The sequence below is a fragment of the Amphiura filiformis genome, chromosome 3 (assembly GCF_039555335.1).
Source record: "Amphiura filiformis chromosome 3, Afil_fr2py, whole genome shotgun sequence".
Taxonomy (NCBI): domain Eukaryota; kingdom Metazoa; phylum Echinodermata; class Ophiuroidea; order Amphilepidida; family Amphiuridae; genus Amphiura; species Amphiura filiformis.
The window spans coordinates 63,324,111-63,432,402 of NC_092630.1; the positions used below are offsets into that span (position 1 = coordinate 63,324,111).

Sequence of the window (108,292 nt, forward strand, 5' to 3'; positions counted from 1 at the left end):
GTCTCCAAAAGTGTCCCGGGCTTTTTTCTTGCCTTAAATCGTGCATATCTATTAATAAGGCACTTCAATAATCAATAATCAGTCCCGTGACGGCCTCCACTAACTAGCTACTAACTTGGGTTATGGGCCCTGATTTTCATGTTCACTGTCACTTACTCATCAGCGAAGTACGACCCTTTGTCAATTACCTACAGTACCAAATTTCGGCATACTATTTAAAAAAACTCATCATGATGATCGATCAGAGAGTACTTTAAATGTAGCTTGTACCGTTTTCGTGTGGCATTCTTCAGAAGTGAGCGGTCCGTTTACCAAAATTTTCGGTCAAATCTCCATTCAATTAACACGGGATTTGGCTAGCTATGCCTTGCCCTCACTCACTGTTTTACCAAAGTACGAATATTTCTGAACATCTAACCTAGCTGTAATTTTAGGTCATGTTAGAGAAATATATTTGCTAGAAGTTTTTGAGAGTACTTTTAATATTGGCCGGTTATTTTTCACACATTGACGTTAACTAGGCAAATGCCTATCCTTTTAACGTGGCACGATTTGTAGAGGTCACAGCTCAATGGTGAGAGCACTGTGTATTGTGTATAGGAAAACGGACAGTAACTGCAGTATGCGGGAAACCAAAGATGGCCGACCAAATCCTGACCATGACTTGGCTCGTTGGATTCGTCTATATGGATGGTCATCACTAGATGGTCATTGTATGATCAGAATTCGCCAGCGAAGTGGTTACATAACCTTTTGGAATTGGTAGTACATGTCAAAGACTTTGTGTTGCGATCATTTCGATCATGATTCAGGACTAAAAAGCGTGATCCAGTTGACATACATGTAGTAATAATCGGATTACACGTAACACTTCGCTGGCGAATTTCTGGTTTCATGAATTTCTTTATCATGAATTTACAAAATACATGTAGATAAGTATGCTTATCTGTTTTTATGACAATTTTGTCCGTAATAAATGGAAACTAAATAACTAAATTATGGTACCAACCAGTGGGATTAATTAAGTTGATAGAAGCTGTAATGATGGTCATCCAGACTCAATATATATTTACTATTGTAGTATTTGATTAGACTTGTTGATTCTTCGTGATATCAAATACAGGTGATTTGATATTATTATCAAGCATGGTTTTTGTGGTCTTACGAATATTAATATTAAATGTTGGTTTCTCATTGAATAATTCTTATAATTAATTTACTCATAACCATATAAGGTCATGATGTTCTATGACACTTATTTCTAACTTGTAAGATCAATGGAATGTGTGGTTTGGTAGAGATCCAAAATAATGTTAAAAAAGTAGAAAGTGTTTGTCATCATGATTATGGTTTTAAAGAATATTCATAATCATCACAGAAGCGACAGATTTGAGCCCTTTTCCCCAAGTATTTATTATTGGGCGTTTAGTTAGGCAAAATAAAAAAAATGTTTGCTTGCCCTCAAATGAATTTAAAAAATGGGTCGGTCGGTCGGGATTTTGTTTTTAATTACTAGCAAACTCTACTGTTTGTATTAATTAAGGCTCAAAATATAAAAAAAAATCAGACAATTTTGGTTTTAAAATGAATCTTACAAAACAACTAAAATGTTGAACACAAGCTCTAAAATATATTTTTTACATCTTCAAAATGCAAACATTTGAAAAGAAAAAAAAACTTTTTCAGGAATTTCCAAAAATAGGGTCGGTATTAGGTACAGTAAATAGAAAAAAAACTTGTTTCTGATTTCCAAAATTCGGTTGGTTGAAGGCAAGCAAACATCTTTTTTTGGCCTTATTGGTAGTGTAATAAGCCAGTGAACCATATATTTCAAATACAACACATAAATACCCTTTTGCTTGTTTTGCATGCTTCACGACTGACGCAATTTTTTAACCGTGACATTGGTATTGAAACGTCAACAAAATTCACAATAGGTACATGTGTGTTGGTGTTTTCAGTGACAAGTAATAATCTTTGAAGCATAACGCGGATTGCTAGTGTTGTCATATTATTATTATTTCTATTAACTATGGTACAAACATGGCTGAAGGAATCAATCCGTCTGAAGGTTCAAGAGTTAAACACGATAAGATTGCCTTATTTAAACTCATCGCCACGAATCGTCTGCCACTTGTAGCTAAGGTGGCAAATACAACTGTTTCTTGTCGCAATGATGCAGGTCGTTTAGTGGTGGGAGAATCATACCGATTACAGCATCTGTTATATGTACCAAAAGTAACACTGCGAGTACTACATAGTACTAGAAGAAATGAAGGGAATTCGTCAGTCTCGGATGAAGGAAAACCGCCTCTGGAACTAAGCATACCGAAAGATTACCAAGGACCTTTCCAGGTAAGGAAAAGCTACGAAAGTGACATGGTTTTGAGTTTGACGCTAAATTTGACGGCATAACTTTTGATTTTGAGTATTTTTAACGCAATACATTATTATACCGTAATGTTCAAACAGTTCAGTGTAGGGCTATTGTAAATTCGTTTATTTCAATAGAGAAGTAAAGCGCTTTTTGCCTCGGTAAATGGTAATGCATTAGATAGAAAATGTAAATTTCATCGGGTGCTTCATGTTCAGTTTAAGAGATCTGATTATTATGCCTAAACTTGGTACTCATAATTTTGATTTGAATCAACTCCATTAGAGAAATTGTGTGACAACTGGACGCTGTATGTATTTAGACATAGATCTTTCGCAACAAGTGTGAGAGTTTTTATTCATCAGACGAAAAACTCAACAGGGTTTTTAAAGTACTTATATTAGCTGTTGCCATTAGTTCAAAGTTGGGAGTAAACAATGACCAAACTTCCTGGATTAATCACTGATTTTACGAATCAATCCATCGCAACGATAATTTGAAAAAGAACTAACAAATTTACCTTCGACAATTGACTCTTGCATAAGCAGCGATTTTGGTCCTATAATCACGCCTCGTTTCCCATCAGTGTCCCATCGACCAATACAGCGAGCCGAGGACCTTAATTCCAAGAAAGATTTTGTTTTGCCTGGACTATATCGCTGAAACTTCGGAATGTATTATGAATGTAATAGTCTAATTAGTAATTACACAGGATAGAATAACAATTAGCTTTGGCTACCGCTGATTTCAAGTTCAATTTGTAAAGCAACCATGCTTCACCATGCATGTAATGTCACTATGTGATATATCATGGTCAAGGCACACGTTTGTAAAATTGATCTTAAAAGCTGAATCTTAACTTTTGTGATTATCAATTGATCATAATAAGTTGAAACTAAATGTATCGGTTTCGTTTTTTAAAACAATCGCGCCTGATGAGGGTGAAAGTAAAATTTCTGTGCACTGTTGAATAGCCTGGGATCTTACCTTTTCCCTGTCTGTACTATACAGCTATGCGTACACTTTAGCTGCAGAAGAAAAACAAATACACAGAAAGCCAGCACCAATTGTCATCGTTAGCTTTTAATAATATCAGAATATAGGTGTAAACATCTTCATTTTGTTGATGAACAAGATGGAATAGATAAAGAGTAACCTACCATCTTCCTCCTAGGTACTGCCCTTTGACACTGATATGTCGGAAGATATGGACGTAACAGATGTCATAAAATTCATGCCTAAATTCATCAAAGTAGTGAAAGTGGACCCAAACAAAAGGAGGTCAAGAATATCAGATGTTCAGCTAAGTGTTGGTGACACGCTTAAGGTATTAGGGGCATCAGCACCTAGATTGACGCGGAAGGGTATACAACCATTTCTGAGGTAAGTATCATGTAAGTGAATTTTCTCGTACGTTTTCAAAGAGTTACATAGTGTCTTCAACGTACATTAGAATCGCTCGCTTTGAATCAAAACAGAGTACATCAATTATGATTACCCAGACAACTGCGTAAAAGCAGCTGAGCTGTGACGTCCCTGACGCATGGAATTGAAACCAATTCATGTTATTTATGAAAAACGATAACGCAATAATTAGGAATCGTTTGTTGCTGTATATATCTTAAGAGCTTAAGTCAAACACCCCCACATGTTTCATGGTTTGCTCACAAAATTAATGCTGATGATAACGGATGAACCCCTCCCCCATCCCACACGCCCACCCAACACACCCCATACACCCCCCCTACACGCCCACACAAACAAGTGATTGCTCATCTTATTTTTAAGCTTGCAGAAAAATCATCGTGAATTTGCGCTGTCGCCAGACTTCAAAGGACAGTTTCAAGCAATTGAAGTTGACAAATATAAGATTGCACAGATTCTGGAAAAGTTCTCTCTCCCACAGAAGATTTTCATTGTAAAACCTGAGGAACATAGTAAAACGTTATTAAGCATACTGCCGTCAATTAACAGAAGAGGGACGGGAAGTTTCTTAGCCAAGCGGGAAGGTGTTGACGAATACGTCAGTGGTGTAGATATGTCTGGCCAAAATGCAGTCATTATTCACGTAGACGCCGCCGTTGAATTTTGTTCGCCTCCGTTGAATGTTAAAATCGTCAATAACCAGCTTCAGACGACTGGAACAGATCTTATTGTAGATCAGGTGATACGCGAAGAAAGCGATCAACTTGTGATATGCAAACCATGGGAACAGGTTTTCAGAGATCCTCCACCAATTCTTGCCATTCAGCGTCCGCATCAGTCCACAGGTATGTACAAGTTCGGCTATAGTATAAACTGATAGGTTTTGTGTCTTTGTACGACAAAGGAAACAGTTAACATTAAAGAAAAATGTTTTAACCCCGTTTGGTCATTAATACATAAATATCATAAAGCCTTGAGTTTGTACTTTTGTTGTATATCTTGGGAGGGAGATGGCGAGAGGGAGAGAGAGATAGCGATCCCTATTTATAAACAAGCGATTAGACAAGTAATTTTGAATTATGATAGAAGTAATTCGGTTGTCTTATAGGGAGAGAGAGAGAGAGAAAGAGGGAAGAGTGGGAGAGGGAGAGAGAGAGAGTTAGAGAGAGAGAGTTAGAGAGAGAGATGTGAGAGGGAGAGAGCGACTCCTATTTATAAATAAGCGATAATGTAGAAGTAATTTTTAACATTTTGATAGAAATGATTCGGTTTACCTGTATTGCTATATTGTTCTGTTTATCAGAAGACAACGCCGTAAGAGCATTTAATGACGAAGGGAACGATGAGAGATTATCTGAAGCAAGTTTGAATTCGGATGGTTATTTGAAGATACCTTGCGAACTTGTTGACGATGCTAGTACAGATGACAACATATCTATTGATTCTGGTTCCGATGGTTATGAGAGAATACCACCACTATATCGGGATCAGTCCGCAGGTATGTACACGTTTGCATAATAGGATAAACTGATAAGTTGTGTGTGTTTCATGACAAAGAAAGCAATTAATATTAAAGGAAAATGTTTTAATCCCGTTTGGTCATTAATACATAAATATACCATAAAGCCTTGAGTTTGTACTTTTGCTGCATATCTTGGGAGAGAGATGGCGAGCTATGGAGAGAGAGAGAGAGATAGAGATCTCTATTTATAAATAAGCGATTATGTAAAAGTAATTAATTTGAATTATGATAGAAGTAATTCAGTTGTCCTATATATTGCTATTCTGTTTACAGAAGACAACGCCTCAGTGACAGTTAATGATGAAGGGAACGATGAGAGATTTTCTGAAGCAAGTTTGGATTCGGAAGGTTATTTGAAGATACCTTGCGAACTTGTTGACGATAGTAGTAAAGATGACAACATATCTATTGATTCTGGCTCCGATGGTTATGAGAGAATACCACCACTATATCTGGGTCAGTCCGCAGGTATGTACAAGTTTGTATAAAGGATAAACTGATATGTTTTATGTGTTTCATGACCAAGGAAAAAGTTAACATTAAAGGGAAATGTTTTAATCCCGTTTGGTCATCAATACATAAATTTGCCATAAAGCCTTGAGTTTGTACTTTTGTTGCAAATCTTGGGTTGGGAGGGAGATGACGAGAAGGAGAGAGAGAGATAGAGATCCCTATTTATAAATAAGCGATTATGTAGAATTTTGAATTATGATAGAAGTAATTCGGTTGTTTTTATATATTGCTATTCTGTTTACAGAAGACAACGCCTTAGGGGCAGTTAATGATGAAAGGAACGACGAGAGATTTTCTGAAGCAAGCTTGGATTCGTATGGTTATAAGAAGAAGATGCTTTTGGACGATGCTAGTTCTGATGACAACATATCTATTGATTCTGGTTCCGATGGTTATGAGAGAATACCAGCACTATATCGGAGTGCCGATAGTGTCAACAAAGATGTATGTCATGATGTCATTTGTACTGTTTTAAGCTTATTACAGTTTCTTATGCCGCATTATAATCTGTAACTCAACCTTTTATCGTATACATACAAGATAGGTAGCTCCAGGTGTCCCATAAAAAGGAAACATATAGAAAATGAACGGTATGAACCGCATTTTGTGATGGTACAACATAACAATGTCATTTTTTCAGATATTATTTATTCATTCTTCGTTTAATTGACTGCTATAACTAAGCTAGTTTCAACTCCGTACCTTAAGCGCAAGATGATAGGCATGTCAAGAGTGGCTAACCATTAAAATATTACACAACGGAGGTTGAACACAAAGACACCTTTGTTTTCATATTTTTTCTTTATTGTTTTCATTTTTCGCTTGTTTTTTAATGGTTGAACCATCTCGATGGTTGAACTTATTGCACAAAATCGCTGCTGTGTTATATAGGCATACGCTAAGAATATTGTAGACTTCTGACTGAAATCTAGAAATAAAACTGAATGAGCTTTATTTCATCAGAAGATTTTTTTTTACGTTGCCCGAAAAAAATGTGGGTCAAAAACACGTTTTATTAAGAGGGGGGATTTTCTCAAAAATCCTAAATGCCTAAATATGACCTCACAGATGAATTTGTCAAGTCTTTGCCATTCTAAATATATATACTTTTATATAATTTAGAACAACAATGTTGCAGTTATGAGGCACAAACATTTCCATAATTCCAGGGTTAAGACCAATCTTAAAAATAAGTCCATGTTATGGTAATGTTATGGTAATTGAATCACTTATCAATGCAGACCCTGTCATGTTCTTGAGCTTTTCCCAAATGTATACAAGTTGCAGAGTAATACATTTATTTTGTCACTTGCACTACTTTTTTTAAGCATTGTTTACAAACAAATTGTCACCTACAGGCGTTACCAAAGGAATCAAAGTCTGAACAAGTCACTGTCAAGCAGATTGACCCAAAATACGGGGAGGGGTCTTCGAGTGTCATCCAATCAGGATTTAGTGACTATTCTTCGACCTACAATATACATGCATCCAAAGATAACTCATCAGGTAAACCTAAGCTGTCGGCGAAACCCAAGATTCCCAGCAAACCGAAGCTTCCTCTACGCACCTTGTCGATTCAAGGACACGAAGAGGCAAGCGAATTATCAGAGGTAAGTGTCCACAAGCTAATCGTCGGTGTCAGAGTCCACGATTTTGGTCTTAATTTGGCGATTCTTTGTCAAATATTAATAGTACCAACTGTCAGGAAAGTTTTCTGGTCATTGTAAGCCAAACTAATGAGGTAGGGAGTATAATGAAGGAAAACTCACGTACTAGGGAATTAAAGTCATAAATTATGACTTTAATTCAAACTTTTTTGTAACATTAATATAAAAGGGTGATCCATTTGAAAGGTGATTTAGTAGTTGAAAAGGACAGTCACTGTCAGACTTGGCTTTGACTCTTAGATTGATATTTCAATCTATTCAAAATATTATAAATCTCTTGCTGAAAAGGAAACGATTTCATAATCAATAATCCTTCCTTCACAAGTATCTCTCAAGACAAACGATTGTGATGATTATTTGCGACGTTGGAAACATTGTTTATTTCAAAAATTATGTACACATGATGTATAATGTATATCTTTTCTCATGTGCTGTTTCTTATTTAATTTGTATTCAATTTCTTTTTCATAAGGAGGAGCAGACTATCATTAAAACACATAAAACAGACGATGAAAAAGAGATGTATCTACAGAAACATCAGCCACATGCTGAGAGAGTAACCTCGACATCCGAAGACTCTTGTTGCACAACGGTAAATTGGTATTAAAGATATTCAAGACAATATTCAAGACATCATGTATATAGCATATAGAGGGATTCCCAGTTTTGTTTCACATTATGATTACCGAAAATTAGGTTTTAAGAAGCCATTCAAAAGGAAAAGGCAGCAAAAATCTATCTCAAGGCTATCTCATTCAAGAAAAAGAAAAACTTCTGAAGCCGATGTGAATTCCTGAGGAATTTTCATTATTTTACATAATGCACGTTCTACTTATTTCTCTCCTACGCATAGACAAATTTCCTGAATTTTTACCATGCTATACTCCTACATAATTGGTAGCTCGCGGGTAGTAATCAGTTTCCCAGTCTGTAACACGTTGTCCACTGATTAAATAGAGAGTAACGACATTTTTGGGTTCTCATTTTGTGTTGCAGGGGAACTCGTAATAATACCGAGATCCAAAGAAGACCTCTCTAGGTGTACAGTTGACCAGGTTATTGACATATTGGAACATATCTGTATCGGAAGAGAAGTACAAGAGAAGTTTCGACAAAACTTGGTAGACGGTGAACTTTTGTGTGATTTAGATGAAAATATGTTTCAGGAACAATTTCAACTCTCCCCTTTTCATGCTAGGAAGATTGCTAAGTTCGTGAATGGATGGAGGCCTAACTTGGGAAATGATGCACCGATTAGACACACATATTTCAAGCACGATTTCAAGGATTAAAATTACATTGAGTAAGGGGAAAGTTAAAACAAAACTTGAACAAAATACGATTAAAAATAATTTTTGTAATTTGTAGATTATGTTAAAGCTGTTTGGGTTAGTTTTCATGTTTCTAATCTAATTATTCGTCAATGAAGTAGACGTGGTCGTGATAATTATATGGCACTCAGTCATGCTGCACTGATGATGTGCACACACTATACACAAAAGTATTACAACATTGCTGAAAAAAAGAAGAATTCCGCAAACTGTAGTTGAACATTTTGAACATTGATCAAATATCTTGTCGATTTCACATGACGTACTGCATGAAAATGTTCTTCGCATGAAATAAGTAAGATTAGGCTAATAAATGGGATGGAATGTGTCACTAACTGGGGTAAAATCATGCGTCAGTTCCAGTGCTTGCAATGGTGTAAAGACGGGAATCCGTTTAAATGCAGCGGCATTAGTACATAAAGTATCCAGATGCCTTTGAAAAGGTCGCCAAATGGCTTGATCGGTTTCTGCAAGATATTAGAAAAATGGTTACGGAAGACAGTTGCATGGAAGTGGTGATTGGACAAAACTAACAGTCAAAGAGGACTTGACATCTTGCAAGGGTTTGGGGACTCGAGTATTTTAATTGCAATCATTTAATAAGGTCACGTGGTTACTCCATATTTTTGGTGTGATTGAAGGTCATTTGGTGCCTTATGGGCTAGCCACTGGACATTTCTTTCTTCTGAATCCTCCAGACCTTGAAGGACCTTTGTCTTATATTAAGGGTGCTAATTTCTTCCAGTGACACTCATCCATGAATGATTCACCCACTAGGCTATATACCAGTTTTCTGATACCTTGCAGAAACCAATTAAACCATTTAGAGACCATTGTAAAAGCATCGGGACATTTTGTGAACTAAAGTTTCTTCGTCTCTGTATGGAAGAACTGCATTCAAACGGAATCGACCTTTTCATATCGTGTGAATGGCCAATGGAAATGGTCGTAAAATATAAATCACATGGACGCGAACGTCTTTATACGCCCGCGTAAATACAAGTTTACAAGTTTTATTTACAAGTTTACAAGTTTTATTTGTCTCTATGCCACCAAAACATTTGGTATAAGAGAGTTACAATAATATACCGTAAACGTTCGCCTAATGGCGCTATTAGTCCTGGCCCTGTCCTACAGACCCGTATACAATTGTTCAGGAAGAAAGTTTGAATGTTGATTCGAGTAGGGTATGCATAGGTCTTTCAAATTCTACTAGGTGGAAAATTCCAAACCCGGGCAAACTCTGTATATGGCCGTTTTTCAAAATGGCCGCCAAAATGTACTTATGAACCAGGTATAATGACAATAACTCTGAAACTATTTGACCTAGAGGGGCGATTGAGGTGTCTATCCCCACTAAATCAAGGCTGTCTGATTGAATGAAGGGGGTTTCATGGTTGTCCGAGGTCTAGGACACCTGAAATCCAAGATGGCCGCCCGTAGCAACCATAATCATCATATTCGCCAGATGAAATGACAATAATTCGGAATCTGCTTGACCTACAAGGGTCATTAAGGTGTCTATCCCCAATAAATCAAGGCTTTCTGATTGAATAAAGGGGGTTTCATGGTTGTCCGAGGTCTAGGACACCTGAAATTCAAGATGGCCGCCCATAGCAACCAGATAATCATCATATTAGCCAGATGAAATGACAATAATTCGGAATCTGCTTGACCTGCAAGGGCCATTTAGGTCTCTATCCCTATGAAATCAAGACTGTCTAATTGAATGAAGAGGGTGTCATGGTTGTCTGATGTCTAGGACCCCCGGGTCTAGGACAACCACAATCTAAGATGGCCGCCCATAGCAACCATATAAATATTCACATTAACCAGGTGAGATGACAATATCTCAATAATTATTTGATCCAGAAGAGCAATTAAGGCGTGTAACTTCGCTAAATCAAGGCTGTTTGATTAAATGATGTGATATCATGGTTGTCTGAAGTCGAAGTCACATTAAACCAGATGGCAGCCATAGCAACCACTATTAACCAAGTCAAATGTCATCAATTAGAACCTCTGTAACATAGAGGCTGGATTAATGCCGCCAAAATACGTTTTTTTCACTAAAAATGGGTTAGAGTGTCATTGAAACAGCATTATAAGCACTAAATATTCAAAATAATCGATGAAAAAGGCTTTGAGGGTTATAGCAGAAACATTTCTCCCTAAATTATGTTGCTAATATGTTTTTAATCCAAAATGGCGCCGATTATGAGGTCCAAAATGGCCTTCAAAATATATTTTTTCACTCAAAAAATGGGTTAGAGTGGCATTAAAACAGCATTTAACACATTAAATATTCAAACTTATCAATGGTAAATGGCTTTGAAGGTTACAGCAGAAACATTTCTCCCCAAATGTTTCAAATCCAAAATGGTGCCGATTATGAGGTCAAAATGGCCACCAAAATACTTTTTTTTCACTCAAAAATGGGTTAGAGTGGCATTAAAACAGCATTATAAACATTAAATATTCAAAATAATCAATCAAAAATGGCTTTGAGGGTTATAGAAGAAACATGTCTCCCCACATTATGTTGCTTATATGTTTTAAATCCAAAATGGCGCCGATATTATGAGGTCCAAAATGGCCTTCTAAATACATTTTTTCACTCGAAAAATGGGTTAGAGTGGCATTAAAATAACATTTAACACATTAAATATTAAAACTTATCAATGGTAAATGGCTTTAGAGGGTTACATTTTCCCCCAAATTGTGTTGTTAACATGTTTCAAATCCAAATTGGTGTCCATTATGAGGTCCAAAATGGCCGCAAAAATACATTTTAAGCAGCCATAAGTAGTATTAAAACAGCATTAAACACATTAAATATTCAAAATAATCAATGGTAAACCGTTTTAGGGATTACAACAGAAACATGTTGTACCAAACAATATGTTGTTAACATGTTTTAAATCCAAAATGGTGCCAAAAATGAAAACCAAAATGACCGCTAAAGTATTTTTTTCATACTAAAGGCGACATTAAAACAGCATTAAAAGCTGAAAAAAAATGTATTTGGCCGCTATTTTGGGCTTCACTTTGGGCGCCATTTTATTTTTGACCTCATAATCGGCACCATTTTGGATTTGAAACATGTTAACAACACAATTTGGGGAGAAATGTTTCTGCTGTAACCCTCAAAGCCATTTACCATTGATAAGTTTGAATATTTAATGTGTTAAATGCTGTTTTAATGCCACTCTAACCCATTTTTTGAGTGAAAAAATGTATTTTGAAGGCCATTTTGGACCTCATAATCGGCGCCATTTTGGATTAAAAACATATTAGCAACATAATTTAGGGAGAAATGTTTCTGCTATAACCCTCAAAGCCATTTTTCATCGATTATTTTGAATATTTAGTGCTTATAATGCTGTTTCAATGACACTCTAACCCATTTTTAGTGAAAAAAAAACGTATTTTGGCGGCATTAATCCAGCCTCTATGTTACAGAGGTTCTAATTGATGACATTTGACTTGGTTAATAGTAATTGCTATGGCTGCCATCTGGTTTGGTGTGACTTCGACTTCAGACAACCATGATATCACATCATTTAATCAAACAGCCTTGATTTAGCGAAGTTACACGCCTTTATTGCTCTTCTGGATCAAATAATTATTGAGATATTGTCATCTCACCTGGTTAATGTGAATATTTATATGGTTGCTATGGGCGGCCATCTTAGATTGTGGTTGTCCTAGACCCGGGGGTCCTAGACATCAGACAACCATGACACCCTCTTCATTCAATTAGACAGTCTTGATTTCATAGGGATAGAGACCTAAATGGCCCTTGCAGGTCAAGCAGATTCCGAATTATTGTCATTTCATCTGGCTAATATGATGATTATCTGGTTGCTATGGGCGGCCATCTTGAATTTCAGGTGTCCTAGACCTCGGACAACCATGAAACCCCCTTTATTCAATCAGAAAGCCTTGATTTAGTGGGGATAGACACCTTAATGACCCTTGTAGGTCAAGCAGATTCCGAATTATTGTCATTTCATCTGGCGAATATGATGATTATGGTTGCTACGGGCGGCCATCTGGATTTCAGGTGTCCTAGACCTCGGACAACCATGAAACCCCCTTCATTCAATCAGACAGCCTTGATTTAGTGGGGATAGACACCTCAATCAACCCTCTAGGTCAAATAGTTTCAGAGTTATTGTCATTATACCTGGTTCATAAGTACATTTTGGCGGCCATTTTGAAAAACGGCCATATACAGAGTTTGCCCGGGTTTGGAATTTTCCACCTAGTAGAATTTGAAAGACCTATGCATACCCTACTCGAATCAACATTCAAACTTTCTTCCTGAACAATTGTATACGGGTCTGTAGGACAGGGCCAGGACTATATGGAGTTCATGGAAATGAGAGAGCGCCATCCCTGTAAAAGCCGACGATTATCACTGATCATTAAGGGTACGTGTAGTTAAAGGGTGAAACCTATCGACACATATAATTATGAACAAGATCGAACAAACTTGTTCATGATAATGCGGTAATCATTCACCTGATACGTTGTGGCCCAGTGAGCATAGTGGAGAAGATTGATGGTTCGAATCTCATGCAGTATTTTCTGGCAGATTATAATGTCTGTCAATGTTTTTTTCTGATTTGAGGAAATTTTATTCTCTATTTTCTTGATTTTATCTTTAACATTGTTTATATAATTTATTATTTTATCTTGTATGTGTCTTTTTTCATGATTCTTTGTTTTTATCGTTTCATTTTAGAGTAACTCAATCCATTCAATCAAATGTTGTAATGAACCTATAAAAAAATGTATAGACATTTGTTATGACTGAGCGTGTTTATAGTGGGAGCAAATGTGCGGTACATTGCGGTACATTTTCTACCCGGTTAGAGATTATCCGGATACTTGCCCACTATAAACACTAGCAGTATATGTATGTACGGTACATCGATATACTTCTAAACCGAAGGATATTGTGGCGAGATATTCCCACTATAAACACACCAGTATAAATTGTGTGCGGTATTACCGGAAGTAGAAGCTTCTTCATGATGCGTAGGATGCGCGCAGGACATTCGGAACGATTCTCACCCCAAGAGTTATCAAAACAGACGCTATATGTTCACCGCCATGATCATATTGTTGAATGGGCTGTTTATAGCTCGCGCCACAATATTTACACATTCCCCGTGTGACCTCGGGGTCATTGCAAATGTACGATAATGTTAGTTGGTATATAATTTGTGCGGTAACTGTGTCCCACTATAAACAGCAAGGGTATCGGTACATATACAAATACAAGGATTATCGTGTACGGTATACTCAAAATGCGGTATATTCACTATAAACACGCTCTGTGTGAGACGAACTGTCGCGTGCGACAAGTCTTTCAATTCGCGCGAGTGTCCTTGCCTATGCATCAGTGGTCATAAGAGGTATATCATTTTATTCGAAAGGGGGGGTCCCAAATATATGGGGGTCATAAAGTCTTGGAAAGAATAATAGGAGGGGGTCATAAAATGTTTTATGACCAAAATGTAGGGAGTCACACGATGATCACAGAAAGTGTGTTATTTTATTCAAAAAGACTGATTTCAATACAATTTTGGGGTTTGGGATCATAAAATATTTGTTGCCGAAATAGGGGGTGCGCAATTTTATTGACGCAGACTTTTTGTAAATTTGGGACCCCCCCTTCCGAAAAAAATGATAGCACTCAATGAGCGTGTTTATAGTGAGCCAGATTATCCGGTATTTAGCGTATAAGTACATCTTATACGGTATTGGTCGCCACTATAAACAGACCAATAGCGCTATTTGCCGCACATATTATACGGAACTGATATCCTTCGATATCGATGGATATTGCAGTATATTTATTCCGTATACGGCCACTATAAACAGACAGGGATTAACGATACCGTTATTCAAGGAAGTGGAGCAGGGTTATATAACTCTCCGAGCTCAAATTTGTCACTGTAATAACATATCACCTATAAAATATGGTACGGTACTGTGGCAAAAATGTTAAAAAATAGGCCGGTATCGTTTCGACGGCAAACTGTTTGAAATTGGTACTATATCCGTGTCTCCCACATTGCATTGCGGTGACCTCGAACACGCTGAGTTCAACCACCTCGGATTCAGAATAGCGCTATTGGTTGCCACTATAAACAGCCGAAATAACGGATAAGTCACATTCCATCCTAATCCCATATGCGTATAAGGATACCGTATAAATACCGTACACCACTATAAACACGCTCTAAGGCTGCGTTCACATAGAAGTATACGGTATTCGGTATTCGCTATACGAAATACGCTCATTCGTTCAGGCTGAGTTCATATAGGAGTATACTATGTGAACTCAGCCTGATCGAATGAGCGTATTTCGTATAGCGAATATCGAGTATGTCAGTTTACCCATTTTCTTCGTCTTATCAAATGCTTGTAACTTTACTTCTTGAGGTCACATTGCATTCAATGAGGTGTCATAATGTGCAGAATTAGATAGTGCATCAATTAAAAAAATGAATTTGCCCACATATGGTTTAGGTTTTTAAAATTTGGACGGTATACGCTGCACTAAAAATCGAACATGCGCGATTCCCACTATACTATACTATACGCAGGTATACGGCCTTTTCGAATAGCTCTTATGTGACCCGGTACTATGAAATTACCTTGCTCGATTTAATCTATACGCGTGCACCTTCAAAACGTGCATCGTATACCCGAATAGTATACTTCTATGCGATCGTAGCCTTATGTGACCCGGTACTATGAAATTGCCTTGCTCGATTTAACTATATACGCGTGCACCTGTAAAACGTGCACCGTATACCCGAATAGTATACTTCTATGTGAACGCAGCCTTAGAGGATTCAAAAGATAACCTCTGCCCCAATAATCCCTAGCTATGGCTCAGAGAAGATGTAAAAGAAGGAGATAGATCCAGCTATCCTCAAACAAAATATGTGTGTTGCCGCTCATTCAAAAGCAATCACGCTATTTAGGTTTAACAATAAAATACAACAAAAGGGTTCGAACCCATGACGGGTGTGATACACAAGTTGCTGCTTACTGGTTTTAGGAAAGGTCAGTGTCTGTATACCATCAATACCATGCATACCATACATGCAGATCCTAACATCCAGTTTATTTCAAATAAAATATGACCGAAGTTCCATGGCAAATAATAATTTTGCACGCTTGGTTACGCTTTCAACCTCCACGATTTATGATACAGACTATTTTCAATTATCAAAATATCTTTATTAGGTTTGCAGGAAATGACAGGAAAATACATTAAAACAATAAAATATAGATGATCAAAAATCATCCCGTTTCTAACAAAATCCTAAAACACTCTCCAAAATAATTAATATATCCAAAATGGGCGGATTTTTTTGGAATCTTTACAAAACTACATTTCTTTCTTATAGTATCCACGTGCGGTATCCCTGCAGAGCAACATCAGGTACTTAACACACACGTGTCATACTTTCAAGGAATTATCTATAGAAACATTGGATATGGTTTCAATTCTGGAGTGAAAATTAATCAACCGTAGTCGGCAAGGCACATCACATCAAAGGCTACTTTCAAGTAGATGTGTAACTACTTGAGAATAAAGGACTATGAATAGGTGCTACAGGATAACCTACGGGATTATCTCAAGGATATAATTCCGTTCTTCCTCCTTCTTTTTCAACTTTCCTGCTATGGCTATATCTACTCTCTGATATTTGTTTGAAACTGTTCCACGGAGGATGTATCATAATAGGCTCAGTCTTCAAATGATATACATAAAATTTGAATGAGAGAACGAACAAAATCATTCAAATCCTTTGTTTGGAGCCAATCGATAAACGCAAGGCCTCTATAGCTATCATTGAATACTGGCTAGGATTCCACAACACTAGGAGCGTGTTTATAGTGGTGTACGGTATTTATACGGTATCCTTATACGCATATGGGATTAGGATAGAATGTGACTTATCCGTTATCTCGGCTGTTTATAGTGGCAATCAATAGCGCTATTCTGAATCCGAGGTGATTGAACCCAGCGTGTTCGAGGTCACCGCAATGCAATGTGGGAGACACAAATATGGAGCCAGTTTCAAATAGTTTGCCGTCGAAACGATACCGGCCATTTTTTAAAACATTATTGCTACAGTACCGTACTATATTTTTAGGTAATGTGTTATTGCAGTGACAAATTTGAGCTCGGAGAGTTATATTACCCTGCTCCACTTCCTTGAATAACGGTATCGTTAATCCCTGTCTGTTTATAGTGGCCGTATACGGAATGAATATACTGCAATATCCATCGATATCGAAGGATATCAGTTCCGTATAATATGTACGGCAAATAGCGCTATTGGTCTGTTTATAGTGGCGACCAATACCGTATAAGATGTACTTATACCCTAAATACCGGATAATCTGGCTCACTATAAACAGGCTCAATGAGAACATGTTATAAGGTGCTTTGGAATGCACACAATACCCCAATGGCTTTCCATTATTATGTGTACTCAACAACTATTCAGTATCGAAGCCCGGTATCGAAGTTACGTAATGTTACTATGTCAACGGGATCACGCGCTTAAGTAATGAACCATGATCGAAACAATCAGTACACAAAAAAGGCATACCAAAATAGCGTGATCGTAATGATCGCCATATAAACAGTGCTTGCTGCTTGGTTCCGATACCATCACGGAGTTACGTAACTACTTCGTGGTCTGATAGTTATATGATCAATGGTCTGATATACTTGGGTTCGATCCTTTTAAGAAAAAAAAAAATAGCTGATCATTTATAATGCATAAATGAATAAAGTAATGTAGTTACACAATTTGAAACATTGAGGCCGTTCTATTTTTCAAAGGTCATTTAACTGTTAAATATATCACGCATTGATAGGTAGCAGGTGGAGCAAATTTTGTCAGCGGTTTTTGTTGCCGTTTGTTCGCAGTGCCTATTTAAAAAAAAAAAATAAGAAAATTAAAATTAAATTAAAAAACCCCACAATATTCGTTCGTAAAATGGGGACAAAATCCAAAAACATTTCTTGACCCTTCTTCACATAAAAGTGGGGGCAGATATCAAGATTCGAACAAGTACCATTCACCATTCAAGTCGCACCCTCTACCGACTGAGCTAACGGGCCAGACAATAGAAGGGTGTAATTTTGAACTGAAGAATATTAAAAAATATGAAGAAATTACAATGTTATAAAAAGATTTACCAAAAGGAGTTAGGTATAACGTATGAATCGATTTACAAATTAAGTCCAATGGCACTTTGAGAAAGAATACCTGAAGAAACCCCAAAACATTTGCTGCTCTAGCAACTAACCTGGTGACCTAAAGTATCATGATGCAGTCATGTCTACAGTAGAATTCATCTCGACCTTTGCAGGACTTAACCCCATTAAAAGCTATTAAACCAAGATAACACTCATTGAAACAGCTCAACTGATTAAATCGGATCTTCTCTGGTTGTGCACAAGTGACTGTTTTCATGTGCGATATCGCAATAAAGCTGGTATTCATAGCTTCAGTTGGGTAACCGATTATAAAGGAAACGAAAGGAAACAATGTTATGTGTGGCTTTGTTCACGAAATCAGACAATGGCGTGCTTTTGTAAACCAGCATTCTTGAAAATGAGCAACATAATGATTTTTGACTTAACACGGTTTGGAAATAATTTCTTCATATTTTTGGTGTTATCTGTCGTTTACATGTCCTTCCTAAAACACAAAAGTACGACCCTCTCCAAACACCTAAATTAGCTAAAAATTTAGGACATGTTACAAAACTATATTGTCTAGAATTTTAGAAGAGTACTTTTAATATTGGCCGGTTTTTTTTTCACACAGCGACGTTAACTAGGCAATGTACTATTACCTATAACATTAACTAAAACACCAAAGTACGAATATTTCCAAACATCTAAATTAGCTAAAAATTTAGGACATGTTAAAAACTATATTTTCTAGAACTTTAGAAGAGTACTTTTAATATTGGCCGGTTATTTTTCACACAGCGACGTTAACTAGTCATATCCCCATACTGTTAACGTAGGGCTATTTGTAAAGGTCACGCGTCAATGGGAAAGAGCACTGTGTATTGTGTATAGGAAAACGGACAGTAACTGCAGTATGTTGGGTCATGTCATGATTTTTTTTTCTGAGGCATTATATCCAGGTTGCTCAATTTAACATACACGTATCCTTAATGCTGTTGAGATTTTACAAGGATGGTGCTCTCACATTTCTAAGAATCCAAAAGCGCCATTAGGCGAACGTTTACGGTATAGCCTAATTATCATAACCTACAATATCATACAATATAACAATATAACAAAAGTGTGCAATATGAGAGAGAGGAAAAAACAAACATATAGACCTATTGCAATGACATCTTCCAGAATATGAGTCAATTAAACTTTTTCATAATACAATGACCATTTTGATAACTCATTACCTCTCTGGCTGTTTAAAAGAGTGTTCATTTTAAGAGTGTTTGATCTGAAGTTGTTTTAGGAACAGCCTCCTCTCTTCAGCCAGAGACAGACATTGAAAAGATAGTGGAACTCGTCCCCGACGTGAGCGTTTGTACACAAAGGGCATATTCTATTGTGCCGTTCAATGCCCTGGTAACGCCCTGTAACGATCTGTATCAAGTTTTACTGCTATTAAATCTAAATCTACAATTTAATTTGATGATTTATCTTTGTTTACAAAGTTACATGAGTGATGACATTTTGGGGGAATTCCCCTCTCAAATTGAGCAAAACAAGTTGAATCATATCTAATTTGGAATATTTGGAAAGCCCCTGAGGTTGTAAATTGAAAGTGATGTATTGGAATTCCCCTAAGGAAGTGATGTAATCAGAAAGGTTAATGTTATAATTAAGGCTTGGGAATTCCCAAGATCACATTTGGCTATTAATACTTGGGATTTCCCATTGCTTGATATATAAGAAAATGTAAACACAATTATTGTCACAGTTGATAGTGTTGATCTGGGCTAGCTAGCTAATATGCTTACAGTCCAATTCCTTCAAAGAAAGGAAATTGCAAACCAGAAATATTTTATGTAGTCAAAGTACTACTATTTGCCAGTGTTGTCGGAGAAGATCTAGAATGCGTTAAAGAACGTACTTCTTCCAAGACAGGAATATACATTCTTCTGCCGATTTGCTGAAGTCTGGTTAAAGGAGCAACACAACTGTCAAAATGAGTGGGGACAACTGCATCGCAGTCCTGCTTCCTGAAGATATTGTGTGAAAGGTGGAAATAGCACCAAGTTTGGAGAAAGCAGCGCAAGGAGTTTAGTATAGGAGAACGGCGCAAGGAGTTTAGTATTAATTGGAGAACTGCGCAAGGAGTTATAACCGTGTTTGGAGAACGACGCAAAGCGCTTAGTATTTGGGAGAAAGCAGCACCATTTTCGTGTGTAGATTTTATACGCAAGGATTTATAAACGCAAGTGTACACTGGACTTCGCTGATTTTCGCAGGACAAGTGAATAAGGATATATTACATCAGTCGTCCAGAACATTGCAAGAACTTTATGATCACCAAGAAGAAGAATGCTGGCTAAGTACTAAATAGATAAAGAGTGTTTATATTTGATTATTGTGTATGAGCATTTGTTGTCATATATTGTATCAATCATAACGTGCTTTTAATTAAAGACTTAGATTTTGTTAGCTTAATCAATTAGTGTATTTGTGTTGTGCATTCGTGTGAGTTCGGGTAAAAGGTGATTTTGGCCTTGAGTCAAGTACGACTCGTAACAAACTTTTGGCATTTACTTCAGTATTCCATTGTTTAAATATATCGGTAAGTTTTTAAACAATAGTATTCTTAAGCCAAGATCGATTAACCATTTCTAAATCTGTGTTCCACTAGACATGAGAGACCGGTGTTGTCAAGAACAGACTTTAAAAGTTTTGTCAGCTGTTGTGTTTACTATTGGCTAGTTTATACCAAACATGACCATTCTTTTGTCGATAACAGTACTCATTCCACACCTTCCCAATTCACCATATACCATGCAATTAGTAGTATTGCGTTTGAGTCTTGAAATTTGTTCACAAAACTTCAAAATTTGTTTACAAAACTTCACATAAACGCTCCTCAACTACGTGCATTAACGCAACGCACAACTTGCGTAAGTGCGCGCCCAAGAACTGCATATCATCACTTCGGAAAACTTCGATATGAAAAGGTCTATTGGCGCATGATTTTTTTGTTTTATTTCTTGCCTGATAACGTCAAATCATTGAAGAAACAATGTGCAGCAAAATGCATTGTTGAATGTATCTCAAATTAGACCAAAAGCTGAAGACTTAATTGATTTAGTTTCAACATCTTTATAAAGAAAAAAAAAAAGAACTAGAGCTACTGTGCTTCTTGAAGCACAAATATCAGGTGGCAATTGATATGGTTGATGATATTAAATGTGGAAATACTAAAAGTGGAAGGATAGTTTTGTTTATTTTGTTATAGAGGTCATTTCCCCCGAGTTATAGCCCAATGGGAGCAACTTAAAATTTGACCTGACCTTTGACCTCATATGACCTTGTCAGTGATTGTTTTTCCTGAGTTACAGGCCAATCGGAGCAACTTTAAAATTGACCTGACCTTTGACCTCAAATGACCTATGCAGTCTTATACTCATGAAGTGTCAATTATTTTTTTCTGAGTAACAGCCGATCAGAGCAACTTTAAATTTGACCTGACCTTTGACCTTAGTTGACCTTTGCTGCTTCATACTCCCCAAGTGCTAGGAATTGTTATCCATGAGTTCAGCCCAATTGGAGCAACATTAAATTTGTCCTGACCTTTGACCTCGGATGACCTGTGCAGTTTTATACTCCCCAAGTGTCAGGGATCTTTTTACCCAAGTTACAGACCAATCGGAGCAACTTTAAATTTGACATGACCTTTGATCTTAGATGACCTTTGCGGTTTCATTCTCCCATGCCCTGTATATTTTTTTCGTGAACTATGGTTTGCTAGATGATCTGTGAAAATCTCATCAGAAGACTGTGGAAGCATAATAATTATCAATAACATAATGTTTGATATATTATTAACCCCGTTTTTGTATTTTAAATACCTTGTTGATATTCTTTGTTAGCATTTCCCAAAAGAAGCAACCATAGCATAAAACGGAAGTATTAATGAGCAATATAAAGGCCCTGCATTCTTTTATCGATTGGCTCCAAACAAAGGATTTGAACCGGTGTCCTTCACCGAAGTTATGGCGGAGTGCAGTCCATTCAATCAAATGTTGTCATCAACCTATTTGATCGTAATGCAGGGTTATGTGTGTGAGACGAACTGTCATGGTAGATTGCAATCATGCTTTTGTTGAATGCATTTGAGTAGTCCGCCATATTTATGGGATGATACGTCATATGCAGGGCCTCTATAGCCAATAAAATTTAAGATATTTTCCCTAATATTCAAACTAATATAATGAATGCAGCAATTAATATTGCCTACTGTTTTAATACACTCAAAGTATATGACGGTTAATGTACTCGTGCAAATGCATTCGTCAAGATAATCGCACTTGCCATGGAGTTATTGCATTTAGCTCTCGAGCCTATCCGCTCTCGAGCTAAATGCAATAACTCCACGGCGCGTACGATTATCTTGACTAATGCATTGCACTCAGTTCATTATCCTTATCAAAAATATGGACTCTTGCAGAGAAAGCATTAAAAATGGTACCTCATGAGCACTGTAATTCAGGAAGGGATCAAAGTTTGCCTGCTCCAAAATGGTTGTCAAGCACATGGTCTATTATGTTATTGTTTCAGACTAGTGACCTTCACCTAATGGAACAAAAGACAGATTAGACGATTCTGTTTACATAACGTAGGGCCTACTTATGCATATATATTTGGTCTTTGAAACAAACCTTACTGACACCAGTGATGCCACCTTAGGCGCAAAATTGGGCTAGCTGAAGGTCACTTGCTGCGCCTCAGAAAATTGTACTGCAAATTACCTAAAATTGGGCTGCTTTGCAAGTGTCAGACTACAACATTAAGTTGCAGCCGAATTATAAATATATTAAGTTCTGAATTGCAATAACATACATACATACATACATACATGAGAGCTTTTGTTACACGCCATTTCAAAAGATCACAGCGTGAAAAACCAAAACATATGCAAAATATATACAAGAAACAATTGAAAAACAGAAGAAAAATGAAAATAACAATGGGTTTTGTGTCCATAATATTGGTCGGTCAGAAGTACCTGAAGAGTTCTTCCGCCAATTGTATGATTTATATTTTAAATTCGGGTAAAACCACAAATACCCGGCATTGGGTGCTTTTTGGAGCATTTGGTTAGAACTTGGGCCAGTAACTTGAGAGTTATTGACCATGACCTTGCGGGCCAATTCGCCTGCCTTGGTAATGTACTGAAAAGTTTTGGCAACACTGACTGATACCAACAATTTAACAGGTTTAGGATTTAATAGAGTTAGACTGTATCATGCTAGGTTTAGCATGTTTAGGGTTGAGAGAGTTTGATTAAGAATAAGTACCAGGCTAAGATTAGGGTTGGAGATGGCAGCCACTATTTAAGAGTTGTACCAAAATTTTGCATGATGTGGTGAAACAAGGATGGTTTCTTCCATGGATGCCAATCTTCTCAGGTATTGTTTTATTTCATAGATAGTTGTCAATACTGTGTATTCATTCAAATTTCAACATTAAATAAATTAGTAAATGTATATGAATAAATAAACTTGGAAGGAAAAGAATAAAGTAAAAAATAAAACTGACAGTCATAGAAATTATATAAAGAATAAATTGAAAATGCTGTGTTCTTGCGTACAGGTACAATGCTGTTTAACTTATAACATAATGTTTACATGTAAATAGCTTGCTTGTTTGCAGCAGGGCATCAAGGAATAACACCAGCGTCTTCATATCAGTATCATAAAACTACCATGCAGAGCCATTTCATACAAATTGTTGACTGCTTTAACAATTGTGTTATGTCATTCTATCATGTAGTTCTTTAGGGAAAATCACAATTAATAATAACTAGATTAAAAATTGTCATTCGTGTGATCTATTTATTTTACAGGGTTAGTCAAATTCTAGAAAGTTTATTTGTTAGCAAGGAAACATTGAATGATGTTAAGGGTCGAATGCGAAAGGAAATGGTCAAGGGTCTTGGAAAATCCACCAATGCAGATGCTAAAGTGAAAATGTTTCCTACGTATGTCAGGTCACTTCCATCAGGTCAAGGTAATGAACTTGGATATTTTATTATCTACATAAGGTTTGTTCAAATGACAATCAAGCTAAGACGGTGTGATAAAGACAACAAAGTTGACCCTTAACTGATAATGTTGTTGTGCAATCAAGCGATCCTTCATTGTTAACACATTTGTGGACAAGATTATGAGCCCACATTTTGCTCAGGTCAAACTCACTGTGGGTCAAACTTAGCAGAGGTGGGTGTGTGAGGAGGTGTCACTTGCCATGTAATACATAAAAGCTCAACAACATGTAATACAGTGTCACATATTGCATTAATCATAATAACAACAAACCAAGTTTATATAGTACTTTACATAGAAGTACCGGTACTACTTTTACAAAGAACAAAATTTAGTTATGTTCACCCTTGTATTTAGTTAAAGCCAGAACCATCTATGTTCAAAATTAAATGTTGCTGATTTCGGCAGCAAATGGACAGTTAACTGCCCTCCATAATAAATGTAAGTGACATTGGGGAATATACATGGTCACTTGCGTCTAACTGTTAAAAGTGATCAGGTTGTTGCTGTTAAATTATTTTCTTCTTTTGTCTAAATTTTGTTATCTCATTGTTATAACCGAGTGTTATAACTGCATGACCTTGTTATCTTCTAGAATATGGCTTTGCATGTCAGTTTGAAAATCTATTCTTGATCAGATATGCGTCATTTATTTATGCTGACTGCTAAAATAGTGAAATGTTCTCAGTCAGCCAGGCGTTGAAATGTGTTGAATTAAATCAAATACTGGAACTCACTTGATTTTGCAACTTGTTACGTTGCGTCTGATACCATCAGCTTTAATATTCTGGCATCTGACCCACTGGGCTGGCGAGTCAAGCCATGTGATACTTAAAGACAGATAGTATTTGCTGCCTGCTCATTACAATGTTTCTTTGTGCAATTTTTTGTGTGTGGAGATTTGAGTAAATTTTCATCTTTTTTAAACACATTAAATGTGTTTAAAAAAAACTTAAAATTAAACTTTAAAAAAAAAAAAAAAATACTAAAAATTTTTAAGTTAAAAGGTGTGTGACTACGGTAGTAATAACAGCAGTACCATCATGTACATTGTCAGGCGCGTATACAGAACTTCATCAACACATTTCATCACACATTTCTTAGTGAGGTAAAAAAGGATCACGAAAAGTGTAAATATAACATATTGAAGCTTAAATGGAACAAATTCGCGTCAAGCACACCTAAATTTACTTTTTTTTATTAAAAGCTGAAATTAGAAAGCAATGCTACATTTTTTTACATTGTATTTCCAATTTATATTTAGCCTACATGTTAATTACACCTTTAAAATGCATTGTTTTGTTTTGCAGAGAGAGGGAGCTACTTCGCACTTGACCTTGGCGGCAGTAATTTCCGAGTTTTGTTAGTAGAACTAGAAGACGGCAAAGTGAACATGAAAAGCAAAGTCTATGCTATTGCAAAAGAACTGATGACTGGAACAGGGGTACAGGTAGGTAACAGATATAGATATAGATATCATATGTAAGTATTATTTCTGCCTGGTCAATATATAATACAATGTACTCCCAACCACCACATGTCCTAGCAACCTCAGATTTGTCAAAACTTGTCAATATACACTGTACATAAGTCCTGGATTCGACCATATATAAAATTCCACCCACTGATTGCTCTTTCAACCTCTTAATTCCGTCACATCTTTGCAAGGCCGGCTTGTATTGTTTTTGCACGATTTCTTCTTCTTCTTCTGTCAATCTGCTAATTCTTCTAGATCCTGCAAGCAACATCGCACAGTGACACCACTTGCGCATTGTTATTACGCAGTGCCTTTGGGGTGTTCACAGATTTGGGGTCAAAGGTCATTAAGGGGTAACTACTTCCGGTTTACGGCCAAAAACGTGATTGTTTGACACTCAAAATGCTTATTATTCTACAAATAACATAGCACAGTGACGCCACTTGCACACATGCATTGATATTACCCAGTGTCTATGGGGTGTTCACAGATTTGGGGTCAATTAAGAAGATCATTTCCGGTCTGAAATTTAAAAAATTAAAAATTCAATTCTGTCTAAAGTTACATAGTACAGCGACGACACTTGCACATAAGCATTGCTATTGGTCATTTTCTATTAGGTGTTAACAAATTTGGGGTCAAATGTCATTAAGGGGTCACTTCCGGCCCAAGACAAAAAATCTTCAAAATGCTTCTTCTGCCACAAACAACATAGCCACTTGCACACATGCATTGACATTAGCCAGTGTATATAGAGTGTTCACAGATTTGGGGTCAAATGTCATTAAAGGGTCACTTCCGGTCTAAAACCAAATACCTTCAACAATTTTTATTAGCCACGTAAAATATACCACAGTGACGGTATGTTCACACACGAATTATGGTCACCACGTGTAAGTGTGGTTTTTTTTTCGGGTCAGAGGCCATCAAGGGGTCACTTCCGGTCTAAAACACAATACCGTCAACAAGGGAAAACAGCAGATAGCCGGTATGTTCACACATGAATTGTTGTTACGCAGTGTATATGTGATATTTATTATTTGGGGTCAAAGGCCATTAAGGGGTCACTTCCGGTCCGAGACGAAATACCTTCAAATTGCATCTTCTGCCTCAAACAACATAGCTTAGTATCGCTAATAATACACACATGTTTTCATTGTTTATTCTTCCTTATTTTTTGCTTACATCTCAATTTCATCATTGCTGGCTTTGGCCTGATTGGATCAGATCATATCAAAATGTAGTTTTTGTATAGTAATCGCAACCATTACGGATTTTATATTAGGTTGCACCTATTTTTGTGACCTTAGATTTGGGTAAGAAAGAAAAGTATGCATTTGTAGAGTTATGAAAAACTGAAGGTAATACATGTATAAGATATGTTTACTTTCTCTCTCTGCAGCTATTTGATTACATCGCAGATTGCCTGCGCGAGTTCAAAGCAGAACATTGTCTCAGTGACCAGAATCTTCCCCTTGGTTTCACATTTTCTTTTAAATGCCAGCAGAAAGGATTGGCCTCAGGTAGGTACTGAAGGTTTTTGTTAATCAAGTTTGGACTTTTGGTAATTGAAGGGGAACTATACATTTGCTTCCCCGAATCCTCCTATGCATATATAGGAGAGATTTGATTGAACACTATTAACGGGTTAGGCCATTTTAAATCGACTTTCGAAAAGTTTTAACAAATAATGGTTCAAATGAAAGCCATTATTGGGGGCTAATTATTGTATCACTATGAAAGGCCTGACACCAATATAAACACTTGTTTCGGTGACCCAAGTTCATGGTCATTTCTGCTCACGCACTTTTTTACAGATGGCCTGGAATTTCATATTTCGGTTTCAGCGATTGCCCGAAAAAGGTGGTATGTTTTTGAAAAGCGTTTCCGCTTGGAATGTAGATAGTTATTGTTGCTATTACGCTTCGCGATTTTAATTTATGCCCTCTTTAGCCGACAATTTTCAATGCATTTTACACAATAGATACGTCGCTTACATAAATACCGCTATTTTTAACAGTATCGTTTTTGTTAACCAACATACCATCCAAATTAGTTCTCAAGACTTTGATGAAACCATAGATACCAAATCGGACTGCATGTGATGAACAGATTTTAAACTAGAATCAAAAGAACCAGCGTAGGCCCTCTCAAAATGTACTTTTTTAAAATATCGCGTTGTGATAAAAATGACTGCCTTTTCCTTGTTTTTTATAACAAGGAAAAGCTTTACTTCATGATTTAGGCCTACTTAGCCTACATTTGACCAACTATTTGTCCACACCGTGTACGAATATATTCCAAACATGGCGCTGCATTCAGTATCACACTAACGACAAGGTTATACTAAGATGTGTAAGACTTTCTGACACTATATTCACGGTTTTTCTAATGGCTATTTAAACTTATGACAAATGTGGCTGGTTTGCGTTGTTCAATACCATTTCACCCTGATGTGACAGTGACGTCACATCCGGGGTCACGTCAGTATAAAGCCGGTTTCATACTACCCTGCCGCTTGCAATGAGCGGCGTGGCGCACGCGCATTGCAGACAATCGGACACAATCAAGGCTTGTCATTGGTTGAAACGCTCTGCCGCTTGCCGCAGCGGCAAGCTGCACTAAAGTATGCTGGGGGCATTATACGAATTTTATTAGGCGCAGCATCACTCGCTGGAGTTCGATGGCGCTGGTGTACATACGCACGCGCTTAAAGACACCGCATAGATGCGCGAGCGAAACAGCTGTTCACAACGCGTTGACATCACTGCCACATCGGGGTGAAAAATGGTATAGGTAATAGATGACTATGAAACCTCAAACTTGCCCCTCGATAAAGGTTGGCAATTGAAGCAGGCCTCAGTTTAGCGAACTTTGTCTAGTTTAATGCGATGCGAGTGCAAGCGCCGCTCGGATATTGTGATCTGGCGGGCGTTTTAAAAGCACGGTCCCTGACTGCGTGGGCATATTTCCGGGCAAGGAACAATAGAGACCAATTGCCTGGCAATGACGTCACATGTAATCCCAGTCTATAGTGTGATTAGAACATTATAGCACAGAGCATACCTTGAGAGGACACTTGGCTCATTTGCATGGCAAGCGGACTCTCCATTGTATTTGTTCATTTGTGTATGGAGAGCAATGGCGACCCTTCATTGTATTTGTTCATTTGTGTATGGAGAGCCATTCTTGGAGCCCATGGGACTTAGGCTAGGTCCTCAGGTAGAGTCAGACGCTGTATGTACTAGAAACGCCTATTCTTAATTCCGCGTTTAGCCTAAATTTGTATTGCCCGGCGGCCCCGCGCAATGGAAAAACCTGAATTTGTTACATAAAAAGAAATGAAAATTTAAAAAAGCCGGGTTCCAAATGAGTACATATTAAATGGGTGTAGAAATAGTTCTCAAAATATCAATTAATTTAGACAAACATACGGGATATAATGAACCTTTGACATGACGCCATGATGACATGATTTTATTAGTCGTTTTATATATCACCTATACCGTGTGTCATAATACCAATATTTTGTAATTTTATATAAGAACTAATATTTTGCATCATAAATGCGCAGTCCATATGCACAAACGAATACTAATCTTCAAGATATTCAGCTTTAGAAGACTTCAAAATAACATGTCACTAAGCAGGTCATAGGTGCTGGCCTTGTCCTATTGTACTTGCTCATTTGTGTATGGAGAGCTCACTGACCTGTATAAAGGTCAATGGGCCAGCTTCTTTGTGGGGCACAACTCCATCGGTTTCAGGGCGTAGTTCATTGAACTCAACGGGCTGTTAGTTGAAGTGCGTTAATGTTATTGCAAAACGGATCGTGGCGAAAGCTAATAAATAATTCATACCAGGGTTTAATTGATCCAGGGATGCGGACATTTCATTATTCGCAAACCACCGGGATTCAATATAGGTTTGCGTTGAAAATGAACATGTGAATAAGAGTGTCATCCCCCTGATTATAGGCTGGTGGTCACTTATAGTACGATCAGTACGAAAAATCCAATGCGATTATTAATGTATTTTCTAAAATTAAAAGAACCACTTTTTAGCGGGAATTTTTGTAAGTTACACAACTGAAGTTGTGAAAGGGTTGAAAGACTACAATATTAAGGTATAAACAAGAATTTCTTTGTTTGGTCGTTATTCCTATAGGCTCATCCCTTAAGGTTTGAAACTGTAGGTGACCTACGTCACTCCCATGAGAAAGTATTTGAGAGCTGTTAGGAGAGTAATCACTTGAACTTGCATCATAAGTCATTCAAAGCCTGGTTGATTTCAAATGAAAGTTAATTTTAGCCCCATGAGTTCAGCACATTTTTAAGTCATAAAGGCGCAACAAGAAAAAAGATCGTTGGCCAGATTTAAACTCCAGAGTAGGCCGATTCTGAGAAAATTAAAATTCAGATTTTTGTAACGGGTAATCTTCTCATTTTATTTATTTTAGTGAAGAAAATACCCCATTGAAAACGTTATCACTTTTGAATAAAGTTTACTAGTTTAGGTGGTGCTACCAGACTTGGAACTTTTGCATGTGAAGTCAATGGGTCTGTTTTGCTTATTTTTGCAAGCCACTGAAAAATTATGTTCTACTTTTATTTAGATTGCCAGAAACTTAGTATGAGGTTTTAATAGGCTTTTAATACAAATTTAACTCTATTAAATACCAGAGAGAGGCAATTTGATAGAAATTGCTTCAACTGGATAACAGCTGTACATGGAACAGTCACTAAACACCCCCTTTCAAGTTACAGTGCTGGTAATTGGTAATGGTAATACTGTTTAATGGTTGCACTCCCTCTGCAAGTGTTTTGAGTTGTTTTCATATTTGAAGACAATCTTGTTGTTTATGCCTAGTTTGGGCTTATGTGTTATGTTAAACATTATTTATATATCTTACATTGCAGCAACACTAGTTTCATGGGCCAAAGGATTCTCTGCACAAGGTGTTGTTGGTGAAGATGTCTCACTGCTGTTGAAGGAAGCATGTGATAGGAAGGTTAGTTAACACTGCACATTTTATGCAATTGTTGATCACGTGTTTCTGCATCTGACTGACGGCTTGCAAAATAGATATTTCAAAAGAAGTAAAATAAAATCCTTAAATCATCCTATGGCAGACAACACTATAAGTATATTCCTGGCTCAAGCAGAGTGAATGTGCTATTTGTTGGCATTTGTTGGTATTTGAGGGCCTTTCAGGGGGTACCTTAAAACCAGGGTGATTAACTTTGCTGTTTGTTGGGTAAAATTCAAAAATGCACACCAGCCTGGCAAGTAATAATATTAGATCAATGTGAGTAATCCAAATGTTGACGTGGGCTGGTAAATGTTATAGTGTTCATCTGGGTTATTTCAACATGTGCCCTGTACACATCTAATTAAAGTGTGCACTTAATTGGATTCTGCTTTGTGCCAGTGATGCACACTAAGTCCTATGCATGGCTTTGTTACACTCAAACACAAACGAAAGTATTTTGTTACACCTGGTGTTACTTGTCGTTTTTGCCGATAAATTCCGAAGGTACACTGTTTGATCTCCATATGAGACAAACCAATATATGACAAATGCAGGCCATTGTGTAATGCCATTAAGTTGTTTTAACTTGATTGATTTATTGCAGAAAGTACTCGTTGATAGCATTGCTGTGTTGAATGACACGACAGGTACCTTAATGTCATGTGCATACAATGATCAAAATGCGTTCATTGGTCTTATCCTAGGTAAGTGGACTAGTATAGGGGATTTGAACATAGGCGTAGATCCGTGGGGATGGCGGGATAAATCCCCAATATTTTGCCAGGGGGATAGTCCATACAATCACCCCCCATGTTGACGCCTGATTATGGGTTTCTGACCAAATTAACCTCATATTTGCCCATTTTAGCCCCAAAAGTGCAAATTTTCGCGCGCTTTCCCGCACATTTATTCTAGTTTTACACCATATTTCATCAGTTTAGCTTCAAAATAGTTAAATTTTCCCCGCGCTTTTGCACCATAAATTTATTCTGTCGCCAAAAGGTGCTGGATTGACCATACTTCAAGAATTTTTCCAACTCCATCCCCCCAATGTCAAAAAGAAATCTACGCCACTGGATTTGAAGTTCAAATCACCATGATCACCGGGGGTGTGAAATCAATCTCAGCATTAATGTGCTGTATGTAGGGTGATGACGATTTCAGCATTTTTCAGCCATTTTCAGCATATTTGATCCATGGTCACTCACACCCCTGAATCGTGTACATGTTTAGACAAATACAATGAAGAAACTGAATAATTTCTTAATGATGGTGGGAAAAACGCACAAAAAAGAGTACAATTTAATTAATAATGATGGTATGATAATGCTAAGAGTAAATTAAACTGATTATTTATTTATTTTGATGATATCTTTGTTAATAGGAACTGGTACTAATGCCTGTTACATGGAGAAACTCCAGAATGTAGAATTATGGGATGGCGACCTGAATGACCCCAAAGAAGTAATCATCAACATGGAGTGGGGTGCATTTGGTGATAATGGATGCCTTAATGATGTACGCACTGAATTTGATGTTCATGTGGATGACGTATCGCTCAATAAGGGAAGGGAGCTGTAAGTAGTCATGGGCAATACGTGATGTGTAGACAAAGAAATTAAACTGATAGCATGAGTTTGCATGTCGCTCATGGAGAGCGAAACAGTATAATGTCCTGCATATCTGGTTCTTCTGTCCCTGATCTTATCACTGATTTTTGGGAGATCACCATATTATTCCATATTTGTAATGTTCTTCCAGTGAACATTGAGAACAGTTCTCAGCATGCAGGTTTAGCAACCACCTAACTCTCTTGCAATTTTTGGTGTGACAGTCCATGCTTCACAGTAAGGTGGACCAACTTAATTGTTGCACACTTGAAAGAAACTTAATATAATGCATGTATCCATCTGTTGATTTTTTTGCAGCTACGAGAAGATGATTTCAGGCATGTACCTTGGGGAGATTGTCCGTCTGATTCTTGCAAAAGCTATTGAAAATAAATTTGCATTTAATGGCAAAGGGTCTGACAAACTTTCAGCAACTTGGAGCTTTGAAACCAAATTCATCTCTGAAGTTGAAAGGTAAGGTTAGGCAGAGACGGCCTATTTAATGTCAGCTTTGAATATTCATGTATTTCCTCTATAATATATCCCTGACTTACCGAGGATGCATTAAAATGGATTGGACAGGCTGATCATGCAAAACCATACAGGATGGTCCTGTGCATATCAGGGTTTCTTGTTATATATAATATAAATGTTAAAAACTGTTTAATATGTACAACAACATCCAAAATTTAGGGTTAAAAGACAAAACAACCGAGGTTTCGGGAGCATAAAAACATCCCTTTTACATGGTAAAAACAAGTAGCACTAGTAACTAGCACTGCCAGAGATTAAATGAGAAAGACAGCAAAAGAAAGTGACAAGCATAGAATGAAAAGAAACAACTGTTTTTCTCACCTAATTGATTTATTATTATTCTAATTTCTTTTCAATTAGATTGATATTAATAATAGTTTAAACTGAATTCTACCAATCACTGGTGGGTACCCCGGGTGGGTACATAAATGCAATTGGTAGGTCTGATCTTGCTTATGACCTTATGTTGTTCTTGTCAGGTAACGTGGCCTTCTGTATTATTTATGTGTATTATCTCTCTGTGTTTCTGTTTATCAGTGATGAAAGTGAAGCAGGAGACACAACGAGAAAAATTCTTGAAGATAATCTACACCTCAAACCATCAGCAAGAGATATCAAAATTGTTAAAGATGTGTGCGCTGCAGTGTCCATACGAGCTGCCAAGCTAGTATCCGCTGGACTTGCCGCCGTGATAGAACAGACAGAACGCAAGAACCTGACAGTGGCCATTGATGGATCTCTGTACAAGTTCCACCCCAAGTTTCACTCGCTCATGCTGTCCAATTTGGAACAGCTAGTACCAGAATCAAACGTCAAATTTATGTTATCAGAAGATGGTAGTGGTAAAGGTGCTGCTTTAGTGGCCGCCACATGTCACTAAATGTTAGTATCCAGGTTTGTGGGATCACAATTCGCAAGTTTCAAAATAAAGGCCAAAAAAAGATTGTTTGCTTGTCTTCATCAGAATTCGAAAATTTCCAAAACATTCCGACCGAAATAAACCAATAATCTTGTTTGCCACCTTTTGATATAGGCCTACCAATATGTTGAAACTGTAGGATCATATCTCTTCGGTTTGCAATAGACCTCAGTCACCTCAATGTAAAATACTTGAACTGTGCATTTGAGAAAAGTGTTTGTTCAAACAAAAGTGTTGTTGACAAGAATTGAAGGGTCAGATCATGCTTCCGATCCTTAGAGAGTTATAGACCCGAGTGAGAATGCATGAATATCGACATGATGTTGGTCAGTACTTTTATCCATTGACTGACCCATCAATCAAAAGTGGTCTGTGAACAAGCAAACAGTCTTTTTTGTTGCCTAATATAACAATTTGAATGAATGTATGAAATACGAGAATACCTACCCTGCCATAACAAAATGCCACACTTTCACTTTATGGTAGCCATATGTGTGATAATTTGAAAAAATGGTGAACTTTCCGGAGCAGTATACATGGGTTAAATGAAATGAAGCATGTGTCCTCCCTTTGATACTCTATACGAAATTCAGGTGGATTTGTATGTGAAGTATAATTGTAGAATGCGACTTTCTGAATCAAAATGCCTACATTAAGTACAAGCTGATTTTGTTTGTTTGTAAGTTAGACAGTAAACTGCAACAAGGTGATTGTTTTTCCAATATAGTGTCATCTTCCAAGAGAGAACTGCACCAGGAGTGCTCATCTTAAGAAGGGTGAAATTAGACTCCGGAGATGACCGCGCTGGTGATCTACCAATGAACTACCCCCTTCCGGTTTCTTATGTCCGAAATATTCAGTATGTTATGGTTTTTCAAACAAAGGGTTAAAAGAAGATAAGAAAAACCATAGCACAATACAGAAGTATTTATGAGCAATATAGCCTTTAATAATTTGGAACATCAATATCCCTGGTAAAACGTTTAACCTTGTTAAGAACGCCAAAGTAACTTCTCACTAAAATTATTTATGTATTTCTTCCATGTGACGTTTTCGTCTATTGTGATAGCTAGATATGTGGCTTCTTCAACACGAGCAAGTTTGCAACCATCAAGGAAATCAACGCAATCCGTCATCTATATTTCTAGTTTAGTTGGAAGCGCATGCAAAACAAGTAGTTTTTTTTGCTTTGAGAGATGGCTTATTGCCTTGAACCATTGCAAACTTCCTTTAATTCATTATTAATTACTTTACAAAATGTAGAAATATCCTTTGCAAACTAAATAAAGTTGTATCATAAATGATATGGTTATAGACGTGTGATAGAAATGGAATAGAAGTAGCACAATAATGGATGACGGGAATACCATACAATAATTAATAGTTTCTTGCTTTGATGATCCTGTATTATGCGAAACAAATTGATTTCTATGCGAAAGTTAATTTCTAATCCATTCCTGTGAGATATCTCATATTATGTTCTAAGGTATCCATGGTATCAAAGGCTTTTGATAAGGCAAAGTATTCTATGTGTCTTCTAAACCCCTATGTACCGTTCCATTGTATATATCATAGTGAAGAAAAAATTGTGATCATCTGGATTTTTCTGCGGATATAACAAAGGATCCACAGATAATTTTTAAATTCCTCAATAATGATTTTAAACAATTTTTTCTAAAATACTAAAATACCTATAGTAAAATAACATAATATTCTGTGTACTCACCTCGGTATGATATTTGATGCATTTTACCATGTGGGACAGGTGTAATTGACACTTTTTTGTGTGTGGAAAGATCATAAAAGCTCTTTACATGATTCATTGTAACGGGTATATAATTAAATGTAGAAAAACAGGTTCAATTCAAATGTTATGCATATTAATTAGCTAATTTGCATATTTAATTACCGAATATTAGCCGTTAAAAAAGTAGCTCCACTATACAATGTCCTATTGAGAGACTTGAGGTGTCAAAATAAAACTTTTGCAAAGATCTAGTGCATGAGCCTATTTCCAGTAACACCAGAGGGGGTAGGAGGTGTAGCACCTATGATTTTGAGATAAAATGACATCTTGTGTGTACCAATTTTGGCATATTTGGTCATCTGATTTTATCAATATCCAAGAAACATTTCAAAGTAGGTTCTTGCAGTGATAATGGTCTAAAGAACATAAATGCCAACTTTCAGGTCTATAGGGTATACTTTAGGAGCTGCATTTTTTCAAATGTCGACTTTTGGTGAAAAATGAAATGCGTGAAAAACGTCATACAACGGGTTCGTAAACAAAGAAAATAATAAAATTTTTGTTGTAATTAGCACGCTTTTTATACCATTCCATAATTTTTCCAGATTTTTTTATGTTATGAAAACTACATACATTAATGTGTCTAAAAATGACAAAAACAAATTTTTGATGAAATGATGATTTTGGCCTATCTAATTACACCTGTCCCACCTTTTTTAAGCTACATGAAGATAATCAACGCTGTCGCTTGAGAGCAATAATGTATTTGTGACCGTACGCCACGAATGAGCCGTAAAGTGGGAAAATTGTATTCTGAATTACAGTGTAAAATGTGCACGAAGGGCGCATTCATAGGTAGCTGGTGCTACATGTATCTCATTTGGCTAGTGCCAGTCAAACTCCTTTTAAACCAATCAATAATCCTATTGTTGAAGAGGATAATAAGCTTCTACCTATGTCTATAGAATTCTTAAATAGCCATAATTATAATTATAAATTATCCACTGTTCAAGTGGTGGGTTACAAAGCATTGTGTTTTGTCTAGGTATGTATAACCAACAATTAATAACGAGAGGACATTCCTGAACCTCGTTGACTTGGGGATGATTTGAAATGACCGACAATTATGACTGTTTGATATTTATTACCAGCAATATGGAAAAAAAGACACACGTAGAACCGAATAAAGTACCATTTTGTTGAAGGAACAAGGTTCAACAAACCATAACCCCGCTTCTGGATATCGTTGGAAGTCAAATGATAAACCATTTTAAAGCTTATGATATATATTTTCTAAACACGAAATAAAACCAAATTGACCGGGGCAGACTTAACAGCTGGTTTGTGGTGGACGGTCACATTTTTCTTTTATATAATCATAGATCGTGACGTGATATAATCTAATAGTCAAAGGACAAGAAATAAAACTAGAAGGCTATATATTTGTACACAAATACGGCTATACCCGCATGTTATCGGTGTACCCAAACTTACAGTCCTTATTTGCTGAGGCCTTAAAATAATTGTATTATGTGAAAAGTGAAAGTTCACTAAATATTTTGTAAAAAGTTCCCTCCCAGGGGAGTCGTCTCTCTTATTCTCCATAGGGTGCTGTTGTCAGTCTCTCTTACTCACAGTGAGGCTATGCAATATGATTCAGGGGAAACTATTCCAGAGGGAGTATGTAAATTAAATGGAACAGCTATGTAAATTAAATGGAACAGCCAATGGGTATGTAATTTAACTGGAACAGCCTTAACGCATCACACTGGTATTTCCAATTATGATATCATACGATCTGTCTGTTTAGTCCTCCGTGTGTGGGGTGGATGGGTGTGTGGGTGTTAGTAACAATATAATTCTCAGGTGTTATCTGTGTACAAATTCTGAGCCCGGAAGCTGCCTTATTTGATGAGAAACGGCCCGCCCTTTGTTTTAACATTTGGGGCCCTGGGGCCCATAATATTTGACTTATGAGGCCCATGTACATAATTATATTGAAGTGTAATTTCCTAGTGCTATCAGTGGACTCAAGCTGGCCACTGTAGCTACTTTATTTACTGAGTAACGGCCGGCCCTATGTTTTAGCGTTTGGGGCCCTGGGGCCAATATTATGTGATATATGGGGCTCATATGTACATATAACAATGTAGTTCTCAGGTGCAAACTGTGTACCAACTCTGAGCCATAAAGCTGCTTTATATGATGAGAAACAGCCGGCCCTTTGTTTTAACAGTTGGGGCCCTGGGGCCCAATATATATGACTTATGGGGCTCATGTACATATGTTGAAGTATGATTCTCAAGTGCTATCAGTAGACTCAAGCTGGGCATTGTAGCTGCTTTATTTACTGAGTAACGACCGGCCCTATGTTTTAGAGTTTGGGGCCCTGGGCCCATATTATGTGACATATGGGGATTATATATATATATGACAATATAATACTAAAGACCTATCTGTGTACCAAATCTGAACCCTGTAGCTACTTTATTTGTTGAGAAACGGCCGGCCCTTTTGTTTTAAAATTTGGGCCCTAGGGCCCCCAGCCTTGTACATCTGGGGCCAAAATGGGCAAAAGGCACATCTTCAACTTAGGGCCCATACATATGCCACATATGAGCCCTAGTGGTCTTGTACTTTTAGAGCTAGGCTTGTCAATCTGTTGCACCATATTTTAACATTTGGGCCCCTGGGGCCCATAATATATAACATATGGGGCTCTTGTATATTTGTAAATATAGAGTACCCCTAGGGCAGGCCTTCTCAACTGGCGGCGCGCGCGCCACTTGTGGCGCTTGGAATTAGTCGAAGTGGCGCACGAAGTGGCGCATGGTAAATTTACTAATTTTTGTCACATACATTTTTAACAAAAAAGGGGTGAAAATACCACATCTGAGCCTCAGTTAGAAAGTCCTAAAATCTCAGAGCTTCCGGGGGCGCTGCCCCCTGGACCCCCCGCGGCCGACACTTTTTCACTGGACCCATCCAGGGCAGGGCCGGATTTACCATAGGGCCAGATGGACCCGGGCCCAGGGCCCCAAATTTTGAGGGCCCCAAAAATTGCCATGTGCAAGGTGCATCTTCCATTTTAGTCAAAAATCACCATGTTTTGGGCCAAAATAGCCCACAAATATTGCAAAATTTTGCGCGCTTCTCGTGCAATAGCCTTTTATATAGCTAAATTCGGGCTAAAATAGCTTAAAATGGAAATGTTTTCGTGCGCTTCGCGCGCAAATGCCATAGTAAAATCCAAAAACTTGGGCACTTGAGTGCATGCACATGCCTTCCTTACGGTGCGTATGGGGCCTCCAAATTTTGGTCTGGCCCAGGACCCCCAAAAAGGTAAATCCGCCCCTAGACCCCACCCGCTACGGTGTTCGGTCGCGCACGCTCTCCGTCGCAAAATCCTCCCTTAACCATGTGAACGTGTTGGCACTTCATGATCACTAAAATTTCCCAGTTGGCGCTTCAAATAAACTAGTTGAGAAGGCCTGCCCTAGGGCTATCAGTGTACCAACTCAGGGCCCTGAGGCTGCTTAATTTGATGAGAATATGGCGTGCTTTGTATTTTCACATTTGGGCCCCGGGGGCCCGTGACCTTTGGCCTCTGGGGCCAAGATGGGCAAAAGGCACTTCTACGGGGTAAGGCCCATAAGTGTACCACATATGGGCCCCAGGGCCTTTGTAGTTTTAGCGCTAGCCTTGACAGAATGATGTGTTTGATGGAGGAGGAAAAGGAGGAGGAGGAGGAGGAGGAGAAGAAACCACAGGATGGGAAGATACCCTGCATGCTATTGCATGCGGGTATAAATAAAACAGGTAGATTATTTACCTGTGTTACCTTTGTCTTATAATGAATATAATAATAATAATGTATAATAAACATCTCAAAAAAGTAACGAACCCCGTTAAAATAATGCTCATTATTCAAAAACGGTCTATTGTATTAAGGATGCAGAATTTATTTCTGCGTATTTTGACACCTTATTTGATACGATAGCCCGGAAAACAATAAAACACCGGTCAATTTAATTTAGTGAGGTCCAGAAACACTCAGATATCATTACACGGATTTTCTTCCATTATACTGAATACAAATCAATAGAATTTACTGCAACTTTCAAATCATGGGTTACATTGATTTTAATGTACGCTGTGACGTCAATATTTAGTCAATTGCTACAAATGAGGTGTCAAAATGCGCAGAAATAAATTCTGCTTCCAAGGCATTTTACTGATTTGTAATAAAATCGCCCGTTTTTGAATAATGGCCATTATTTAAAGAGGGTTAGTTACTTTTGTTTTTAAAATTTAACATACAAAATGTTAAAAACCATGTAACGCAATTACGGTATATAAAAACGTATTCTGTGTATGCCATATTATATAGGCTTTGAATTTGTACAGACAATCTTCACTTAATATTAATAATACTAAGGGGCTGGCTTAATGGGGTGGGTGGGTTGGGGTCCCAAATATACGGGGGGGGGGCATAGATTTTTTAGACCAAAAATAGGAGGGTTACAAATTTTACCATCCAAAATAGGGGATAGGGGGTTTATAGATTATTAAGGCTGGTGACTCAAAATTTTCAACAATTAAAATGTGTGCACAATCTTTCTTTATAAAATATAAAATTTTTGCGCGCCCGTGCGCCTGCTTTACGCTTACGATCAAAATTTGAACACACTCCGCGCAAATTTTCGACCCGCGATAGTGGGGTCGTAAAGCCCGCGATAGGGGGGGTCATAAAGATTTGACTCCGGTCACCGAAATTTGGGATGCCCTCCCCCACCTTCCGAAGAGATAACACCACCCCCTAATATTACTACTACTACTACTACTACTACTACTACTACTACTACTACTACTACTACTACTACTACTACTACTACTACTACTACTACTACTACTACTACTACTACTACTACATGTGAATTTATAATGCGCACATCTCCACCGAATTAATGGCGCTCGAGGCGCGATACAAACATTATCTTACACTACAAAATAAAATGTACTTACATTGCAACAACAATCAAATGGGGAAATGGTGACGACCATCAGGAAAATGCTTCTTTCATTAAATGAGTTTTAAAGCACTTACTCGCTTCAGAAATCAGAATACCAAGCGTACATAGACTACTACGCTTATTTTACTATATAACTACGGATGTCGGATATTCTGCTGGTTAGATTTACTCTGATGAAAACAATGATACATATTTAAACAGATGAAGTTAACTTAATTATAATTCAAAGTCGTTCCATCATAGTTGAGTTTGATATCAGATGATCTGATCGATGTCTATCTTGACAGCAACACCTGTTATATGATAAGTGTGAAAGTTAAAATTTATTAGAATTTATTAGAATTTATTACAGTTTATTATAACTTATATGTGATGCGATCAAGCCAAATCAGTCGGAACTCGGAAATATTGATTTTGAGATATAGCCAAACAAAGGAAATTTTTCCTTATGTTTCCTATTGTTTTGGAAACTCTTTAAAGGTGAACCTCATTGAAAATAAAGTAATAAATCAATGGAAAGCTTATGATGCCAGGAAGCAGAAAAGAATATTTTTTATTTGCCTAACGCACCAGGATAGACATAATCTCCATGCAAAGATTGGATATGGCAAAGATCGTTCAAATTGGGCGCTTTCGATGATGACGTCATCACGGGGACACACAGTTACTTCCGGGTTTGATTGTAAACACAATGTCCATGCATTACTGTGGCATGCATCGGGCCAATGCACGAACTCAGTCCTTGTCAACTTACTTTACATGAAAAATATCTTCAATAAAATAAGAATAACATGAAGGAAACATCATGATCAAATCAAGAATGAAGTTCCTGAATAAAGTGTGTGGACTAAAAATGGGAAAAGTGCTGGCCGGGGTGATTTGGGATAGGCCAAGCCATCCACGATATGCAGGGAATATTACAGTAAAGCACGAAGAGCGACGATTCGCCGAAGAACCGGAATGAAAACAGATTGCAAAAAATAACTGCTAGTGCTACCAGTTCAGATCGTCACACCAAGTTGAGATGAACTTATCACAATGAGAAAATGAAGGAATAGAATAAGGTACATGTACGGGATTTCTTAATTATTTCTTAACTTTACAACCGGTCATGTATGATAGGAGCGCTGATAGGCGAACTCGTAGATACATACGGGGTGAACTCAGTCTCAGTGACTGACTATGACCGAGTCTCAGTCGCCGAGTGTTCCGTATCCGCGACTGTATACGTACTGTACTTGCAGACAAAATGACCGATTTGATATTCACATTCTGATATTTCCAACTTATTGCTACTTCATCAGCAAAATTTATTCCTGTAAATGTTCCAAATATAAGGGAACGATTGATCAAATCTGCTGAAACACGGTGCTAGTGCTACAAGAGAGACGAAGCGAGTCGCTGTGTTTGCCCACCTTGATCGGCGCGGCTCCTGTAATTTCTTCAGCATCAATTTACGCAATTTACGCATCGTGTTCGGTAATCCATAAAACATAAATGTTTCACTTTTTCAGTACACTGATTGTAGTATCATTAAAAGAATCGTGACACAAGTGACAATATTTTAATTTTATTCAGATATCAGAATTCCATCAAATAACGGTCTACTATACCTAAATTGTATTTATTTTATAATAAAGTATCGTGATTGTGTGGAAAGAATGTACCGGGAGAATGTATTACCGCAATGCGCTAAATATGAAAACCTTTATGGGCTGGATTTGATGAAATACAAGACGATATTTTTAAAAATCAGATATTTTAAAATGAATCAAGAATAGGGAATGTCACAAACAAGTTATTTAATTTGTTATTCGATCATGTTTATTCAGTCCATGACATGAACGGTATACGGTAGCAGCAAGCATTTGCGCATGGAATTGATCCCAGCGCGAAATTCAAACTCAATTACCCAGGTATACCCAGCCAGTTATGACTGATTTTGTCAAAAATTTACGGAACATTTTCGTGTTGACAATAATTCTATTATTTCTAATATATATAGAAGGAATCAGCAACTTGAAGATTCTTCTCATTTCAAGCTTTATTGTGAAAATCAGACTTGCCAGGCAGCTTGCAAAGTACAGGAAGCAAGTCTTGTTTACATGTTTCCGAGTAGGATCACATGACTGCGAACCCTGAGCTTACGTCACGAGCATTCTCAAGGTCAAAGACGATTGATTTGGGTGCTTTTTGGGCGCCTTAAAAAGACCAAAAATTCATTCATTTTTTAATTTTTCAGCTTTATTGGCCATGAAAAAAATCGGAAAAAATTATTTTTAATATCCTGATATCATAAGCTTTCCATTGATATATAACTTTATTTTCAATGAGGTTCACCTTTAATTGCTCATATCTTTGGAACTGGTTGTTCAATTTCAATGGGATTTTCTGCAAAATCCAGCTTTATAAATACTTTTTACAATCCTATAGAAAACTGAAAATTTATTATTGCCGAGTTCCGACTGATTTTGCTTGATCGCATCACATATTGTAAGATATGATTTATATCTATCTCACTTTCCAAACGATGTAAAACAAACCCAAAAAAATCAAACGAAGAGAGGGAAAGCCAAAAATGTATTATAGACCTAATTTAAAGAGAAATAGAGAGATAGAGAGAGAGGGGGGAGAGAGGGAAAGGGAAAGATAGAGAGAGGGAGAAAGAGACAATAGAAGAGAGAGAGAGAGAAGATACACTTTTCATGATATTTACCCCATTGACAAGGCTCTGGATTTCTTAACAGCTCAATACCTTTAAAGGTAAAGATATAAGTATGCAAGTATTGTTGTAGCTGAACGCATCTTTTTATAGATGAGTTGACATGTGTTTACATTTGATACCCCTCTGTTGGTCTGAGATCAAAACTGCCAGGCAAAAAACACTCATAGTTTACATGGAAGAATTAGATTTTTATTCATTAACTTTGGTTTCAAAGCAAATAATGCTAAATATGTTATCAAACTTGTTTACAAATGCATCAAACTATATACATAATATCACACAAAACTTCAAAGGCTTTTAAAAATTGAGTTTTGAAGAGATTTATGTGGTCTGTCATGAAACAACAGGGGGCGGTCTGAATGTAAACACTTGACATCATAGGTCAACTCATCTATAAACATATAAATCGGAAAAATTGAGCGTTCAAGTTAGGACCTGGAGCTGAGGAGTTGATTAGGACCGGGAGGAGTTGGCACTTATATAAAGTGTGGATAAAAATACTTACATTTTGAATGTGTCGCTTAATTCGTTGTAGGAGGTTCTTGGTCGGCAATGTCAGGTTCCGATTCCTGTGTTAGTTTGTTGTAGGTCAGCAGGTTTCCAGATGCAGGATAGTGAAAGATGAAAGGGAGGAAAATGGATCAAAGCGAGATTCACATCAGTGAATTATTGAATTATTTGTAACGTAAAATAAGAGTACAGAAAGGAAGCTGCAGATTCATTTTACTTTAAATATATTCACACATTTTACATGTTGTGTAAGCAAGACAGCAAATAACAAACCTTTGCGGCTCCATTGTTAGGCATGGAAGTATTGTTCAACGACTTCTCCTCTTCCCCATCGTTCGTCGCACAGACTGGGGCGCCCACCTCTTGACTCAATTCTGCTGCGTCCTTCGAACAGATCTCTCCAGACACATCGACATCTTCATGCGCAGTTACATCTTCAGCTTTGGATTGTTCACCTTTCGTATCATTACCGTCCTTAAAAAATGAAAATATGACGGCTTTACAAATCAAAATCACCATTACTTTCTGTACTGTGAATAGATATGTATGATGCCGTATATCAATCCATATTGGCTTATAATGCTTAACATATGGCTGCGTCACTTGATTACATTAAAACTATTAACGGAATGTTCTTGTCAAAACCAAATATATTTACCTGACAGTTTCAGACATCTTGGTCGAAGGTCATCATCGGAGTGATGGTACTTGATCCTTTCTTCTGGTTGATTGGTCACCAACAGATGGCGCACTAGAGCCTAGAAGTGGATCACGTGTCCCTCATCTCTGTCCAAGGTGTTTCAATCTCTCTTTCTTATCCACGTGGATTCTTTGATGCGGTGTGCCCCAAAATCACATTCCTTGTCGAGAATTGTTGCGCCGTCCCAATTGATCACATGATTATGTTGAACTCCGTGGTCTGCGATTGCCGATTTGGATTGTTTGCTTTCAGATTGTTTCCTGGTTTGTCTAGTAAAGATTCCTTTATTTTTTGCTACTTTGTCCGATTCCTTCCTATGTTCACCCAATCAAGTTTCAAAACCACGACCTGTTTCACCCACAGTCACAATTGGCGCAAAATATCTCGTACTATAATCGGTCGTGCAAAGGGGGTTTCTTTTGTCCTTGGGGTGAACGACAATTTCCTCAAGGTAGTAGGAGGACGTATCGCGGTGTACCGGTACCCTGCTTTCTAAAAAATGTGAGTGGTCGTTTCTGACAATTTATCACAGGTTTATTGTCCTTTTTGCGTTTTACCTGATTCAGCGTCCACTCAGGGTAGCCAAACTGTTTGAGGGCGCGTTTGATTTTGTCCTCTTCCTGATCCATATCCTTCTTTTCTGTAACAACATAATTATATATACATGTATATAGTTCATCTTATCCAACAGCGTACGGACCACACCCAGCTTATGATCTAATATCACAAGGAATGTGATTTGGGCTCGCCGCATCAAAGACTCCATGTGAATAAGAAAGAGAGCTCCAAACACCATGAGATGAGGCCCATTTCCCCAGTCACGTTTATGATCCACTTAGGGCGCTGTTGGTGAGCAATCAACCAGAAGCAATTAGGATCAAGTACCATCACTCCGATGATGGCCTTCCACCAAGATGACCGAAACTGTCAGGTTAGTAAATATATTTGGTTTTGACAAGAAGAACATTCCGTTAATTTTCTAATAAAGAACTTTGGGAATAGGACTCGCTAAATATTTTAACCGGCGAGGTAGGTGTCAGGGAATAATCACACGGCTTGGTAGATGCGTCTTGGTTCACTCGTCTCGGCTAGTCCCTCAGATTGGTATTCGGTTCATCGTCTCTTCATCATAGATTTGGCCTGAGTAGGGGCGCTAAAATAAAGTTCTTCATAGAACCAGAGGTTCAACCAGGGACTTAATTAAGCTTTTAGAATCAGCCAAGCACGAGTATTATCACACAAACATAAAAACAATCAAAACCCAATTTACTGTTAATTAAGTTATATTTATTACTTACTACATCTTCTTCATTCGGTATGAAACTTTATATTAAAACTAACACGTGAACTAGGAGTAGAACAAACTCCATTATCAAGTAATAATTAGCGAGAATTATTCTCGCTCTAAAATAAGAAGTTGTGTTCAAATCTTGACGCACATGGAGAGTTTATGGAGAGATGTTAACCATCTGAGTGAATGCCACAGACTACAATTCATTCTCAGTTTGCGTCGTCCACAAAACTTCTCTTTACAAAAGGCTATTGTGACGTTTTACGATAGTCTAATCGAAATGATACGAGAGAGTGATCTCACTCGGGGTGAATGACACCATAATTTTGAATAAATAAATAAATTAAAATAGAAGGCACGGGATATAAAATAATATATCGCCACAACAATTGTATCAGACAACCCAAATGAATTTCTTCAAGAATGCATTAAAACTTTCAGAACAAATTTTCATGACTGCTGCACGCATCTATGTAATGGAAGGATTTAAAAAGCGGCTATTCTTGGGTATAGCCTTTTAAGGGGGTACTACACCCATTGATTTTTTTGTGCATTTTTTTGCATTTTGTTAAGAAATTACAAAAAAAATTGGACAAAGTGGTATGCAAAATGAAGGGGCAAATCTTCTCGTTTTATTGGTGGCTTCGGTATCAACGTAGCTTACATGCTTTTTAAAAGTAGAAGCCAAAAGGTGGTACATCACTAATGATTTAAATTCACTTCATTTTGGAAAGCTTACTATCAACGGATTTCGTTAAAATTTTGGATATGTGTTGCTAACACGTTAGGGAAATAAAGTTGATATGTAAAATGGGAATAAGTGGTTCCTGATTTCTTTTATGACTTCATGAACTTGGTGCTCCACAACTATCAAAAAAGGAACTGGTTAAAAAGCTTCTATTTTCAATGTTGAGCTATATTTTGTATTTTTAACTTGCGACATTATTTCACTGAAACTTAATTAAGCCACAGGTAACAGGTTACCACAACCATACTACAGCAATGTTGAAAAATATTGTATTTCTTGTAACCTATACCACCATATTGGGTAGTTTTCCGTAAGCTTAACTTTTGTGATTTTGGTAACTATTTTATATTTATTTGTGAAATCCATCTCAACTAGGCATTCTAAATTGTACTCACCATTTACATCCCAAGGTATATTAGTATATCCACCTTGCACTTCTCGATATATATCCAGTTAAAGACAGAATATCAACATTATTCCTCAGTTTGATACATTTTGTATCACAGACTCTCACATGTGTATTCAAAATTGATTCTTAAATTTGACCTGAACCAATTGACCTATAACCTGACATACGGTGACCTAATAGCCTTTTCTTCTCCTAACAACACATTAAAGTATCAAATTGACTAATGACTATTCATCCATTGTGTAAGTGTTTATTTAATTTATTCAGTGTTATATATTTTGCAAGCACCACTAGATTTTCTATAGAGAGTATAACAAAGGATTTAATGTATTCTATTCATGTACCCTACTTGAACATGTTGAAAAGAATAAATTATAGCTTGTTATGAAACACGCATCTGAGTTACCAGGATACGGTAAACAAAAAATATATAGGGCTAAAATGACTTACTATACAATGGCTTAAAAGCACCTTTTTTATTTTTTTATTTTTTTATTTCACATGATCCGTGCATATATCGCCTCGCTATAAATGAAAAAATATTTTTTTAGACCAATCAAACCAATATATGCGTGTAGTACGCCCTTAACCCGTTTGTCTTTGTTACAGTGTCGGGTATTCCCAATGACATAATGATAAGAGAGCCGCTGCATACTCCACTTGTTTACGTAGATTATTTGATGTCGAATTCTTTTCTTAATGATGTCGAAAAGTATTCCATGTCTAACAAATATAGGTCCTCGCCTAGTTGAATTACATTAAATAGTGCGCTATTATGTATTAGTAAGGCGAAACGCTTTTGGAGATATCTCGGAATTCGGATTGATGTGAAACTTACCTTTGTAAATGTTACAGTCGATGGATTATTGTTCCCATACATGACTGTCACCTGATTTGACTGGTCATCTACAACGTAATATTAAATGCATCATGAAAACCAACATTTGAGCAACTTTGGAAAAGTTGTTGCCACATTTACATTTCGTCAGTGGCCGTTTTTTGCATAATTATACATTTTTCAAGCCCCGGGGTTCTCACTTTCTGGGCACGTCACCGCTATACCTGTAACCATAATCCTAAACCTGACCCTAATCTCTTGCTCCTTATTCTGATCTTTTAATCATAATCCTATAGCTAACACTATAATCCTTATCCTAACCTTACAAATTTAACCCTTACCCCAATCCTAGCCTAGGCTGATTGTGTTTAACAAAAGTGGTCATTAGGTCATTAGGTAAGAATGGTACAAAAGTGGGGTCACGTCAATCTGTCAGTTACTTTTCAGAAAATGCTAATGGGAAACGAAGCAATAGCATTATTCTGTTATACTTTGTCATTGTTTTCTAAATTGGACATTTGGTGACAGAATTATGTTGCGAAATAGGGTCATTTGTGACATGCTAATGAAAACGGGGTCAGGTGAGGATACAATACAAAAAAGTAGTTATTCAAGTGACAGGTTGTTCAAAATGGTTGAATGTGGCCAATTATCCGTCACTCATTCTTAATGAAAGGCGGTAGTTATTTCAATGCCCAACTCGATCATTACATAACCTCTTAAACTGAATAAGGTCAGCAACTATATTTGAAATATAATAATACAGATAATGCATGGTAGCTGCTGACGAGGTTTGAAGGAATTTTATTGCAACCCTTAAATCAATCGTCTATATACCCTAACAGAATCGTTCAAAGCATCCACTAGATCGCCAGCTGAAGTTTATGACACAATGGCACTTTGTAACACTTCAAACTTACAAGTGCGTATTCCTTCAGAATACGATGCGAATGTCTGAAATAAAACTCGCCCAAAATTTGTGATTATAGAGTAAATCAAAGTGTAACAAACCTAGACGTTCCGTGTCACCTTCTTTGCCTGGTATCTCATCTGAATGATCCTCGGCTGGGTCAGATCGTCCAGATTGGTTTCTGTTTAACATAATATTTACATATAAATCAATCTTATAATAAGTATATCGATGCACTTCATTGTCAATGCTTTTATGGAATTTGAAAACTACCAAACGTATCATGCTTTTTGATATGGAAGTTTTGATTTGGAATATATTTAATTAATTATTATATAAAGTAGAACGATATTTTATACCTCTTTCTAAGGAAGAAAAACACGACAAGGAACACTGTGACTGCCACAATCACCAGGACAACTACAATAATGGCGATAGTACTACCACTACTCTTACGGTTGTTCTTCAAGGACTCGGTAGGTCCCATGTCCGGAGTACCTGTAAGAAAACAGTTACATATCAATTTGCAAGCGCTCTTTTTTTTAAAGTTATAGTTGATAGTGTGATTTGCATAAAGAATATATTCCTATTTAAATGTTAGTTTTCACTGATCGCTACTGATTACATTGTCAGTTAATTTAGAGCCAAACAAATGAGGTAAAACGAAGAAAATTGCTAGGGAGTGTTCATAAATACTTTGGTGGGGGCTGGGCACTGGAAATGTTCGGAGTCGAAACTTTTTTGACCCCCCTCGAGAAAACCTGAAACTTTTTTGACCCCCATCATAAAATGTATGTTAGTATAGGCCTATTATAAGTTCTTGGCAGTACACAATGCAACTATGTATTATATATACATTAAGCATAAACTCGAATTCAAAATACAAAAACTAACAACGGTGTCAAAACACAAGAATATGATCCCGGCAATATGATCACAACAAATCAGCACTAACAGCTGCGAAGGTATCCAGATCTTTCTGGGCTGTATATTCGACCTATTGTCGTTTTCATTTGACATATATCACAGTATCCACTAGGTATCCAAGAGTAAGGGTATATGGAACGCTGCTGTCCTGTTGTAATAATTTACGATGAGCGCGTAGCGCGAAAATTTTTGCATCAATGCTACAATTTGATTAAAATCAAAGGTCGATTTGATGATTTTAGTATTAAAACAGACTTTCATAATTTTCAATTATGGCTAAACAGTGCTAAAATAGTGCATTTAAAATCGCGAACAGTATCCACAAAAAATATCTACATTCTAACCGGAAACGCTTTTCAAAAACACATCACCTTTCTTCATCAATCACGTAAAAATAAATACGACAATCGAGGACATCTGGAAAAAAGAGGGGGAACCTAAAATGCGTATGAACTCCCGGTACGAACTAATAGAGCATCGCAACAATAATGTTTGAATTGTTGACAGACCTGAGATAATGATACAGTAATTATCATCCCCGAACATGGCTTTCATTCTTTCGATTTTTACTTTAAGAAATGAATTATTTTATCGGAAAACTGGGAGGGGTCGTCACGCGTCACCTTTATTTCCACATCCCTATAATGCTAACTTATTTCATACTTGCCTTGAGTAGGAGTGGTTGCTGGTGGTAGGGTTGTGGTAGGTAGAGCTGTGGTTGGTTCATCTGTTGTTGGGATAAGATCAAATATAATCTTTAATTTTGTGTTTAAGTTGACGTCGAGGTATCCAAAAACAAACACACTGGTTTCCAGGAGTTCTACATAAAGTATAGGCTACATGTCTTATAATTGGAATAGACTTGTAAAAGTGGACTTTTATACATACTGGATTTCAATCAATGTGTTACAAGACTCAAATCATGGAATTGGGTGATTCTTTCATACGTGCTATTTTTCACATGCTCAATAGACACTGTGGATGAATTTGAGTTGTTCTCAAACATATGACAGGCCTATGTATAGCAACAATTTCCCATGCTTAACTCAATTTGGCCAAAGTATGGACTTTTGTATTCATATATTCAATTGTTTGAATTGTTGACAGACCTGAGATAATGATACAGTAATTATCATCCCCCGAAAATGGCTTTCATTCTTTCGATTTTTACTTTAAAGGCCCTTTCAGTGATTTCACAGGAACATTAAAAAAAATGGAAATTTGTCAGAGTTGCTTAGAAATAAAGAATAAGTCTACAGAATTTCATTAAACCACTTTTCCCTGAATACATCGACAAATTAGTCAAAAACAGAAGTTTTAGAAAGGTTTTCTACTTCAACTCAGATCGACTCGAGAAAATCGAGATTTTCGTACAGTGCGCCACCAATCGACTGGAAAAACTTCCTAGTCCAGTGTTTCTAACACGGGGAAGTAGAGTCTAAATTGATTTAAAACAGACGCTTAATTTTTGTAGTAGAAAACAAAATAAGCAATTAAAGGTCACCGAGGCAAACTAACGGTCAATTCAAATATGAAAAACAGTTAAAATTGTGTATTTTGTTTAAAATAGAAGCTACAGATGTAATAAGTAGTAGAAACAATACGCAACGCGTGTTTGTACGGTGGAGAGTAAGCTTCTTTCGATCTCGAGTCGGACTTTTGTACTGTCAGTATCAAAAGTCCAGAATCATGCAAATGCTTTATTTTGTCTAAAATACACGGCTTTCGACCGAACCACTAGTATTCTTAATTAGACGACGACCGCCGAGTTCTACAAAGGTACCAAAATCTAAATTTTGATGATTTTTACGATCGTCCGGATGAGCAAATCACTGAATGGGCCTTTAAGAAATGACTTATTTTATCGGAAAACTGGGAGGGGTCGTCACGCGTCACCTTTATTTCCGCATCCCTATAATGCTAGCTTATTTCATACTTGCCTTGAGTAGGAGTGGTTGCTGGTGGTAGGGTTGTGGTAGGTAGAGCTGTGGTTGGTTCATCTGTTGTTGGGATAAGATCAAATATAATCTTTAATTTTGTGTTTAAGTTGACGTCGAGGTATCCAAAAACTAACACACTGGTTTCCAGGAGTTCTACATGTACCCCTGGATCACATTAGGACCACCACTGAACCCCACCCCATAAAACATGTGGTGAAGACAATGAAATCCAAGAAGTGTATATAGTTATATGTAGACATTGATATAGATAGAACACAGAAGCCACCATGTCGTATTTTTACAAATGACTGGTTAACAAAATGTTATACAAACCATGTACATTGCTTTTTACGTCTTGGAATAACACAAGTTTTCATATATGGATGGAAAGAGATTGATCTTTGACTTAAGATTATTAAAATGTTTGTTAAATAATAGATTTTAACATCTCAAAGTATAGGCTACATGTCTTATAATTGGAATAGATTTGTAAAATTCTTTCCCTACAACTAACTGAAGTGAATAGTCTTATTGTCAAAATAAATACTCATATCGCACACTAACCTTGGGTTGGAGTTGTGGTTGGTGGTAAGGTTGTGGAAGCTGGAGTGGTCGGTACCTCTGTTACAAAAGATGAAATACAAGTCATGGTGTCTAAAAGTAAATGAATCTCTATTTTTGCTGATAATTTCAATAAACAGAACTACATTCTTAAATTGTGGGATAGGCTTTTACGACGGGAATTCATAACAATTAGTGGGGTTTTTTAGTGGGTTCGCCGTCTGACAGTTCTAAACTTGTCCGACGGCGAACCCGCTAAAAAACCATTACTTACATTCTTAAAATTGTAATTTGTTAAGTTGGTAAATATAGTCATCTATATAAAACTAAGCGCTAGAAATGTTATGTAAATCTGATACCTAAAATGTCCCTGTCAGACAATAGCAAAAGTTGTTGCGTGAGAGCAATCTGTATACAACCTGTGGATATTAAACCTGTTTAGTAAAATTAAGGAGTTCAAAGTTTACAACATCTATTGAGACTTTAATTTCTGGTTTATGGTATTTTTTCACTAAGAAAAGTGGTAAGTTTTCAAGTAAAATGGTCCACGAGCGGCAAGATTTATAGGTATACACATTGCAAAACAAATATGTGATGCGATCAAACAAAATCAGTCGGAACTCGGAAATATCTATTTTGAGATATAGCCAATCAAAGCAAATATTTCCTTTTATTTCCTGTTGTTTTGCTCTTTAATTGTTCACATTTTTGGAACTGGTTGTTCAATTTCAATTGGGTTTTCTTTAAAATGCAGCTTTGTAAATGCTTTTTACTATTCCATAAGAAATTGAAAATTTTATATTTCCGAGTTCCGACTGATTTTGCTTGATCGCATCACATAGTTTGGTTGCTGCTTAAACATTATTACATACCAATAACTGTATTCCCTTCCTCAGCATTGACGGTGAAATTATTTTCGGTATCTCCCGTGTTTATAATTGACACATAAAGCGTCAATGCCTGTTCAGACTGTAGGTAAGATAAACAGTAGACTTCGGTTGTATATATAAATGCGCATTTATAAATGCGCACGTGACCAGATGGCCAGCGCCATATTTGCATTACATCACTGTCAATCACTGAAATGGCGACCATTGAAGGAGTGGCTACAGTTGTGACCTTGTTTCGTGGCTAGCACTGGCAAGGAACATTGGCTGGAGGTTCGATGCTATAAATTTGCAAGGATAAATCATGGATATTGAAGGATCATGATGATTGCACAGCACCCCCCATGTACAAACATAACTAATGTTTATTTATTTATATTTATTTATTTATTTATTTATTTATTTATTTATTTATTTATTTATTTATTTATTTATTATTTATTAATTTATTTATTTAATTATTTATTTATGTACTTAGGCGACGAACAACGAACAATTTTGAACAAATTGGGAAACAAATTTTTCCTGTACAAATGAATGCTGACCCCAAATTTCGGAAATTTCAGGATAATTTTTTTTTGGTATTTTCTCAAATTGAAATGTATTTATAGATTTTTGTGATTTTTGGGTTATTTAAAAAAATTGACAAAAATACCAACCGACCGACCGACCCTACTTGAAAGGTCCGTCCGCCCGTAGAACAGGGTTTCTTTTTTTCTCGCCTTACTTATAATTTTATAAATATTATTTGCCCCCCCCCCTTTCCCCCAAAACCACCCTAAAACCCCTTTTACACCACAGATATTGGAACACATCTGATCTACGATTACCTGACGTTTTCTGCGGTTTCCAGTCAGATGAGATACATTCCAATCTGTGGATACATCAATGAAAACTTGTTCAAAGTCATCTTCCGCTGTTGTTGTTACCTTCCACTCGTAAAATGCTGAGTTGGGATTAGGAAGGAGTGTTGACAGGTAGGCACAAGCCTGCAGGAAAATAACATGCGGAAGATACTTCTTATACTGTGAGCTAATGTTTACATTATCAAAATATGGTGTTTTTGGAAAATCCAGCAAGCTTGAGTAATTTGAGAGTTACCGACACTTTTCTATGGCAGTTTTGTGCCGAAGCTAAACACGTCTGAAATGAAAACACCTTGGGCAATTTTTTTTTCAAATAAGAGACCCAGCCCACTAGTCAAGGAACACCTTTGCCCCTCTCAAAGTCGTCCTCCTAGACCCTTGACGCGCCTTAAGTTAAATCTGTACCGATTGCCCAAAAATGTGTGTGAAAAAAGCAAAATCATGTTTAAATTTCCCCTTGTATGGTCTCTGCATAGAGCATATAACTATTGGTCGATGCTTAAGTATAATAATAATATCTTACCTCGCCTTTAGGGGTATGTAATGTGAATGTTATCATACCGCTATCGGGAATGGGAATTTCCAGATATCGAAATCCTCCTGGAGGATTTGTACTAGAAAAAGGGTTCCCAAGATCGTCGAGTGTACCAGATGCTGAAATTCAAGAAAATCAATGTTAAAAGGTCAGACAAAAATAATAGTGTTCAGTAAAATGATAATACGTGTATTTGCCAATAATTTGTTATTACTATTTTCAATTCCATCAAGCATTGCAAAGTATCGGTCGACATTTTCAGCATATTCTTTAAAGTAATCTATGTGAATTTGGCCCCTTAGTTACAATTGTTGTTATTGTTCCAACACAACAATATCATAATCAATCTTATTATTACCCAAACACGTTGTAAGAGCTAGCGCATTCCTGATATTCTCAATGGTTTGGAAGGTTGGCACTTCAAATCTGTACACCTCGTCAGGATCGTTAGCTATCATGTTTAGTTCATCAATAACGTAACCCCCTACACCAACAGCAAATAAAATGATGTATGAATCTCGGGCATTATCTGCAGGAATCTGTACATCATCATGGGACAGACCATCAGTAATAACGATACAAACTCGTGGAACTGAGTTCCTACCAACTCCACCGAACAAATCAGGATGAGATACTGTGTAATCGATGGCGGCTCCTGTCCGTGTACTGCCCGAAATATATCTGTTTGGAGAAACAATAATATTGATTAGTTTTTCGCCACGTTCGTACATGTTAAAAAAGAACCACTAACCGCTAAATTTGGATATCTAACTAGTTGTTCTTTGTTGCCCGCAGGGTAACAAAGAGCCACTAACCGCGAAATATGTATACACCCAAGAAGCTTAAGGGGGTACTACACCCCTGCCTAATTTTGTGCCTATTTTTGCATTTTGCTCAAAAATGATAGTGCATTGGGGACAAGTAAGATATGTATATTATAGGGGCAAGGACTACAACTACTGCACTGGAAATTGTATTTCAGCACAGACAACAGTTGTGGAGTTACAGTCAAAATGAGGGAAAACCAATATTTGATCAATAAATCAATAACTACTTGCTTTGAGTTGCTGAATTTTAATTACAGTAGTTGTAGTCCTTCCCCTATAATATACATATCTTACTTGTCACCAATGTGCTATAATTTTTGAGAAAAATGCAAAAATAGGCACAAAATTGGCCAGGGGTGTAATACCCCCTTAAACTATAAATTAGCCCCCGATAGAGGGCAGGGCTTGAAGAATGAGGAAAATTATGGGGTAAACGTTTAAAAAACAAGAATATATATTCTATGATGTCAAGGTCACTGGGCTTTCTTGCCCTGCTGGGCCTTTTATATTGGAACTCACTTGGAGTGTCTTATGGGGTCTCCTGCCGGCCCTGCGGCCTTGATGTTTTATATTGATACTGGGAGCCCAGCATCAGATCGCAGGCCGCAGGGCCGGCAGGCCCGAGGCCGGAGACTCCCATACGACGACTAAACAATCCAAGTGAGTTCCAATATAAAAGGCCCAGCAGGGCAAGAAAGTCCAGTAAACTTGACAGCATAGAAATGTGAGGACATCAAAATTGTCCTCGCATTTTAACTGTCCTCACATTGTACATGTAGTATAGAATAATGTCCTCACTTATGTTAGTTTACAAATATACCCATACATACACACATATATTTTATTGCATGATACAATAACACAAATTTAACAAATAAAGAAAAAAGAAAGAGGAGAAGAAAATGCAAAAAAAAACCAATATGAATATTTTTATCATTTTAATAAATATACATCCAACAGTTCACACAAGAAATTGATGGTTGGGTAATAAAATAAACCGGTAATGTTTAGCTGCTACCTCCAAAATAAGAGAGTGTTTACGTTCCAGGCATGGCGAATTTTACGCGCTTACGCGTAACGCGTACGTGTAACCTTGCGTTCGCGTATACGCTACTGGGCTGTGAATTCATTACCGATTAACAACGCTTGGCAAGGGTATAGGAAGAGTTGTTAAAAGTATTATTCTGAAATAGTCCTGGTCGATCAGTTCATTTTTCCCCTCAGGCGACGGAAAACAAACAATGTTTTACGCAATTAAACACATCCGGTTGTTTTTGGCGAAACCAGTTTTTGATTTTTTTTTCAAAGAAATTCAAATTTTACAAATGATTCAGATTTTTAAAGCTTTCGGTGATTTTTAGGGTCATTTAGCCTCCTCCAAAACCCAAAACAAATAAAATCCCGACCGATCGATCCTACTTCGTATTAAGTCCGTCTGCCCGTAGAACAGGGTTTTGTTTTCGTTATTTATGTTTACATACATAAACAACATTTAAGGTTACGTAGGGTGAAAATTCCACTCAACTTGTCTTTTGTTTTTTAATTTTTATTTATGAAGTATATGTATATACTAAATTCTTCCGCATTTGGTGTAACTCATGGAAGAAAGAGAAGGTGTGAGGGGCTATCATTTTCTTTGGAAGGGGGAATCCCAAATATACATGGGGGGCCCGTGTGTTAGATTTTAAAAGGTATGCCAACATTTCCTGTCATTCTCCCCTGGCCCTGCTCTCGGCCAGCCTAACTTTGCCAATGTGCAAACTTTAAATGGCCTAGATATTATGATGCAGATTTGAATGTTTCTGTAGTGTTTCCTAAGCCTTATAAAGATGCACTGTAAATGTTTGCCAAAAACTGCTCCCCCCCTCCCCCATTCTACCCTCCCCCAGGACTCATAATTATTATGAACCTAGTTACTTTATTGTATTTTCACATGTATGTGCTGTGCCCCCTTATAGTGATTATTATTCCAGTGCATGACCTGGCAACCATATCATTTCCATTTGATTTCTAAAATCACTGAAGCATAAGCACAGTGGAGCATGAGTATTCAACCAGCACTATACTAGACAAAATCAATAAAATAAGTACTATCACCTTGGCCCTGGCAACACAAACTAGCATTGTAAACAACTTAGCACATGGTTTGAACATGATATAGATAGTGTGGAAGTTTTGGCAGAAATTTGTCAATTTCTACAATTTTTGTGAAAATCAATTGATACTTCCCATGCAGTAAGGATTATCAGTAGTAATACAGGAGCACTGCACCTGGAATATTATGGGATTGTGAATTGATACTGTGAAATAGCAGAAAATGTGAGTACTTGAAACTAAATGTGTGCATATCTCAAAACTCCATTTTGGACCATTTGGCCTGATATGCTGAGATAAAATAAACTATTTTTAATGTTTCCCGTAGCTGATTCATAAAATTTTGATATTCATGTGTTAGCTGATACTTCAAAGAAATAATGTAGGAAATAATTGTGTCAATATATTGGCACACTAAATTAATATTGTTGTTGCAAAAAAGCCGACATTTACCCCATCATTTTCATTGACATTCTGTGAATATGTAAGCTTACTGTTTCAAATCAGGAGGACCTATCGAAAGAATAAATAAGTACACTATTTCATTGGTTTGTTTGTAACACATATCCGAAATCGCAATGAAATCGGACCCTCTCCCCATATTTTCCTGGCCTCTTTCCCAAAAAACCTCATGCTCATGAAATTGAACACAAATTGAAACACTTACAAAGTACATTTGTGTATGAGCTATGACGTTAAAAGTATTACAATAATAATCATTAGAGTGTCAACCTTAAGATGAAGTATGATTTTTAGGCCTGCCATGTTTATTTTTTGAAAAACAAAATATTTTAGGTGGCTACGTGCAGCCAATTTGCCTACACAAAATTTCAAAATCCTGTATAACCTTAATAAGGCGCCTCTCCAAATTGACCAAATAAGAAGCTTAAGGGGGTACTACACCCCTGCCTAATTTTGTGCCTATTTTTGCATTTTGCTCAAAAATGATAGTGCATTAGGGACAAGTAAGATATGTATATTATAGGGGCAAGGACTACTACTGCACTGGAAATTGTATTTCAGCACAGACAACAGTTGTGGAGTTACAGTCAAAAATGAGGGAAAACCAATATTTGATCAATAAATCAATAACTACTTGCTTTGAGTTGCTGAATTTTCAGTACAGTAGTTGTAGTCCTTCCCCTATAATATACATATCTTACTTGTCACCAATGTGCTATAATTTTTGAGAAAATGCAAAAATAGGCACAAATTGGCCAGGGTGTAATACCCTTAAACTATAAATTAGCCCCCGATAGAGGGCAGGGCTTGAAGAATGAGGAAAATTATGGGGTAAACGTTTAAAAACAAGAATATATATTCTATGATGTCAAGGTCACTGGGCTTTCTTGCCCTGCTGGGCCTTTTATATTGGAACTCACTTGGTGTTTTTGTTTACTGGGGGTGCGGCCTTGATGTTTTATATTGATACTGGGAGCCCAGCATCAGATCGCAGGCCGCAGGGCCGGCAGGCCCGAGGCCGGAGACTCCCATACGACGACTAAACAATCCAAGTGAGTTCCAATATAAAAGGCCCAGCAGGGCAAGAAAGTCCAGTAAACTTGATAAAGCATAGAAATGTGAGGACATCAAAATTGTCCTCGCATTTTAACTGTCCTCACATTGTACATGTAGTATAGAATAATGTCCTCACTTATGTTAGTTTACAAATATACCCATACATACACACATATATTTTATTGCATGATACAATAACACAAATTTAACAAATAAAGAAAAAAGAAAGAGGAGAAGAAAATGCAAAGAAAAAACCAATATGAATATTTTTATCATTTTAATAAATATACATCCAACAGTTCACACAAGAAATTGATGGTTGGGTGGGGATGAGTGGGGATGGGCGAGGTCATTAAATAATGCCTATATATTAGATGTAATTTATGATAAGACTTTTCTTTATATGTAACCTAATTGGTTGACTGATGTTGCCATCTTTATATTAGTATATAATATTCCACTTCCTAGGACCGGCAGCTTTTATTGTTTTGTGAGCAAATTCTGTTTTTGTATGAGATATTTTATAGTTGTCGGCATTTCTTGTGGGATACTTATGTCGATTTATCTGCATGAAATAGTTCTCGAATTTTACAAGTAGCTGATTTGAAAAATGTTTACACATAAATATGCTTAATTCCATACGATATGTCATAAACATTAAGTAATTTATATACTTTTTAAAAATAGAAGCAAAATGACATAAAAAAACCTTTTTTTGCATTATAAAAATCTTCATTCTTATAATCAATCATTTAACACAAAAAAGTGAAAAGTAAAGCAAAATTGCGGCATAAACTCAAGATTTTGAATGCTTAGACTTGTTCCTAGTTGATTTTTGTTACTCGATTGTCAGAAAACATGTCGAAAATGCATGTTTTTGGCTCTTTTTTCAAGACATTAGTAAAATAGTGAACTTTTCCAATTATCTACAGTTAGTACTAAATGAATAATTAGGATTGAGTTATGTTTCATTTGGCAGAACTTGATAATATATTTTAATCCCAAATAATTAGTGCTGTATTTTTCTGGAATGGGGAGTAGTGGTGTGTACGTCCGTATGAACGTCTGTATGAACGCACGTATTTTAATATTGCAATATCTGTAATAAAACCCCGCCAGCATGGTTGATTTAGATTCAATCATGTTTCACCGTTATTCATCACCGATTAACAACGATTCATCCGCTTCGTCTGCGTGGTTTACTTCGCGAGGGCAGCTAAAGCGAAGTCAACCGAGCGAGGTAAAAACCACGCAGACGCACCGGACGCGAGTTGTTAATCGGTGATGAATAACGGTGAAACATTGAATCCCTTTCAACAACGAAAACAAGCTAAAGATCGTCTAATTTACATGATTCTTTCATTCGAAATGTCCGTTTGTCATTGCCACTCAACCTTACAAGAAGATCAGTGATTTTTCTTTAGATATCAGCACTAAAAAAAATAAACCGGTAATGTTTAGCTGCTACCTCCAAAATAAGAGAGTGTTTACGTTCCAGGCATGGCGAATTTTACGCGCTTACGCGTAACGCGTACGTGTAACCTTGCGTTCGCGTATACGCTACTGGGCTGTGAATTCATTACCGATTAACAACGCTTGGCAAGGGTATAGGAAGAGTTGTTAAAAGTATTATTCTGAAATAGTCCTGGTCGATCAGTTCATTTTTCCCCTAAGGCGACGGAAAACAAACAATGTTTTACGCAATTAAACACATCCGGTTGTTTTTGGCGAAACCAGTTTTGATTTTTTTTCAAAGAAATTCAAATTTTACAAATGATTCAGATTTTTAAAGCTTTCGGTGATTTTTAGGGTCATTTAGCCTCCTCCAAAACCCAAAACAAATAAAATCCCGACCGATCGATCCTACTTCGTATTAAGTCCGTCTGCCCGTAGAACAGGGTTTTGTTTTCGTTATTTATGTTTACATACATAAACAACATTTAAGGTTACGTAGGGTGAAAATTCCACTCAACTTGTCTTTTGTTTTTTAATTTTTATTTATGAAGTATATGTATATACTAAATTCTTCCGCATTTGGTGTAACTCATGGAAGAAAGAGAAGGTGTGAGGGGCTATCATTTTTTTTTGGAAGGGGAATCCCAAATATACATGGGGGCCCGTGTGTTAGATTTTAAAAGGTATGCCAACATTTCCTGTCATTCTCCCCTGGCCCTGCTCTCGGCCAGCCTAACTTTGCCAATGTGCAAACTTTAAATGGCCTAGATATTATGATGCAGATTTGAATGTTTCTGTAGTGTTTCCTAAGCCTTATAAAGATGCACTGTAAATGTTTGCCAAAAACTGCTCACCCCCTCCCCCATTCTACCCTCCCCAGGACTCATAATTATTATGAACCTAGTTACTTTATTGTATTTTCACATGTATGTGCTGTGCCCCCTTATAGTGATTATTATTCCAGTGCATGACCTGGCAACCATATCATTTCCATTTGATTTCTAAAATCACTGAAGCATAAGCACAGTGGAGCATGAGTATTCAACCAGCACTATACTAGACAAAATCAATAAAATAAGTACTATCACCTTGGCCCTGGCAACACAAACTAGCATTGTAAACAACTTAGCACATGGTTTGAACATGATATAGATAGTGTGGAAGTTTTGGCAGAAATTTGTCAATTTCTACAATTTTTGTGAAAATCAATTGATACTTCCCATGCAGTAAGGATTATCAGTAGTAATACAGGAGCACTGCACCTGGAATATTATGGGATTGTGAATTGATACTGTGAAATAGCAGAAAATGTGAGTACTTGAAACTAAATGTGTGCATATCTCAAAACTCCATTTTGGACCATTTGGCCTGATATGCTGAGATAAAATAAACTATTTTAATGTTTCCGTAGCTGATTCATAAAATTTTGATATTCATGTGTTAGCTGATACTTCAAAGAAATAATGTAGGAAATAATTGTGTCAATATATTGGCACACTAAATTAATATTGTTGTTGCAAAAAAGCCGACATTTACCCCATCATTTTCATTGACATTCTGTGAATATGTAAGCTTACTGTTTCAAATCAGGAGGACCTATCGAAAGAATAAATAAGTACACTATTTCATTGGTTTGTTTGTAACACATATCCGAAATCGCAATGAAATCGGACCCTCTCCCCATATTTTCCTGGAAAAAAAAAAAAAAAACCTCATGCTCATGAAATTGAACACAAATTGAAACACTTACAAAGTACATTTGTGTATGAGCTATGACGTTAAAAGTATTACAATAATAATCATTAGAGTGTCAACCTTAAGATGAAGTATGATTTTTAGGCCTGCCATGTTTATTTTTTGAAAAACAAAATATTTTAGGTGGCTACGTGCAGCCAATTTGCCTACACAAAATTTCAAAATCCTGTATAACCTTAATAAGGCGCCTCTCCAAATTGACCAAATAAGCGCCATAAAACAAATTAAAAGCAAAAACAGAGTCAATGGGATGGATAGAAAGATAGAAATGAGATAGAAATGCATGTTACGTGCCTGCAAAGTTGATGGTCCGATCAACAAGCTGTTTCCCACCTATTTCTCCATCAAAATGGAGGTGTTGGTTATCAGAATTTTTAAGTAACCCTGTGAAATATTAGGGCTAAAAGTGTTATCTTACAGGTCTTTCTGATTGTTCTTTGACATCTATATGGTTCAATACAGAGGTACCGCGTGAACATACAAGTGCAGTGCAATATATTCAAAAATTGTTTTTAACCTATTGCTATGGTAGTTAATACCGGTATGCTAGTTCAGTCAATATAAAGCATAATAGTTTGACATGGACATATAAATTGTAACAGAAAGACATGGTCGCAAGTATACGTCTTTCTGATTGTTCTTTGACATCTATATGGTTCAATACAGAGGTACCGCGTGAACATACAAGTGCAGTGCAATATATTCAAAAATTGTTTTAACCTATTGCTATGGTAGTTAATACCGGTATGCTAGTTCAGTCAATATAAAGCATAATAGTTTGACATGGACATATAAATTATAACAGAAAGACATGGTCGCAAGTATACGTCTTTCTGATGCAGTTTATATATCCCGTTCAAAAACATTAGTTTTCCTATAATTACCTATTACCTACGGGTAATGATATGGTACTTCTGGAGAGTGGGGTTCAAGGTCATTCAACCATGGGGGAATTAATTATCACATGCTTTAATTTAGAATAAGCTGATTTGGCTTACACTAAATATAACTAGCTATAGCTAAGAGTTAAACAAAACAATGTCGCACACGGGTGTCACACAGACAAATTATTTTGATTTATAAATCTTTCTTAAAAATTACTAATTCATCTTGTTACTAATTGATATAGGTAATCAATAACTTTAACTTACGCAATGTTATTAACCTTAGTTTGTAACGCAACCTTATCATTCTCCGATCCCAAAGCGATTTCAATTCGTTGTCCACTTGTGTATTGCATCACCCCAATTCTCGTCTTATCTGGGCCTATTTGAAAAGTATCTATGGTATTCGCTACAAAAGCCTTCGACAATTCGAAATTCGCTGTCGTTATACTTCCTGAACCGTCCATTACAAAAACGATATCAAGCTCAGGTACTGCACAGTCTGAAATATTAATAATAACAAAATTCATTTTAAATGTCGTACTATACATGTATCATGCATATATATATATATATATATATATATGGTATGTAAATAGGTTCAGGCCTATATATTTTCTATTCTAATGTGACTATAGTGAATTTAATTTTGCCCCCTGTATTAACTTTAATCTGGGAAGTCTCAATTAGCACAGGGATGACAATGTTACATACCACAGAATCTTAGTTTGTACCACCCATTCACCATTAATTATTTATGTGCAATATGGTACTTAATTTATTTTCAATGTTGTCACTTATTCTCAAATCACGGCTGTTTGATGTATATAGAATTGGTTTCATTATTAACTAAATGCAAACTATAGATGGCGCTATTTATGCGAAATCATATTTCTTTATTTGCATGGGTTAGGTGATTAATATTGCCTTTAAAACACAGGGCCGTTTCGACCATTAGGCCAGGTAAGGCGGTCGCCTAGGGCGGCAAATGCAGAGGGGCGCAAAAAAGGGGGCAAAAATGAAAAAAATACGGGAATAAAGAAAAGGGAAGAAAAAATGAGGGCGGATAAAAAGAAAAATTGGAGGGATAAAAAATACAGAAAAGAAGGAAAACGGTCGTGGGCAGCAGTGGTGTAGCGACGGGGGAGGGGACAGGTGGAGACACGTGCCCTGGGCATCGATTCTGCGCCCCTCCAAGCGATGAAAGTCAAAATGTTCGCGCGCTTTGCGCGCATTTCACTACAAAATCATTTTCAAGACCCGTTTATAATTCATTATAGCCAAAATTTACTTGTGGTAGACCCTTTTTAAAATCAATTTATAATTCATTATATAGACAAAATATTTATTAGTGGTAGGCCCATTTTGTGGAAATTCTCGCGCGATAGTTTCAAGAATCGGGGTGGGGCATCATTATGTATCTCTACTAACCCTGGGCGTCACAAGCCCTAACTACGCCACTGGTGGGCAGTATACAAATAGGTCAAAACTGGCATGTTTTCAAGGGGGTAACCACCTTTAACACTTTTTTGGTATGCTTTGGTGGGGCGACAGGGAGAGGCTTTGCCTAGGGCGGCAAAATCCCTAGGAACGGCCCTGTTAAAACAGCTGGAACAGGTGAAAGAAGCAACAAGGAAATTTTATAAACATATTTTATCAACCATTTAAAGGAATTATTTGTATTAAAAGCTTGAAAGAGTAATTTCCAGTAATTAAATAGCGCCACCAATTTTGTCATTAATAGATACATTTTATCCCAGCTAACACACTACGTTTTCACGACATTCGCGGACGTTGGACTTAGGTTGTCATTTACGTTGTAAATACGTAAATCTGTGAACTCGTATTCGTGTAGTGACAACGTTATTTTCGACGTTGATTTTGGACGTTGATATAACATCATTATGACGTTGTAATGACGTTGTTTCGACGTTGATGCAATGTTTGACCAGACCTGGTGACAACGTTTGAATAATACGTTCAGAAAACGTTACACAAATACGTATCTGAAAAATAGTTTAGATATTGACACCATGGAATGTAAATTCTTCCATTCCAAGGAGTTTGTTGTCCAGCCAAAATTTTCTCTTCGTGTCGTTTGACGATCGCCTTTAGGCGTGAAACTCAAAGTAACGACTTCTATTCCTGAAGTTCTAAACTTTAAATTTTTATACGCTCTCCCTTTTTGGGATTGAGCATCATTGTTGCCGGATGTTAATATAATGTCTTTAAAGACATTAAAATCACGTTGTCTTGACGTATAAAGCACGTGGTTAAAACGTGGTTTAAAAGTCATGAACTGACCCAGATACAACGTCATCTACGGACGTCGTTAGTACGCAAATTTATGACGTTGTTTCGACGTATAAAGTACGTTACTACAACGCCGTGTAAATGTCATGGTCTGACTCCGATACAACGTAATCTACGGACGTCGTAATTACGTTAATTTGTGAACTCGTATTCGTGTTGTGATTTTCGGACGTTGATATAACGTCATAGTGACGTTGTTTCGACGTTCACAACTTGACGTCGAAACAACGTCATAATGACGTTACATTAACGTTCGGGAATAACGTTTTCACGACACGAATACGAGTTCACAGATTTACGTACTTACAACGTCCATATAATTACGTTTGTACGACTTTATATAACTTTTAGACAACGTTGTAACAACGAAAAATTGTTAGCTGGGATATCCGAAAAAGCTTTAAAACATACGATAAAGTGAATATTTTTGTTGAAGAGGGGAAATTAAAGTTGAGAATGACTCAAAAGCATCTGTATACATTAGCATGATATCACTTTTAGTTTTTTAAGCCTAAGATTGGTTGTACAGGATTTTTTTGTTTGAAAAACTAATAAATGATCCCATCAAACAACTGTGAAATGTTACAAGTTTGCAATAACCTGTTTCTCAGTCTGCAAATTTATTGAAACTAGTGCATTTTTGTTTGTTTTGCTGCAAAATGGAAGGAATAAATATGAATATGAACACCCATCTATATATATAACGTGAAAACAAACTGTAGAAATGTCGGTTCGTGTTATGAAAATCACCAAATTGAAAGGTCCGTATTGAGGTTTATAACGTCATTGTGACGTAATACTAGTATTACTATGTATTTTGATAAATTTATGTATCCATGTAAAGATGATGCATACCATGATACCAATTGGTATACATGCACATAGATCATTCATGTTGCTTTTTTCAGTTTTATTATTTCCATTATTGTGTACCATACATTTTAGGTATTTAAATTACCACAAATGCTGTGTAGTGTAGACTGGGAATGATGGCCAAATCAATATAAAATGTCCCAAAATTGGCGGCCATTTTGGATTTATGCAAATTAGGGCACACATATTAAGGCACGTTGCACACTTGCGAAACATATAAATTACCTATCCTAAAATGTGCATTTTAGGTATTTAAATTACCACAAACGTTGTGTAGACTGGAAATGATGACCAAATTGATATAAAATGTCCCAAAATTGGCAGCCATTATGGATTTATGCAAATTAAGGCACCCATATTGAGACATTTGGCAAACCTGTGAAACATGTATTGATTATCCCTTCTGGAATAAACATTTTAGGCATCTTAAGTACCTGAAATGTTGTATAAGATGAGTGTTAAATAATTTATTCAAAATAAGGTGTAAAACCTGTGAATTGGCGGCCATTTTGGGTTTATGCGAATTAGGTATATTTCCAACACTTGGATATTTAGGAACTTGTAGTATGTTATTCTAGGGACATTATAAATATGCATTGTGGTAAAAAAAACTCGCAATTATTTGTTTGAGGTCAACCATTACTTTGCCTGGACTATAAATGTAAAAAATAGTATATGATGTTGATATGATCCTAAACATGACGGAGGTCATTTCAAGGTCATCAGAGGTCAACCAAAGATCAACATTTTGATTAGATAGATTGTAATTAAACTTTGTGCCTACGTTTTTCACGAAAAGACCATTTTGTCCAAAGTCATTTTAAGGTCATCAGAGGTCATTTCAAGGTCACGGTTGGACTTTGTGGTGTTATAAGACCGCAGCTTATCTAGTTTGTTTTTGTGTTGTTTTGTTTACTATTTTTCTTTGCCGACTCAAACACAGTCAACATAAGATTAAACTTTAAAAACTCGACAATATGCATAATTAAGATAACTAAATATCATCACTATAATTCAAAGTGTATCACACAATTCTCCCAACAAAAATGCCGAAATTTTGGTTTAAAAAAAAGAAAATGAGAACAAAATTAAATTGGTCAATTTATCCCAGTCAAGTTTGTACCGCAAAAGGAACACGCGCGGCAGCTTTGATTAGACAATGTCTAATCAATGTCTAATAGACATATGCCTATATTTTTTTCATTATTGCCACCGATGATGGTCGAAAAAATCACTGCTTTATAAAACAATTATACTTACTTATTGTGCCTTGGCAATTGGCAAGCTTCGCCTTAAAATACTCTTCCCGCATTCCATTGTCCGTTTCTGTGTCATAGTATCTCTTCCAGTAGCTAGCCTGTCCATCAATGTCACCTATGACAGGTACCATTTCAATTCCAGACAAGATGGAGAGATACAATCTAGCAGCTAATGCTGAATACATTGGCTTTCTAAGGTCTTCCCATGATACAGATTTCCAATCAATGTCAAAAGCGTCTTCAATTGCGTCAAGTGATCCAACAAGTGATGGATATGTGGTGGTGTCTTTTGTCATTGTAAATATGTTTTCATTTACCTGTTAACATAGAATAGCTACAACATGTTAAGATATGAAGACATGTATATATAAAGTAACGATTTATCTTGTTAAAAATGCTGAATAATTATGTGACCCAATCCAGTCCACACTTAAAGTCAGATTTTAAAATAGCCACTTGTCGGAACCTGCAAGTAACGCTGACCCTTTCATGGAAAATACCCGGGGATAATAATAATAATACTTTATTTTCCCCGTTATTTTTATATAGCCCAATACACATCAAGTAATCACATAGCGCTTTACAGCATAAAATAACAAAGATACTTTAGAATTAAAATCAATTAAAACCAATATAATATTGGAAGAATTTTAGAAGAGGGCAAAAAGTAAAATAACAGAATTAGCAAAAAGAAACACATATGGAATTAAAGCTCAGACATTAGACATATTGCACGAGGAAATGCACTTAGCATAGGAGAGCAAAGGACATGAATCAAAGTGCAATATATAAAGTGAAAATCAAATTCGATGTGATGGCAAACAGTATATAATATAGGCTTATAAATATCCCAGTTAAAAATAACCCACTTTATTATACCTCATAAATATTCATCAGAAAATCGTGCCACTTTATTGGTCAATCATAAACGACACGACCGGGCAATAGGTTTTCCTTTCTACATGACAACCTCATCCCATAGCCAATTTTTCGGTTCCCTCGGTACTGGCTATGTTATAGTAGTGCTCGGTGACTCGGATAGAGATGTTCATAACACAGTACGTACATGGCGTGCGGGACGCCCGGGGGGGGGGGGCACTCACATTTCCCAGCTATACGGGTATGTGCCGCGGCGACGACCCCCTTTTTCAGAGCCACTGGCCGTTCCTTAGACCCTCTGAATTCATTGTTTGCCCGCTCTGAAGCCCCAAAATTTTTCTAGCCGTTCCATAGACCCTCAGATCATCGATTTCCGCTCTCATCGGCATCTTGAGAGACGTGTTTTCTGTCCTACTATTTCAAGCCCAAAAGCAGACCCAAAAGCTACTTTTGCGAGCCCAAAAACTTCAAAGGGAATTTTCCATTAATTTCTTCCCCATTGAAACACATTGTAAGGAATAAGGTGAACTTTGGGTGGGATTTTGGGCTCCTTTAGTAGTGGCAACACTGGTTGACTGATAATAAATAAACATTGCAGCAATGCCGATCGCGAGAGTCCAGCTGGTGAACATTTAGCTAGAAATAAATGATTTTGAGATCTCTTTTGGAATAAAATTGCCAAATATGAGGAAAAGTACCTTAATAATTATGTACACATCCTTGCAGCTCTCCATAAACAATGAATTAAAAGGTAATTTACGATCTACTGGTCTAGTAAAATCGGGAGTGGAATGGCTGTCAAATTCTGCACACTTCACTCAATCATCTCATGGTATAAGCATGACAGTTCAATGTAGTCTAAATGTTTTTCTATTCGGCACTGAAAAAAATAATTCTTGTGGGTTTGTTTTTATGGTGGGCTTTTGTAATGCTGCTATAATTATCAGTAGGCTATAGCATAGATTGTAGGTCTACAGGGTCTAGTAATTTTGATTTGAATGCTGTTTTGCTTTGTTGAGGTTTCCATCGTAAAATGGGCCAAACCAGACCTATTTTGCATTAATGATTTTCCTGATTAATAATTTAATGCACAATTCAAAGTGAAATCGATTCCTTCAAAAATCTGTGGCAAAAACGCAACAAAATTGAACCCTGGTTTGGCCTGCGGGTTTAGTTTCCGAGATTTTTCAGATTTTGGCGGCCGATCAGTTCCCAAGACCCCCTTTGGCCAGTCAATCAGTTCCCAAGACCCCCTTTTGACCGGCCAATCAGTTCCCTAGACCCTCCTTTTGGGCTGGCCGATCAGTTCCTTAGACCTCAAGTTCGAAACTGGCGGTGGCACACCAAAACAAAAAAAAATTCGAGTGCCCCCCCCCGGGGCGGGACGGTCATACACACGAATCAAATGATCGTACCGCAGCACGACCGACGGAGTAACACGCAAAACTCCAATTTTCTTTGCTTTATGATCGGTTCCAAAATTAAAAGGGTACATATCTGACAGTAAAAGATAACATTTTATTGAAAGGAAATACTAATCTATCTTTAATTTTATAGAAATGTTACAATATGGTTTTAAGCTCATAACAGCCTTATTAATGATGATTGCGACAATACATTGCGAAATTAGCCAATCAGAATTGCATTTCTGCAATGAAAGATTGAGGTAGCTAAATCTTAAATTACCTGCCAAATTCCTCCATGATAGTCACTCCTGTAAGTGTTAGCAGCATTTCCGTTGTTCGATTCCACGCAAGCGATGCGAAGGAGTAAATCTTGGTCATCGAATTGAAAAATGCTGAATTGCAAGTTGTTGGTGTCTATCTTCGCTACAGTCCTCTCTACCACCGCCTCACCACTTGTCTCTGGCTCTAGTGTTTTGTCCACGGCGGATACACTTGAAATTTGTGTACCGAGGAACACGAGTCCTTAAATTGAAAGATTTTAAATACTGTGAACATGCATTACTTTGATTTGTTAGGTAAGAAAGTCATGGTAGGCCACTTTCGGCCCCGTACAAAAGTTTTGGACAAAGGTGACAGCCGGGGTAGAATTAAAAACTCAAGTTCTGTTACTGATTAAAAACTCAAGTTCTGTTACTGGGGGGATTTCCTATAACCTCTCATTTACACTGTAAATCTACATGGCTGGTCTACCTGATCACCTGTTCCAAATGTCAAAAACAATATGTGGGTAAAACCACCACAACGCTGTATACGCGCTTCAAAAACACGTGCTCTGACATTAAAAAATACAAAACTGATCCATAGTGCAGTTTTGTTCACGGCAAATTCACCGTGACCTTTTCAGCCATAAACCCGCTTAGTGAAGATTAAACCGAAATATGCATTACTAAACCATTATAGTAATCGATTGTCCAATGCACATTTCTTACCACGTGATAATATTAATCCAATGAGCGATCGAATTGTCCGCTACGGTCGACTAATCCAATCGATAATGACGCTATTGACATGTACAGGTGGAACTCCACTGACTGAGTTTGGGGATTTTTCACTGGTTTGCTATCATTTACTCATCAAGGCGCTCCATCGTTATTATAAGGACTATGCTAATAATTTGAAGATTGACATGTAGAAAATAAACCATACTTGATTGACAGAAACGGTTTATTACGGTTTGGTGACACTCCTCTTCCAAACGCGACCAAGTCAGGGCGGCCCGGTGAAGCAAAATGTGTATTGGATTAACATGGGAGTTTGGATAAGATGGTAGATTTCCTTTCTCATACAAATGCATGCTCCCCCGTTATTAAAGCTTGTACCGGATTAAAAATTCAGATATTTTGAACAGAATAAGTAATTTAAACATAGAGCAAGTACTAAAATCAGAGCTTTTATACTTTTTGATATATGACGCTAACTAGTTCATCTCCTATACCCGCAGCACATCGCTACTAGTACGGGTCAATTACCTATGTGAGTGCCCCTGTGTTGCGTACATAATAGTTAACAATAACTGCATGATGCGTGGCAAAACCGCTCGACTGTCACATCACCATCAATAGACCTAAAGACATCTTTCAAGTCACCAACCACTTCACGTGCACCGAAAATGGATTTTCTAAGAGGACGAAGTTCAACCCCTTGCTGAGAACAGATCGTTCATTATTGTTCAAATACATGTCTGAAGGAATTGTGACAACCAGTGACAACCATGCATACCAAGGCCGATGGCGGCGGATTAAAATGGGAACCGAAAATGTTGTGACGCCACAACATTTTCGGTGCACGTGAAGTGGTTGGTGACTTGAAAGGTGTCTTTAGGTCCATTGATGGTGATGTGACTGTCCTTGGTAACAACTTTGCAAGTATTGCATCTAGGATGCTTACATGGAAAAGTGCCGGGCTCATCACTTGAAGAGGAATGAGGATGGGAAGCCCGCACTAAGTGGTTGGAAATGTTACGGTCTCTTTTGTAAGCGATAGCAGGTATGTTGGTGAAAATGTCTTTGGTGGAAGGGTCGGAAGTGAGACATTTGAAGTTCTTGAAGATGATTCTGCGAATAGGATGGATGGAAGGATGAAACGGAAGAACAAGAGGAATGCGTTAAGAGGGGACTGGATCGGTCGACGTGAGCAATTCTTTTGTTGGAAGCCTTGGTGATTTCAGGGGGTAGTCACGGAGCACGATGGCAGAACGGAACGGGCTCTGCTTTGATTCATAATCGGAAGGTTGCGGGTTCGAGCTCCGGCGACGCCATCGTGTTGTGCCCTTGAGTAAGGCATTTTATCTCGATTACTCCTCTCCACCCAGATGTATATATGGGTACCGGCATTCTTAAATACTGGGAAGGTAACAGACTCGCTGTGGAGGAGGTGTAGCGAACCCCCTATAGAAACGTTACATGTAGGAGTCTGGCCCAATCGCCAATGAAAGAGAGATGATGTTTAGCTGAACAAGGCCAAAAGGCATTGTCTGCTCTAATCGGTGTGTCATATAAAGCTGGACACATGTGTTTTACATACACTCATAGAAATGACTTGTTCGCCTTGTTGGTGCAATTCAAAAGGAGAAAGTTCGGACAACTCAAAAATAGTGTAAAAGTTGCCAAAACAAAATTCATTTTAGTTATCCGAACTTTAAAAATGCTGAAAAAGCTCAAAAAGTTCCGTCAACTAATCAACTTTGTTGGCATTACTTAAAAAGTTGGTGTAAGTCGTTGCGTCAACGTTTTAAGTAATGCCAACTTCTGAATTCAAGTTCAGGGAACTTAGAAAATAAACAAGGTTCAAAGAACCAATTAGTTGAGTTATTGTAACTCAACATGTAAGTTGATGTATATAACTCGTTCATATTAAGTTACTGGTACTTATTGTTTTGAGTTATTCCAATTTGGTACTTTGTTACTTAATTCACGTAATTCTGCACTATTAGCAGTATTCAAATATTTATTTTTGTAATCAGTGCAAAATTTTGTATACTATAGCACACCTCTAGAAAATTATACTAACCTAGTTTCATTTTCTGAGTTGTAACAACTCAATAAAGTAAGTGCAAATGAGTGCGACCAACATAATGATATCAAGTCAGCGTTACTCAAAATTGTACGCGTTGGAATTACTCGGAAAGTTGACGCAACGACTTACATCAACTTACTGAGTAATGCCAACGAATAATTTCTATTTCTATTCATACTGTAAATGTTGCTGCTGTGGGTGAATGTGGTCGGTACCCAATCCACGTAAATACTGTTTTAAGGTGTGTCAAATATTGGACAAAATTGTTACAAATGTCATCTAACCGTTTTCCGAAAAAATGTTACAAAATGTTGTATGATTTAGATCAAGAACAAAATGTCACCACTTGGCTACCCTTGTTAAAAACATGATTTTTCGTTTTGGATTTGGTTATGTATGAATAACACAAGATGTGGGCTGTGTGGAAATGTTTATGCGTACAATTTCAAGACGATTGTGTGATATTGCGTCCCAAGAATGGTTTGCTGATGTGTGTAATACTCCCAAATTAAGAACATAATAGACATTTTAAAACATTGTTGACACCAGAAAAATATTTGCTTGAAATTTGTGATTATCGTCTAAGTCTCTTGCTAGACTTAGATGTTCAAATCACATGTTGAAGGTCGAAATGGGTAGAAGGGAAAATATTGATTATTACAATCGTATTTGCTCACTTTGTAACACCGCAAGCATTGAAAATGAGTATCATTTTATTATGTCATGTCCGTTTTTTGTAGATATAAGATCTGAAATGTTACCATCATGGTCTATAAATGCACCAAATGAAGCCAAATTTATCTCACTAATGAGCACTGAAAATGCTCATGATGTACAATGTTTATCTATGCAATGAAAATTAGAGATGCGATCTAATTAAATTATGTTATTGATATTTTGTTTGTATTATGTACTTGGCCTTGAATTATATGATAATAAATGAAAAAAAAAAAAATGAACTGAACATTGCATGTAGGAGTCTGGCCCAATCGCCAATGAAAGAGAGGGCACTCCGATCACTGTTTATACAGGAACGTCTCCTTTACCTTTACCTTTAGTCACGGTCTTCAAAGAATTTAATGATCTCCTCGGAGACTTGGGATAAGTCTTCTTCCTCAGGACAGATGCGCTTCGCACGGAGAAGTTGGGAATATGGAATTGAGTTTTGAGCATGCAGGTGGGTGACTAGAATTATACAACAAATAATTATGGGAGTCAGTGGGCTTGAGGTGTATGGTGGGCCTGATAGTATCAGCGTGAATGAAAAGCTTGAGGTCCAAGAAGGATGGAATGCGGAAACGGGGCGAATGATATATTCAAGTTCCTCCAGACTGTAGTTGGCGACACCAATAATATCGTCGATATACCTCTTGTATAACTGGGGATGGTATTCGCCGAGTTGATCAAACATCTGTTCGTCTACAGCTCAACTTACCGTACTTTTCCTAACCAGACAGTCCATGCCAAAATTGTTACTACACCTTTACATTTCATCGAATCTCTTTTTGATGTCTGTCATTTTGAACATCAGACTTGAAAGATGTATGCTATGTAGAAACGTTATTTTGCAATTTCATAATTTGCATATTATTAGCATATTTGCAGAAAAAACATGAAAATCAATAAATACCTTCAAAAATAATTTCACAATTTCAATATTTTATTAGAAATTAAGCATGTAGGCCGTTTGTTATGACTTGATGAATGAAGCTGTTAAAACAGATTTTGATATTTTTGCTTATTTTTCCTTTTTTGCCCCAAAATGTATAAAAATCAACATTTTTGGATGACCTATATTTTCTTTGAATATTTATCAAATTTCTTAATTTAGGTATAATACAGTGCAGAAAAAGATGTCAAAAAAATCTGTTAAAACAGATTTCCAATAAATTGTTCCATTTTCCATTTTGGGTTAAATACTCAATTTTCATGCGCTGGATATTTGAAACATAAAATGAAAACATGTCCATTGCACTTTTTCCTCGAGATGTACTATAATATCAAGGTTACGGATATATTATAATCCCTTCTTATCTTCACTGATCCATCAGATACCTATTGTTATAGATGATCAATGAAAAGGTTCAGAACTAGGCTACTAATGGTCTGTCAAGTATCTATAGTTATTTTCATGACTGTGTCAACTCAAAAATCATGCAAGGTCGAATGTAGGAAAAGTATGATCAGTTGAGCTGTATAATGTCCTAAAGTGAGGACGCTTCTGAGCCACCCATTTTAGTGCCCATGACAACGCCTTTGACTTGCCGAAAGAAACGATTGTTGAATTGAAAAGTGTTATTGTTGTGGACAAGTTCGGTGAGGCGTATAAGGGTATACTTTGATCAGCTCGTAATCGGCGGGAATTAATAGGCTTTTACCACTACGCCGAAAAGTAGACCCACGTTAAGGGTAGACGAGGTATTGTTGGTCGAAGCAACCTAAAAATCGATTTTCATTATCTAGATCAATATATTATTGAAAATTAACACCTTGATGTTTTGCAAAAGTTCATTCTACAAATCATATACTTTGCAAACTTGCTTAATTTATTGTTGTTAATGAGTTATGTACGTTTTACAAAAGTGTTGTTGTTTCAGCCCTCTTTACAACGTAACACAAGAACCGCAGCACCTATAAAAGTATATCTGTTATATTTTAATTCTTCTACACGCTCGCTATGAATTGAGCAATGCAGTTTTTGCCAAATCTCATTACCATTCGTAAGATGCTGTGAACTACCAAATCACAACAGTTTAAAATAATTAATAACCTTAAGAGTGATATTATATAGTTTACCTGTCTGGTCTGTATTGTGCGTGTTAAATAAAATAGACAAAGTATAGGTCTTCAATTAATAATTTGTGATGCTTCTGACGAGATATCACAAGGCAATTCTCAAAATGAAATATATTGATATAATCCGCGATGTTATAAGGCCCGCCGATTACGAGCTGATCAAACTGTAGTGGTGGATATGGAAAGATCTTCACGCCTGTCCAGATAATACTATGAATAGAAAACGTTCACTATCGGTGCTGGGAAATCTGAAGTCCTCGAATATGCGAAGAAAATGTGGTGAATCCTGCACAAAAGAGGGTAGGGTTTGGACAATAGGATGGAGAACGGAGTCCATAAATTCGGAGATCATGACGGTTGGGCAGCTGTGAGCTGACACAATTGGGCGACCGGGTGCGTTGGCTTAATGGATTTTGGGTAACATGTGAGAAGTTAGATGTTTGAGGGCAAGCGTGTATAAGGCTGGTAGCAGTTTTGGGAAGATCCTTTGATTTGATGAGATTCTTGACAGTGGCAGATACGGAAGCCTGATCAGACTGGATGGGATCGTGGTCGAGTTATTTGTAAAATGTCTTGTCAGAAAGCTGTCTATCTGCCTCAGCAACATACAGGTCACGACTACCGAAGTAGGCTTGAGCCTGGCTGTTAGACTGTTAAGTTTCCTAAGTTTTATAAACACACGACGTTTCAGACCAATGGTCCTTTATCAAGTGAAGCCAAAAAATTGAAACGTAACAAAACAAAACAATTTCCCGTGCGTGGTTATCAGCAGGAAGTAAAAATGCTTACCTGCTAAATATTCACAACTTCGCGAATATTTTGCTTTAAAAGTACAATTAGCAACCTACAACTGAGCTAGTTATACTTAAACTTTAATGTACTTACTCAAAAAAGTTGTAACAATATACAGACACAAAAATCGGCTCAAAATCCGTTGTGAATCCATGGTAAATTATAGCACAGCTTACTTATTTAGTGGCTGGAACAAGTTTTGCGATCTATGGTGCTAGCTAGTTCTTAGTATTGTTAAAATCTAAAATATAACCTACAAAATCACGTGGTTTACTCCCTATTCCAGAAAAATACAGCACTATTTTTTTTGGAATTAAAAAAATATTATCATGTTTTGCCAAATGAAACATAGTTAAATCATATTTCTTTAGTTAGTTCAATAACTGGCAATAAAAGTCAAATTTTAATATTTGGTCAATTTTGGCAATAATAAGCAATTTGATGGTGTTTTCAGGATGCTGTGACAATCAAGCCTAAAGACTTGTACTAAGACTAATTTCTGGTTATGTATTCAAATTTTTGACAAATACATTTTCTAATATCTTATAACTAAATATCAAATTAGTCATAAAAAAACTCAATTTATGAGCAATCTCAGAACCTATACTCCAAATTTTGAATGCTTAGACTTGTGCCAAATCTTTGAATTTTGTGACTGCAATTGAAAGAAATCATGCAAAATTTTGTTTTGGGGGCAGTTCCATCAAATTGCAAACTATCCAATTTTGACTTTTATTTCCAATTAGGACTAACTAAAAGATTTTAATCGATTTAGCTATGTTACATTTGGCAAATCAGGATAATACTTTTTATAATAAAAAAAATAGTTCTTGTATTTTTCTGGAATAGGGAGTAGAGATCGTATAACAATTGTAATGTCTCAGGGTGACACCTGTGATTTGTTGAGGAAGACACGAGTATAGTTATTTGGAAATACATATCGTGTCCGGGATCATAATCTTCTGCAGTCTTTTTAAATTATCTGTGGTTAGATTTAACATTAACAATGAACTTGTGTAAACAGTCACAATCCAAATAGAAATAATGCATGACGGTCTGGGGTTTTGAAAACTACCTAAAGATCATGAATCAAGTGCACATGTCACAATATTTTGACAACTGTTACCTGAGAATGCAAGTTATTTCCGCTTGAAGACAATGTCGTATTGCATTAGATTGAATTATATTCAAAATGATTGGCCTCTAGTACATGGCGCTATGTGGTGATTAGACTATGCCATAGACATGTTATTAATCATGATGAACGCATTCAGTTGAACTCGAAATTATACTGATATCTATTACATCAAAATACTAGCAAATGGTTATGAAAAGGTTTTATATATAATTATATATACTAGCAGTAACCCGTCTTTCGCGGTCACTATCTTTTGCGGTACTGATCAGAACAATCAAAATAAATTTACAATTTTGTAGGACACTTGTAAACAACATATGTAGGCCTTCGAGACATCCCTCTCCGACGACCCCCTCCTCATTTCTCTGAGGGTAAGGTTCTTAATCGTGATCATGGTACAGAAAGAACAGAACATAATAGAGTATTCATCTATGCATTACGTTGCACTGTTAAGGTAGCTCAATTATGACCCCTACCCTCAGATATGTGAGGAGGTGGCCAAAATATCTTCTTTTGTGCGGTTACATTAATGACTTTCCCAACCTCCCCCCCATTGAGGGCATCTTATACCCACTAATGTGAGGTATAGACCCAAACACACATCACATACACAAACCCATCTCAATATGTGACTTGACCTTGACCGTGGTGAGGTTTGAAAAATAGCTTCAAAATCGCAATTTTAGCCTCCATTTTCCCCCTCCCCTCAAGATGTTGGTGATAGTGGATATTTATAATGAGTGAATTTTGTTTACAACTTAGGGAACAAATTATGTAATGAAAGATCAAGCACAATTATCAATAATATTATCATCATATCCAATGTTTTCAAAAAATGCTGATTATATTCAACTGATCCTTTAATAAAGGAGTGTATTTCCACAGTGTGTTCAGAGACAAAGATTTCTTTGACATGGCTTGTATATCTAATAACAGTAATGATACCAATAGCTTGTGTTCTATTATATTTTCTGGTATAGACATCTTCGACGTTCTGAAAGCATTGGATCCAGGCAAGGCATGTGGTCCGGATGGTATTCCAGGCAAGTTGTTGCGCGAGTGTGTTTTTGAGCTGTCACACTCCCTCATGCAGCAAGGAGCGGCAAGGCAAGGTTCCATCCGCCTGGAAGTTGGCAAATGTCACCCTACACAGTATCGACACCCAGTATTATAAATATAAACTTTCTTCTAATAGCAACACCATGTGGTACTGATCATGCGCAAATCGTAGAATAGAAACTCTGCAGCAGGCTCTGTAGTATCTCATATCGTCTAAATGGTATGCTTAGCATGTTAGCCTGAGTCGCTCGGCCTATCTCGAACAAAATCGCAATACGTAGCTTTTGAAAAACGAGAGGATTCGCCGTACTATCACGGCAATTTTTGACACGAAGATATAGGGATGATGACGCTGTGCCCCAGTGTTTCAGAAAGGGGACAACACTTGCGTTGAAAACTACCGCCCAATACTGCGGCTCTGCACAGGCCCGTAGCCAGGATTTATTGGGGTTATTAGTAATAGGCATATCACCCCAAAAATAAGCGCAGCAGAAACACGTTATTTAATGTTTCTACATGAATGAGCTTTATTAAAGTATCAAAAATCAAAAAATGGAATTGAAATCGGTCAATGCATTGTGATGTAGTGTCAATTTTAAGATGCTCATAAATGGAATTAAAACCTGCCACAAATGGCTATAATGACAAAATTGGCACATTTCGAGATTTTGAAGGTTTATTTGGACCCTTGCTTGAAAAAGCAGCGTTAATTTAAGTATCACAGGTTAAATGCTTATCTTTCCGTACTTCGTTAAAGAAAACAAAATTTTAAAATCTATCATTGAATAATTATAATAAATTAACCAAATATACTATTTTAGCTATTTCAGCCAATCTGCAGACAAATTAAAGGTGAAAAAATTACTAAGTTCAGCTAATTAATATGCAAAATTGATGCCAATAGAAAACCGTACATGATATCAGGGTGCGGGTTTTTTGCACACATATGTATACAAAGTTATTTCAATTGATAACAAAAAATACATAAAAAGTAATTAATTATGCAAATTAGCTAATTACAGCTAATTATGTATTTATGATATTATTATGTAAATTAGGCATGAGTAATTTTGGGTTTTTTCAATATTTATTGAAAGTCTATTCATTCACCATAAATTTGTCAAGTATGAACCTGTTATGATGTTGAATAAAGAAACTGCAGTTAATTACTTAAATATAATACAAAAAATACAAAGTTTGACATTTTGACGATGTCTGGAATAGAATTTTCATTTTTTTCTTTTAACATGGTATGTGTCACCATTGCTCAAAGCTAAATCCGAAAAGTAAAAATAAAAATTCATTTGCAATGAGACTTTAAATTAACATTTTGTTATCTGGATTAACATGGGAAGACAAATGGTAAAAGGAACAGCCATTCTACTGTATCGCGTATACAAAAATAGTATGGCCTTGTACACACACAATGGCTTAGAGCTATTGTGGTTTGGAAAATTACTCCATAAAAATTTCTTTGATAATGTTTTGTTTTTAATTAGTTTTACTCAAGGCAAGGCAAGGCTTAGTGTTTCATTTGTTGTCGACGGAAATAATTTACATGCTAAGAAATATTAATATTTCAGCTAAATGGTGGTAGGTCCCTTTATTTCAATAGGCCTATATTATTTTACTGATTTATGAGCGATCTTCAAAAATCCATAAAAACAGGCAGTAGCTCTTAAACAAAACAATATTTAATTTTGCGGACCCTATGGTAGCCTCGGAAAGTCTTCACACACCATATATTAAAAATTCAAACAATTTGGATAAATGAAGCATATGAGGAAATTCATGTTTTGACATAGATGTTTTCTAAAATTGGTCAACTTTGAAGCGCGCGCTTTTCAATTCACTGTTATGCTTGCATGCACAGTGTGGCAGAATTATTGTGCAGCCACTGTGACATACCAATTATTAGTTACAACTCACATAATCCTTTGCATTTTCGTTTCTGAACAATAGACTGACAGAAACTGAATAGATAAAAAATACCCTTAGTACTCGAAGTTAAGCTGGCTTTAATGGTTATAATGGTATGATCAAAAAATTATTTCCTCAGAGTAGGCTAACGAAGACATATTTTCATCAATTACCAGGATTTGAACCTGGGACCCCTATGTATCTAGCAAGCGCGTAGACTATGCCATAGTCTAGTCGACTTTTGCGAAATAACAAATGTGTTATTAATCGTGATGAACACATTGCAGTTGAACTTGAAATTATACAGATGTTTATCAATGTTTATATTAAATGTTTAAATGTTTATATTATTCACAACAAAACACAGTTTACGTATACTAATGTTGTCGAATCCGGGTGTCGAATGCAACATATCTCGGCATTATGAGGTCTCACTTTAATAAATAATTCTGATTTGAGATCTACCGGTTTACTGACATCCCACGAGTAAGAGAGAAAAGGGCCGAATTCCAATTGTAATTGGAAAAATCGTTTTGAGGGGCTAGATTAGTTGGATTTAGACCAAATATACCAAGCTATATCCAGTACAGTAAAGCAGCAGAAGTCGCTCCGCAAGAGAAGAGGGCGAAACAAACAATCAGGAGGACAAAGAGATTGAGGCTCAGGACACAAGAAGAAAAGAAACCAGAGAGATTCAGGACAAATCAATACCCCATGAGAGACAATATAGAGAGTTCGTCAAAACTGCGAGGGGAAAAAAGTAAACATTGAACTTTCGCGCCAATACAAAGCGCCGCAAAGACCACAGATACTTGAGTACGCTGTAGTTATTGAAATCTAGTTATAAATGGAGGATTTTAAATTATTACGAGATCTGAAAGAAAGACCACAAGACAGATTCTTGTAAAGATGCATTACATTACGGCTGATTTTAGTTCTGGGATTGGTCCCCATAGACGCACGTGACAAGAATATCTGAAAGTAAATAGTCCACTTGGGGAACTAGCAAACAGAAGGAGTAGGCCTACCCGGTCACTGAAAAGATCAGATGTGGAAAATCTAAAAATTTTACACAAATTAATACAAATCAGGGTTTATATGTTTAAATATAATAAACACAACACAAAGAGAAAGTAACCCATATCAATTTGTAAGCGCTCTTTTGCAAAGTCATAGTTCATTGATTTTACAGCCGTATGATAATACAGGCGAAAATAGTAACTTTTTTGCACAAGATTTGCAATTTAAAGAGAATTGGCCATTGTTGATTCTAGTAACGCTAGTGTATGGACAATATAAGTGTGCTTTTTCATTTAATGACATATAATTTGACATATATTGTAAGGAACACTTGAGGTTTTGACTTTTAAAACCTACATTTTGGTCAAAAAATGTGCTCGGATCGGTAGTTTTCAACAGATTTACCACATTCGCCTTGCTATAACATTGAATTGCGTTACCTGTTGACCTAGTGACGAAAAGTGTTTTTGGGGAAAGTGTTAGCTTTCGTTTGATATCAAAAAAAAAATCTGATTGGATAAAGGGAACACTTGAGGTTTCGACAAAAACCAATTTCAGAGGCCCATTTCCAGCTAGAAGTTCCACAGCTCATACGATGCTATGCACTCAACCGTGTAGTGTAATCAAATACTGTGGTGGAGACAATTCACTGCTTGCTGTTCTCTGCTTGGAAGCTCTTGGGCGAAAATGTGTGCTCAGGTGGAAACTGTGCGTAGATGGTTTATAAGAGAATCGTTTTTGTATAGAAACCTTTCCATATGCGGCATAAATCTAAACCTGCGCAATTATAGGGTCGTGATCCTGTTAGATCCAATTTGATACCACATTTGTGACCGTACACCACGAATGAGCCGTAAGTGTCCTAAATTCTGAGTTACAGTGTCAAATGTGTATGAACATGATGAAGATCGTATTCATAGGTACCTCAAGTTGGTGCTACATGTATCTCATTTTGATAGCTCTAGTCAAACACTTTTCAACCAATCAATAATCATATTGATGAAGAGGATAATAAGCTTCTACTTATGTCTATAGAATTCTTAAATAGCTCTAGTCTTTGTTTGCTTCGGCTAAATCCTGTTCAAGTTGTGGGTTACAAAGCATTGTATTTTGTCTAGGTATGTATAACCAACCATTAACAATGAGAGGACATTCCTGAACCTTGTTGACTCGGGGATGATTTGAAATGATCGCCAATTATGACTGTTTGATTTTTATTACCAGCAATGTGGGAAAAAAGACACATCTAGAACCAAAAAAGTATACCATTTTGTTGAAGGAGCAAAGTTCAACAAACCATGACCTCGCTTCTAGATATCGTTTGAAGTCAAATGATATACCATTTTAAAGCTTATGATATATATTTTCTAAACACGAAATAAAACAAAATTGACCGGACCGACTTTACGGCTCATTCGTGGTTTACGGTCACATTTGCAAAAGCTGCAAATCAAAACAATCACGCAGTCGGAATTGTTAGCCAATCTCGCTTGCACAAGACGAAGACCTGTCGACTTCCCCAAGTGCCCATACAAAGCGCGGTTTATTCAATTGCTAATTTGAAAGCATGGATTGTTGCAATACTTTACTGCTGTGCACGGTGCAATTGATATTACGCTCTGATATTTATCCCTGCAGCTCTGCGTACTGCGTAACTTTTAAAAATGTACCAAATTTCATATACTAGTATCAATCTTTGTAAATTTAGAGCTTTTGGTAACAAATGTAGTAATAAATTGGAACTTAAAAGAGTCTGCACACGACAAAAAAAAGTTGTCATAAAATGCGCAGGTTTAGATGACGGACGGGTTACATTATTATGTGAGGACTTTCCTTTTGTGTCCACTTACACGAAAGGCAAGTGGACATCGGAGAAGGGTAGCCATCGCTCCAAATTTTCACCTTTGGTGAGTGTTTACAACATTTCTAAAAGAATTAGTGTCTACATATCACATCTTTAGCAGCAGTTTGAAAGGGTCCGTTCAGGGTATAATGTAAGATAATATACATGCATGTGTACAGGAACATGCTTATAGTTAGTATGAAGTGTGCCTCACGTTGAATGAAAGTCAAATTCAGACACACATATATACTGTTAAATATTAGAATCAGTATCGTTGGTAATATTACGATGGATAGCAAAATGATGGGTTTCAGTGATTTGAAATGTACTCGTCCTTTAGGATATCTGCTTTCTTGTCCTTCTGTAAGAGAGTCATGAGCTTTCTTAAGTTGAATAGTTGCCAGAATACGAATACGAATGAACGAAAATACAGTGGTGGTTAACGTGATAGAGAGAATTACACCTCGTAATATATTCATTGCCAGTAACATGTAAAATCTCAAATCGGAGGATGGAATAAAAACACAAGCATGATACTCGCAGCGATATTTTGCCGACCAGTTGCAAATAAATCCATCAGGAAGTGATACAGATAATGCCAATATCGAAGAACCAAGTACCAACCATCTAGTTCTCCGAATTGTTATTATAGAATAGTACTTCAATGGTTTAATCAAAAATGTGTAACGATGATAATTGAATATTATTCCCATGAACATGCTCGCTAATATCCAGAAGTTTACTCCGAAGGCGTATAGTGCACAAAATGCATCCCCCAAGATCCATCGATCGTCAGGTAAAGTTGTCAATAGTGGAATGAAGATGAAGACACCAATCATAATGTTGCAAATACTAGAAGATATCATTGCAATCTTAGTAGGAGTGTGAATGTCCTTGGCGATAAGAGTCACGACAGCAACGAACGCGTTCCCTAGAATATTGCTTAATGTCATGCAAACGATGAGAGTGATTTGAAGTGACACACTGACGAGGGAACTTCGTGAATCAGAACAATTAGATTTAACCGATTCATTCGCCATGGTGTGTCTTTTCTTTCTCTTATTTAGTATAATATGCCAGTTTACCAGAGATTTAATCTGTTCTTATCTTATGAAACAAAAATGGCAGGCCACCATTTATCTGGCATGTATTATATAGATCCTTCGTGTCATTCACTGCCTTAGTTATAACGTAGCTAATGTAAATAGCCTGATATGGGTTACACCTTCTAAATGGGTATATTAATCATTTTTAAATCGTGTTAGCAAATGGTGGTAAAACGCCATATCACTTCATTAAAGTGAAATTGATTTTTGTTTGGATAGAGCGTGAATCAATATTTTCTCTGCATGGTACTTAGCAATCTTTTTTTTTTATCTTTCTATATTCATTGATTTTTATTCAAAAAACAAGAAAAAAATTAAGACAACTAACAGCAAATCACACAAAAAAGGCAGCAAAAATGGTTACACAAATTATGCAGTCACTTCTACCCAGATACATTAATAACATCAACATGCGCATGTGATATGCACAAGGTCACAATATAATCCAGTCACATAGTCTACAAAATTTTTATAAAAAATACAAAATGACCAAAAATCTAGATGTCAAATCTCCATTTACGAAAGTGGCATGAGAGTTTGTTTTTCTTTTTAGCAATGAAATACTCTGTATCTCTGTATATTTTAATAAAAGCCTTAAGATCAATTAATTGTATTGGGAGTTTCGTTTTTAAATTTACACACATAAATACAGTATTTGACAGTCAAAAACAAGTGTGGGCCCTACTAGTCTTGTGGCGACATTGCATTTGGACGTCGTAATTAGTTCCCATTACCAAACTTTGTACCAATACCAATTTCACGTTATGCATTCTTAGTTTTTGAGAGCACATTTTGTAAAATCTTGTCAAAACTAACATAAGATTTTCAAGTTATGGGCAAACTCATAGCATATACTCCAAATTTTGAATGCTTAGACTTTGAATTTTGTGACTGAAATTGTAAGAACTCATGCAGAATTGCATGCTTCTGCTCCATTTCCCTCACAATTTGACCTTTGTTTAGATAATAAAAGATACGATTTTGCCTTTTGTCTGTTAAATAATGGATGGCGTGGCCAATATTTTGAGTAGTGAATGCCAGTATCCACTACGATAATAACTATAATTGGCCAGCCCATCCATTATGACACGGTAATATGCAAAAGACAAAATTCACTGGTTTATCTCATTTCATAGTTTTATTATCACCATGATCATTCTTGATGCATCTTTGTTACCTAATCATAAACGACCAACTTCTATTCATCAACATGAAATGTGGGCATAAAAACAGTCCCGCGACCACTGACAACTTAAGTAACATTGATATTCTATCATGCGCACATGAATAGAACTTGGTCGTTTATTGAGAATAAAAAAGAAATGAGGGCCAGAAGTTGAACAGCTCACAGTATATCTAGCTACTAGTAAATCTGCTCGAACAATCGGTTGTGTTTTTGGTGTACTTTTGAGGACTTTTGGTTACTTGTCCCTTTGGTTTTGTACTTGTTATATTGCAATTCTTTGCACTCTTTTACGGTTTGCACATTGTTTTAGTTTCATATCTTACATTGTCCCCTGTCTTGCTTGATGTACAGTAGCTTTTCATGTCAGTGGGGTTTTGCGCAGCTACTTGTCGGATTTTTCAAATCTGATTCGTGTGACCTTTGGTATTGTGGGAGTCTGCTATAGCGTCTTACTGTGTTGTTTACTTCGATAAACCAAATGATTGATTGATTATACGTTTTTTCATTAACAAATGGAATTAGATCGGTGCAATATATGTATTATTAACAAAATAAATGGAAGCATTAACCAAGTAACGTTCGTGATATCTATTAGATCTTATTTGCATTTCTTATACATTGCAAAGTTGCAGCAGCATTTATACTTCGACAACAGAGGATGATTTAAGGAAGCCCCATCATGCACTGTAAAAGTGTTATCACTAGAGTTTCAACTGCCACTTTACTTTTCAAATCCCATTGAACTCTGTGCAAAAGATGTTGTTTTAGAATTGCCCGTATGTCATTATTACTTGGTCGATTTCAGATCTAAAGTGATGTATGCATGCAGGATAATTCACGCCTTCTGTAGATAACATAAAATGTGAAATCGACCAACTTTTTGAAGGTGTTTTTATTGTAAACATATCTGTCCAAATTCAAATTTAACCATGCACGTGTGTATGCCGTGGGGCGGGCAGTGGTGTCATGTTCACTCACACAGCTGTGCTAACCGCAAGACTTGCTGGGAAGTGCTTAAATCATCCTCTGCTTCGACAATATAGCTTCTAAAAACAGCGGTACAGGTTTTTCATAGGTGACTGCTTTTTCACTTCAAAGAAAGGGAGAGGGGTCAAAACGTGTGGTACATAATAGAGGTAGTCATTGTGACGTCAGCGCCGCCATCTTGCGGGTACGGAGTGCCTTGTTGCTAAGATCACCGCATTGACGCTTGACTGTAGACTTCCGCGTAATATGGGGCGTAATGTCTAACGCATGACATGCAGAACGGCAGTACCCACAAGATGGCGGATCCCGCGGAAAAGGTTGACGGCCTCTATTTGTTATCAATAGAACAGCAGCTTAGAAATATATCACACTGATTATTTAATTTTTAGTAAACACGTAGAGTGTTGACATACGCCCTACAACTAGCTGTTTTCTGCACGACGGTTCAATTTTCCCTGAACCAAGTATTTAACAGCCCTAATCAAAATAATAGACACATTTGCATCAGTGACTAGGATTTGAACCTGGGACCCCTGGGTATCTAGCCAGCGCTTAGTCTATGGCATAGTCTAGTCGATTTTTGAGATATAATACGTGTTATAAATCGTGATGAACGCATTCAGTTAAACTCGAAAATATACAGATGTTTATCCGAATTTAGGGAGCGATCGTTATTTACGACTAAATTTTTAGGGTCTTGAGGGGGAACGCGACATTTTTTGTTGAACCAAAAGGAGGGAGTGTTAAGTTTTAAATGGAGAAATTCGGGAAAACAAGGGGGAATTCGAAAATTTTGAGCGGACGGGAGGGGTGGAACGCGATTTTTTTGTCGATATTTTTTCCAAAACGCCCATTACCCCCCTGCCGTAAATAACGATCAGTCCCTTAAGTATCAATAATAGTCCATTAAACGTTCACATTAATCACAATAAAACACAGTTTACGTATACATATGTTGTCAAATGCAACATATCTCAGCATAATTATAACGAGGTCTCACTTTATTGAACAATTCTGATTTGGGATCTACCGCGGTTTATTGACATCCTACACTGAAAGTCAAACTGGAGTCAGGGTGACTCTGAAAGCAGAGTCCAGCCATTCTGGGACTCTTATGTCTAAAATGACTGTCTCCATAATATTAGGAGTCATCTGACTCCCTTGAAGAGTCATAATTTTTTGACTCCGCTAAAGAGTCACCGTTGATGACTCTACACACGAGTCATTTGACTCTCAGTCTCAAAACCCAGTCATTTTAGACATAGAGTCACGCAGTGGCTGGAGTCTGCTTCTAGAGTAACCCATAGGCCTACTCCATTTATAGAGTCACCCCGGCCCCATTACGGGGTCACTTCGACAGTCCCACTCTAGGTAGGAAAGCTTACGATTATTAGCTTTACCTCACCGTCCTGTGGAATCCAGCTCAAGACCAAGTTAGCCCACAGCATGAAAATACCACACCAAACTGTCCAAACAACAACACATGATACACCGTGCGCATGACCAGAATGCTGACCAGCAGCAAGCAGCAGCATAATGCAAATGGCCGCTACCACAGCAACACATGTGTATCGCGTCGACTCTGAATGTACAGTCAATTGACTCCACAGGTAGAGTCAACTGACTCTGTGGTGAAAGTCAGATCCTTGAGAGCCAGTTTTAAATAACTATACCACGTCGTGCACGACTCCACAGGTAGAGTCAATTGACTCCACGTGTAGATTCAGCTGACTCTCTTGTGACAGTCAAGCGACTCCTTATAATACTACACTATACTGTACTAAATTTATCTAAATAGCTTTTATAAAGCTGCTGGGAACCAGCCTTAGCATCCAAAAGATGGTCAGAGGTTACGGTCTTTAGAAGAGTACATTAAGAAGTGTACTACCGTAAAATGGGGTAACTTCGGTCAGCGGGGTAACTTTGGTCGGTCAAATATATATTTTTAAATGGTCATATTTTCGTACAGCAATATTGTTTTTAGTCATATTTGGTGTCAATTTGTTAAGAAATATGTTTGGAAGAAATAATAGTCGCTCATGTGTAATTTCCTTGAAATTTAGGAAAAAAGCGGGATTTTTGACCAAAAATCAGCATTTTTTACATTTTTTTCAGAAAAAATAAAAATCGATATTTGTGAGCAAGGATGTGTGTTTGATTAATTTTGCAAGGTGTCAAATGTCACAAAAACAACAACTTGCCCATATTCAGCGAAGATCAATTTTTTTGATTTTTTTTCCTTCATGGAATGTAATACTGTGACCAAAGTTGCCCCAAAGGCGGGGTAACTTTGGTCAGGTCATTTTGAACCCCTAGGACACCCTTACAAAATTATTAAAAAATCTTTTTCAACTTCAAGGTGTAGAAGGGAACCCTAATGTCACAAAAAAGAGTTAATTAGAAATATAATTGGTTTTGTTTGGAAGCAGTGGTTTAAAAACTCTGAAAAGTGCCCAAAGTTACCCCATTTTACGGTACTTAAAAAATATACTGGATTTTGTAAAACAAGCAGCTGGAGGATTTAAAGAATTTCCTTTATCGGCAACCAGTAAAGTTCAGATAACATGGGGATGTATGTTCGCGTCTCCCAGCACCAAAGATGAGACGTGCAATTCTGTTCTGCAGTTTTTGGAATTTGCGATTGATTGTTTTTAGATATTTCAAAGTAATAAGCTAGCGATGATGAGACCTGGACCTGGGTCAATAAAACTTCGAATCCGTATGTTGCGAATGTATAAATTGAATGACCTTGAAAGTGCTGAGATATGGACTTGGACATTTCTGCATCGCAAACTGTGCCGAAGCTGCGTATAGAATGTTTGAATAGTGACACCTGCAATTGTGAGGTTGATGTCCCAGAAAGACCATAATGTTTTGTTTTGAAGCAGCAATGCCATATTAAATAATTCCGTTTTCTGTTTAATGTCATCCGTTTGAAAGTGCAACTGAAGCGTCGCTTGGGATCTTCGGGTCGAATATCTGGTTGGGCGTTTTCTGCATACAGAATGATATTGCAGGTTAAAGCTTGGTAAGTTCAATGTAATCTCCATCCTCAACCTGCTATTCTATTACGGCAGTACAATTGTCCATTGGTTTTGCGAGTGGATAAGTATACACCACACGCACTACTAACAGACAGTGACTGTGTGTTCAGGAACACCATAAAGCTGGGCACGGATTCTTGTATTGGTTTGTTTTTCTTTTAAGGAATAAACAAGCTCACTTCCACTGCTTTGATTGACTGGGAAGTCACAGATAGGAAGGGGTTTTTAACTACTCGTAGTCTTAAAAAAACCAAAAAAAAAAAACACCCCAGATTTTAACTGATTTTAAATAAGTCAATGTAGAATAACAACACTACAAAAGATTGAAAATAGTTAGAAGTAAGTGCAAGCCACATGGTAAAAATGTGAGATTAGACTCACGTACAAGATATTAATCATCAGAGGTAAACATGATCTACCAAAAAAACGTTGACAACGTAAAGAAAGCAGCAAGTTTAAAAAGCCCCACCTCGGCTCACTTTTTGAAACTTGGTCCCATTTGTAAAACGTACTGATTTCCTGGGACTGATTTAAACTTTATCATAATATTATCAACTTCAAACACTTCCAGATGTGTTATGTATCTTTAATGTGCCGATACGATATTAATTTGTAAGACCAGAAAGGTTATAATCTTGCTCTTGTATGGTAAGCCAACATCCTATATATGTTTTGTTTTATAATATTAATTTCATGATTAATGATTGAATTAAATGAATAACAAGTAGGCATATAATGCCAGTCATGCTATTATTAAAACGTCATAACTTGTTGGAAACGCTGTATTCTGTTTAAAAAAATAAAATAAAAACGCCGATTTTGCTGTTGATGTTCAAAATGGGACCAAGTTTCAAAAAGTGAGCCGAGGTGGGGCTTTTTAAACTTGCTGCTTTCTTTACGTTGTCAACGTTTTTTTGGTAGATTTCCTTTCTTTTTATGAATGAAGCCGAGTAGCTCCAAGCTTGAAAAGTCATCCAGTTACGAAGTTTGAATAATATTATTCTTGATTTATGACAATAAAAATATGAGTATATGTAGCTAGACCTATAACTAAAATATACGTGGTTCTATAATGTAGCCCTGGGACAATCTAGTTGGTATCCAAATTTCGCCGTATGTGGTTCTTTGTAGCCCTGCAGGCAATCTAGTTGGATATCTCTATTGAGCGGCGGTTGTTGGCGGTCTTTCGCGGTTCGTGGTATTCCTTTATTCTTCAAGCCCTGTCCTCTATCGGGGCTAATTTATTGTTTAAGCTTGTTGGATATCCATATTTCGCGGTGTGTGGTTCTTTGTAGCCCTGCGGGGCAATCTAGTTGGATATCCAAATTTCGCCGTTTGTGGTTCTTTGTAGCCCTGCAGGCAATCTAGTTGGATATCTCTATTGAGCGGCGGTTGATGGAGGTCTTTCGCGGTTCGTTGTTATAATTTTCCTTATCCTTCAAGCCTTGCCTCTATCGAGGGCTAATTTATAGTTAAAACTTGTTGGACATCCATATTTCGTGGTGTGTGGTTCTTTATAGCCCTGCGGGCAATCTAGTTGGATATCCAAATTTCGCGGTTTGTGGTTCTTTGTAGCCCTGCGGGGAAATCTAGTTGGATATTTCTATTGTAGCTGGATATCCAAATTTCGCGGTTTGTGGTTCTTTGTAGCCCTGCGGGGCAATCTAGTTGGATATCCCTGCACTGATTTTCCCGTAAAAAAATCCCAGTGGAGGGGGGGTCAAAGTGAAATTTTCGTTTTTTGGCCACAGATTCCATATTACTTACAAACTTTTTACGGGAAAATCAGTGGAGGTGTGCAGGAACATGACTCAACATGTGAGTATACTTCTATTGGGAAAAATGAAGTGATTTGCGAAAAAACAGGAAAAACCAACTTTTAATGTGATTGGTCAGAAGCCAATAGCGACTGCTTGGTTACCATGGCAACGGTTTTATTACCTTCATAACATGGCCAACATATCCCTACATAAGCACAAACTCACTTGAGATTGTATCATGAAAGGTTTTGGAGATATTTGCAAAAATGTTGGAATTCATGATTTCCCTAAACCTTGCCTTTCGAACCATACCTGATCTAGTTTCTTGTGTTATTCAGATTTCTTTTGATCCTTGTTGATAGTGTTGTATCACACTATACTGTGTTTTTAAATAGGCCCTTAATACAATAAACAATTTCCCTGAGAATGAAACAACTTGCTTTAATAAAAAAAATAATATCACAATAGCACTGGATGTTTAAAATTATGTTATCCTTGATTAATGACAATAAATTGTTTAATAAAACATTGAAAAATAAATCAGTTGGTCACCGGGTTTCGAACTCGGGATAGCGTATCTGGAGTCACGCGCTCTAACCATTAGGCCACGGGCCTCTGCTGTAAATTACTCTGTCGAAATACAGCATTTATTATATAAATGGATGCGTCGTCCGATAAGAACAAAAGAATTGTGAAAAACTTGAATTTTTGGCGAATGGGGCTCAGAATTTGTATGTAGGGTATCTCAGAAACTGCTAGGGTATATTTGGAAGTGTATCTGAAAAAGTAGTGTGAAGGTGATAACCAGGTAGACCTGTAGCAGTGTCCAAAAATTCTGGATCACTATGATTTGCCACTAATTTTCGCTATGAAATACCGCGTGAAATGGAAGCAAAAATATTTGTTTATTACGAACAATGATTGACTGTAGGATTGGTGGCCCTTTTTGAATTAATGAGTTGTCAAGATATTACACCTGGGACTGTAAATAACATTTAGCATGGTTTTAGATACATTTGGTACCCAGCGAAAAATAACATCGAACAATAGATAAATATAGTCTCGCGGGAGCATCTGTTATTAGTCTTCTTTATCAGTCTTTTTTTTTTAAACTTGCTGGTCACGGCTACCGCGTGACTCTAATAAAAGAAACGCCACACCCACAAATTATTAGTATCCAATATGTTTTTGCTTTTCACCAGCAGTATTTCGTTTGACATGAAAAGAATATCCTATAGGCCCTAGGTGGAAGAACAAACAACAATCGTAAACATTTAATGTTAAAAGAACAATAGGGGTCTTTACCAAGTGTAAAGATACTTTTTGTTTGTAGTTTATAATCATTATCCATAATATGTTACAATACATAATGAAACGTTAAGTCCTATAACATGTAAAGTAATGTTGAATTCACTCGACTACATGTAGACTTTCTGACCCAAATACTCAACTAGACTCGACCCGAGACTCTAGCGCTAGATCAGCGATGACCACTCGACTCGATTCGAAACTCGAATTTGATGACTCGACTACATATCTGCCACAAATTACACTTTTAGCAGCAGTTCGAAAGGGTTTGTTCAAGATACAATGCAGGATAATAAAAATGTAGGTGTACAAGAACATGACAATAATTAGTATGAAGTGAGTTTCATGTTGAATGAAAGTCAAATTCAGACACACATAGATAGAGTTAAATAGTATCGTCAGCATTGTTGGCAAAACTATGGATGCCAAAATCACGGGTTTCATCGATTTGAAGTGAAGCTGTAGCTTAGAATGTCTGTTTTGTTGCCCTGTAAGAGTAATGTTCTTCATTGCCAGAATTCGCATTCTTATGACATTAAATCCTATGGACATCAACGGGATAAAGAGAAGAACGTTTCGTAATATAGTCATTCTCAGTAAGAGATTAGATTTCAAATCAGATGATGGAATAAAAACACAAACATGATACTCACAGCGATATTCTGCCGACCAATTGCAAATAAATAAATCAGGAAGTGATACAGATAATGCCAATACCGAAGAACCAAATACCAAACGCGTAGTTTTCCGTGTTGTTATAATAGAATGGTATGTCAACGGTTTGTTAAAATATGTGTAACGATGATAATTAAATATCATTGCCATGAACATACTCGTTAATGTCCAGAAGTTTACTCCGAAGGCGCACAGTGCACAAAATGCATCCCCCAAGATCCATCGATCGTCAGGTAAAGTTGTCAATAGTGGAATGAAGATGAAGACACCAATCATAATGTGACAAATACTAGAAGCTACCAGCACAATCTTATTATGAGTGTGAATGTCCTCGGCTATAAGAGTCACAGCAGCAAGAAACGCGTTCCCTAGAAGATTGCATAATGTAATACAAACGATGACTATGATTTGAAGTGACACACTGACGTGAGAACTTCGTGAATCCGAACATTGAAATGTAGCCGATTCATTCGCCATAGTATGGTTTTAAATGGTAGGTCGTTTATGAATCTGTAATAGATCCCAAGCAGCTCCAAGCATCATTCACTCCCTGTTGTTACAGTTGGATGGTATGTAGCCGGGTGGGTTCGTCAGGGTTACGGCATCCAAATTATTTGTAGTTGTGGTAAACGTGAGAATAACTCACTTTATTTTACAGAAATTGAATCAACATTTTCTGTGCATGATATTTATTGCACAATACGAGAAACTTGTGACGAAAAAATCAGTGCATATCGACGTGGAGTTGGAGATCTATTAAAAACGTGTGAATGGGTTTGTTGCGAAGTTTTACTGGAACAAAATTATGAGAGAGAGAAAAACAACTGTCAAAATCTGCTAATAATACTAGGAAGAGACTGTAAGTTTCATACGCTGTTAATCTGCACACAAAATACAATATACTTCCTGAAATCTCCAAAGGGCCGGTAATAATAATATTAGTAGTAGTACAATATACCTCAATGTTCTTAAAATTAATATTATAAAAGTTTGATATGATAAAGTAAAATTAAACATCCGTCCGAATATAAGATTCATCATCCTGATATAACATGTAAATGCTAGACCAGGAAAGTTAAGATTTCACTTACAGCATTATTTTACCACAATGTGTTTCTATGACACAGTGTAACAGGCACAATTGAATCGTTAAAATTGCAACTTTTCATTTTGGGGTTTGAGAGTTTGGAGGCGCATATCTTGGTCAATTCTTGCTCAAAGTTCACGAACAGGGTGTCAAATGAGAAAGCAAAGTCCAATTAACAAAATGCATATTTCAGAATAATCCAAAATTATCAAGCTATTGAACAGCAAGGATGAATATAACTGACGAGTTTCTTTTTGTGCCTGGTGTAGTCGTATGCCCGGGGCGTATGGCATTTAAAGCATCCTGAATCTCAGAAAACAGCGTTGTAGTTCTTCCATTATGGTGACCAAGTGCTGATCTTCGTAGGGGTTGGAGATCCAGGTGTTTCCGATGAATGGACTATTATTCCTATTACGTATTAATATATGTTTAATGTCTTATCACCGGGCTTATCACCTTTAGCCAAATATCATGAATATAGATGAAACTTGTCTCGGTCTTCATTTTAAGTGTATAGAAGGTGTGAACTGATTATGTGAACTGGTATCATATATTATAGAATCACCACGTTCTGGCCCAACATGTCTCTCTGTCTTTACCTTTTTGTTTTTAAAAGCTCAGCATCAGGCCGAATGACGCTTTTTAATGCACACAGGGCGTGTGCTAAGAAAGTCTTAGAGTATATTTTGATTTTTATGTTTATGTTACCTATCTATAGAAGATAGCATTTATATAGCATCCAGATTCACACCTCTATCTGTTCTAACTCATGTTTTACATTATTTTTGCTATATGTACATTTCATCAGTAAAACAACGAGGCGAAAAATAATGATGTCGCCCGTGTTATATGAGACGATAGATGCACGACAGCGGCTAAAAACAATACCTTTATTCTCATTCTTAAACATGTGACTTCTCTTTCTATACTTGCAATTAAACTTTTTGTTTTGTTATGTTTCATACTTTCTTACTTTGTTGTTTCGTGATTTACAACATGTCATTTCTCTTTTTTTTTTTTTTGGTATCCTGAAGAGGGCTGTTTAATAATGTCCTTGGTTCTTCTGTATAGTGGGTTTACTGCGCTGCTTTGCCCTCTACCCAGTTCCTCCTTGACGAATACAGGTTTCAGCCCTGGTCCTCATTACATCAATTGCACTGCGTACCCTCTTTGTGCGCCGTATACTTGCGAATGCAGCAGTAATACAGTTGCGAAGATGTTGGAGGCTAGCTGTTGATCTTCGCTCATAGTGAATGCGTTCCAAAGTCTGATGCTATTATCTATCCATGTCATTAACCGTGTGTTTCGTTTTAATATTTGATGTAGCCAAACCTCATCCGTGGACAGAGTGACAAACGGGTACATTTCTTAAAGAGGGTATATCTTCCAAAATTGGCAGCCGATTGAAACAATTGTTTTGGTTTATTAAAGCTAACGATTGAAGGTTTCTTTACATACCAAAATATATTTGATCAACTCTTCAGAAATAGGAGAAAAAGAGGGCGCAATGAGGGTTTCTGATTTTATTGAGATACCCTGTATGAGCAGATGAGGACGTCATAGAAAAGCGTTGCGGTAACTATATACTAGTAGTTCAATTATGTTGCAATAATTCCAAGTGAAATTTATATAATATAATAAATTTAATATCAGGTTGTCGGCTCATCAATTCGGACGGATGTTTCATTTGCAGTCTTCTATCTTATCAATCTTTTATCATATTCATTCTAAGAAGTTAAGAACATTGTATATAATTGTCATACTAATAATATCATATATCATTATTACCGGCCTTTTGGAGTTTTAATATTACAGGCTTTTTGCATATTACCGGCCTTTTGAGGAAGCATTTTGCATCTTGTGCGCAGGTTGTTGTCAAACGTTACAAATAACAAAAAAAAAAGAAGGTTAACGGTGCATGAAATCAAACCCTCTTCCTATTAGCAGATTATGCTAGTTGTTTCTCTCTCTCTCCTGACGAACCCATCCGTCGGTAATTAGCTACGTTAACAGTGAGTGAATGATGCTGGGGATCTATTACAGATGAACGACCTACCATTTTTGTTTCCTAAAATATAACTTACTATGGCGAATGAATCGGTTACATTTCAATGTTCGGATTCACGAAGTTCTCACATCATTGTGTCACTTCAAATCATAGTCATCGTTTGTATTACATTATGCAATCTTCTTGGGAACGCGTTCCTTGCTGCTGTGACTCTTATAGCCAAGGACATTCACACTCATAATAAGATTGTAATGATATCTTCTAGTATTTGTCACATCATGATTGGTGTCTTCATCTTCATTCCGTTATTGACAACTTTACCTGACGATCGATGGATCTTGGGGGATGCATTTTGTGCCTTATGCGCCTTCGGAGTAAACTTCTGGACATTAACGAGCATATTTATGGCAATTATATTAAATTATCATCGCTACACATTTTTCAATAAACCGCTGAAGTACCATTCTATAATAACAACTCAGAGAACTAGACGGTTGATACTTGGTTCTTCGATATTGGCATTATCTGTATCACTTCCTGATGGATTTATTTGCAACTGGTCGGCAGAATATCGCTGTGAGTATCATGTTTGTGTTTTTATTCCATCTTCTAATTACACATCTGACCAGTTACTGGGAATGACTATATTACGAAGTGTGATTCTCTTTATTCCGTTGATGTTCTTCGGATTTAATGTCATAAGAATACGAATTCTTGCAATGAACATGATGAAGAACAACAATCTTACAGAAGGACAACAAAGCAGACATTCTAAACGACAGCTTCACTTCAAATCAATGAAACCTATGATTGTGGCATCCATGATAGTTTTACCAACATTACTGACGATAATATTTAACTCTATATATGTGTGTCTGAATTTGACTTTCATTCAACATGGAAGTCACTTCATACTAATCATTGTCATGTTCCTGTACACCTACATTTTTATTATCTTGATTTGGATCCTGGAAATACCCTTTCGAACGGCTGCTAAAAGGGTGATATGCAGAAGACATGTAGTAGAGTCGTCAAACTCGAGTTTCGAGTCGAGTAGAGTGACCCAGGGCTGCAGTCTCGAGTCGAGTCGAGTATTTGGGTCTGAAAGTCGAGTCGAGTGAATTCAAATGGAGTAAAAACTTATATCTCATGTATCTGGTGTGAAGAAGACATGACACATACATGGACATGTAGTAATATCTATGAACAAAATCATCACTTGGTTCAATACATTTGATTTATGAGTGAAAATGCCATTTTTTGGTGATTTTTGCGCAGTTTTTACCTAAACAAATAATTTTTAATTGGGAAATTGTTTGAAAAATGACTTGCCGGGTCATGGAAAGTGTATTCAAACAAGTGATTTTTGGACTATTTTTAGCAATTTCTTGCATTACAAAAATTTCAATTACACTTCAATTATACTGTTTGTTTCCTGTAGCAGGTCAAAAAAGTCAAATGCGAAATACGTTTTTTTTTTAATTCATGACTTCAAATGAAAAACAAAACGCCTTTTTTGCTGCAAATTGGGATGGGAATTTACAGTGGGTCTCTCCGAAACACACACAAAAAAAGCACATTTCTTCATATTCAAGAATATTTATGATCCCCTTTCAATCTGCAGATTAAAAAAGTATTAAAAAAATGTGTGACGTTAGTTCTCCAGTAGTTTTTCACTACGCTCGTTTGTTGTGTAATGTGTAAATGTTTACTCTAGTAGTGTTTTATATTATTTTTTTGCGATTTCACGGGGTTTTTTAAAATTTCTTTGTAAGTGAAAAAAAATCTAATGCACCAAATAAGCCGTCAAAAACGTAATGCGCGCGCTACAACAGGGAGCAAACTTGTTTTGTTTATTTGGCTTAGTTGTATAGGCCTATTAATTTCAGATACTTTAATGCGTAACACCAGAGCCCATTAAATTTTAGCCTAATGTTGTTTTTCATACACAATGGTGTCCAATATGATATATTATTTACTATGTGTATATTAGAGACTTAATGTTTTTCCTACACCATGATGACCAAAAATTATATTATTCACTTTGTCAAAAAGAGTCTAGTGTTGTTTTTCCTACACCAAAGTGTCCAATAAATACTATCTTGAGTAGATAGCGGAAAAACTAACAAGCAAACAAATAAACAAAAACCATCAAAACAAACTTTCCTAACATATGTTTTCTAAATTTGTGAATATTTTCTGTGTTCTTTTATTAAGCCCGTAAAGCCATCTGCGAGTTCCGAGAAAATGATGCAGCTCGTAAGAAGGCTTACAGCGCATTTTTTAAGTGCGGATGAGGCGTGATGTCGCAAAGGGCCAATAATGATTTGCAAATCACACCGTAAATTCTACCTTGAGTAGATAACAAACAAACAAGAAGATGATGGATGTCCAAACGGGTGATTTGCAACTTGCACCGTAAATGGTATCTTGAGTAGATAAAAACAAACAAACAAACACAAACAAACAGACAGACAAACAAACATGAAATATATAAAAAAATATACCAAAAGATCTTTCTGACTCGTCTCATGCTAAGTCTTATGATTTCCTTATTTCCGGGAGGGCGGGTTAGTGCAGTGGTCTTCTCACTCGCTTCTCACCACTGTGGCCCGGGTTCAACTCCCCGTGGTGCCACATGTGAGTTTGGTTGCCGATCCATGCTCGTCCTCGCAGGTTTTCCTGCGGGTGCTCCGGTTTTCCTCCTGCTTCTAAAATCGGACCTCTTCCCATATCCCTGTCCCGTCATATCTGGAGGCATCCCTTGAATTTAGTAGCCTCTGAGTGGGTTTAGCCTGGCTTCTGCCGAATGTTATAAATAAATAAATTTCATTAGGTTTAAAAATGATATCATCAGTAGATAGGCCTGATATTGTCAACCTTTCTTACTTATTTTTGTTGTATTTTTTTTTTTTTAAATACTATCTTGAGTAAACAAACAAAAAACATCAAAAACAAACTTTCCTAACAGATGTTTTCTAAATTTGTGAAATATTTTCTGTTGTTTTATTAGGCCCGCAATGCTATCTTCAGAAGATAGCCGTTTGCGCGCGCGTTACGAGAAAATGATGCAGATCGTAATTAGATGCAGGTCGTAAGTGGGCTCGCGCGTGTTCACAAAAGGTGATTTGCAAATTACACCGTAAATGGTATCTTGAGTAAAGATAAAAAACACAAACAAACAGACAGACAAACAAACATGAAATATAAAAAAATTTTACCAAGTGATCTTTCTGACTCGTCTCATGCTAAGTCTTATGATTTCCTTCTTTTCTGTATTATTTCATTAGGTTTAAAAATGCTATCATCAGTAGATACGCTTAACAAAATATATTCAACCTTTCTCAATTTCTTTGTATTTTACAAATAAATACTATCTTGAGTAGATAGCGGAAACACTAACAAGCAAACAAATAAACAAAAACAAAATCAAAACAAACTTTCCTAACAGACGTTTTCTAAATTTGTGAAATATTTTCTGTGTTGTTTTATTAAGCCCGTAAAGCCGTCTGCGAGTTCCGAGAAAATGATGTAGCCGGTAAGTAGGCTTTGAGCGCGTTTTTTGACAGCAGATGATGCGTGATGTCGCGAAGGGCCTATAATGATTTGCAAATCACACCGTAAATTCTACCTTTAGTAGATAACAAACAAACAAGCAAACAAACAACTAACATGTAGTAACAAAAAATATACCAAATGAAATTTCTGACTTCTATGATTTAAAAAAAACATTAGTTCATACGGTTCCAAATGGTATCATTAGTAGATAACAAAATATTGTTAACCTACCTGTCTTATCTACTTTCGTTGTATTTTATTTAAAAAAATACTATCTTGAGTAGATAGCGGAAAAAAACCCATCAAAAACAAACTTTCCTAACAGATGTTTTCTAAATTTGTGAAATATTGTCTGTTGTTTTATACCAAATGATCTTTCTGACTCGTCTCATGCTAAGTCTTATGATTTCCTTCTTTTTTGTATTATTTCATTAGGTTTAAAAATGCTATCATCAGTAGATAGGCCTAGGCTTAACAAAATATATTCATCCTTTCTCAATTTCTTTGTATTTTACAAATAAATACTATCTTGAGTAGATGGCGGAAAAACTAACAAGCAAACAAATAAACAAACAAACAAAAAACATCAAAACAAACTTTTGTAACAGACGTTTTCTAAATTTGTGAAATATTTTCTGTGTTGTTTTATTAAGCCCGTAAAGCCGTATACCAAATGAAATTCCTGACTTCTATGATTTTTTTAAAATATTAGTTCATACGGTTCCAAATGGTATCATCAGTAGATAACAAAATATTGTCAACCTTTCTTATTTACTTTCGTTGTAATTTATTTAAAAACATACTATCTTGAGTAGATAGCGGAAAAAAACACAAAAAAACAAACAGAAAACATCTAAAACCAACTTTCCTAACAGATGTTTTCTATTGTTTTATTAGACCTGCAATGCTATCTTCAGAAGATAGCCGTTTGCGCGCGGGTTATATACGAGAAAATGATGCAGATCGTAAATGATGCAGGTCGTAAGTGGGCTCGCTCGTGTTCACAAAATGTGATGGATGTTGCAAATGGGTGATTTGCAAATTGCACCGTAAATGGTATCTTGGGTAGATAAAAAAAACACAAACAAAGAGACAGCCAAACAAACATGAAACATTAAAAAAATATACCAAATGATCTTTCTGACTCGTCTCATGCTAAAAATTTTAAAGGTTTAAAAATGCTATTATCCGTAGATAGGCCTAACAAAATATATTCAACCTTTCTCAATTTCTTTGTATTTTACAAATAAATACTATCTTGATAGCGGAAAAACTAGTACAAATAAACACACAAACAAAAAACATCAAAACAAACTTTCCTAATAGGCCTAGATGTTTTCTAAATTTGTGAAATATTTTCTGTGTTGTTTTATTAAGCCCACAAAGCCGTCTGCGACTTCCGAGAAACTGATGCAGCCGGTAAGTATAGGCTTTGAGCGCGTTTTTTGACAGCAGATGATGCGTGATGTCGCAAAGGGCCTATATGATTACAAATCACACCGTAAATTCTACCTTGAGCAGGTAACAAACGAATAAGCAAACAAACAACAAACATGAAGTAACAAAAAAAATATACCAAATTAAATTTCTGACTTCTATGATTTTTTAAAAATTAGTTCATACGGTTCCAAATGGTATCATCTGTAGATAACAAATTATTGTCAACTTTTCTTACTTACTTTCTTTGTATTTTATTTTAAAAAAATACTATCTTGAGTAGATAGCGGAAAAAACAAACAAAATACATCAAAAAGAAACTTTCTTAACAGATGTTTTCTAAATTTGTGAAATATTTTCTGTTGTTTTATTAGGCCCGCAATGCTATCTTCAGAAGATAGCCGTTTGCGCGCGGGTTACGAGAAAAATGATGCAGATCGTAAATGATGGGCTCGCGCGTGTTCACAAAAGGTGATTTGCAAATTGCACCGTAAATGGTATCTTGAGTAGATAAAAAAAAAACACAAAGAGATAGACAAACAAACATAAAATATTTAAAAAAAACCCAAATGATCTTTCTGACTCGTCTCATGCTAAAAATTTTAAAGGTTTAAAAATGTTATCATCAGAAGATAGGCCTATAACAAAATATATTCAACCTTTCTCAATATCTTTGTATTTTACAAATAAATACTATCTTGAGTAGATAGCGGAAGAACTAACGAGCAAACAAATAAACAAACAAAAAAACAGCAAAACAAACTTTCCTAACAGACTTTTTCTAAATTTGTGAAATATTTTCTGTGTTGTTTTTATTAGCCCGTAAAGCCGTCTGCGAGTTCCGAGAAAATGGTGCAGCCGGTAAGTAGGCTTTGAGTGCGTTTTTTGACAGCAGATGATGCGTGATGTCGCAAAGGGCCTATAATGATTACAAATCACACCGTAAATTCTACCTTGAGCTGGTAACAAACGATTCTTAGTCAGTGGGAGTGGTCTAGTTCGTAGACACCTTTCTGATTGGACAATCGCATGATTTTGGGTGCCGTCTATCAGGCCGTAGACGACCCCACGTCATCATGCGTCTTGATAATCCGTAACACGCGTGTAGAGGTGCGCGTATGTATCGCGCTGGATGCGTAGACTAGTGCGGAATACGCGAACGCGCTAGCAGTACGCACAACAGAATACGTAAAGTTGTAAACAAGTTTCGTTCATTTTATAATGAGGGAGTTTTATGACGGTAACTTAGTTTTTGCTTTAAAAAATTGTTTACTATAATATTTAACTGACTAAGAATGAGAATAAACGATAGGAATTTTTTTTTTGCCTATCCTCTACCTATGATAGACGACAGGCAGGTCCAATATTTTTATCGTAGTGGATACCGGCTGCGCCGGCATCCACTACTCAAAATATTGGACCTGCCTGTCGTCTATCACACGGTAGAGGATAGGCAAAATAAAAATTCCTATCGTTTATTCTCTAAATAAGCAAACAAACAACAAATATGTAGTAACAAAAAAAATATACCAAATGAAATTTCTGACTTCTATGATTTAAAAAAAAAATTGGTTCATACGGTTCCAAATGGTATCATCATATCAGTTGATAACAAAATATTGTCAACCTTTCTTACTTATTTTCTTTGTATTTTATTTAAAAAAATACTATCTTGAGTAGATAGCGGAAAAAACAAACAAAAAACAAACAAAACACATCAAAAACAAACTTTCGTAACAGATATTTTCTAAATTTGTGAAATATTTTCTGTTGTTTTATTAGGCCCGCAATGCTATCTTCAGAAGACAGCCGTTTGCGCGCGGGTTACGAGAAAATGATGCAGATCGTAAATGATGCAGGTCGTAAGTGAGCTCGCGCGTGTTCACAAAAGATGATGGATGTCGCAACGGGTGATTTGCAAATTGCACCGTAAATGGTATCTTGAGTAGATAAAAAAATCACAAAGAGACAGACAAACAAACATCAAATATAAAAAAAATTATCTTTCTGACTCGTCTCATGCTAAAAATTTTAAAGGTTTAAAAATGTTATCATCAGTAGATAGGCCTAACAAAATATATTCAACCTTTCTCAATATCTTTGTATTTTACAAAAGTAATAAATACTATCTTGAGTAGATAGCGGAAGAACTAACGAGCAAACAAAAACAAACAAAACACATCAAAAACAAACTTTCTTAACAGATATTTTCTAAATTTGTGAAATATTTTCTGTTGTTTTATTAGGCCCGCAATGCTATCTTCAGAAGACAGCCGTTTGCGCGCGGGTTACGAGAAAATGATGCAGATCGTAAATGATGCAGGTCGTAAGTGGGCCCACGCGTGTTCACAAAAGATGATGGATGTCGCACGCATGCAACGGGTGACTTGCAAACTGCACCGTAAATGGTATCTTGAGTATATATATATATATATAAAAAAAACACAAACAAACAGACAGACAAACAAACATGAAACAAACAAAAAATACGAAAATGATCTTTCTGACTCGTCGGCGCGTTTTTTGACAGCAGATGATGCGTGATGTCGCAAAGGGCCTATAATGATTTGCAAATCACACCATAAATTCTACCCTGTAGATAACAACCAAACAAACAACAAACAAGTAGTAACAAAAAATATACCAAATGAAATTTCTGACTTCTATGATTTAAAAAAAAATAGTTCATACGGTTCCAAATGGTATCATCAGTATAGATAACAAAATATTGTCAACCTTTTTTACTTACTTTGGTTGTATTTTATTTAAAAGAAAACTATCTTGAGTAGATAGCGGAAAAACAAACAAAATACATCAAAAAAAACTTTCTTAACAGATATTTTCTAAATTTGTGAAATATTTTCTGTTGTTTTATTAGGCCCGCAATGCTATCTTCAGAAGACAGCCGTTTGCGCGCGGGTTACGAGAAAATGATGCAGATCGTAAATGATGCAGGTCGTAAGTGAGCTCGCGCGTGTTCACAAAAGATGATGGATGTCGCAACGGGTGATTTGCAAATTGCACCGTAAATGGTATCTTGAGTAGATAAAAAAATCACAAAGAGACAGACAAACAAACATCAAATATAAAAAAATGATCTTTCTGACTCGTCTCATGCTAAAAATTTTAAAGGTTTAAAAATGTTATCATCAGTAGATAGGCCTAACAAAATATATTCAACCTTTCTCAATATCTTTGCATTTTACAAAAGTAATAAATACTATCTTGAGTAGATAGCGGAAGAACTAACGAGCAAACAAATAAACAAACAAAAAAACAGCAAAACAAACTTTCCTAACAGACTTTTTCTAAATTTGTGAAATATTTTCTGTGTTGTTTTTATTAAGCCCGTAAAGCCGTCTGCGAGTTCCGAGAAAATGGTGCAGCCGGTAAGTAGGCTTTGAGCGCGTTTTTTGACAGCAGATGATGCGTGATGTCGCAAAGGGCCTATAATGATTACAAATCACACCGTAAATTCTACCTTGAGCTGGTAACAAACGAATAAGCAAACAAACAACAAATATGTAGTAACAAAAAAAATATATCAAATGAAATTTCTGACTTCTATGATTTTTTTAAAAATTAGTTCATACGGTTCCAAATGGTATCATCAGTTGATAACAAAATATTGTCAACTTTTTTACTTACTTTCGTTGTATTTTATTATTTAAAAAAAAACTATCTTGAGTAGATAGCGGAAAAAACAAACAAAATACATCAAAAACAAACTTTCTTAACAGATGTTTTCTAAATTTGTGAAAAATTTTCTGTTGCTTTATTAGGCCCGCAATGATATCTTCAGAAGATAGCCGTTTTGCCGCGCGAGAAAATGATGCAGATCGTAAATGATGCAGGTCGTAAGTGGGCTCGCGCGTGTTCACAAAAGATAATGGATGTCGCAACGGGTGATTTGCAAATTGCACCGTAATAAATGGTATCTTGAGTAGATAAAAAAAACCACAAAGAGACAGACAAACAAACATGAAATATAAAAAACACACCAAATGTTATCATCAGTAGATAGGCCTAACAAAATTATATTCAACCTTTCTCAATATCTTTGTATTTTACAAATAAATACTATCTTGAGTTGATAGTGGAAGAACTAACGAGCAAACAAATAAACAAACAAAAAACAGCAAAACAAACTTTCCTAACAGACTTTTTCTAAATTTGTGAAATATTTTCTGTGTTGTTTTTATTAAGCCCGTAAAGCCGTAGCCTGCGAGTTCCGAGAAAATGGTGCAGCCGGTAAGTATAGGCTTTGAGCGCGTTTTTTGACAGCAGATGATGCGTGATGTCGCAAAGGGCCTATAATGATTACAAATCACACCGTAAATTCTACATTGAGCTGGTAACAAATGAATAAGCAAACAAACAACAAATATGTAGTAACAAAAAAAATATACCAAATGAAATTTCTGACTTCTATGATTTTTTTTAATTACTTCATACGGTTCCACATGGTATCATCAGTAGATAACAAAATATTGTCAACATTTCTTACTTACTTTCGTTGTATTTTATTAAATAAAAATTCCGCGGAAAAGACCAAAAAAAAAACCCAACAAAAACAAACTTTTCTAACAGATGTTTTCTAAATTTGTGAAATATGTTCTGTTGTTTTATTAGGCCCGCAATGCTATCTTTAGAAGATAGCCGTCTGCGCGCGCGTTATACGAGAAAATGATGCAGATCGTAAGTGATGCAGGTCGTAAGTGGGCTCGCGCGTGTTCACAGAAGATGATGGATGTCGCAACGGGTGATTTGTAAATCGCACCGTAAATGGTATCTTGAGTAGATAAAAAACAGACAGACAGACAGACAAACAAACATGAAATATAAAAAAAAATATACGAAATGATCTTTCTGACTCGTCTCATGCTAAGTCTTATGATTTCCTTCTTTTTCGTATTATTTCATTAGGTTTAAAAATGCTATCATCAGTAGATAGGCCTAACAAAATATATTCAACCTTTCTCAATTTCTTTGTATTTTACAAATAAATAATATCTTGAGTAGATAGCGGAAAAACCAATACAAATAAACAAACAAAAAAAAAGATCAAAACAAACTTTCCTAATAGACGTTTTCTAAATTTGTGAAATATTTTCTGTGTTGCGAATGAAGAGATTTATACGTGTTGGGAATAGACATCAAAGGTATATTTTAAAACTGGTCAACAACACTCACTTTTTGAACCGAATATTTCAGAGAAACCATTCTCCGTCCTCAGCGGTGTAATGCTGTTGGTAGACTGACTGATGCTTCTCCAGTGACAGTGTTTCTAGATGTTATTGACAATGTCCTTTTTGTCCTTTTTGACACTTATGACACCAAAGTAAATGAGTTATTGAGTGATAAAAAGACCTACTCAAAGCTTAATAAAGATCCCACCACCACGTACAAGAACAAACTGCTTAAGCTTCTTAAGGAACTCAAAGAGAAAAAGTCCATTGACCAGAACTTGTATGATAAGCTTCGGCCATCCGCATGTGTAGTCCCTTGCATCTACGGTCTACCCAAAGTCCATAAAGCCAGCGTACCTGTCAGACCAATTGTGTCCAGCATCGGCTCGGTATGTTATAGCCTTGCCCGTTTCCTGGCAGACCTTTTATCACCCTTGGTTGGGAATTCCCCTCACCATATCCAGAATTCCCAGGACTTTGTTTCCAAGTTACAAACTCTTAAACTTGATGAAGCGGAAGTCTTAACATCTTACGATGTGACCGCTCTGTTCACCAGTGTTCCGGTCGATGGTGCTTTGGATATAGTAAAAGAATTGCTTGATAAAGACAAGAGCTGGACAAAAAGAACATATCTCAATGAAAAAGAAATAATCAAGCTCCTTGAATTCTGCTTAACCACCACTTATTTCAAGTTTAGAGGACAATTATACCAACAAGATCATGGATGCGCAATGGGCCTCCCGGTCAGCCCGATTATCGCCAACTTATACATGGAATGGTTTGAAAACAAAGCGCTAACATCCACCGCTGACCCCCAAGAATTTGGCTTCGTTATGTGGACGATACCTTCGTAGTAATCAATAAGGAGAAAGTCCAACAGTTCACTGACCACATTAACAGTCAAAATGAACATATCAAATTTACCAACGATCCAGAGAAGGACGGTCAATTACCATTCCTAGATACTTTGGTAAAAAGACAAACAGACGGTACGGTAAAGGTCAGTATTTACCGGAAACCTACACATACTGACCAGTATTTGGCTTTTGATTCCCACCATCCACTTGAACACAAACTCAGTGTAATCAGAACCCTTTTCCATCGGGCAGATACTTTAGTTACTGATACGGAAGATCGAGAAAAGAAATAAATCACGTCAAAGGGGCCTTAGACGCTGCGGCTACGAGGAGTGGAGTTTTAAACGTGCTCAAACCAAAAAACAACCGGTTGAAAAACAGTGCGATTCGGAATCCTCTTCCAAAAATAAGACATTTGTTGTAGTTCCGTACGTCCAGGGCCTATCAGAAAAGGTCAAAAGAATACTCGGCAGTTACGGTGTATCGGTGGTATTCAAACCGCACCAAACGCTTCGCCAATTACTTGTTGCCCCGAAAGACAAACCTCGCGAGGAAGACAAGTCAGGAGTTGTGTACCGTGTACCCTGTGAAGGCTGCGAGAAAGTGTACGTGGGTGAAACCAAGCGAACCCTCGGTGAGCGCCTGAAAGAACACACTGCCAAGACAACCTCAAATCAGTCGGCATTAGCAGAGCATATAGCAAGGACACCGGACATAAACCGGACATTGGAAATGTTAAAGTCCTCTGCAGAGAAGACAAGTTTTTGCCGAGGAAAGTGAGGGAAGCCATTAAAATCAAACAAGAGACAAGCCCCACCCTAAA

At 36.7% G+C, this 108,292-nt stretch overlaps 3 protein-coding genes across 3 annotated transcripts; 2 read left to right on the top strand and 1 right to left on the bottom strand.

The window, feature by feature from the left end:
* The first annotated feature begins 1,881 nt into the window (after positions 1-1,881).
* Positions 1,882-87,272, top strand: LOC140147413 (uncharacterized). Its single transcript, XM_072169191.1, has 9 exons — positions 1,882-2,355; positions 3,549-3,757; positions 4,163-4,644; positions 5,103-5,297; positions 5,595-5,789; positions 6,079-6,278; positions 7,193-7,444; positions 7,974-8,093; positions 87,249-87,272. The coding sequence occupies exons 1-9, from the start codon at positions 2,044-2,046 to the stop codon at positions 87,270-87,272; spliced, it is 1,989 nt and encodes a 662-aa protein (XP_072025292.1). The 5' UTR covers positions 1,882-2,043.
* LOC140148926 (hexokinase type 2-like) lies at positions 23,326-34,631 on the top strand. Its single transcript, XM_072171037.1, has 9 exons — positions 23,326-23,526; positions 23,964-24,127; positions 25,473-25,612; positions 27,042-27,162; positions 30,559-30,650; positions 31,276-31,375; positions 32,056-32,248; positions 32,600-32,755; positions 33,353-34,631. The coding sequence occupies exons 1-9, from the start codon at positions 23,495-23,497 to the stop codon at positions 33,693-33,695; spliced, it is 1,341 nt and encodes a 446-aa protein (XP_072027138.1). The 5' UTR covers positions 23,326-23,494; the 3' UTR covers positions 33,696-34,631.
* LOC140149059 (uncharacterized) lies at positions 39,298-67,653 on the bottom strand. Its single transcript, XM_072171212.1, has 15 exons — positions 67,341-67,653; positions 63,162-63,396; positions 54,720-55,042; positions 54,350-54,480; positions 53,791-53,949; positions 52,946-53,042; positions 52,077-52,133; positions 51,513-51,572; positions 50,240-50,392; positions 49,005-49,143; positions 48,747-48,826; positions 47,736-47,803; positions 44,023-44,223; positions 43,745-43,808; positions 39,298-40,807 (listed from the first exon to the last, which is right to left on the bottom strand). The coding sequence occupies exons 1-14, from the start codon at positions 67,633-67,635 to the stop codon at positions 43,761-43,763; spliced, it is 2,046 nt and encodes a 681-aa protein (XP_072027313.1). The 5' UTR covers positions 67,636-67,653; the 3' UTR covers positions 39,298-40,807; positions 43,745-43,760.
* Positions 87,273-108,292: the final 21,020 nt, after the last annotated feature.

Bases quoted from the DNA above. Each gene is read 5' to 3' on its own strand.
- LOC140148926 (XM_072171037.1), top strand. From the start codon at position 23,495: ATGGTTTCTTCCATGGATGCCAATCTTCTCAG. The intron at 24,128-25,472 runs GTAATGAACTTG...TTTGTTTTGCAG, and splicing joins GTCACTTCCATCAGGTCAAG to AGAGAGGGAGCTACTTCGCA. The intron at 32,249-32,599 runs GTAAGTAGTCAT...ATTTTTTTGCAG, and splicing joins CTCAATAAGGGAAGGGAGCT to CTACGAGAAGATGATTTCAG.
- LOC140149059 (XM_072171212.1), bottom strand. From the start codon at position 67,635: ATGACAAAAGACACCACCACATATCCATCACTTGTTGGATCACTTGAC. The intron at 51,573-52,076 runs GTTAGTGTGCGA...TCCCAACAACAG, and splicing joins AACCACAACTCCAACCCAAG to ATGAACCAACCACAGCTCTA. The intron at 49,144-50,239 runs GCAAGTATGAAA...GTTTTCTTACAG, and splicing joins AGCAACCACTCCTACTCAAG to GTACTCCGGACATGGGACCT.
- LOC140147413 (XM_072169191.1), top strand. From the start codon at position 2,044: ATGGCTGAAGGAATCAATCCGTCTGAAGGTTCAAGAGTTAAACACGAT. The intron at 2,356-3,548 runs GTAAGGAAAAGC...TCTTCCTCCTAG, and splicing joins ATTACCAAGGACCTTTCCAG to GTACTGCCCTTTGACACTGA. The intron at 7,445-7,973 runs GTAAGTGTCCAC...CTTTTTCATAAG, and splicing joins AGGCAAGCGAATTATCAGAG to GAGGAGCAGACTATCATTAA.